Genomic DNA, 113,161 nt, shown 5'->3' with positions numbered 1-113,161 from the left:
TATGTGTGTATGTGTGCGTCTAAAAAAATAAGTATTAGTGTCTTCTCCTTGTCATTAAATATGTTATTTATTTCCTGTTATTTTACTGTAACGCCGTTACATTTCATTGGGAGCCTCAGGTGCGGGTAAAATAAATTAATGAGCGTTTATTTTTCAAAGGTTTTTTATAAATACAATACATATTGTTATTAACCTTGAAGTATCAGATTGGAGTGTTGGAAAGTATGGTCGATTAAATTGACTGATCCGTGTTCAGATCGGACTTAAATTCTTCAATTCATATTTTCTATTTCAACTAACAGGTGCCAACACAAAATATACCAGAACTGATGCTAAACAACCATAATAAACTGCTTCTGCAACAACACCACCGCAAGAGACCCTAAACATTACTTACAAGAAGCGCTTTCCAGCCAATATTCTCGAGTTTGTGTTGCGTGTCTTTGGTGTTTACCCACAAATGGAGTTTGAAAAACTTTTCTGAGCGGGTAATGAATTATAAAATTATAAAAGAAGTTTCTTCAGACAAAAATACATACAATGCACATTCGAAGTCGCGGGATTGTTGCTTCAGGAGTATTTGCTAAAGCAAAACAATGTTGTAGATAGACAACCGGCACTAAATAGGTTTTGAAAAACTTTAAATTTTTATCTTACGAATTTTTTGTAGAAACAAAAAAATTCAAAAGTTCACGAAGTTAAGCAAAACTCCACTCGTTTTGAATATAAACGGTCAATTCAGCGGAAACTCAGGGGAAGGCCTAGAGAAGAGAGTATTTCTGTAAACTAGGATTCTAACCACGTTCCCAAATCTTATTTGAAAGGTTACTCGTATACCCACTTGCAAGTCAGAAAAAAGCGGTTGTTTATCAATTTTTTTTTTGTAGGGGCATTTTATTTAATTAGTAATAAGGATAAAGTACTTTAAGAATCGGTGATTTTTTTGAAAAAAAAAAAGTGGATCCCCTTGATCCCGTAGCCGATCTCCAGAAGGACCTTCGAAAAAATGCGTCTGCGCTTAGGAAGAACTTTCTTAAAATCTCAAATTCGAAAACAAAAAAAAAAAAATATTATTACACTGGGTGAATACAGGTAATAAGCGGAGGACCAGACAAATTTTTGATTTTCGACAAAAAGTCGTTTTTGGTGTGTGTATTCTAGTCCAGGTTAATACTTTTTTATCATCACTAAACTTCAGTAGTGACTCTTGCGTTTATTCAAGCTGAAGAAACTTTAGAGGAACAGGATAGTCAAAATGCAGCCCGGTCGGATACGCCTATGTATAACTTTATTAAAGCACTTGGTGGTGGACGCAAAAATTTCGACTTTTTATTATGAGAGCGTGTATGTATGTATATACATATAGGTATATATGCAACTATGTCTTCTACTACGTCGGTTTGATAGCTATGTAAGAGTATGTGTTTGTCCGTTCAAGCTTGCAATATTATTTTACTTTCCTAATGTTAATATTATTTTTATTATTTTTTTGCTGAGTGCACAATACCAATCACAAATGCAGTCTATTCTATACGAAGTGAAATTAAAAACGAAATGGGCACGCGCCTTTGACAGCGACCAATTTACAGTTGCGCGCAACGAAATTCCACTGCCGATTTTTCTGAGGGTTTAAGGGAGGTTTGATTGTTTAAATTGAAAAATATTTCATTGAAAAAAAAATGTTCACTAATGCTAGCTGATATAACAGCACGCTAAATACAAATAATAATTAATCATAGTCAATAGCAACTGAAAAACGATAAAAAAAACCCAACAAAATATATAAAACCAAATTGAAAACATTGTAATTGTCAAAATACCTCCTGCAACCTCCTGAACTTTGACAGTTGCCTGAGTTCAGAAGGAGGTGTCACACACTAATTTACATATAAAGATCAAACTTCAAACGAACAAAAAAAAAGGTTGTACCAATCTAAAAACCAAATTTTATCGACTCGGTTTGCGTGCGCAGTGTTTAAATGTACCAGTCTGAAAATTAAACAGATTGAAAAACTACTCTCTAAATAAACAATAACGGTTATTTTCTTAACGTCATAATAAATAATTTTTAGAAGCCCGTTGCTTGACATGTTGACAGCATTTTTTGATATGTTTACTGTTTGTTTCATGAATATAAAGCACAAGAATTTTCCGATTGAACTAACCGCCTTTTCTGCTTATATAAAAAATAATTCCCCATGCTATTTTTTAGCACACACCTGTACATTTAATGCACACATAGAATTTTTCATATGAACTGATATAAACAAACGAGCTTGCGCATTTATTATCAACGTAACAAGCGGATAAGCGCACAAATCCGTTACCACCCAGGCGGAATTCCATAAAATGTTTTGACATGACATCAGTCATGACATGTCAATAAGTAATAAATAGTTAAAAAAACAATGTACGCATTGAACGCATAAAAGGTTGCAAGATTGGTATGAGCAGTAAGCAAAAAAATATTAACTACAGTTATTTGCTGCAGTGTTAAAGTTAATTTAACATGCAAATTTGCTTTTCGCAAATTTTTCACGCTGTCAGCACAGTTTGAGAGGAACTGGGAGCAGTAATATAAAAAGCATGAGAGTACAATTGATCGATACCAATTTGTTAGTTCGATATACAACAATTTTTTTTAAATATTAGAAATATTCAACAGAAATATAAGTGTTAAGATTCCTAGTTGGTTTTCAATAATTAAAGACACATATGTGAAAATTCTCTGGCATGTGTAAACAGGCGGCTGTTATTGTACCATGCAAGAAATTTGATTAGAGTGAAGCTTATAAGTGTTCCATAAGTTCCATAAATGGTCAAGAACTGTCAATCGAACAAACAAACAATCGATAGTTGTTGACTTTTTGCAAAATATAGGTAACGTGAACATATTTAGGAAATTTTACCTTTTTATAAACGAAAATGTTCCAAATATACATATATATGTATGTAATTTCTGATTTCATACCAATTCCATAACAATACATATAAATTAAATTTAATATATAAATAAAAATAATTTACACTTACAGAATTTAATGTATTTTAACAAAAACTTATTAAATTTAATAATTAAATTAAAGTAATTTACATTTACAGAATTTAATGTATTTTAATAATCGGCGATTCGTTTCGAAAAATTTTGGATGCCCTTGATACCGTGGCCGAATACGATTTTTCTGACTAAAATTATCTCAAATTCAGGAAACCAAAAAATTTATTTTACTATAGATGAATACAGGTAATGATCGAAATACTACATAAAATTTTGATTTTTGACAAAATAGCAACTCATTTTCTTTTTGTGTTTAATTTACACTTCAGATATGATCAAAAATCTTATTTTTATTTATCACGACAAACATATCTAAAACCTAAAAAATGTCTTCACCATTATTTCAGTTTTTTCCTACACTCTCTCTGCGCTAGTTTGAGTGTCTACATACATATGTACATAAATAACTTTTGTGAATCGCGAAAATTGTCCATATTTTCAGATATAAACGTGCGGTGGCTTGGCAAATGCATTTTCTTCCCACTATATATATGTATATATAGATACACATATGTATGTATGTATGCACAAATACAAACTAAATGTGTATTCATGCATATGTATACATACTTACGTGTGATGTGTATTTATAAATACAAAAGTGCACGTCCGGAAAATGTGCATATGCAGTTCAGTAAAAACTTGTGTTTAATGCATACATACACCCACACTCACACATTTACGTAATAATAAATTATTGACCAACAAAAGTTAAGGTCAAAGAAACTGCTTGTGAAGGCCAATCAATTGCAATTAGAGGTGTACCATGAATAAAGTTCTTTGTATTTATGTTTGTAAGTATCTACTATAATTTCTCTTTTGACGGTCAGAATGCGTAATGACAAAGAAAGACAAGGATAATAGATACAATATGCATAAATGAAGTAAAGTTGTTTATGAAAGTAAATATAAGTAAAGGACGACACTGAGCACATATGCATGTATTAGGTAGGTTGGCAGTGGGCATATATAATTACATTTCTGCATTTAACATATTATCTTGTCCAATAATGTATTCAATAAGACGTTTCATTTTCCATTTTTTTGTTTAAAAAAAGTACTTAAAATATAAAAAAACTTGCGCTGCACCGCAACTAAATTACCCTTCACAGGTGCAATTCTTATAACATAATGTGTGTAAAAAGATTTTTATATTGATTTTGATCGGTCAGTTTGTATAATAGCTATGTGCTATAGAGGTCCGATCGGAACAATTTGTTTGGAGATTGGAGCGCTGTCTTGCTCAATAATCTATGGAAAATTTCAAGAAGATATGTGATCATAAAAAAGTTTTCCATACACGGACTTGATTTTGATTGATCAGTTAGGCAGCTATGTATATGCTATAGTGGTCCGATATCGTGTAGAGGAAAGGATAGGTGCAAAATTTCAGATCGATATCTCAAAAGCTGAGTGACTAGTTCGCGTATACACATACATACGGACAAACGGTCATACATAGCTAAATCAATATGTATATACTATTATACGGATATATGTATGTGCATATGTTTTTTTTTCTTCAAATAAAGGGATACGCGTGATTTCCCCATCAGATTTCATAACAACTGATAAGAAAATAGTGATTTGTTTCGAAACTAAATGCATTTTTCATTCAATTTATTATGTCATTATGTAAAAGATTATTTTTTACTACTTATTTTTTACTAGTCAACTAGAACAACTGATAAGAATAATCGCATTGATCGCGATGATACCCTTAATGTAAGAAAATATTACTATTAAAATTATTTCAGAAATATTAAATGAATACCAGCATAGTAATGAGGCGTTTTATCACATAGAAAAGGATCTGGATTTATAAACGGTTAAGGACTCCACAATACGCGAACATTGAAAGATATTATGAGCGAGAGTTTTTTTTTAACAATTTCATTCCTATACAATCTATTTTGTATAAATTTTATGCAATTTTGTGCTTTTTATAGGAATGTTCGTGGTAAAAAATAAGTAAACACATTTATTTATTTTTATTTTTTATAATTTAAATAAAATTTTACATGTATTCGTTAAAATATTCTATCCAACGTATCACCAGAAACGTAATCGGTACTAATAAATTACAACAATTATCGATAAACGCAAAGACCATACACAAACTACACTACTACCAGAATTATATTATATAGCGAGATCAACTATATATTTAATTAGTTTTCAATAATATACAAAATATTTATAGTTTTTGAAACGCAATAAAAATACCGCAACATTAAACTTACCCATTTTGCTTCTTTTAGCATTCACATTCCAATTCCATACATACATCAGTCACACTACTATGTTTCATTACCATCGTTTCTTTTTTAAAACCGCTACTAACACCAACTACTTTACTTATGTTTATACATGTGAATTTCGAGCTTGTTATTTAACCATATTTGAGTAAACTGAAAATATGCAGAACTGTACAAAGTTATTCCGTATTGTGCCATTGATTGGTAAAAGTAGTCGCGGTATTAACACAACAACTCCACTGGAAGGTAAACGAAATTTTCGCAAATTTCAAGTACCCAACAAACGGGGTACACGCAGCGTCAAAGAAGCACAAAAAACATTAGCAAATCCTCCAGTACCTATTGATAAGCGAGGTGTACGGGACACGGGCGTTACCATTGATGGTAGATTTGTGGAGATACCAGAACGTATACCCGAATTAATAGTACCGGATCTGACTGACTGCAAGTTGAAACCCTATGTATCATACAAATCACCAGAAGTAATTCAATCGGAGTTCACCAGTTTGGATTTGTTCAATGCGGTTTATTCTAAGAAGTTAATTGAAGATTTCAAAGAAGGAAAACTGAATGATGATGGTAGTCCTGTAAACCCTTCAAAAGATGAACAGTTGACTGCTGATGAAGCTTTAATACGTGCACGTAAAACCGGTACAGATATATTCTAAAGCGTATATTCTCATGGTTATTGAATGCAAATTAGCATGGTTACTTATCCTAACATAAGCTAAAATTACTCCTGATAATATCTTTGTCGGTAATTATATAGTTTGCGCAACCATTTTTCAGCCTTTAAATCTGCATCGCCAATGAACTGTAATGTGTATAAATTAATTAAATAAAAGTTGTTACTGAAAATAAACTTTTATTTACATTTGGGTGGAATATTTTCTCATCGGCATTAGTGTCTTTTGATGCATCGTTGGGTTTTGGTAGCTTCACTGTTTCCGACTCCAAATCAATAATCACCTTTTCTGGTAGGGGTTTCTTTTCTGGAGCTTCTCTATCACGTGTGCTAAAAAATGTTTTTGGTTGAAATGCCTCCTCTTCAATGGCGTCCAAGGCCTTTCGCACCTGTGCGTCAATAGCATCTATACCTTTAAGTGTTGCAACGGCCACTGCAGCGGATGCTGCTGTGCGCGAATTCTCTTCTGAACTAGGTGCACGCGTACTTCTCGCTTGTGAACGAGATTTGTGCGAATTTCGACTACTACGACTAGCAACAGAATAACTAGAAGAGGATGATGAGCTGCTACTGCTTGGACTGCGTCTTGAGTATTTTTTTGACTTCTTTGATTTCTTGCTTTTTTTCGAACGACTGCTACGGGAGGGTGATTTGGATTTTGAATGATATTTACGTGCGTAGTGACGATCTCGGTCCCTTTCTCTATCTCTCTCGCGGTCACGATCACGTTCACGGTCGCGGTCCCTTTCCTTATCTCTATCCCTTCCACGGTCGCGATCTCGATCACGATCACGATCTCGGCGGGAGCTCTTGGATTCACTCTCCCGCATTATTTATTATAAAAATTATTTTTACCGGCAAAACACAGATTTCGTTGTATGGAGAAAAATGTGTGCAGAAATACATTGTCAGTCGATGTTGCCATATTTTTTTACTTAAACGGACTGTTTCCAGTATCTAGTCATATCAAAGTAAATAAGATTTTTCACCAAGAAGACATATATTGTTAAATAAAATTTTATGATAAGCTTTATAATTAGTATTCTATTTATATATATATTTCATCTTTGTTGCACCCATATATTATTCATTTTTATTTAAGTGTCATCATCCAATATTTACTCCCATTAATCTCTCTGTTTTTAATCCCATTACTTTCCGTAGTATTGGCAACGTCAGCATAGCAACGCCGCCATCGCCATTTTTCTCTATGTGAAAATTTTTATCAGACGAATTGAGTTGTTGCGTGTGAAAATATAATTATAAATTGAATAGAAAACTTGGATTTTTAACATTTAAAAACGCGTTTAGCTTGCCAAGAAGAAAAATGCGCGTAACCAAAAGTGATATAAGCTTAGAATTAGAATGCTGGGTCGAGGAGTTATCCCCTGCACAATTAGCTGCATATGAGAAGGTGACCAACGAGCACAATGCAATTAAAAGTGCATTAAAATCGGCATTGACTAGCAATGAGGGCCGTGAGCTTTTTAATGGACAGGTATTTCAGGCGTATTCATTTAAGGGTAAAGTATTACAGGAATTAAAAGAGGTCACATTACCACCGAAAAAACCCGCTAAAGTTGACGCACCTTCAACGCCAGGGGGCGGCACACGCGGTGGAGCGCGCAAACGACCATCAAACTTTGTATATTTAGAATCTTCGGATGAAGAGGAGGACGATGTGCCATTAGCGAAACGAATTGCTGTAGCTGCAGGCAAAAAAGGTTTAACGCCTATTGCTAGTGGTACAGCTGGTAACGGTACAAAGGGACTTAAAGGACAAAAGGGCTTGCAGCCCTCCAGTTCGCCAGGCATAGTTGGTAAAGGTGGGAAAGCAGGTACAACCGGAAAAGCAACAACACCAGGTAAAGGAGATAAAGGCGGATCACCTACAACACCGCCAACAAATTTCAAGCCTTCAGAAATTAGTTCCGTTGGTGGTTTGGTTATCGGTACGGATGGTAAAGATGGCAAAGACGGCAAAGATCAAGGTAAAGAAACTAAACTGCAAGGCAAAACATTCCCATCTTTGGTGGTGTTGGCCAAACCTTGGCTCAAAGTCAAAGATATGTCAATTACACGTAGCAAGTTGGATTCAAAGGTAAAGTTGGTGCTGATGTTGACGCCAAATAAGTTCACTGAATGGCTTATACAAGAGGGTCTGTTAAAAGCAGAACAAAAGTGCGCAAATCATCGTTCAAATGAGTTAAAATTGGGTGAGTTTATTGCAATATTTGTAAAAAGTTAAAAATATATTAATATATAATACTTAATGAAATTTGTTAAAAAAAAAAATATTAATTTGAGAAGAAATTTTTATTCTATAAAATCTTAACTCTTTATTTCACAGGTGTTTATTCTGATGCCACAAAGTTTCCCTACACCGGCGGTTATGTTTGGATTAGTGAATGCTGTCCAATGCGTTTTGTTTCTGTATTCCACGGTTCCATATTTGAAGGCGCACCACACCCACCTTCATGCATACTCAAATTAATATATCATTGGTCTTGTCAGACAAACATACAAAACGTCGTACAGTGGGTGAAGGTAGACAATGTGTATATTAAGGGTGTTTACACTTGGCTGCGTGCAATTTGCACTTTGGCAGTGCATCAAAAATGTAAAAAGCTAGGCGGACCAGAACGATTTGTAGAGGTAACTTAAAATTATTATTGTAAAAATATTTGCTTTTAAAAATGTTGCAAAATTTCATTCTGCATAAATGTATACTTATATACGTATTTTAAAGGTTGGTGTTATCTCGTTGGGCACCACATCGCAGGATGGCCAACAGCGTCAAGTGAAAGTTGAGGTTTTAGGTGTTCTTGATTACGCAGAGAAAACCATACGACTACGTGCTGTAGAACCGGTATCCGATGCTGATCGCAATTATAAAAAACGTTTCCAGACTATTCTCGAACCACTGCAACGTTGGGTACATAAAGACAGTGTTATTTGCATCGATTTAACTGTTGATAAAATGACACTATACTCCATGGGCTTCAAAAACATCATACAAGCTGCCGCAACCGATAGCTCTGCCAAGCACACCAACTCTGCCGTTATGGATTACTTGCGTCGCATTGTGCCACGTATGTTTCAGAATACTTTGTCACTGCTGTCGCGTCAAATGATACAACAATTTTTGGATGAATTAGTTTGGCGTGAACAATTCGGCACATATGCATTGCAGGCTTTCAACAACATAACCTCACATATTGCAGAGCAGACGCGTATGAACACTAACGAAACGCTGACGCAACGCCTGTATCAGGTGCGTAGTGTGTGCATAATTTGTGCGCCTAAACATGCTATAACAACACAAATTCATTATTTACATATAAATATATTTCAAACAGGTTGCAACGAATCCCTTCAAAGATTGGAGCGTGCTGCCAGCCAATTATAGAGAGACACCAGCAAATACAACACCAAAACGGTTGAAAAAACGTTAGTACCCAATTTTAGCACTTAAGGATGGCGACTATTTTTTAACATTTGCACAAATGTTTTGGCGGCAGTAACGCCAGGACGTATATATGCTGCAATTCATTTTGGAATAATATTTAATATTTTTTATTTGACTAATGTATACATTTTATTTATTTTTATTTCTTCGTTGCAGCGCTCGTTTAAAGCCGCAAGATGCAAGTTTTTATTGCTAAATCATGTCTTAGTTTTTGCTAATGTGCTTAAACCTCAGGCCTTATACCTCAACTAGTTGCTAAGTACCACTCGCAAGAGCAGTATAATGTTTTGTCATTACATTTTGATTGAGCGAAAATTGTTGCAACGTTATATGTTACGATATTTCTTTAAAATATTTTCATATTTAGAGTACAAATTCATTAAATAATTTCAATTACTTAAAAATTTCATAATTTGTGCTAAACATTATAATCTTAGTGTGTGCTGCTTGAAGGTTTCATTCCAAAACAAAAAAACAAAAAAAAAACAATTTTTGTTACAAAAAAGTGTTACCTTAGATTTGCATACAATGCTAAACTTTAATAATTTGCCCAGTCTTTAATTGTTACTATGTTTTTTCACTTCATTTTGGAAAAAACCTTCAATATTGTTCACGTTGCATAATTGCTATGTAATAAAAAAAAAAAAATTAAGTCGTATTTATATACAAAAAGCATAATATCTTATTTATAAATAAGTGTAGTGAAGTTAAAATAATGGCTATTTGATTTTAAATAAAATTCTTGTTTTATTAAAAACTAAACAAACAAGACAAGCTTTTCTATTTTTATTTTTGGTGCATTGACGATATTTACTCTTGGATTTAAAAGTTGTGATTGTTAAAAAAGTCTTCATAGAAAATCTTAGAAAACATACTTAGCTTGTGGTATTATGCTTTTTGTATGCGATTTTAACGCAAAATTTGTTAATCAAAATAACTGTTGAGCTATAAGGGCAAACAATTTGTTTTTGTTTAGGAAATAAATATGTAAATAATAGGAATTATTGCAGATCAAACTAGAAGTTTAGCTAACAAACAAAGATTTTTGCAAACTCAGAATTTTTTTTACAACAATATTTAGTTCTTCAGATGCAAAGTGCATCTACAGTGTTCTCTCTAGCTTACCACAACTATTTTTGAATTTCAACCGCTAAAGCAGTTAAGACTACAATAACTAGTGTTGATAATATTTTCTAAATTTCTATTAAATTTTATTTTACTTTAATCTTGCTTACAGCCATCAACGAAGCTGATTACGTTCAACCGGTCAAAGTCAATTTGAAATCTATTAAGAAGGAGAAACCCGATACAACACGCCATGACACTTCATCGCCAGTTACAAGTGGTCGTCGCGGACGTCACGCAGCTGCTGCTGCTACTGCTGATGATTACAAGGCAGAAACGAAAAAATCCTCCACAAAAAATAATAGCTCGTCAACGAGCAAAGCGCCACCAGCGACAAAGTCTTCATCCTCTAAATATCATTCATCTAACAATAAGTCCGAGCTCAGTTCTAGCAAGAAACTGCTTGTCGAGGCCAAGGTAAAAAAGGAAAAGGATGTTGATGACGATTTAAGAGGTATTGAGGAATTGTACTATGGTGTACGCGATGGTTTGGATGTAAATTTCGAGTGTTTTCCTTACAAGAATGACGATGGTGTTGTTGTTGAGGCCACCAATGTTGATTGCCCCATTTGCGATCTTAACGAATCATTCGATTCAAATGAGAAGCTACAAACTCATTTAGTCTCACATATAATTGCCGATAAGGATCATCAATTCCAATGTCTATTCTGCCTGGATAAACATCCCAGCGAGTCGGTGCTCACCAAACACAATCAAATTATGCATCCACTCGAAACGAAGTCAGCAGCATCGGCTTCTTATCACTGTTTGATTTGTCAGCAACGCTTCAATTCGTTGCATCATTTAACGGTGCATTTGCAGAAGATGCACAATATGTTGGAATTGCCATATGCTTGTCAGGCGTGTGGCTATCGTTCATCTTCACATCGTGATGCAGTGCGTCATTTCTATGATGATCATAAAAGTCAGAATTTCTTGCAATGTCCATTCTGTTTGGATGTGAGTAGAGCAAAAAGCTTGAATTTTTTAAATGACATAAAAAAATTTTGGTTTTTATTTGTTTACTCTTTGGCAATTACAGATTTTCCGCTTCTCGTATAAAGGACGTGTTAGCGTTTCTAACATCGAAAACTATTACATGCATCTTCGTGCCCATCTTAACAAGAAGGATATACAGTTGCGCTGCCAAAAGTGTGCGCTCAGCTTTATTGAAAAGGGTAAGTGTTGACAATTTTTTAGAATTTTCAGTTTATATTTCATTGTATTTGATTTTTTTAATTTTTTTATTTTTAATTAAAAAAATTTTTTTTTTCTAATCTTTTAAATTTTTTTTTCTAATTTTTTAAATTTTTTTTTCTAATTTTTTTTTCTAAGTTTTTAATTTTTTAATTAAAAAAAAAAATTTTTTTTCTAATTAAAATTTTTTTTTTATTTATTTTTAAATAATTTTAACGCCTTGTATTTTCAGGTGCATTGAAGCAACACTCAGCCAACCATCACACTAGCCTTTTGAAGAGTACTCAAAAGGTGCAGCCACTGCTCGCCAACTCTATGCTTATTGCACCACCGAAGGTATGTAAACACGACGAAAGTGAAATTATCAAAAAAACAAGTAAAATGTTAGCTTCGGCCGTACCGCAGCTTTAATACCCTTCACTTCGTGGCAAATTTATTATACCCTTTTCACAGTATAAAAAAATATAATAATTAATTTCTTACCAATTACAGATACGCAGTCATCACCGGGAACCACTACCCTACACTGTAGTTTCGAAACTCGGCGAGTTCTTTGCCTTCATTGATGGTTCCATTTGTGCAGAGTGTAACTCTGAAATTCTTAGCGAAGAACATTTCAGGTACTTTCGTTGTTTTCCTTAATGCTTGTACAAATTTTAAATCACACATTATGTCACACTTTCAACATTTCAGTGGCATTTTGAAATGCAATAAATGTAATTATAAATCGTGTTGTGAACGTGCTGTCTTCGAGCATGCAGCCGAGTGCAGCGGCGGTAGTGTTGCACATGAAGTTATGGAATTGCCGCTACCAAATGAAATGCACTGCATTTGCGGCTTCTCCACATCGATTGGCAATAAGATGGCACATCATTTGGCCACATGTGGTCAAAAATCGGCATACGCCTCAGTGGAGGCTGCCCAAGAGAACACTGTCAAACGCAATATGTTAGATATGTTGGGTTTAGTGCGACGCGATGGTGAATCGGGTGCCGAAGGTGATGAACAAGTTGGCGAACAAGCCAGCAACACTGCGACCGAAGCTGACGTTACCGCAGTAGTAGAACCAACCGAATTGCAAGCACCTCAAACGGCCATGGATACCGATGCCGTGCAACCAATACAATTTGGTGAAATGGAGGCCACACCTTTATTGGATGGCAACAATGTGCAGCAGCAACAGGAGCCGCAGCCGCAGCAACAAGCACCGGCGACACTCGATAACACAGACGTTGTAGATCAACAAGCCGCAACGGCATATGGCAGCCATTTGGTTGATAGTGGCGATGTACAGGCGGCACAATATCACATCGGTTTTGGGCAGCCAGAGCAACAGCATGCGCTCAATACATCCGACATTGATATGCCGTTAATTGGTGAGCTGGCCGATCCCAATCCGCCAGCAACGCCACAATTTCTGGGTGAAGTGCACACGCCTATGTTTGATGCGGTGGCAGCTGCTGAGCAACAGCACTATCATCAAATGATGCAACAACAACAACAACAGCAGCATCAGCATAACCAACAGCAATGAAAACGAATGAAACAGCGCCAACGTGACTACACGTTGCCGTGGCAAAGCTATTGAGTAGCGCAAAGTGACGAATTGATTACTAAAAACAACAGTAAGTTTGTTAGGGATATTCAGATGATGCATACATATTTCAAGCATCAACACTATACTTGTATAAGAGTTTGTTGCAAAATGTGGTACGTAATAATATGTATTACATTTTGCAGTTACACTACAAATGTTGCACATTTTTCTTTTGCAATATTTTTTAGATTGTAGTTAAAATGAATTAATAATCGAAATTAAATTTGTCTCATCTTCACCTATAAATATCGATATTATCAAAATAATTTTGGAGCTATTCACGAAGCTATTTGCGTGCTGTCTATAACAGCTGTTTTTATTGTTTGTTTACATTTAAAAAATAGCCAGCAAGTCACGGCTATCGAAATTCCAATTAGCGCGTAAATGAACACATACACACCGTACACAAGTGTCAATTTGGCCTCATAGAAACTTTAATAGAAAGCTCTGGTAGCGCTGTTGTATAATTAACCGGCACTTTAGCCGACAGTTAATGATTGTTTAGAACTTTAAATTTTCGTGTGCGTTTTTCTACTGAAATCTGTATACTTTATAATTTTTTTATGCATATGCAGGGTTGTGAATTTTTTAGTTAAAAAATGTTTCATCGGTATTAAATATTGAAAATCTAATTTTTACTTTCAATATTTAATACCGATTTTGGGATTCGAATTCAAACAAAAAAAAAATTATTTTATTTTTTTATGCATTGTTTGAAACTCTGTGTAAATAAAATAAACAAGCTTGAGCTTCGTGAAAACCTCTAACTTAAAAAAAAAAAATAAAATAAAATATTTAGCGATAGTAATTTACCAAAATCAAAATAAAGAAATATTGCTGCTACTAGCAATGTGCTATTTACACTTAAATATATGTGAAAAACAATATTTTCTTAAACTGCTATAAAGTATAAAGTAAAGTCGTAAAAGCAATATGCGCAACATTTATACCGTTAACTACATAGTGAATATCCCTAAAACTTGCAATGGTCTCGTAAATGCTTTTGGTTTTTTTTTTATACTAAAGTTGATTTATATATGTAACATATGTATACATACAAATATATTTACAATCTATCGCCTAGTTTGTGGTACACTTTTAAATTAATTCAGATTTGTATTTTGCTTGAAACTTCGTCGGTTATTGTTTAGCAAAAGTGCATATTTTATTTTTAAATAAGCAAAAAATTGTTCAATGCTAAATAAATACAACATAAGTATAATAATATACATATATACAAAGTACACGATATATTTATGTACGGACGAGAATAATTGTGGAAAACAAATATATACGCATAAATGTGTAGTCCAATAAAAGTAAAACAGTGATTGCATACATTTATAGAAATACATAAAATTATTATACATATAGTATATATCTACAGTTAAGAAATATAAACTACAACAATAACATACATACATATATACCAAATTAAATTGCATCAAAATTCCTCAAAAAGTATATATCATAAAAATTTTAAGCAGAATTTAATCATGTATGCATGTGCATATATATATAACTAAACTTGTAGCACATTTATTTGAAAGCATCTAACGAGATATTGTAAAGCGCAAGCGCACGAATGACCACGCTACGTTGGATTTGCTAACGTGGCTAACTAACGTAGGCGCCAATTCAATGTGAACAAAATTTGTTCTTTAAAATTTGAATAAATTTGTTTAAAAAATAATTTTAATACTTTTTTTTTTTTAAACCAAGTTTTTTGTAAATATGAGTACGTCTGTTGGCTAGAAATAAGTTATTGCACACGCGTAAATAGCAACAAATAATAGATATAGGGAATGTATATGCAACGTGGTGGGCATAAAATTGTTTTAAAAACATTCGTATACAAGTTTTGAGCAAACGTTGTGACACATTGGCCAACATAAACATATTATATAATATTGCTAGTTTTTTTTTTTTTTTTTTTTTTTTTTGTGTTAATTTTGCTACTTGCTGTTCGTCATAAGCGTAGTCTACTTTGAGGTACTCTATGCAGTTTGGCTTTTTTCACGTATTTGGCATCATACCTGTAACGCGCACACTAACGCTGGCTACTACTATTACTCAATTGACGCATTTTCGATATGTACAACGCCGACAGCACAAGCGCTGTGTCGAGCTCCTTTTGTGTGCCACGTTCGCTGTCGAGTGAGATTTCAGCGGCACGCTCGTGAAAGCGTGACAATACGCGTGGACGGTAGTCTAGTAGAGAAAAATTATAATTATTTCGTTTCTTTTTCATTTTTGTTATTGATTTATGCATGTATGTGTGTTAAGCAGACTCACCAACACTGCCCGCTAATGGATTACCGGTCAAACGTAATGTCTCTAATATCGGCAGACGTGCTACACAATCCACTTCCTCGAGATCATCAATTAGATTACAACTCAAATCCAAATTTATCAATGAAAGTAATTTACGCAGACCACTTAGCTTTTTTAAACGATTTTGCGCCAAATTCAACGTAACTAAATTTCCTAATTCTAAATGCCAATCAATGCATTCGGCTATTAGATTTACCGACAGCGACAGCGTCTGCAATTGTGACAGTTCAGCAAGGTTTTGTACGGCACGTATACGATTCTGATCTAATATTAGTGTACGTAGTTTCGGCGCCGTACGTACACTGGCGTCAATTTGTGTTAGTAGATTGCCCGTCAAATCGAGATCGGCGAGATTAGACCAATCTGTTTTCATGTATGGTAGGTTAACTGAAATGGGCGCATCAGTGCAGCAGCTGCTGTTCGACAATGATTGTGCAGCCGCTGAACTATTTGAGGTGTAAGAGATAGCATCTGACGCTGTTGTTGTTGTTATAGCCGCAAATGTATCTCTGTGTATGTTGTCACACATAAGTATTTGATTAATGTGTGTCATCGTTGTGCTATGTACGCAAATAGTTTGCATAGTTGGCTTTAGTAACGCAATATCGACAATGTTCTCCGTGGACAGGCCATGGAATTTGAGTACCTTAACGTTACGGAATGCATTGAGAGTGAAACGAAGGTTCTTGGGTATAATATTACTACGTTCGATAGGCACATCCACCGTATTGTAGTCGTTGTTGAAGGAAGTATTATCCTGGTGGCGTAGTATACCATTTTATTATATGGTAATGTTATAAGTATATTAAAAATAAGATTGTTTACCTTAACGGGCGTCACAATGAGCACCTCCAGCTGTGTACAAAAGTCAAGCACATGCGAAAAATCAAATTTACCGCGTTGTTCGATATTCTCCGGTGGACAGGGCAGACACAAGCGCTCACTTATCGCATAAACCTGTTATGCAAAAATATAACATAAACTTAAATACAAATACACATATAAAGCAACAAGTTTTAGCACAAGGTCATTCAAAATACCTCTAGTGCAGAGAAGTTAAACGCTTTTTTCGAGCTTAAAAGCGTGCTTCCAGATTCATTAAATAATTTTGCCAAGTCCTGCAGCAGGTAGACTATGTCGTATTTATTAAAATCCAGGAATTCCGCCAATACGCGTGGTAATTGTATGCGAAAGAATACAAGCAATTCCTGCAAATATTTCTCCAACTGTTCACGTCGTTGCTCTAGAAATGCAGGGTTTTTGTTGCCGACCAGCTGGAACGAAATCTTCAACTTATTTGGTTTAACATGGATTTTTAATGCCTACATTTACCTTTTTTGGTGGTAGTAATTTCTTTGAGATTGCGATTTCATCAACTAGTTTATCATGCAGCTGCGCAAAGTCACGATAACGTCGTTCTACCAGCCACTCCACCTGATGTACGCGCACTTTGATATCATAATACACAACGCCAGTGGACGATTCTATATATTTTGGTATAGTTACGTGTGTATCGGCGTTTTGTCGGAAGTAACAGGACATCTTTAATATTTTTGCTTAACCAAATTTACTTAATTAACTCTTAAGTTTTTGTATGCGGAAACCTGCAGTACCATGCTACGTAACGTGTACACTTAATTAGTCATCTTTTTTTCAATTTTACAATTTAGTAAACACTTACAATAGCAATTTATACTTGTACACCTAAACGAGACGAGTTAATTAAATTACACTTTCTTTTTTTATTATGATGAGTGAGAAAAACCAGACAGACAAATTTCGATGTCTTGGAACGTATGAGCAAGCAGCTGTTCAATAGGGGGGCGTATAAATTGCAATAGCTTCCAAACTGTTAGCTTTGATCAGAGAACGTATATTATTATGATATACGTTCTCTGCTTTGGTATACAAAATTAATAAAACTGCAACTTATACGAAATCGTTTTCAGTAGCTTATACATATTTATTTGAAAATGCAAGTGTAAGAATAAAAAGTTTGTTAATGTATTTAAATTAAAGTTTGAATATATATATTTAAAAAGCTACAACTGAGCCAATCGCAATTTTTTCATTAACAATTTTTATGCATTTTGAGCAACTGGTCACTTTATTTCACACAGCTGTCAGGCAACATTTGTTTACATCTGTTTTTTTGCCATTTGTGATTTGTTGGCTCTTTCCGGCTTTTACGTTTATTAAAAAAAATCTGCAATTTTCTATTTTAATGTATATTTCGTAAAATAAAAAATGGTACTAAATAGACGAAAAGTGTAATAAGATTTTAAATATTAAAGCATTCACAAATACCACAGCGGTATGGCATTTTTTGAAGACTGTATAATCGTGTTCGTATCGCAGGTGGGCAACCAATTACGTTTTTTATTAATTATATACATTTTCTTTAAAATGTAAACAATTTTACTTACAGATCCTGTTCTTTACTGGAGGCTGGCTATTTTTTATGAAACAACTATTTAAGAACTATGAAATACGACACATTTCCGTACAACTCATATTTTCGGTGTGCTTTGCACTCTCGCTCACGATGTTTGAGTTGATAATATTCGAGATTTTGGGCGTGCTAGAATCGAGTTCACGTTATTTCCACTGGCGTCTGGGTTTAACGCTGTTACTACTCATGGTAATAGCTGTTATACCACTATACATTTTATATTCCGTGATACATAGTTTATCTTTTGGTAAGTTTCTGCGGTTATATACTAGAATTACTGTAATCATTTTGCTTTGCATACTACTTCAGTATCTGACAAAGCGGTGCGTATATTGACCGTACTCTGTTGGTTCGTATTTCTATATGGGCTCTGGAAAATTGGTGATCCATTCCCACTGCTGAGCGTTTCACATGGAATTTTCACCATCGAACAAGGTGTATCGCGTATTGGCGTAATTGGTGTAACCGTGATGGCTGTACTGTCTGGTTTTGGTGCGGTTAACTGCCCATACCAAAGCATGACTTATTTTATAAAGTAAGTTCTGGATGTTTTCTATTAGTTTACATATTCTTTCATTATACTTTTTTATTTACAGACCTGTCTCGCAAAGTGACATTATAAATTTGGAACGGCGCTTACAGCTAACAGTCGATATGATTGTAGCGAAAAAGAAGCGCATTGCGCTTGAAATGCATAGGCGCAAGAAAGAAACCCAAAACAAGAAAGGTTTATGGAATATATTAAGTTCGGCAGTTAATCGTTTGGATAGCAGTGGTCAAGGTTTGAATTTATACAAATTTGGCAATTTCTTTTATTATTTATATAATCGATTTCTATAGATATTGGCCAACTGCGTTTAGAGATTTACGGCTTAGAGGAACTGATGCGTCAGCTTTTCATGGAAATCAATTCTATGAAAAATATGCAAGAACGCCAAAGGTGGTCGCAAACGTTGCAGGGTAGATATTTTAATGTTTTGGGACACTTTTTCAGCATATACTGTCTGTATAAGATTTTTATTGTGAGTAAAGCTGTAAATACATTTAACACATTAAATTTAATAATCACTATTACTTATTTACCTAGTGCACGGTTAATATTATATTTGACCGTGTGGGTCGTAAAGATCCTGTTACACGCGGCCTAGAGATTGCCGTGCATTGGTGTGGCTTCGATATAGATCTTGCTTTCTGGAATCAACATATATCCTTTTTACTTGTTGGCTGTATTGTCGTGACGTCCATACGTGGTTTGCTGTTGACATTGACGAAGGTTATTTAGGCATTTTTAATATACATATATATATATTTTTTTATTTGCTAAAAGTATATTTTTTGCTCTTCTCTTAACAGTTTTTCTACAGAATTTCGTCTAGTAAATCATCAAACATTATTGTGTTAATAATGGCGCAAATAATGGGCATGTACTTCTGCTCCTCAGTTCTACTGATGCGTATGAACTTGCCTGCCGAATATCGTGTTATAATTACCGAAGTTCTAGGAAGTCTGCATTTTAATTTCTATCATCGTTGGTTTGATGTTATATTCCTGGTTAGTGCACTGAGCACTATATTAGTACTATATTTATCTCAGAAACCGAAATATGATGCCAGCATAGATTAGTGAAAAATTTGCCTACGATTTACAACAAAAAAGTTCTTTATAGTTAAAAAAAAACTTTTTGTAATATAATGTTACAATAACTATAAGTAAGCACATATGTGTATGTATGTGTGTTTCGTACAAGTACATGTACTCGTATTTAGTAAACCAAAAATATTTAATTGAATAATTGTAAATTCTGTTAAGCTTAGTCTATTATAATTAACTGAAACTACTAAAGCTATAAACCATTTTATGTCTGTATGTGATACATAGTAGATTATTTGGATTATTCCGCAAACGCACAAATCGCATGCGATTAATACGGAATAAAGTATTTTACCAATGCTAACGCATATTGCATTAAAATATTTCATTATTTTAAAGCAATCATACTACATGTATTCTTATGAAATTATTTATAATAAATAAAGCTATTAAATTTGTATACAAGAAGAGCATTGCTGATTTTTATTATGTACTATGTAGGTCAAAAAGCATTTCCATGAACAGAATAACTGACGCTTTGTATACAAAATTATTTCTAAAAAGTGAATTTACTGAGTGCAAACAAACTTTAATAAAGCTTATATATTTCATATAACGTATGTACATAGTCAGGAACACATATTATACATAAGTATATGAGAATTATATACGTTCTCTGTTAATAATTCTCAATTATTTTGGCAATACTAACTTTTGACAAATTGAAAATTATAAACAGCATATTGTTATAGACAGGTGTGATTTCTTATTAATTTTCGTTATAATTTTTTTTTATAAAAATTTCAGCATTATTACAAGTCGCACTTTATAACACACTGACCAACTTTAGCAATATTTAAAAAAAGTGGCAGCACGACTGTTTATTCGCCTTTTTGTCATCCACAATCTGCATATTTCGCTTACATAAAATCAGTTGAATTTCAATTGGCGCTTATTTTACCTGTGTTAAAATATTTGTTTGTGTTTCTTTTAACAATTTTCTCAAGCAATTTTAAAAACTTTTCAGTATTATATTTGTGTTATAAGTAAACAATTTAAGAGCAGTAAACATGAGTGATAATATGCGTGTGAATTCCTCAAAGGAACGTGCCGATGCTGAAATGGTAAATGCAGCAGCTGCTGCCGGCTCGCATCCTGATGTAGATGAAGAGATCAGCGTGATCCAGAATATGACATCATTTCTTTTGGAGCACGGTGGTGCTGAAGTAGACTCGAAAGTGCTGCGTACCATTGCGGAAGCGCTTTCCAAACGTTTAAATGAGTAAGTAATTGATAAATTGTTTAATAAGTGTCTGTTGGAGTTAACTCTCAAACTCAAACTAAAACAAGTTTACGTTGTCCATTTAACGATAAACAACATTGTTTCAAAGCATCTCGTTCGAAAATATATCACAATTTCACCAGATCACATGAACAATATTTAATGAATATCGCATGCTTTACTTCTGATTCACATATTTCAAATATCCATTAAAAACTATGTTTCTTCATATTCCATAACTTAATTTCGCATATTTAATACTTTTAAAAAAGCTTTGGTGTGATATCACATCGACTGTACAAACAATCACATCGCCACATCACATGCTGTCAATAGCGACATCATATCGTATGATATGTACCGCATGTCACCTCACATCACATCTTCTCAATTTTATAAGAAAGCGAGATTAATCGATTACACAAATATTAATCGTTAGTGTAGTGGAAGAATATTCGCTTTTAAACGTACAATAAATGTTTTAATGGAGTAGTTATATTAATTTCCTCATGATTTTGGCAAAATGACTAATAATATGTGTGTAAATCGTTTGTTTTAAATATACTTTTATAGCTGTCAAAAATGAAGGTGAAAGCTGTCAGTCAAGCAATGTTCTATTTTTTTTATTTTAGCCACAACATTTATTTAATATTATATAAGCGTAATTATATAGAGGAATATCTTAAACAAATGTTTCACTTCAAACAAAAAATAATGAAATAAAAATTGTAATAAAATAAAAAAAATATAATAAAATAAAAAATTATTGTAAAATTCAAAAAATTTAAATTAAATAAAAAAATAAAAAAAGTAAAATATGAAAAAAAAAATAAATAATAAAATAAAATATAAAATAATAAAAAAATATGAATATATTTAAGAACAATCTCAAATTGCCGTTATTAAATTTTTTCTGTATATATATTAATTTAATATCAAAGTAATAATAAAAACACATGTCAATATACAAGTAATATATGCAAAACTATTGAATTAAAATGTGCACTATCCTTCATTTGCTCCGAAAAATTGATAAACTTAGTAATATAAAACGAATTTTAAACGAATTTAAATTTGTAATTGATTTTTGTTTATGTAGGTCACTACTTACAAAACTAAAAGTATAATGATAACGCTGATCACTACTTTGCTTGCGGCTTACAATTTATTTTGGTTACAATTTTACAACATAAATTACACTCTTTCTTCATTTTGCTGACGACAGTCGCTCGCACTTACGCCACTCTCATAATGCATGGAATATTATTATAAACTCTTACCTTTTCTACAAGATAACACGCGTCAACTCATCGATCAGTACTTGATAACAAAATATATAAATAAGTTAGCGTCATTTGTTTGCTCTCATATGATTTTCTTTCCCATTCTCATTGAAAACTCTGTAATCTAGCATTAGAGCGCAGCTCAACTATATTACAACCCTAAACGGTGAAAACAGCCGTTACATTATGCTCATTTCATGTAGTTTGTGCAGTGTGTACGTCATGCACCGTCACTAATACAAATGCATGGTCAGGGAGAAAGTTAAGTGGCTATGTAGGGAAAACTGAGGAAGGTGGGTTGTTAAAGAAATTCGAAGCAAATGTTGAAGAACACTTAATATAAAACTGAAATGAAAATTGTTGTTGTAGCAGCGTAAAATATTCCCAAAGATTTGTAGGGCATGTCGATATCTTATAAATCGAGTCTGATCAAATGCGTTATTACGACAGTCGATTCAACGTAACCGGAACGAACCCGAAACCCACAGACTGTCAACTCGGCAGTTTTCCTCCAAATCACTTGAGGTCTGTTTCTTGACGCTACAACAACTGGTCTCACAAAATGCCATAGAACTGACTATATTGAGAATTTCGAATTTGGAGAGAATTTCCTTGTATCTGTTATAGAAAAACCGTATCATAAGGAACGTTAACGTCTTTATTTATTTACTTTAAACGTTATTTCTAAATTGAAAAATATTATTGTTATTAACCTCTAAGAACGTCACGGCCAGGTGACTAGAGAAACGGTGAGAAAAAGTCATATTGATTGTTTTTTTTTTGTTTTTGTAGAATCCATTATGCTATAATAACAAAAACATGCGAAACAATTTAAAACAATTATTTCACAAGAAATATTTCTTAACAAAAATACGTAAAAAATAGCTAAAAGAAAGGGGAAAGGGGGAAGACACGCTAATTTTAATTTTAAAACTAACAATAAAAATGCATTCTATTCTGTATAAAGACAAAGTTTCGGTATTTATTATAAAAGAAATTTTGTTTGTAAAACTTAAAGCTTCGAACTTTCATACTAGTCTAAATTTCCATATTGAAAGTCTTGGAACCTATATATAATCCAAGCTTAAAATAAAGGCTATAACAGTTATTGCGGATGGAAAAGAGACGTTTCGAAATTTCGAAAACCTTACATTTCTTCGTTGCATTACAAATAATTAATACTTTGAAACTTAATTCAAATTGAGATTATAAGCTATCTGGATGGAATATTGAAACTTCGAAATTTCGAAAACCTTGCATTCCTCCATCAGATTACAAATATTTATGCTTCACAACTTAATTCGAATATATAATTTTATAAAACTTGACACTTCGAATTTTCGAACTAGTCGAATATAAGTCCATATTAAAAGAAGTTTTGTAAACTGCACCTAATCTAAGTTTAAAATAGAGGCAATATTACAGGCTTTACGTATGAAAAAGAGTAGCTTCGAAATTTCGAAAACCTTATATTCATCCGTCAGATTACAATTATAATTAATAATGCAAATATTCGAACTTAATTCGACCATTCAAATATAATTCGAAAATTCAAAATTAATTCAAATTTAATTTAATATTCGAAATTAATTCTAATTTAATTTAAAATTCGAAATTAATTCTAATTTAATTTAATATTCGAAATTTTCTCATTGGAGTGTACAAAGGGGAATGTACACACGTACACAGTAAATATGTACATATGTATGTCGAAAAATTTCCTTCATGTTCGGCCGATCTTATCATCAAATTGAATGTGTTTTATAAATTATGAGTTTTTTTTATTACTTCCAATTTAATTATATATTTTTTCTACTACCTGGAATTATCTATATCCGCAGGTTTGACATAACCGGGATCGATACTCAAACTCACCATCGATTGGCAATCGCAATTCATGTTCTTGTGCGCTTTGCTTATTTCGAAACACAATTTGGCGAGAGTTATTATGAATAAGTATTGCATTTTAATGTGTCGTCATTAAAATAGATAACTTATGAGACTAGTACAAACCACCTTCCCCCTTTGATAAGTATTGATAACTATTGCAAAGTAGAATTGATAATTTATTTGAGCAAACATTTCCCTGCAGGGGCGCACAATACAATGCAATATTACCAATCCTCCACCTCTCTTGCACACGAGTCAACACACACACACACATATGCACATATAGTAAATTGTCGAGGAAAACTCTGTCGGCAACGACATCTGTTCTTTGCTTGTGTCTGAAATTTTCCACACACACATTTGTACGCTTTTATTTATGCATGTATGTGTGCAACTATAGAATTTCACTCGCTCGTGAAAATTTTTGCTCTGCTGCCGCTGTCGTTTTTGTTGCTCCGCGTTTACGAACGTTTGTTTGCACATTGTTGCAGTGTGGCTATCGTGTTGCTCGAGCGCCGAGTTGTGAGCGCACACGCTTCAGGAGGCAACATTCGTACATTGAATTTTCAGTTGCGTTCTTTCTTTCGGTTTAATTAGACGTTTCGTTTGTGTTTGCTACATTCGTTCGCGCGTCCGCATGTTCTTAATATACATATATTCACATAATTGTAGAGATATGTAGTAGCAATCGCATATATACATCACACTATATAAAATCGTATGTACGCCGCGTTTTTTTGTTTTTTGTGTTTAATTTGAATACATTGTTCGCGAATCATTAAAGTAGAATTTTTGAAAATTTCTTATGTTTTTATGTCGTTCGAGTTTTATTATTGCTCCTGTAAATGTCTTTGTTTTTATGATTGCCCAAAATTTTATTGCTTGGCAATTTTGAATTTCATCTCTTGAATGATGCCGCTGGCTGGCGGCTAAAAGTGCGCCTAGTGTCGCTCAAATCACACCAATTAATATACTATGTATGAATGAAACCAACGTGAAAAGCGCGTGGAAAGTGTTGGAAAAAATTAAAAAATAAAACAAAAAAAATTTGTGAAAAAAAAAGAAAATCGAAAAATTAACTTTTATAAAAATAACACAGCTGCAGCAATAGTCGCTGGACTCAACGTCGCACAAGTGAAATACAAATTTCGTAAATACATACACATACTTGTATGTTTGTGTGTAAGTTTGTGTAAAGAAAATATAAAAATTAATTCCGCTTTTAAATTATCAGCGGGCAAGTAAGAAAAATACCAAAAAACAACAAATATAAGCTTGGTGCTCAGCAAGTGACAAGAAGAATTGAAAACTGAAAAATGCTTTCTTGACCTCCCCTTTTGCTTTTGCGCTTTGCTGAGCACGCTATAGTGCATGTGTATGTGTGTGTACGTGTTGGGAGCGTATGATGGATAGACAAATGGTTGGACGTTTGGATGCTGTGCGATAGCAAGGGCACGTACATAGCTACATACATACATACATTCATATGTATCTAAAGGGGTTGCTAAATTTAGTTTTTTTAATATGAAATTAATTACAACAACACTGTCAGCATTTAGTGCTACTGAATTATAAAATGCTGTGGTTTTTCAAAATGTGATTTTAAGAAGTTGCAAAATCGGCATAATTTTTATTACGCAGCCACTCTACGCGATTGCTGATTTCTTTAATGCATATATACTATATTTATGTATGTATGTATGTATATAATATAGTTCTTGTATTGACACTTGACGCGATTTTGTAAACATCATTGCACATGTAGTTATGTGTATGTATGTATAAATTTATATATAATATGTATGTGCTTTTGCATTTATTCGCTCATATCATTTATTGTTTTCTTATTCATTTAATAAATATTGTATTAACGCTAAATATATGCATTTATTATTGCAAGTTGACGATACCCTTCACAGGTGCATTTCTTATAGCACTAAAGTGTATATAAAAATCTTTAATTTGATTTTGATCGGTCAGTTTGTATGGCAACTATATGTTATATACTAGCAATATGTGCGGAGGTTGTAGCCTTAGCTTCGGCAGTAATCTCTGCCAAATGTCGTGAAGATATTTTATCAAATAAAAAGTATGCCATACAAGGACATGATTTTGATCAGATAAATTGTATGGAATTTCGACAAATTCTTCTTAGCAGTAATTCGCGTATATACAGGCGGACAACAACGCAGCTCGACCGCTGATAATTTTTATATATAATTTATAGGATTTCCGACGTTTCCTTTTGTATATTAAGAACTTCGTGGCAAACTTAATATGGTACTTATGTACCCTGTTCAGGGTATAATTAATATAACAGTAAAACGTTGTAGATTGCTATTTTTTCTACTACTAACTCCATATACTACAGTAAAATATTAAAAATTTGGAGTTTTCGAAATTTTTTCTTTTATAAAACATAATTATATAATATTATATTTTTTTATAATTTTCGATATTAATAAACTTTTTGTTTATACATTATATATTGAAAATTATTGAAATTTATTTTTTGGCAGATATTGATTGATACCACTTGTTGATTTTTTTAGTGTATTAATATGTATTCAATTATATAAACTCACTCAATATTCTGCCATTTTTGACTTAAATAATGTTTTATTGCGATTTCGAATGACATCCCCTAAAATGCTTATTTGTTATCCATGCCACTACAATTTTTTGCTGTCAGTCCCCAAATGACAGTTCTTAGTTGTTATTATAACAGTAAAATCACAAAACGACTTGTTCTAAAGCGTCATACGTTTTCGATCTTTAGTTGATTATCAATCCAAGTAGTTTAAAGTAAAAAAGTTCTTAGCATTTCAAGATCTCTATGTATATCTGTATAACTCAAAATTCCATTAATTTCCTGTATCTCCCTCTATCGCATAGTGCCTTAATGTCTTAAAGTTGGTTAAGTAAAATTCAAATATACATCACGGTTTTATTTAAACCAAATTTTTGATTGAATCGTGTGTGTTTCTATTCGTAATCATGTTAACGTCACTTCAGGGAAGTGAAGTTCAGAGTTCATGCATTTCTCTGATAATTTAAATTGTTTATAAGAGATTGACTGATAATATGTATTATGAATAAATATTCCAGAGATGCTATGAATACTTGTAGTACAAATAAATATATTTTAACATACAAAGTATTTTCTACTTATAAAACACTTAATAAACGAAAATGTATTATAGATTCGATGATAATCAAAGGTGTTTAACAATAATATTGTCTATTTTTCCCATTGAGCTTTAATAATTCTTGTACAGAGACGCTTTAATCTTAAATTAAGAGTATTCGGATTTCAGTCGTGTAGTATTCGCAAAGCTTCTAATACTCACTCAATTGAAGGATTAAAATCCAATTAGAGGGTTGACAACGCTTCAGAAGGCGCTCATGTTGTTAAAAAAAAACTCAAAGAGAAATTTTCGGTCTCGATACGGTCTCGTAGGCCAGCATCGAGCAACCGATTTTCACTTGTAAAGTCTCTTCAGGATTTGATATAATATATATTGGAGCCAGAAAAAAACGCCGGAGACCCTATAAAAAAATATATATAAATGATTAGCATGACGTGCTGCTTCGATTTAGCCACGTTCGTCTGTCTGTCTGTATATACGCGAACTAGTTCTTTAGTTTTTGAGATATCGATCTGAAATTTTGCACATGTCCCTTCTCCCCAAGACACTTGTCGAAACCGCTGTAATCGGACTACTATATCATATATGTAGCTGTCATACCAACTGACCGATCAAAATCAAGTTATGGAAAACTTTTTTATTTGACGAGATACTTCATTTCGACACTGATTAATGTTTAAGGTAACGGTACAATCTTCGAAAAAATTGTTCAGATCGCACTAATATAGCATATAGTTGACATATAATTAACTGAGCGCCTGTAATTGTGAAGGGTATTATAACTTCAGTGCAATCAAAATCAATGTTTCTTGTTTTTTTTTTTTGTTTTTACATATTTTCTTTACTTTATTCACTCATTTTTTAATCATTTATCGTGCTACTTTTCCGCGTATCCCTGAATTCCCTTATAAATACTCATTCTGCGGTTGTAATTTATTTCAATTAAATTTGATTAACGTATCGGCCAGACTTTAAAAAAGAGTGAAGAAAATAAAGCAAAAAAGTGAAGTCAAGTAAATTTAAAAAAAACTAAAGTTACATATGTACATACAATGGTATCTGCATAGATATGTATTATATTTACATTTCTACACACACACATAGTTGCTATGTATAAAAATGTTTATGTTAGTAAAAAATGAGAGTACTAGTTAGCGGAGCAATAACAGAGCAAAGTGCCAACAGCAGCCACTGCACATGCTCAAAGCGTCGCCCGAGGGCAGACCGCCCCTTATTGAGCTACTGAACTCTGGGTGAATGCTGGTTGTGTTTATTAACATATGTATGTATGTATGTACATATTTAGTTTTTCACTGCTGTTACTCTTTTTTACTGCGCTTACAAAGATTTCTGTGTAGAATGTAGTCAAAAGGAAACTCTCAAAGTTATGAAAATTTACATATTGCATGCTGAACACATACATATGTACAAGGAAAATATTTTGTAAACAAAGCGTTTATTTAAACAAATTACTACATATACATATATGTATGTATAATATGTATGTATGTATGTATGTATGTATGTATGTAATTATGTGAGCAAACAACGGCACATGCCTGCATTTGTCGAACTACGAATAATATTTGAAGGCCATAATTTTCCTAATAAAGAAATGAGAGCATCGCCGCCACCGCCGCATCCTGGCTGGTCCAACGTCACACATACATGTGTACATATGTATATATATACACCAATATCCGATTGCCTTTATGATATTTTTTTTGCAGTTCCTCAATCTTCAATACTTTTAGTTTATATTATGGCTTTGTTCTTTTTTTCCGCTGTACTCTTTGTCTTTGTATTACTTATTATTTGCCTTTTGTTTTGTTTGTGTTGTTGTACCTTTTAAATGTATCTTTTAGTTAGCAAAGGTTAGCTTAGCTGTGTTCAACGTTTGCTCCTTGAAATTTGCTTGGCACAAATATGTTTTTCATCTCATCTTACTTGTTGTTGTTTGCTTCTTTGGCGCTTTGTTGTTGTTGCATGCATTTGTGTTGTTTTGCGTACGCGCTTAAACCTTTTTTAATTGTTTTCCTCATTTTTTCGACACTTGGCTCTTTGTATGTGTGTGTGTGCTACCTGCGCTTGAAATATGACCACAAATATATTGTTTCTTTTGTAAACAACAACAATACATATTTACATAGCACTTCTGTACGTGACACCAAGAGATGCACTTTTTTCTTTGAAGAGCTCGTGTGTGTTGTCAGGGGTGGTTATTTTTGTAGAAAAGAAGACAAAAATTATAATGAAAATGCTAATGATTTGGTCAAGTAGTAATTTCCTTCCGCTTTCCATGTCACATTCATACATTTATACATATTTCTATACCATGGAACATACACGGAAGTTAAGTAATATGCTTACAAGCCTAACTATCTACCTAAGTACAATAGTACAACTTATGCATAATTTTATATAAATTATGTTTACTCGTACTTATAATTACATAAGAAGTCTTGTATGCGACAAGTGGACAGACTTTCTTTTGCCTTTTTTGACAAAAAAAAAAGAACGTGAGAAAGTTTTCTCTGTTGGGAATTGTAAGTTTTATTATTTCATAATTAATCCTTCTCAGTCTGACTATTTGTAAATGAAGCCGATATACATATTTAAGACTCAAAACTTTAAAACTGTAACCGAACACCTTCAGGTGTTGGCAAAACTTTATATTAAACTGTGCAAAGTGTTGTTCTGTTAACTTAATTGATGTTTGATTTGTATACTGGAAAATGAAAGAATCAGCTTAAATTGAAAAGTTTGTTGAATGAAGAGTAGACGTGACGTAGGTATATTTGTGTAATCTCACACAACAAATTTTGTTGAAATCGCTCAAGTAGTTCCTGAGATATAGGATTTCAACTAAAGTTGGGCGTTGCCACGCCCATTGATCAATTTCTGCAACATATGCTATAAAGTCCTTTTGTACCACTCAAGCAAATTTGAAAAATGTAGTTATGAGAGAACCGCGTTCAAAGAAAAGCTGATAGAGCTGCCTGCATGCTGTAACTCAAAAACTATTTGAGATATTGTTGTAAAATTTTATTATGTTATTTTTAAAGGTATAACCTATCGAAATGCATATTAAAAAATAAAACGATTTTTTTTTTTAATTTTTCACTTTATTTCACCCCTTAAACTCTGAATTTATCACTTTGAATAATGACTTGATTAAGGACCTTTTTTGTATGCCAATATGTTTAAAATTTTCCAAACATATTTTATTCTTTTATTATATGCCATCTGCGCTTCGTAAGGCAGGCCCAAAAGTCCTGTTTCTAGTATAATCTCTATCTGAGACCTCTTGCTTAAGCTTATTTAGTCGCCTGCTCTATACAATTTCTCTAAATAAAATATTACTTGCAAGCAGGCACTTTTGAGCTTTTAAATAATTGGCTGGAAGAAGTAGTAGATGGAAAGTCGATAAGATAGGAAATTTGTAGTTCAATAACTGAATTTAAGGAGATGAATTTATTGAAGGTTATTTCTACAATATCTATTGAAGAAATAACTAAAAGAGCTTGAAAACGTTTCTACATTCGTTACATTAATCGTTCCAACTCTAATATTTTTCATTTTCCAAACTTTTTTGACGCGCAGAATTGGACATTTAACTATTTAAATTATGACTGTATAAATTATGTTTATCTTATCTTTTATAATGTAATTAGTTCCACACTTCCTTCTAACAAATACCGCCTCCATTGCACATTTATATTTGTTATTAAATTTTTGTTCTTCATACATCTATATAAATATATATCTAAGTATTTTACTGTCTGTGATTTAATTTAATATTTGTGTGCGGTGACAATACCCAAGTCAAGTCCAGTCAGTAAGCTGCAGTAGAGCTCATGGAATTTGTTGTCTGCTTCAACTTTCTTGCTCACTCTTTTGCCCACTTGCGAATATGAATGTGCAAATTCCAAGGAAATTTGGGCAATTACGAATGTATATAAGAATTTAAGTGCGTTAAATGAGTAAAGTGAAAATAAAGAGTGGAGACGTTACGGGGAACTGCCGCATATTATGAGTTCATAAGTTTGATTCGTTTATTTAATTAAAGAATAACACTTTGAAAGAACTGAAGTAGTAAGAATGAGTGCTAGGAAGTTGAAATGCTTGTATAATAGATACATATGCTAGAAAATAATAGTTTGATCATTCTGATTAAGAATGTTGTAGGGTAAGAAGTCTGCAATAATTATCGCACAAACTATGTGGTCATTGAATCGGCAAATGCAGACTCCAAAAAATTAATTCATTCAATAATTCAATGTCATAATGTATGGTTACGACTTGGCTGCCTTAGGTGTGAGACTTTGATACGTTAGCTGCTTAAACTATACACAATTTAATATGCGTTTTTTCTATTTTTTCATTACAAAAATGTTACAATATATTTATACCCTCAGTTTTTGAGATACCGTTTTAAAATTTTGCGCAGGTTCTTCTTTCCTTAAGAAGCTGCTAATTTGTCGGAATTGTTGATATCGGGCCTCTATTGCATCTAGCTGTCTATAGGTTCGGTGCAGCCGTAATTAACGTTTTTCTTGTTTTTTCTCCTTTATTAGAAAAATGTCACAATAAATTTTCGAATGATTTATATATATTTAATTTCCGCATAGAAAATCTATGAAAACAAATAAATTTTCCAATTGCTACGTCAAATACAGCATTTACAACTTAAATCAATACAATTTAATAGATCATTACGTTTACAACAAAACCACATGTCCACAGTAAGACAACAACACCATTAGCACTACAAAACTAACCATCAGCGCGCTACTTCCCAGGCACAACAATGCTTTGACATTGTATTCGAACATTGCAATTTGAAATGCTTCACGGTTTACATTAAAATACGATCGCAGTTGTTTTTGTTGTTTTCACTGCTACTTCAAATTCAGTTCAAACGCAAATGGCGCACTTTGTTTGCGCAATAATACCAAATTTGTAAAGTAGCCCCTATTAAATTCGATTAATTCGCCCCTTCGCTTGCCGTTTCACAAGCATTGATTTTCAAAACGTAATTAACTGCATTTCGTCGCAAAAATAAATCACAACAAAAAAGGCAAAAACGAAAAAATTACATATATATAGACGAGTATTTGAAAAATACGAGCAATTTTTTGCGCTTAAACGAAAATAAAAACCATTTATGGTTAAACTACTGGCGGTAAATAATTATACATAGATTCATTACACTCATACGCAATTAAGTGGCTTCAAAACTTTTTTCACAAACAAATCTGTAATCGTTAGAGGAATTCAATTAATTGCTGTTACACCCACACAATTGGCGCGCGGAATGTAATTGAGTTGAAAATTTCGTGATTTTAATGAAATGGAAAGTTTTTAACACAGTTCGATTGTTGTTGTAGCACTTAAACGGCAAAGTTCACTTGTGTTTTAATATTGCGGCGTGCCAAGAATGCATTTATTAATGGATATGTTTTATTTCATGGGTAAATATTGAAATTAATGAAGCAAAAAAAAATCGATATTTTGTATTGAAAATTTAATACATTTTTAAATCATTTTAAAAAATAGAAGAATTTTATTTAAATCACACATTTCTGTGTTAATACAGAAATAAATTTCTTTTTTCAAAATTCAATGCAAAATTGCGTAACTATATTAAATATAATCAAGTGACTCTTTTTATTTGATCCCAGATGGCCTCATTGCTAGTTGAGTTATGACAGAACGCTGTGAATGTCAGGAACTGTGATGCGCGCAAAGCAGTCAAAACTCTGCGCTTAAACTTCTGTTATATAAGGTTAATAAAAATAAATTTATTACAACAGTTAGTAGTCACTTAGTGCCAAGTTCGGCCTATAAGATGGATGCATAAGGGCCTCCCAACCGAGCTACCGGATCTCCCAGTTTCGTCGATTCCGTACTTATAATGTAAGATGTCAAAGATGTACCATGTCCAAAAATATCGATAAAATAATTGCATTATAAACAATAAAGTTGGTTGGCCGCGGTGAGCCGGCGGAAAAGGTGGCCAAGCCAGGATTCGATAATTCCAAATATGCTAAATAATAATATAAAACCTTCAATTTAATATAAAAAGAATGGATTTCTTTTTACTATAAATGGCTCCAATAAAATTTTTGACCTAAAATAGTTTAATAGTTTTCTTTAATAAAATACTTTGCACAACATAAAATGCGATTAAAATAACGGTAATATATATTTTCTTCACACATATAACCTAAAAGCATTTCGTTAAACATTTTAGCACTTGATTGCAATTGAAATTCTTTTATTTAAATATTTTTATTTCATGCTCAACTTCAGTTTTTCACCTAGCTATTTTCAACAACCCGCGCAGATAATCCGCTGCATATGAGCACCTAATTTTTATGCAATTATTTTTGTAATTTTTTGTTTTGTTTTTCTTTTTCCGCTTGTTTCAAGCGCCTAATCAATATTTTTACACCTCATAACAGTTTTCACATTGAAGCATACGGAAAAATTTCTCGCAACCCCACACGCCTGCTTATTTTCTCTCGTTTTCCAACTTCAATCGCTTGCAAGTTGTTTTACAATATCACAAAGCGCCAAGTGGGAGGCTTGATTGCACCTAATCTCGTTTGTAATGCATGCTCATTACTAAATTCGACGGCATTGTTATCAATTTCCAAGTGACGCCGTTGCCGCGCCAATTAACACCGCCGACATTGCATTGGCAATTGAGCTTAAGCAGCAGGTGCAGCTAGTTCACTGATATTTTTATTATTGTTTGCAACAAAATCTAACACCTCAGGGTGCAACGCGCTAATTACTCGTATGCCAAGCGAATATTACACCTGTGCGCAAGAGCAACAACAATACGCACAATAACAGCCTTGCTCAGTTGTAAAATGGAAAACTGGAAATCTCCAATGTTTTGTTAACTTGTTCACACCTTCGCAGCTACTTAATTAAACGCTTACCGCCAGTTGCTCCAGAGATAACTGCATTAAGTTGCGCTAACTTTGGTGCAATTGCTGTTGTTGCCTGCACTGCGTCAACTTGTTGCATGCGCCTAATAATTTTGTTAACAGCGCATAAGTAAATTGCCATAGATCGATATGTGGCATAAATACAGTCAGGTGCATACTAATAGCAGTGCGAGTTGGGATAGCAATGATAATAGCGATTTCATTTAAAATCCTGTTTTCAGATTGAAATATATGCTTGGCATACAATGGTGGACGGCCTATATATAGAACTTAAGTGGTTATATCTATTTTCAAGAAAAAGAAGGTGACTTTTTAATTCAACTTTTTTTTTAATAAAAAAAAATATAAAACAAAATTTACAGAATTTAATATACTTTAAAAATTGCCGATTTATTTTGAGTAATTTTGGATTGCCTTAATCCCCTGGCCATTCTTCAGGAGGACCTCCGAAAAAGAGTATTTGGCGGTTAAAAAAATGTTTCTGCTTAAAGTTTTCTCATATAAAAAAAGTATTATTCTAGAAGAATCATTTTTCACAAAGTTTTCCCAAAAAAGTCACCATCTTTTTTTCATACCAATAAATTGTTTTTAATTTTTCATGATTCAGGAATGGAAAAAACCCAATTCCTTATTTTTCCCCTTATACGATCGATCTTTGATTTTTAATGGCGATTTTTATATTACTCTGTTCCATCCAATAATTGTGGTATACTATATATATTCGAGTCAGTTCCGTTAACGTAGGCTGTATTGCGACCTCCGCATTCCTAAATAATCACTGCTGTTTTTGTAAACATAACTGTACGTACACAAATGAGTTGCAGTTAGTCCTTTTGTCGTTGCCATAGTTATTTCAGCGAGTTGTCAAAACAAAAGCGCTACTTCAGTCGCTCGCAAGTAATTCGACTTTTGCCTTCTATTTTCGTTTTATCCATTTAATCTCTTTATTAATTTTCACACTTTCGCATTTATCGGTTGTTTGTTGCTTGGCGTTATGTGGTGATTTGTACGCGTTTTTAGATTTTTTAGCGCAAATTTTGTGCATAAACATAAGTTTGCTAATTTCTAAATATAAAATTTGTGCTCAAAACGTTTGTATTTTTTGTGCAACAACACATACGTAGATATGTAGAGCTGTAGGCACGCACTTTTCACATAATATTATATTTTTAGGCAATTTGTTACGTTGACGCTCGCATTAAGTAGCGCATTTCCCAGCGCCGTCAGACGTCATCTTCGAAGCGTACGCGCTCGGCTGTGTAAAATGTGAGTTCCCATTATTTGGATTTTTGTGCCTGTCATTTTTAGTCTGTTGCACTTTTTTTTTGACTGTTTCTAAAGACACATTGCAATGAGTTTTTCATTTGTCGCTATTTGTTGCAGAACTGTGTCAATATTTTTATCGTGACGTTGCTTGGGCTGCCACGTTTAAAAATACATGCACAAATTTGTGTTTAATGCCTATATTTTTTAATTCTTTCCAATTATTTTTTATTGCAAAATTTTTTACTATTCATTTCTCATTATAGTTCGTTTACTTTAATACAGTTCAATAGTGAAACTCTAAATCTTCTCATACTCAAATCAGCGCCCTAAAACCTTCTAATTATTACTATATATGGGGGCTTTCTTTAAGCATGTGGTTTCCAAGATGAAATAAAACGCATATAATTTGATGTTATGGCCAAGATTCTAGCATTATTATATAGTTAAAGGTTTGCGGTTATGTTTTGAAAATGATTTCGGACAAGTCACGGCCGCGGGTGGCTCGAATAAATTCCAGCAATTGCGCCAAATTTTCTATTTCAATGCGTTAATCATCTCGGGCTTATCTGTCCATAAAAAATAATCCACGATCCTGGAGGCCATGCCACAAAAGTTTCCTACCGTTCGTTTCCGTTCCGTCTTAATGGAACCAAAGGTCGTCTACATCAACATCCCCCGATTCAGGCACGAAAAAGTCATTAATCAAGGCACTATAGCATTCCCGATTGACTGTAGCTTTATGGCAAACTTCACTTTTAAAGAACTATAGATCAATGATTCCATCTGCCAATTTCATAGAAACCTTCGTCCCTATTGTCGGAAACAGAAACAAAAGACAGTCGATTTCCAGAAGCTTCTCTAGAATTTTTCACCAGCATTCACCGTAGACAGAAACAATTAGTAATCACTTGTTGTCAGGCCCGGACTATAGGGTAGAAGCATAAGAACCTCCAAACTAAGCTCCCAGAGCTTCTGACATGTCACCATCGACGTATGTGACCTGGCCGTTGTCCTAATGGAACACAATACCTCTCCTATTGGTTAAAGCTGGCTGCTTTTGGGCAATTGCTTCTTTCAGACGGGCCAACTGTTGACAATACAACTCCAAATTAAGAGTTTGGCCGTAGGGGAGTAGCTCATAGTAGATGATTCCCTTTCAATACCACCAAACACATAGCAAACCTTGCTGACCGTCGACACGACAGATTTCCTACGACAGACTTTTCTTCACCAGAAATGCTTGGATTTTGTTGTGATTCCTCAGTCAGAATCTTTTCTTAAATCGAATAAATAGGGTCAGTAAAATTTTTCATCGCTTCTACACGCATTCGCTATACATCATTTCGCTTATCGTCTACGGGCCTGAGCGCCACATCAACATTCACATACATACCTGATTCGACAAGGTAGCGATCTTACGCGCAACTGTTCGTTGACAACTATTGGACACCGATACCTCCTGATTCTGATCGCCATCATCCGAAAGTCGTTTCGCGGAATTGAATTCTCAACGCTCCCCTCGTCTACATCATATTATTATTTTACATAAGCATTAATATTATATTTTAACTAAACTTGTGGCTTAACCGAAATGGTCAACATAATAATTATATACTAGGTTCAACGGAAACTTTTATTTTAAAATTTGAATAAAATAAGAAAGGTGTGTGCTTCCCGATAAATTTGTTATGCAAATAAACAAAGAGAATTAATATTTCGCTGACGAATTCATGTAAAATATTGTGATTCATGAGCTCTGAAACCAATTGCGGTTGCTTATGTATTTTATAAGATCCACATCGTTCATTGATATAATTTATATTGACGCCTTCTATTTTCTCTCTAAGAACTTAGGCATATAAAATCGTAAAAATAAGGGAGTGCGTTGGAAAAGAAAACATCTTTTCACTAGCCGACTAAGAACTAATATTACTAAGAATAGTTTATCAACTGATCTCAAACAGACATAACCTAAAAACAAAATGACTTGAGATTTGTATTTCATAAGAAAAATGTTTTTATCCAAAATTACCAATTCTTTGTTCTCCCCTTTAATGGTGCTATAATTGCTTTTTGTTGCTTTTTTACGTTGACCAGCTGCCCCTCTGACTGCAAAGTTCACAGCGAGTTGTAAATAAATCATTTCGAAATTCGTTCATTAATTTACACACAGCAAACGTTCACCAACGTATTTTTAGGTGACTCTCTCTCTTTGAGTTTGCAGCTTTTCTCTTCATTTTTTTTTGTTTTTTGTTTTTGCAAACATATCCATTAACAACTACACGACAGCGCTCCAACTTGCTCCTACCCCATTCGCCCCATTTTCGGCACAGGTGAATCTCGCCGGCGTTGTGGCGAAAATAAATGCAACAACAACAAGTGCAACAGCGAGAGTAAAACAAAAATAAAATATATCGACTATAAAATAATATTGCTGATGCATGCAACTGTAGGCTATTTTGCACGGCTTTACAACAACTCAGCGCTAGGAGCAAGTGACTCATTGCGTGAGGCGCGCGCCTGAGCTGGCGCTACTTTAGTTATTTTAGAACTAAAAACATGAACGTACGTACTAGAAAAAAATCGCAATAAACATTTAAAGGAGTCCCGTTTGTTTATCGCAACAGTGCTTTTTATAGTCGGCGAAAAGAAGGGCAAAAGAAATTTTGGCGGCAATTCAAATTTCGGAACTTTTGGTGGCCTCATTTGATGTTACGCAGAGGATTTGCTTTTATCTTGCTGCTACCACTTTTTTCTAATATTTTTCTTTTTATACTCTGGATAGCGTATATTAAGTTTGCCACGAAATTTGTAACACCCAGAAGGAAACGTCGCAGATTCTATAAAGTATACATATACATATGTATATACACGAACTAGTTGTTCAGTTCTTGAGATATCGATCTGAAATTTCGCACACGTCCTTTTCTTTCCAAAAAACCGTTCATGAGTCGCAAACGCCGATATCGGACGACTATAGCATATAGCTGTCATACAAACTGAGCGATCACAATCAAGTGTTTGTATGGAAAACTCTTTCATTTGACGAGCTATCTTCACGAAATTGGGCATAGATTATTGTCCAAGGCAATGCCATAATCTTCGAACATATTGTTCAGATCGAACCACTATATCATATTATTGTTCAAGGCAATGCCGTAATCTTCGAACATATTGTTCAGATCGAACCACTATATCATATAGATGCCTTACAAACTGGGTGATCAAAATCAAGTTTCTGTATGGAAATTGTTTTTATTTGACAAATTATCTTTACGTAATTCGGTATAAATTATTGTCCAAGAGTAGGGTTTCAATATCCGAACAAATTTTTCAGATCGGACCACTATAGCCTTTAGCTGTCATACAAATTTAGTGAACAAAACCAAGTCATTGTATGGACAACTTTTTGATTTGGCAAGATATCTTCACTACATTTGGCAATCTTTGAAATAATAATTAAGAGCGGACCATTATAGCATAAGCTAACGTTTTTTCTTGTTTCTAATATATATTATATTTTTTCACTATAATTCCTCAACGTATCTTGCATGCGCATGGCTTTTGATGTGTGAATAGAACTTGGAACGGTGTGTCTATGTGTGTGTTTGAGTATGTGCATGCCTGTAGGTCTGAAACTTTTATTACTTGCAACGAGTCATCAGCATAATAATAAACAAAAAATTCACATTAAAAAATATATACAAATTGATTAATAAATTTTAACACGAAACGCTGCAGGAAAAGGGTTTGTCAGCGTGACGTCTTTTTGTTTAGATAGCAGCGCGCTTATCAGCATAACGCGGAACGGACGTCGATAATATGGATATATAAACGCTACCAATATGATTAAACAAATTCAAAACCAAAGAAGACTGAACAAAAAATAAATAACACAAAGATAAAATAAATAGAGCACTGATAATGTAAAACGTAAAAAAACAAACAACAACAATACGATATACTTAAATCACACAAAAAAAAAACTAAAAAAAAGTATATAAAACTCAAAAATATTTGTGCCATCTATGGACTACAACAACGTAATGTGCCAAAACGTATTACATAAATACAAAACTACAACAACCAAAAAAGTAAAAAGTAACGAAACCAAAGATCTTTAACCAAAATTAGAATATAACACCAAAACGAACAACACAAATTAAACATAAAAAAAATATTTAAAAAAAGAAAAAGTCGACAAAATTCACCAAAAATGTCGGGCATATTTCGTACGCATTCATTGAACAGCACCAGTCACTCAACGCCGCAGAAACGCTACTCCTTTGGCGCTTTTTGGTAAGCACAACTTCGCACTCTCTGCTAAACTGTTAAATACTGTACTAAAAATACATTTATTTTCCTTATGTACTAACTTGTTTATGGCCATTTCCGTAGCATTTTGTACACCCATAAAATGCATGCGTTGCCACTTTTTCAACGAAGCAATAAAATATTAGGGGGAAATTAATCAAGCATTGGCTAGAACTTTTGCACTTAAAATGTTATTGAAAAATACATGTAACGGAAGTATATTTTTTTTATATTTATGAATATTTATATGAAACCAAATGATGTGTAAATCAATTAAGTAATAAAATAGTTATAAAAACTTGTTTAATGTCATTTTTGTAATCAAATTTATAAAGGAATAACCATATACGTCTTCAAATTTTGTAAATGTAAAAAAAAAGTTGTTACATGCCGTTTTTAAAATTTCAGAAAATAATTTAAACCAAATATTTCGAGTTGTCCCCAAATAAACAGCAATTCAAACATTTTAAGACGTTATATCCACTTTGAAGTCAGAAAAAACGCAATTTTCGTTAATTTGGTTGCAGTTTCCCAAGATCCCGTAACCGAACTCCAGGAGGGTCTACGAAAAAGCATGATTGGCCGAGATTCTTCTGCTTAAAATAATAAAATTTTAATTCATTTATTTTTTCTTTTATGTGTTTTTAAATTTTTTGTTTTTCAATTTTCATTTATTATTAATTTTTCTTTTATTTTTGTTTATTTATTTTTTTCTTTTTAAGTTAATATGACATTACTCGGATCAAAGTGATAGCATCGGTCCGTTAATTTCGTGTATTTTATTGCATAAATTCCTAAAAATCTTATTAAAATATTGAAGTTAAAATAATAGTATTCTATTTTTTTTGTTTTTTTTTAGTTATTTATTTTTAAGTATTTTATTTTTTTTTAAATTTTGTTCTATTTGAAATTTTATTTTTATTCGTTAATTTTCTTTTCAAATCAACATAAGATTACTTGAATCAAAGTGATACTGTCTCATCGGTCCGTTAATTATTTTCGTGTATTTTATTGCATAAATTCCTAAAAGAATTTTTCCAGAAATTGTATATTATTTAGATAAAATATTAAGAAAAAAATATACACATACAATACAACTTGTAAAAAAAATTAATTAACTTTTAAAATTTATAAACAAACATTGCTCCTATAAAAATATCCATGCATTTTATTGCATAAAGTCTTGAAAGAAATTTTTTTAAGGAATAAATTATTTAGAAAAACAAAAAAAAAAAAATAAATCTTGGAAAAAAACTTTGAAAAGAAAATATCTTCCAAAATTAAATTATAATAATTAAATTAAATTTTTTAGGAAAAAATAGTTTAGAATTAAATAGAAAAATTTTTTATTAAAACTTGGAAAAAAATAGAACTTTATTATTAATCATCGCTCCTATAAAATTTTTCATGTATTTTATTGCCTAAATCTTAAAAGATATTTTTTAGGAAAAAATTTATTAGAATTATTTTGAAAGAAAAATAAAATAAATTGTAATGTAAAATGTCTTGGAAAATAATATTATATTTAAAAAATAACTTTCAAAAATAATTAATCCTCGCTCATATAAAAATTTTCATGTACATATTTTAGTGCATACATTTTTAAAATAATTCCCATTTTTTGTGGGAAAATTGTTTATAATTATTTAGAAATAAATAATATATAATAAATGTTGAAAAAAAAAAAATGAAAATAAATAAATTCAAAATAAATAATTACAATTATATTCAATATTATATTATCTTAGAAAGCCTTCTGATAATAATTATGTCTTGCAACATTTTCTAACAAGCATTTTATTACACAAAACCCGCTCAACTAATGTTTATGCATTTACAAAAAATAATTTGTATGTATTTTGACAAAAAATAATCTTTATTAATATTTTCTATTGATTTGCAAATCATGTACAAATTGTCTGTTTTAACAACACAATAAAAGTAGGAAAAGGAACTGCCTTAACTTGAAATGCACTTTTAACGGTTTATTGCATAGTAAAAGCAACTGCAGTTTGCCCTACTTGCCCATGGCTGCTTTTGTGAATACAAACATATGTAAGTTTATATCTGTGTATATAGATGCAGTAAGTTGCCATAAACCACAAAGTAACTCCTTATTGGTGCAATACGCGTGCGGGGCAACACGTGCGCACTTTTTTCTTGTGGCACTCGCAATGCTTTCATATTCGAACATACGCTCATTGACACGCGTATGTGTGTATGTGGGTGTGCGAGACATTTCTTGCGCCCACTTCACCTTTCATTGAATCATAATAACTTTATAAATAGTTGTTTTTCTGGTTAAACTGAATTTTTCCTTTGTGAAGCCATAAAAATTATATAAACTAAGTGAATAATCGTGCACTTTTGATCAAAAGAAGTGAAAAGAAATGTAGGAAGAAAATTATATCTGCACAACATCCTCCTTTGTGTGACTTGCAGCACCACCACCATCCCTTTCCCATGTGCCTGTAGTGGATCTATTGAGTGGGATAGGGATAGAATTTTACATATTCTATGTATTCATCATATTATGTATATATTGTACATTTGTATTTTGATCGGTCGCGCATGTTTTCTTCACTTCTTTAATAATTATTTTCTTTAGATTATAATAAATGGCTTCAAAGTGCATTAAAATGTCTTCAATTTATCTCAAATACTCTTAAACTGCGCTCGACCGTCTTTATCATCTTTTATTGTAATATTGTTATATGTGTTCGTTTGTTGTTGTTTTTTTTGCTAAAAATACTTACAAGTATCTCGCGGGTCTTTGTGCTGCTGATAATGCAATAATTTGCAAATAAATAACTACACATATATTGTAGTTATGAGTATAAAGAGTGTGTAATTTCGACATAAATATTGTTTGGTAATACTTAAAAATTCTAAAAAAAAAAGCAGTATTATTGCTTAGGGATCTATGTATATGTTTGGAGCTTGATAAATGTACTGAGTTTTCTTAAGATTTTATGTCGACAAAGTAATGAATGTTGTTGATATCAATAGGTTAGGTTAGGTTATACTGGCCGGTAATATCTATAAACATTTCAACAAATTTATAACAGACACTAAACGCTTTGTCGATCTATGAGCGTCTTGATGGTGAATACTTAGGAGTTTTAGGTAACACAATGGACCTTATTTTTAGCTGTACAAGTGAGATTCTTTTTTGCTTTTGGCACGGCATCACCCTTTTTAATATAACAAAACCTATCCAATATTCCCATACCTCATCGATGCTTTCTTGCTCCTCAGCGACTTTAAAATCAACTTTTACACCCTTTAACTACCACTAACAGAATCGTTAATCGTTTAATATAGATGATGTTTTCATGTTTAGTGTGGGATCCCATTACAATTCTCAAAGTATAATCCTTTCTAAAGAAGTGCCTTTAGTTCTATCTCATTTAATTTGGAACACTCAAATAGACAAATACATACATATATCTGGTATTGAACAATGTGAGAACAAAATCTGTCTCTTTTGAAGTCAAACAGTCAAAACATTAGCGACTAGGCTCCCAAGGATATGTAATATTCACAACTTTAAAGTTCTGAACCAACATTGAAACCTTTATCAATTGAAATAACCCATCGAAGTATTCTTGATAACAAGTTCTGTTTTGTACTCAGTAGGCTCTTCAAAAGTAAAATACTCTCGATAAAGTAAAGTAAATAAATACCAAAATTAAAGATATCATTTATGGTGCAAAATAATGGACGGTGTCAAAATCAGAAGAAATTCAACTAATACATATACTTTGAAAAGAAAAAATAATTTTCAAAATTCCACAAAAAAAGTATCAACATTTAGACGGCATATGTCATGAAATCTGCACCCCTGGTTGGACTAAAGAAATATTTGATCAAAGAAATTGTTCCAACCGCTCCTGTTCTGAAGTCGGAACATGATATTTATTGTGTTCTAAACTCCATAGACAACCGCACCAAGTACACTTCTTATAGAAAATCGTTTTTGAAAACTTCTACTGGAACCAAATAATTACACAAAGAATCAATCAGTGTTGTTTATAAATGAAAACACATATACAAATTAAAACAAATAAATTTAAACTGATGCCGTAAGTATGTTTTAAATTATGTAAACTGTCAGTTTTGTTTTGCATTGAGTAATTCGCCTTTCAAATGAAATTTGTAGCACAGTTAAATCCTTGATATAGACAACCGCAATGCTTTTGATGCATTCATGTTACCACATCAAAGTAAAAGCTGAAATAATAATGCATTTCCTACATAAATATTTGATGCAATTTATTGGGTCACTAGTTTGCTTTGGTAAAAGTTCGAACTAATCAATGTGGCCATAAAGTGCGGTGGAACATCACTTAACGCTCAAAAAATGCAATTGCAAAGAAATATGCTGCACTTGTTGCAAGCATAACATAAAATGCAATGTAAACAAAAGCGGAAAAAACATTGGAAAAAAAATTTTAGAAAATTTTAAAAATTAGAAAAAAAAACTTAAAAAATTCTGAAAAAAAAATTTAAAAAATTCTGAAAAAAAAATTTAATTTAAAAAAAAAACCAAAGAAATAAAGCAAAATCTCTACACAAACCACCAATCGTTGCCGTTTGCCTCCTGCCGTTTAGCCAATTTATTTGCTAGCGATTTATTCATTTGATAGGTACATATGTATACAACATGTGTGCATGTTCAATTTGATTGTATACACAATATTATTGGCTCATCATAGTGCGCTTGCAGCAGGGCATTTGACTGCTTGTTGGGCTTTTTGGCTCATCTTGTACCGGCCGAAAGCGTCAAGCGTAAACAAGTGTTGTTCCTCTTTCATTTGACTTTTTGTTTGCATTTGCTAGCTTTTGTGGTTGTTTAGTTTACACTTTTGGCTTGTTCGATTCAACATATAAGGATTTATGGCAAGCGTCAAATCGCTTAACACCTCATTACATTCGATTGTGTCGGTGGCATATTGTTTGTGCGTGCTCCTTTAACGTCGAAAGTGGCGGTCCACCAAAACCACAAGAAATGTTGATGCTTATGGTGTAGCAGCGTACATATTTATGTTTATATATATACATATGTGTGTAAATATCTATCAACATTATAGTATCTGATGATTTGCTTTAAACATGCTTTCTTTCCATCAGTTATACTTCTCTCTTTACTCTACATACAAATATATTATATATAATTTCTACTTTATTTATATTTTCCTATTTTGCTTCTTTCTTTTTTTCAGTATAATTATACCCTTCATGAACCCTTATTTTTGAAGTATAAGACCCTAAACAACTTCTCTAGCAATTCAGGCGTCAGAGAATCAGGTCTGTCAAAATTTTGGATTGATAGCTCGTTAATGCATGAAGATAAAATTATAAACACTTCGATATTATAGTGAATTTATCAGGAAAATTGGTTAATTAGCACAACTACTGTGAAATTAAAAAAATAAAATTTACTTTAAAAATAGCATACTAAAATTATATAGCGTTATTTCAAATAGTTTTTGAGTTACAGTCTTCTAAAGTGTAGCCGTGAATCTAGCTCCAACAATTTATCTTCAAACGTATTATTCTCGAATCCGAACATTATCGACATGTTCTTCATATAATTCTCCATACAATGACCTACCATTTTCTTAAGCTTTAGGCTAAAAACGATCAACATTTTGTGTAAAATTCAATATTTGTTTTAAACTCCGCCATTTTGTAAAATTGTGATTTTTGTCGACCGTAGGTCATACCATGGACAATATCTACGAGTTAGAATATTGTGTTCGTAGGTTTCATCCACGCAGAAGGCCGCCTTTTCGTAGGCTGCCACACTAGATTTAAACTCTCCTATTTGCATATGCTGAACTGATAATTTGTACACTGAATGATGGAGTCGGTAAAAATTAAGTATTCACGGATCCTTAAGACAAAATACTTTAAAAATAACTTTTCCAATTAACTAACTGACTAAGAAAAGGAAATTGTATGCTATTTCTAATCATAAATTGCATGTTGATAGTAAACCACATCATGTTCGTACAACTATATCATAACATATGTTATGGTGGTCTATTTTCAGCTAACAGTTCTGACTTAATATTTTGTTACAATGCTTTTTGTTTGAGGCCTAAGAACATAAATTTTGTTGAAATATTTACTAATCATGACAATAGATTAGATAGCGAAATGCACAATGATCACACGTCTACAACATATAGCGCTCATACAACCGTTATTATAGATAATATATTATAAGGTTTCGACTTGTAACCTCTAAAATATAGCAGGTACATATATACAATATATATATATACACGAAATTCTGTAAATCATTTACTTATCATGACTTATAGGTGGATCATGATAATCATTAAGCTAGGTCGACAATAACATAGATCGCACGATTGTTTAGTTGTGAGATTTCGTTCTGTAACCTTTCCTATTTCTGGTAGCCAAAAACACGATATTTTGTAAAACTTTGTGACACTTACTGTGTCTTAAAATTGGACAGTGAAAATCATTTAAAACAGTCGACTATAACATTGGTATTAGGTACGGGATATAAGGATATTTCAAATAAAAAAATATTTGGAAAATCTATATAGATTGTTAAACACTATACTCCTAAATTTTCTTTATCTATTTTAAGTATTTGATTTATTTTAAGTTTTCTTTTATTTATGAGAGGTATAACATCTATGGCGTTAAAGCAGCTACATTCTCTCCCATTTCGTCTTTGTGGGTTGGTGTAACAAGAGATGTGTATATTTGTCTTCATTCTGATTGATGTCTATTTGATACTCCGCCGTCTGATGTGCATAACTACGAGTTGCGCTCAGCGTCTAGCGTGTCAGTCTCCCATTTTTCGCTTCTTCCTTTAGATATACATACATATGTATGTACGTATTGACAACTCTGCGTAATTTTATTTATTTATTTATAAATCGTGGCGTTCAAATACATAGAACGTAGTCACAGTCACCTTCTACCATTGACTAAAACGCAGCTAAGAAACAAAAAGAAAAAAAAACGAAAAAACATGCATTTCGTCTATATTATTTGTATGCTATGAACGAAATTGAATGTTACGCATCATTGCGTGCATTGAACTCACAGACAGACGGCTGATCTACATTTGAATATGTTAGTTGACAGGGAGAATGGCGGGCGCTCACCCGCATTTGACATTTCCATGCTGGTTACTTTATGACGACATTTGCAGGAAAAAAGAAACAGACTGTAGAATGTTACAAATAATAATATATACATATGTACATATACGCAAATTGGAGATGTAAAGGCTTGGCTGTGGGAGCTTGTTGCTCGGCTTCACTTAACAATTAGGCGATTGTGGGTGTTGCTTGGCGTTTACCTTTGATCATTCCAAAATAATTTAGCATGTTTGCAGAAAAAAAAATCATTTATTTGATAATTTGCACAAATTTCCCTATATAGCTTAGCCATAAATTGATGACATGCCATTTAAAATGCTAAAATATGAGGACATATTTTATAACCTCATTTTCCATATATGGAAATGCGAAATTATTGACAATATTTCACTATAAATACCACTTAAATTAAAATAAAGGAATCATATTGAGTTAACAAAACTTTCGAAAAGTTGTTCTTAATAATATTTTATTAAAAGAAAGCTATTTTGCAGTTGTAATATAACATGTGTCAAGTTTGTTGTTGGTTAGTATCACTTTTGCAGCTGTCATACGTAACCAAAAACAATAAATAAGATATGGTTGTAAGGATAGAACTCATCTCTGCATGACAATCGTAATTATAATGTGTATAATCTATCAGTTTTCTATATATATTATTGAAAAATATGAAAAATAAACCATTGTGAAATGAAGTAAACTTTTCAAATAGAACTTCTCTTTATGGTGCAACAGCTGTTACTAGGCTAAGCTACCGAGTTTCAAAAGAACACACCAAACTATGCACGATCGAGTTTTCAAGTATTATAGCTGCATTTAGTGATGTTTACATCTGAGAACCTGAAATGAGGCATGTAACAAACTGATTTAAATCTGTGAGGCGGAAAATCGGTTGTCTATCCTATTTAAACGTTTTGGAATGCGCTAAATGCCTAAAGAATCAATTAGTTGTAAGATTTTGTCTTCAAATTGTATACAAAATATATTTACTGTTCAATTTGACTATTGAGAAGACAAAAATACGCTATAAATTTGCGATTTGTAGGATATATTGTTGAAAAAAAAATTATATAGTTTCCGAAAAATTAATAGCAAATGAAAGGTTTGCTCAAGCAGCATTGTTTTGGTGCAGGCCACGTGAAAAAGAACTTCGTTTCACTTTTCGAAGCGCTCTTAAAATCCAGTCAAAATATAGAGGATGTATATGTTTGGAGCTTGATAAATGTACTGAGTTTTCTTAAGATTTTATGTCGACAAAGTAATGAATGTTGTTGATATCAATTGGTTAGGTTAGGTTATACTGGTCGGTAATATCTATAAACATTTCAACAAATTTGTAACAGACACTAAACGCTTTGTCGATCTATGAGCGTCTTGATGGTGAATACTTAGGAGTTTCATGCAACACAACGGACCTTATTTTTAGTTTTTCAAGTAAGATTCTTATTGACTTTTGTCACGGCATCATTCTTTTTAATATAACAAAACCTATCCAATATTCCCATACCTCATCGATGCTTTCTTGCTCCTCAGCGACTTTAAAATCAACTTTTACACCCTTTAACTACCACTAACAGAATCGTTAATCGTTTAATATAGATGATGTTTTCATGTTTAGTGTGGGATCCCATTACAATTCTCAAAGTATAATCCTTTCTAAAAAAGTGCCTTTAGTTCTATCTCATTTAATTTGGAATACCTAAATAGACAAATACATACATATGTATATCTGGTATTGAACAATGTGAGAACAAAATCTGTCTCTTTTGAAGTCGAAACAGTCAAAACATTAGCGACTAGGTTCCCAAGGATATGTAATATTCACAACCTTAAAGTTCCGAACCAACATTGGAACCTTTATCAATTGAAATATACCATCGAAGTATTCTTGATAACAAGTTCTGTTTTGTACTCAGTAGGCTCTTCAAAAGTAAAATACTCTCGATAAAGTAAAATAAATAAATACCAAAATTGAAGATATCATTTATGGTGCGAAATAATGGACGGTGTCAAAATCAGAAGAAATTCAACTAATACATATATTTTGAAAAGAAAAAATAATTTTCAAAATTCCATAAAAAAAGTATCAACATTTGGACGGCATATGATGATTCAATATTATATGATATGATGAAATCTGCAACGCTGGTTGGACCAAAGAAATATTTGATCAAATAAATTGCTCCAACCGCTTCTGTTCTGAAGTCGGAACAGTACTCGAAAAAAGTCCATTTGGATTTGGTTGGTTCAGGTTGAGATTGTGGAAATAAAATTGTCAATTGAATTTCTCTACCGAAACAATAATATTGAATAGAATATAAGAGAACAATAAGTCCATTGCATTGTTAAGGGTTACATATTCTTAATTTGGGAGGTTAACATATTGTTTAGATCTCGATATTTCCAATTGTCAATTGTTTTCGTCGGAACTCAACTATGTCCAACTTAACCTTAAAATTTGATATAATCTTTAAAAAGATATCTAAATTCATTTGCTGCAATATTCCTAATTCAATATTTTATTTTCCTGAAAGCGATCTTTTGTTAAATCAATTATTGAAGAATGATATTTATTGTGTTCTAAACTCCAAAATATAGAGGATCGCTTATGGGATAAATAATGCAAGACAGAAGTATTTTAAGCTGTCTCTAGTTGCTGTCGGAGAATGTAATGAATTTGAATTTAATTTATGAAAAATCTGACAAGAAAAAGAAGACACCTAAAGTTTTCAGTTTCACTGCGTAATATCTATGATTAAAGCCTGAATTTCGCACTGACTCTATAAAACACAACGAGTTATGTAGTTTTGATTATAAAATTTTAATATTTTATTTATATAATATAAACAGTGAACACATTGGGTAAACTCACACTTTATTACTTCTTAGAAATTTTTTATTTCTCAACACTTCCCTTCACATTCACCTCTACGGAATCGCCATCAAAACAAGCATCCACTTCATTGAGCGTACGATTACAATACACCGAATATACGCTCCAAGCGCTCCAACCCTGTCGCCGTTGTATGGTCCTGGCGCACGCCACCGCCTCGGTTATGTCATCCAGCAGCAAAGCGCTACATTTGACATTGCACTCATTGAACGCATAATATTTGGTGCCATTGTCCGGTTGACACCAATAGCGACTGCTGATCTGAAAGAGTCCATAGTCGCTGGAGCCGTCCGCATTGCGATTGCCCACCACATGCGTGTTGTAGCGACTCTCGTAATGGGCAATGCACAGCCACAGCGACAGCTCCGATTTCGGCACATCCAATATGTATAATTGGCCGGCGAGTTCGCAGCGTTGCAGACGACGCGTCTGGGTGGGGGCGGGTGCGTGCATGAGCAACAGCCAAATGCAGCAACAAATAGTTGAGATTGTGCTGGCAGCGGCAGTTGCTATAAATGTTGGCAGTGATCGTGGCGCGGCTGTTGATGTTGACACTTCTTGGCGTCGACAGCGGCGACGCTGAACGTTTTGGCACTTCATGACGTTTTTGATTAATGAAACGAATTAGGAAAATAGTTTTGAAGCGTGCGCGTTTGAAATTTATACGAACGCGGATGTTGTTGATTGGCGTTAGCTGTCTCGTCGCTGGTATTTGGCGTACTGCGGTGCGGCGCATCGTTGTCGTATGCGTTTGGGGGAAGTCAGTAGCAAAAGTTAATTTAAGAACCAATAGCACAACAATAAAAATATGGTCCAAACCGGTTTTATGTTTTGCGAAAATTCATTATGGTAATTACATAGTGTGACTGCCGTTTTTTTTTTTTTGTGGCTGCACTATTACATTGTGGACGTCCTCGCCAACGGCTTTGTTGCGGGCAGTCGTCGTCGTTCCCTCGCCCTCACACTCAGCGTCGATATCGCACATACTCAATTATTGCAGTTTGTTTTGATCATTGAAGTGTTTAATAATGATTATTAAAGAATAAAAGTGGCGTGAGAATTATTTATTGTTATCGCAGTTACGCGCATCTATGTTTACTGCTGTAGTGGTATTTACAATACGAACAGCTGTCTAAGCGCCACAAGGTGAATGGAAAGATTATTTTTATTTTGCTTTTTTGTAGAATATATAAAACTGCAAACTCTGATAATTGGAGAAAGGCGAAACTTTTTGTATCGCTAGTTCCTATAATAACCTATGTTACTCTACTAAACATTGTTGTTCGGTTATTTTTGGTTAAGATCCCTTTTGCAGCGCTCATACGAAACCAAACTTAAGAAATAAGCTATAATTTTAAAGCTAGAAATCAGCTTTGCATGACAATAACAAATATAATGTGGTGCGTATTGTTTCAGATTGAGCATATCCCTTTGAAGTGATTTTTGTTGATTTGGAACCCTTTTGCAGCTGTCATAAGAAACCAATAAAAATAAATAAGACATGGTTTTAATAGTAAAAATCAGCTCTGCATGACAATCATAATTATAATATGGTGCGTGATGTTTCAGTTTACACATAATTCTTTGAAGAGCTTATGCTTTCTTACCCGTATCTATACATTATATAAAAGTGACTTTAAGAGTCAAGCTATGTAAGCTTGTAGAAAATGGTAAGTAACCACGTCTCGTGATCCCTCAACGGATCTACTTAATCGGTAGAAACTCGAATCTATATCCGGCCATGAACTGTCAGATCGGCAAAACTACAAACTTAACAAAATCGCCCGACATCACGCATTTCGAACGAATCCGAATTTATATTTGAACTTTTGGGCTCACTACAGTCTCATTTCTTTTCCTCTCTGTTGGCAAATTGGTATTTTAAAACGCTTCTGATTTCTTATGCAAACAAAAACATCTTATTTATTTCTTTCACAGTAAGAACAATTCAATTACCAATTATTTTTTATAGTCTACTACTTCTCTTCTGAGGAAAAACGTCGTTCTAATTAGCTATAATTTTTCAAAAACTACAGATCAGCTCCAAACGCGCATATCTAGACTTCCGTAATGCAATAATTAAAATGTACTTTGGTATGCTCCTTATTTCCCCTTTGTTTTTGCCTTCAAATGAACCCAGCAATACGTTGCGGTGCCATTGAAGTGCATTAATACCCGCTGGCCCTACACATACTCTTACACACAGTAGCCACATGTGCAACACTTGCAACTCAAGTACACGCCGCCCACCTACCGTGGTGCCTCAATGCGTTGGCTATGGCCTCATCTAACGTTACATATATTGTCGTTCGTCTCATAGTGTTCATAATTCACGCAGTGGCGATCGACGGGTGATCTCACAGCAGCGTTGTGGTGCGCCCAACTGCAAGCATATGCCACCGCGTCATGCCTCATTTATTGGAAAGTGAAAAATAATAATTATAGTTTAAAAAAGAAACGAGATTAAACACAATGCAAACGCATTGAATTTGTGCGCGTCAGTCGCTGGAGTGAACTCTGATGTGCCTCTTGGCATAAGCACCATAGTAGCATCGTGGATCCGAGCGCACACATATATCACTAGTGGTTGCCTGGGACATACAAACAAGCTTGTCTGTGTTATTATTTGTTGGTTTTTCTCCCTTTTTTGCAACTTCCAATTTGCTAGCCTTTGCAATTGCTCGCGTTTCATGGTTTATTTCCTTAATTTGATCGCTTCAAGTGGGCACAATGGTAAACTGCAAAGTTGTTTACCAATTCTGCATGCGTTTTTTTTACATTTTTTTCTTTAACATATATCAGCCATATGAGTGTGTTTACTCGAATATTTAGCTTAGAAGAAATTGCTCGAAATTAATTTTTTTTTCACTCTTTTCCTTTGCAGCACGAGTCCGAGCACACTGAAGGATGTTACAATGGAGCATTCATGTGAGTATTATGTAACAACATGCAATATAAAACATACGGTAGGGGTATTCTCTATGTCTGGGAAATTCGTTTAACGCAATGGGAAATAAATAGACAAAGATTCGATGCTACATTATAGAAGTTAGGTTAGCATAGGTTTTCGAAACTGAACTCCGGTTGGTAGAACAAAAAACTCCTGAAAATTGAATAAACTTTTAGATACCGAGGCAGTACTTTGAACTCCTCACAAAAACAATGTTAAAGCGATTTATGTCGATGGCAGATAGTTCCCTTGGTTGGATAAGACTAGTCCAGTCTCAGAAAAGCCGGACAATCATAAAGAAATGACGATCTTAAAGACATTTAAAAAAATTTGCATCTGACAAATTTTATAGTTTTAACGTACCGATACTAATTAGACAGATGCAAAACCCCTGTAACTAGAGAGAATCGAGCCTAGCTGAGTTAATGTTCATCTCTTAAATTCAACCTGAGTCTGAAGAACCTTGCCTTTTTATATACTGTACAGGGTGTTTTAGTTTGCCAGGCAGTTTGAAACTCACAGAAGATAAAAACTGAGACCGCGCTGAGTCGATTTAGTCATGTCTGTTTATCTGTTCGTATCAATTTTTGGGATATCGATCTGAAATCTCGCACACGTTTTTTTCTCCCCATGAAGTTGTTCAATTGTCGAAGCCGCCGATATCGGACCACTATAGCATATCTGTCATACAAACAAAACGTTCGGAATCAAGTGCTTGTAGGGAAACTTTCCCATTTGACGAGATAACTTCACGAAATTTGGCATGGCTTACTGCCATGGCTACTTAAATGCTGCCTCTAAAAATCTATCCATGACCTCAACTAAAGCTTATATCAAAGTCGGGTTACAAACCCACAGTTGCCCATCTTTCCATTTTTTGTATATTTTCGCCTTATTTTTTCATTATTTGTTCTACTACCTAGTTCAATAACTTTTCATAGTAGGTAATTGCAAAAGTCATAAACATTTTTGACTTGAAGTTGAAAATTAGTTTTGAATTGTGGAAAAAAATAATAAAAATAAATAGATTTTTTTATAAACGTACTTTCAAAACTAAATTGAACAACTAATATTACAAAAATTTTCAAATAACTGAAATATACAACTCTGGTTTGGAACCACTACCAACACACACACACATTCACACAAAACGCATGCATTAAATGCAAATGCCGACAACAAGAGCAAACAAATAGCGAATTATAATAAAATAAGAAAAAAAGGAGAAAAGTTTAGAATTTCCAGAGCAACATAAAACGCAAACGAAATCTCGCCATGCGTCGCAGCGTGTGCAGCATGAATAGTTCGCCGGACTCGAAAGAGAAATTATTTGTCTTCAAGCGCAGCTCACACACGCCGCTCAGCGAGACGGATTCGAGTGCGGATGGTAAAAAGCGTAACGTTGAGCAAACTATTAATTTAATTATTTTAATTTTTTTCTTTGCAAATTGTGTTAAATAAGTTATATAATGTATTTTTTTCTATATTTTGTCTGCACACAGATGGTGTTGGATTTCCGTGTGTCAGCCTACAGGGTCACGGCACGACCTCGCCGCCGGTGCAGGGTCGCTCCGTGCGCGAATTCGAAGAGCAAATGGCATCGCTGCGCAAGGAGAATTTCAATTTGAAGCTGCGTTTATATTTTCTCGAAGAGAGTGTGCCCGGTTATCATCAAGCGAATGCCGAGGGTCATGAGTCGCTTATGAAGCAGCTGATCGAAACAAAGGTATTAAACATTTTAAAAATATACCATTTTATTTATTGTGTATTGACCGTCATTAAATAATTTCTTTGCGCAGGTTGAAATTGAAATTTTACGTAAGGAACTGGAACAGAAACAGGAGTTACTGAAGGAAGCTGCGCAGGCCATGAATCACATGGAGGAGATACAGAAAGAAACTGAGATGAAGGGGCAGGCGTTTATTGAAGAACTCAAGCAGAAGATACAGTTTTTGGAGGTTAGTAAAAATTAATAAATTTTAAAGTAAATATAGAAAAGAAAAGCGTTAAATTTGAGTTATTCATAGAAACATTTTTAAATTAGTAATGCTGAAAAAATATACGTAGTTGTTTTAATTTTTTTAAACTTTGTATTAATATTAATATGTATGTATATGAGATTATTAATATTGATAAAAAATTTTAAACTTAAGAAATATTTTAAATATAATAATAATAATAATGATAAAAAATATAACACTATTGCATTAATAAAAAATAATAATAAAAATCCAGTGAAATTTATTAATCATAATAAACAATTATAGTTTTAAGAAAATAATTTTAACCAACTTTAAGAGAAAAAAAACAAAGTTTTTAAAGGATCTTATTTTATTTAGATTATATTGAAACAGCTTTATAAAAAGTAATAATCTGAACTTAAAACTAAAATAATAAAGCTTTTAAAGGACTTATTTTATTTAGAGTATAATATAAATGTATTATAAAAAGTAATAATCTGAACTGCACTGAAAATTCCAAAAAAAAAATTCAATTTTTTTAGAGCAAGAAAAAAAATTTTATAAACGCAGATCAAATTTTAGTATTTTAAAATATTTCTCTCCAACAAAAAAATATGCAAAAATAAGAGAAAATTATTGATTATTTTTTAAATTATTAGCTTAAATTTGTTTACTTATTATGCCAATTGTTTCAAAAAAAATAATAATAATAATTCCGTTAAAAATATAATTTTATTTTATTTTAATAACAAAAAAATCCAAAAAAACATAAATTTTTTTTTTAATTTTCCGAAAAAAATATAAAACTTTAATTTTCCACAAAGGACATTTACAAATATTATATGTGCCTGTTTTGTTTTGGATTTTATTTGAAATTCGTATTATTATATAAAAATAAAATTACGTTTTGTTTAATTATGAAATAAAAATAAAATTTTTTATTTTATTTTTTTTTTACTATCAATAAAAAATGGTAACATTTTGTGGTATTTAATTGCAAGAGTTAAAAAAAATTGTAAAATTGCTTGTCGTGAGAACGGTTTTTTTGTATAAAATCTCTTAACTTAAACCCGCAAATAACTGTATTTAATAGTGGAAGAGAGAGAGAATAGAATAATTAAAAAGCAAAAAATATTGATTACTAATTCCTTAAAGCCGTTTTGAGCTTTTTTCTTTTAATTAATCCTTTCGCTTTCATTTCTCACTCTAGATGGAACGCGATTTGGATAAGACTCAGCAAAGCGGTTTTATGAATGATTTGCTTGGACATTCAGAGATTTCGGAAAATGTCAATACTTTACAAAAAGTTTGTATAATTTTACTTAATTTAGTGCTACGTATTATTTAATAATAATAAAAAACTAAAAAAAAAAAATAAATGAATTCACTTAACTCATAGAAAAAACTCTTCCTCTTTTATTCTCTAACATTTTTGCTTGCTTTGCTGACGCTTCACCTTCAATTACACCACAGATACGTGAGCTTGAGGGCATGGTCACACAGTCGGAGAGTAAAATTATGTCAATGCAAACACAGAACAACAAGTTTGAAGAGATTATTGCGAAGCGTGATGAGACAATCAAGGAATATGAGGAGAAAGTAAAGGAACTAGCTTTCCAAAATGCTGAACTCTTGGAGATGATGGAGAACAAGGAAAAGGATATGGCGAATATTGAGGTAAGCTTTTTTGATTTAGCTGCAGTCAGAATATAAATATTTTGCCTTGCATTTGAGTTGAGCTCGTAAAAGCTGTAGTGCTCACATTAAACTATATATTGCTGTAATAAGTGTCTAGCTCCTTGACATTTTAGCTCGAATTGTTAATTTTTTTATGCCTTCTTCTGCTTTATTCTTAATATAATCAACCTCTCATTGCTATAAACTTTCGCTTAAAGCTTAATTTGAAAAGTCTACGTCTGTGTAATGCCGATTTGAAGGAAGATAACAGTAGTTTAATTGAAGCATTGAAGTCCACACAAGATAACTTCCATAAAGAGTTTTCAAATATGAAAGTATGCGAAAAGCGCATGCGCGAACAACAAGATGCATTAAGCCAAATGCAAGTAAGTTTCAAGAAAAGAGTTCTGAGTTTAATTATTAGTTAGAAATGTAGTTAGATATCTAGCATTTAGTTTGTTAGAATCTTAATGTAGTACAGTTAGCTTTTTTTAGGTAAATATATGTAGTTCCCCTAAACTCAAATTTATTATAGTTTTATTAGTTAGGTTAAGAGAAGTGTGATGAGTTCAGAAAATAATAATTTTTAGCAATACAACTTATTTTTAAAGTAAATATTTTTCAGAACTTTTTATTTAAAAACTAAAATTATTTATAATAGATACATCCAACATAATTTTTAGCCTGCAAATTGTTTATTGAAACAAGAGTATGAATATTAACTCATTTCGATTTCGAAAATTTTGTTCGAATACTTTTTTATTTTGATTACGAAACATTTTTGCGAATGTCTATTCATTTCTACTTCGAAATATTTGCTCGAATATCAATGCGTTTTGATTTTGAAAAACTATATAAACTATATAGCTATATATAATATCAATTCATTTCAATTTCAAAAAATGATTTGTTCGATTACCAATTCATATAAATTTAAAAAAAAAACATTTCGATTGTAAAAAATTTGATAGAATACCATCTTTTTTCAATTTCGAAAAATTTGTTCCAATTCATTTCGGTTTCAAAAGATTTGTTAGAATACCCATTCATTTCGATTTAAAAAAAATTCGGTCATATACATATGTACGTTCGAAATATCAATTCATTTCGATTTAAAAAAATTTAATTTCGATTTCGAAAGATTTGTTAGTATGCCAATTCATTATTATTTCGAAAAACTAGTTTTAATACAAATTCATTTCATTTTCCAAATATTTGTTATAATACCATTTTATCTCGATTTCGAAAGATTTGTTTGAATACCATTACAAATGTTTCCTCGAATACCAATTCATTTCAAATTTGAAATATTTTTTTGCAAATATCTATCAAATTCAGTTTCAAAGTCTTTGTTCGAAAACCAGTTCATTGCAATTTCGAAGAACTAGTTCGAATACTAACACAATTCGATTTCGAAAAATTTGAATATTTATTTATTTCGATTTCGAAAAATTTGTTCGAATCGAGATGCGACGTTACCTTTCGAATAATTTTAAATTTTACCATATGCTACAGAAATTTTTTATTATATGGACTAATATTAGTATTTTAAGTCTTAAACTTTAAAACTCAAGCTTACTCGCACATGCACAATATTTGGTTTCGAAATTTTTTATTACTCGTTATATTAATATTCGTTCCAAAACACAACATATTACCCTATCAGAAGCAACAAATCAACGCAACAAATGTCTACTTTGTATTCCATAATACTTCATAGACTTGAAAGTAGTTTTGAGTTTTCGAAAATTACCGTATTCGTCAGCAGTTGTACAAATTATAAGTAATCACGCCATTTTGAAATATAATTTGCATTCATTATCTACCTAAAAATCCTTTTCACCTACGCACTGCTGCTTCTTCCACTCCCAACCACTAACCAACCGACAACAGTCGACAATTTCCCTCAAGACCGCGAACACCGCACGCCTACTCGAACGCATACAAGACTACGAGAAAATGGTGACCAAAATGAATTTCGAACGCAATTTAGCCAAGCGCGAGAATCGCTTTTTCCGCGCCATCATCGCCAAATTGCAGCGCAATAAGAACGAATGCTTCACCATCGAAAAGGAGGAGTTCTTTCAACAATATGCGCATGAGTACGATGAGAAGCCAGTCGATTGTAATAAACAATATGAAATGAATTATCGCGATATGCTTAAGGGACGTGGCGATTTTCATGGTGAATATTTGCTAAAACAAAAATTATTGGTCAACTATAGCAATAATGCCAAGTACAGCAGCAAAGTGGTGGAGAAGTGTGAACACGATTTGCCAGAGAGCAAATCGATTGTCAAATGTTGTTATCTAAATGATGGTTGCGCACGCCACCGAGGTCTTGGCTTGAGTGGTGGTGATGGCGGCTATGGCGGCGGTGTTGGCTTCAGCTGTGATGAGCTGGACGATGTCGTTCATGAGCCAGCATTTCCCATACGCTACACAATCAGCGATGCGAGCATGTTTGCCGACTGTGATGCTGGCGGTGCGAGCGGTGCATGTACATCGCGCTCGGGTAGTTGCACTTCGTTGCAGGCAAATTTTTCAGCAGCAAGCATTTATTGTGGCGACGTCGCACCACCGACCGTCACAGATAGTGTATGTATGCAGGTGAGCGTGGTCTGTTGGGTGTGCATATTTTACGTGATTTTTATGGGCTTTTCTTTTTTTAATAAAAATTTTCAGCATAAGCGGCACAGCCAAATGCCAAATGTGGATGGCGTACGTTTTGTCTATTCAAAATTTGGAAATTTTTAGCGAAACTCACCCTTTATTACATTTCACTACAAACGCTCTATCTAAATATTGGTCCACCGTTAGGCTTGAGTCGTGCGGCGATAGCTAAGTTCAGGCGTCAAAGCTTAAATGCCGTTCAAAATTTTATGCACGAAATACTGCATGCAAACGCCGTAAATGAGACTTAATTATGCGTTTTGTGTGTACGCATGCGCAACAGCTGGTTTAACATTACACTGATTTCTTGTATTACAATTTTGTTGCATATTCATACAAATTACCAAAAATTTCTTTTTCTATTATATAATATTAGTACTTGTATGTATGTATATATATATATATATTTATGTGTGTATTTTACGACGGATTTTTTGATATTTGAGTTTAGTACACATGTATGTACATATATTTTTGTAAAAAAAAATTGCATGTTTGTAAAAATTTTTGAGAAATAAATTGCATTTATTTTTGCTATACTTTTACTAAAAGCTCAACTCAAATGCAATGCAAAAGCTTAATTTTTTCATTAATATAACTTTTATTTGAATTTTACTAATTCCACATTTTTTTTTTTATATGCGCATGCGCAGCGCGAATTAAAGGAAAAGAAGATCGCGTTGGCCGATAAGCTGTGTGAGTTGGACGATACGCAACAGGAGTTGGTGAAGCTGCGCAAAAGCTATGACACCGCCTGTCGTACGCTGCAACAGTTGCTGCAACGCGAGAAGAATCAGCAACAAGATGGCGGCAATCGTGCATTGAGCGACTCAGAGGCTTTGCAAAATCACTTGCAGAAATGCGATCATGAAAATACGATCAAGAATCTTGAAGCCGAAGTCAAGAAGAAGACTGCTGCCTTGCAGGTAATGCCTAAAATTTTATTGATTTTGAATTATAATTAGCTACGGTATAGCTGAATTTAACTGTTTTCTTTTTATACATATTTTTTTTCGTTTTTTATTTATTTATTTGTTGTTTTTTATTTTTTTTTGTTTTTGAATAATTTTTTGGTTTTTTTTGATATCTTAGTAGATAGTAGATAGAGAATCATTGATTCTTTTGAGAAAACAAGTTTAGAACTGAGTCTATCTAGCATTAGTTCAGTTTGGATGATGCCAGTTAAATACTGTATAATGATTGTTCATAGTTATACTTTAATCTATCGCTACTTCAATTACTACTTGTATTTACTCTTCAATGCAAGCGAACTGGAATTTCTAATTCTATTTTCTTCTCATTCTCTCCCGCCTTCACAGAATCTAGTCAACAATGAACTTTGGCAAAAGAATCGCGAAATCGAACGCCTCACAAAACTCCTCAACGCCAATACGACATCACCACTCTCACCAACCGCCGCCCGCAAGAATCTTGAGTCCCTACAATTGCAGCAATCATTCACAGAAAGTGACTACGCCAAAGCGCTGGAGCATAACAAACTACTGCAACGTAAAGTGGATGTGCTAAATCAGCGTTTGATCAGTGGACGTAGCAATGAAGCGCTGATCGAAGAATTGCGCTCGGAAGCGCGCACAGCACGTGCCGAAGCCGACAATGCAGAAACGTGTCGACGCGCCTATGCCAAAGTCTTTGGTGCGCTATCGGATCGTCTCTACGAGTTGGCCGGTTTCCTCAATTCGCTTATGAAGCACAAGGAGGTGTTGAGCTTCCTGTCAACGGATCGCCGACGTGCCATGCGCACAGCTGTTGACTGCAGTCTCGATTTGTCGACGAGCATACGTGAGACACTGACGACGGGCGATCAAAGCTTTGAAGGTTTAAGCAATTTATCGCGCCTGCTTTTGGACGACGATGAACATGAAGTTGTTGGACTCACCAATAAGACATTCAATTCACACGAAAACATGCCTGCGCGTCACTCCTTTGATGTTCTGCGCTCGGAGAACAAGGCATTGCGTAAGATATTGGATAGTCGTCGCAGTTGTGGTGGCACTGCAGACTATACGAAGGATGTCAAAGATCGACGCTCATTGCCACCATTCTTGTTGGATAATCTAAGCGAATCGGAGGCGTGGTCCGAGCCAGATCGGCAAGTGTCGATGGCGCGCATTGGACTGGAGGAGCACGGCGCGGCAGCTGCAAATGTCTCAGCGAAGGATGCGATCAGCAAGCAAACACCAGCAACGGCCGACACCGACAGCGAGAGCGAAAGTGATGCGCTGCAACAGAGCCGCACAACAAAACTGCGCAATCAGGAGCGTATTATGCAGCTGGAGAAGTTGATTGCACAGCGTGATGAGCGCATATTGATGGTGCAGTTTCAACTGGTCGAGGCGGACAACAATCTGAAGAAGGAATCTCTGCGTGCCATAACGCTGACGCAAGAAGTCGAGCAGTTGCGTCAACGCAATGAAGAATTAATAACCGATCTGATTGCGATCGGTAGTGAGCAGTCCAACAATAGCACCGCCGCCAACAACAGCTCGCTAATACAGCGGCAGATTGATGAAAAAACGCGCGCCGTCGAACAATTGCAAGGGGAGCGTGATCGCATTGCGGTGGAGGCGCGACTCGCCGAAATGCAAGTGGGCGCGCTAAAGGCCGACATTGAAGACATCAAGCAGAAGTATGAAATACAATTGAAGTTGGCCAGCGAAAAACAGCGTAAGCGCTTGGATACACTAAAGCATGAATTGGAGGAGCTGATGCAACAACGCCTGAAGGAACAAGAGCGCATACACAAAGACATGTTGACGCGTGAATGGACTATGCGCACCACTTACGAAGAATGCAAAGCGCAACTAACCGAATTGCAGACACAATACATTGAGTCACAACGCACTATCGACTATCTGACGGACAACGAGCAAGAGCTCAAACAAACGCTGATCACCAGCGAAATGGAAGTGCGCAGCCTCAAAAAGCAATTGGATGAAAGCGTACTGCAAGCATCCAAATTTATTACCGAACGTACAAAACTGTGCAATGAGAAGTTGCAATTGGAGAAACGTTTAATGGACTTGCAACAACAGCTGAGCGCTGCTGAAATACAACACACGACCACAACACAGCGTGTCACAGAACTGGAAGCACTGCAGCAAACATTAAGCGAACAATTGGCGCAAGCACAAGCAGCCTTGGCAGCTAAACGTTTGAATGCCAGCGATGCATCACAGTCGGGCTATGCCTCGGACGAAGTGCAGAAGTCGAGCACGAAACGTGAAAGCAATTCGTCGCCCGATTTGGGTATACACAGCGATACGGGACGTGTGTCGAGTGTGGAATTGTCCAATTTGCAGCACTCGCTGCTAAAGACTGTGCCCATGCCGAGCGCTGGTGAGAAGGTCACGAAGGAAGGTGAGTACCAATAATACAAATTTTTTTTTATATTTAAAAGATTGCTTGCATGCAAATCTTTACGAAGCTTGAAAGTTATACCAAGTATAAAAACTAATTATCCCAAGTATATTTGTGGATCGCGTTTCTTGTTTGTTGAAAGTTCCCAGAAGAAAACGTCAGAAATCCTATAATACAAGTATATATATGTATAAATGCTTAGCGTGACGAGCTGAGTCGATCTAACCATGACCGTCGGTCGAGCTGTTGGTCTGTATATACGCGAACTAGACCCTCAGTTTTTGAGATATCGATCTGAAATATTGCACACGTCCTAATCTCACTAGGAAGCTGCTCATTTGTCGGAACCGCCGATATATAGTGCTCCGATTTCCACATACCACCGCCATACAAACTGAACGATCCAAATCAAGTCCTTGTATGAAAAAATTTTTTATTTGTCAAGGCTATTATAGCTTAGGTGTTTTTCTTGTGTTTTATTCCATTAACAACAACAACAACAACCTTTACAGATATCAAATACAGCAAACAGGATAAGAGCAACATGAACGCATTCGCGAGCAAACGCCCACAACACAGTTCATCCTCTGATCTGGGTATTGAGAGCGATACGGGACGCATCTCCAGCATGGATATCAAAAATGGTATGACAATTTTGAAAATAATATATTTTTTTTTTATAATAATAAACGCTTTATTGCCATACACATCACATGCAGAATCCCCAACCCGCACAGAGACGGATGACAGCAACACAGAGAATAAGATGAGTGTGGCCAATGTAAATATGAGTGCCACCACCGCCAACGCAGGCACCCACCCCATACACGATTGCATTAAGGTAGAACAAGAAAATGCCGAATTGCGACGCAAACTCGTACAAACGAAGCGCGCATTCGAAGAGACATATAAGAAATTGCACATAGCAAATCAGCGTAAAGAAACCTTCCAGAAAGAGATTAAAGATCAAATACTAAAAACGAAAAATGTACTAAAATATGCGCGCCTACATATGGCTAAAGTGCAGCAACCTAATGCACCGCATCATCATCAAACAGATGCACATGAGCAAGAAACACAACAACAGCAAAAACAACATCATCATCATCAGCAACAACAACAGCAACGTAATGTAACAAATGATGGTGGCGCCAGCACGTCAAAATCAAGTAGTGATGCACCGCATTAATGTGTTATTATTGTTTTTGGATAGTTCAACCAAATACACACACTCACTCACACACAAACAGCGAGATTACTAAATTATAGCGCATAGTGAATGTAACTAAATGATATGTACAACAAAAAAAAAAGCTCATGCAGACAATTAATTGCAATTGCACCCACATCACATTAACCACACACGCACACAAATATATTTACATTATTTACATTACATACCCATATGCTAATTTAGACAAATATTAGTTTATTTAGCGCTTAAATGCATAGTTATTAAGCTAATTTTGTAGCATTTAAGCACTTTACCCATATATACATACATACATATATCTAAAGACAGTTATTTTTGTTATTGTTTCATTTTTGCTATTCAATATATTCACAATGTATTTATTTATAGAATTTGTTGTATGTATGTAAACATGTTATTCGCGCATTACTTTAAGTAATTAATTAATTAACTTCATATTTCCATTAGCACGACATACACACTTACATATATTAATTAACAAAATGTCCCTACAAAATTAGTTTATATTTATAATAATATTATTTTAGTATAGTGAACGCCCCATATTTTTGCTTAAATGTTTTAAGTTTTTGAATTAATTTTCAGAAATAAGCATGTTGTTAAAAATTGTATAAAAAAAACAAAATAATTTTATGCAATTACAAAAAAATCAACCCTGTTTTTGAAACGTTTTGGTTTTTAAGTAAATGAGGCCCAGTAGTGTTTAAAAAATTCCAAAATCTTTTATTATTTTTTTTTAAATGTTTTTTTTTTTCTAAACAACCAACACCAAAAAATAGTTAGAAAAAGTAAATTTTTTTTTCATTCTTTTGAATATGTTATTTTTTGTTTTGCACAACTAATTTGTGCTTGTTTAAAAAAAAAATTGGTTTACATAAAAAAAAAATTGGCTAGTTTAGAAAAAAATTGTTTTGTATAAAAAAAATGAGTTTATTATTATTTATCTATTCTACTTATTTATATAGAACTAAAAACCAAAAAAAAGCATAGGCTCTTTACAATACTAGCTACGAGTGCCATTTACACCGTTAACTGAAAAATAACGAGCCATATTTTTAAAGCACTTTCTGAAATATAAATAATTTCTTAATACAAAAAAAATATTATTATTAATACACAAAAATATAAAAAATAATAATTATACACAAAAACATTAATACAAAATATTTAATATATAATATGATTCACTCAGACTCATTTTTAATGCCATTAATTTAGTCCATTAATTAGCATGTACTATGTCATTTATACTTCGCATATAGCAATAATAATAATTTTAATATGTTAGTGTTTAAAAAATTAAAATTTTAAGTATGTTAATGATCCCTTCTAAAAGACTTAAATAGTAAATAAAAAATATTTGTTTTAATGGAAAAACTTAAGTTGAAGCAAATTTTATTAAACAATTTAATTTAATTTTTTGTTTTTAATTCTTTTTATTTTTAAATATTTTTTTTTAATAGTTTTTTTTTAATTCTTTAATTTTTTTTAACCATTATATTTTATATATATTATTTTTTTATTTTAATTAAAAGCATGTTTTTATTCTCATACTTTTTTAACTAATATATTTTTAGTTATTATTATTAATTATTATTTTTTTTTTAAACTTCCGTATACGAGATGTGTTATGACTTACCCCAGCAGCAAAAAAAATCGTTGCAATTTAACGTTAAGCTTTTGTACTTTTATTGATAAAAGTCTATTCTAATGTGAAAATAAAATTTGTTTTACTTAAACCAATTCATTATTAGACATGTAAATGTTATTATTATTATTTAACAATCATAAAAAACAATTTTATAATTGGGGTATAGCGCACCTCATCTAGTACAGCATTGTGAGATTGGTCACCTCGTATACGGAAGGTTAATTTTTATAAGTTTTTTTTTTGTTTAATTTTTGTTTATTTAATAATTATTATTTATTTTTTTATTGACTATATATATTTTTATTGAATAAATATTTTTTTATATGTCATTTGTTTATTTTATAATATATTTTTTTAATAATTGTAATATTTTCTTTTTTTGTTTATTTATTTTTATTGATTATATAATATTATTTTTTATATCACTATATTTTTATTATTATTTAAAAATATATATATATTTCATACATTTTGGATTTTATTTAATTAATTTTCTTTTACTACTGTTTTTTTTTTTGATTTATTGTTTGAAAAAAAATTACTTCTTTGATTATTTTAACTTGTTATTTCTTTTATATATGTCTATTAAATTTTTCTTAACTTTTATTTATTATATTTATTTGATTATTAACTATTATTATTTAATTTATGTTTTTATTTATTATTTATTATCATTTTATTATATACCTCTATTTTATTATTTTTTCTCTGCAAAATTTAATTTTCTATAATTATAATAATTATGTTATTTTTTATTCGGTTAGTTTTTTTATAATAGCATAAAAAAATTGGGTGGAAAAAATCCAGTTTCTAATTTAAAAATCCTTCACGAGCACTTTTTAAATAACTTGTTGAAAACACTTTCCTAAACTTCATTAACAGCTCTGCATATAGCAACTAACATTAAAAATATGTAAACAGAAAAGCAAGAAAAAAAATCAAATTATTGGTAAAATTAAAAAATCAAAGAAAATAAATGAAATTATAACAAAGGAATAAAAATCAACGGTAAAGAGTGTTAAGGCGGGATTTAGTATTTTTTTTTTACAAAAGCCACAATTTTCTTTTAGAATTTTTTTTTTGTTACAAAAATAACTACTATTTTATTAAAAAAAAAACTTTTTTTACAAAAACCAAAATTTCTATTAGAAAAAAAAATTTTTTTCTTACAAAAACAACAACAATTTTCTATCAGAAAAAAAAATGTAGTGCAAAATAATGAAAATATAAATGAATAAATATTTCCGAACTTCACCAAGCTGGCCGAATAATAGTAAATCCGCCATTTTGAATTCCGAGTAAGCCTGCTTGTGTATATATATAGCCTTTTTTCTTAAATTGTATTTATTAAAAGATCAAAAAGCTAACCCAATCGGCAAAAAAGCAAATGCAAACCTTCAGATAAGTGCTTATCGACAATGTTGCTATACACATGCTGATAGACTCATATTTGTTTATGTTGATAGACGCATATGTTTGCATGCTTTAAACTTGCTAATAAGAAAATGCACATATACTAGTATGTACTAACTGAATATAGTTTTATAAATAAAATTGCTATATCTTCTTAATTTTTACTAAAATTTTCATATCATCTGCATACATCTATCATTTCCAAAAAAATAAAACATATTTTTATTTTAAGTTTTGAATATAAATATATATAAAAGTATGAAAATACTGATTGATAACTGTGAGCCAAAATCTACACTTAACTAAAAATATATGTATAAAAAATACGAGAAAAAAAATTTCAAAAATTCTGAAAAAAAATTATAAAATTTCTGAAAAAAAATTTCAAAAATTCTGAAAAAAATTATAAAATTTCTGAAAGATTAAAATAAAAAATTAGTTTTTCTCACATGCTTCTGGCGCTAAGTATCATTTTATTTTATTATTTTCTATTTTAGTTAGCTATCGCAGAGGATATTGAGGACTTCATCTAAGCTGACTGGCTTTGAAACGATAAACAGCATGGAAGAACGCAACAGCAAAAAAAAAAACCAAAAAAATAATGCAATATTTTTTATTATTTATTAATTAATATTTATTTATTTGGTTTTTTATTTACGTTTCTTAATTAATAATTTATGTTTATAATTTATTTTAGTTTCAATTTCATAATTTTTTCAATTGTTTAGACTTTAAGAAATATTATTTTATTTATTTGCTGTTTTTTTTTAAATTATTTTGCAGTTTACGCCTGCTTTTTGAACCTAACAGTCTGACACAAAAGAGTTGCTACTAAAATCTCTATTTGTATAGAGTTCTTTTACGACACATATTATATTTAACAGCTTGATAAAAAAATGATAATAAAGTTAAAATTTATTAAAAATAATTTATTAAAAAAATAATACAATATTAAACAAACAATTATTATTTATTAATACATAAAGTTGGGAAATAAAAATTTTTAAAAACATTATTGTAAATAACTAATGTAAATTGTTATTAGCTATTAGAGGCAATTTAAAATATTTTTAGTAATAAATTTTTAAAATATTTAATAAACAATTGTTAACAAAAAATTATTATAAATGTACCAAAAGTAATATAAAACGATTTGGTTTCGAATGTTACACATAAAAACTCGTAAGCAATAAAACACAAACTCAGCGCGACATTAATTAATTTGTATATAATATATATACAACAAAAAAGATAACGTTTTTATAGATTTAGAAGATGTAAGGTATTTATTTATTAATGATAATGTTAACACAATTTGTAACAAATGTATGTATGTAAATAACTCGTGTTTTTATATTCATAAAATGTAATTATATTTATCAAAAATAAAAAACGAATTTTAAAATAAATATTTTGTTTAATTTGTATACCCTAAACAGAGTATTTTAAGTTTGTAACAACTCGAAGGAAACGCCGCAGACTCTGTAAAGTAATACATATGTGTTAGCGATCAGCGTTAAGATCTGAGTCTCTTTAGCTATGTCCGTCTGACTGTCTGTATATACGCGAACTAGTACCTTAGTTTTTGAGATAACGATTTGAAATTTCGCACACATCCTTTGCTCCCCAAGAAGCTGCTCATTTGTCGAAACCGCGCGACAACAGACCACTATAGAATATAGCTGCCGAACAAACTGAACGATCGAAAAATGTACTTGTATGGAAAACTTTTTTATTTGACAAGTTATCTTAATGAAATTTGGCATTGACTATTGTTCAAGACTGCACAACAATCTGCGAACATATTGTTCGGATTGGACTACTATAGCATATAGCTGCCATATCCTGTTATACCTTTTTTTGCTATAAGATATTCACCAGCTATAACAGAGCAGTGAAATAGTCAACCACAAAAAGCATAACAACTACAAAACCACTTGAGAAAGTATTTAAAACTTTAGACAAAGCTTTAAATATATGTAGCAGAAATTAGATGTTATTGTTGTAGTAGCTACATATAACATTACCCAAAGAGTTAAGTAGCAGCAGAGAACGTAGAATAATTATTAATTAATAATTGCTTTAATTATTAATTGATTTAATAATTGTTAATAAATTATTCTACGTTCTCTGCTTTATGTAGCTCCGATTGTCTGCCAAACGTGCTTTATTGCATACTTTTAGGCGCGCAAGTAATAGAAAAACTCGTTAATTATTTGAAATAAAAATAGTTTATTGATATTTTTAGATTTCATGATGTGTTTCGACGTGTACGCATAGCCAATGCGGTGTATGTTGCATGAAAAAGTTTAATATTGTAAACATTACATATGGACTAATATGCTAAAGCAACAGTTTTTATTTTTCAAAATAGTTTTGAGTATTTTTTTTTTCGTTTTTGCTGTGAGTATACAAAATATTCTTTGCATAAATATACAAAATTGGTGCATTATGTAATTGCATTTGTTAGTTTTTACGCTGTTAGAATTGGACGTACCAAAGCGTTATGCAAATATTTGCAATATTTTGGAAAATAATTGGCATGACAGTGCAGACGCAGTGCTTAAAACAATATCGTTATTATTATTATTTTTTTTTTGTTTTCTTCTTCACATCGTAGGCTAACTAAAATATAAGCGCTTGTTGCTATAAATACCACTAAACGCCTACTTCGATTGTGCTAAGCTCTAGCTATTCAGCATTTTTTTGGTGTTTTTTTTTTTTGTATTTTATTTTATTATTTATTTTTTTGTGTTTTGTATACTTTTTTTTATATTATTTTTTTTTTGTTTCATTTTTATTATAATTTTTTTTTGTTTTATTTTTATTATAATTTTTTGTTGTTTCATTATTATTTTTTGTTTTGAAACTGCTGCACAATTGTGTAGATATGATAAGTATTCCAAAAATACTTTTATTACCACTATTCGTTTAAAATGGCACAACATTTTTACTAATTAATTGTTATGTAATTCCATTTAAGGTAATACTTAAATTTGGCGACTAAAAAGTTAAAAGGACTCACTTAAAAAAGTGCTTACCTTCTATGCACTTTTGTGTTTGTGTGTGTGGAGGGTAGCAAATTTTTTATGCAAAATTTTGGGATAAAAATTCAATTTTCATGATTTTCATGATTTTTCATGAATACATTTTCCATTAAATTTTAAATTTTCAATCCCTAAATCGAAATTAAAAATTAAATTTTCAATTTTAAGAAATTTTCTATTAAATTTTCAATTTAAAATCCCAAAATCGAAATTAAAAATAAAATTTTCAATTTTAAGAAATGTTCTATTAAAAATTCACGAAAATAAAAATTGAGAAAAAATTTTTTAAATTCAAAATTGGAGTTAACAACGAAACAAACAATATATTTTTTAAATTTCAACTCTAAACATGTGATTAGCATTTTTTATCCGCTTTTTAATATTAAAAAATTAATTTTTAATTTTTAGCGCCACTTTTGGTTTTTTTTATTTTTCACTTTTCATTCGGTTGTGTATTAATATTTAGTTTTGGTTTGATTTTTGTGATAAACTTATTTTAAATGCGGTTTTTTGAATAAAAATTAAACTTTTATTTTCAATCCGTTGTCTGTGATAAAATTATTACTTTTTATACCATATTTGGTATTAGAAGCTTGAAAACTAATTTTAAATAAATTTTCGGGTTACCAAAAAAAATTTATTCAAATGTGGATGTAATTATTTGTTAATAAATTATTTGCAACCCTGCATGTGTGTATGCAAATGCACTCTAATTTATGTTTATATGAAAATTCATAAGCGCTAAAATTGCACTTTTCACGTTTTTGTTGCTTTTAAATTATTTATTTCATTTTTCGTTTTCGCCAAATATTTTCGCATGCGTAAAAGCGGCTGTGCGTTGTGTACATATTTATGTAACATATGTATATTTTTTAATTTACTGTTAGCTATTACAAAATGTTATCTTATACGGTAGCTACTTCGACTATTATAACAACAGCTTGCTATTCTTTGGTATTTGATATTTTTACTATAAGTAATTTAGTTTTAAAAATACGATATTTTACTAAGCTAAAAATGCAAGTTCATTTTTCATTTTGTTAGTTCATAGCAAAATATAAGCAACAATGCCTTTCCGTCGCATACAAATTGTCTACACATTGCATATGTTGTGCGCATGCGCAACTGCGCTCTAAGTGTTAACTAATTAGCACAATGTTATTATTTGTATATGCTAATGACGATTACTATAAAACTGATTGATGCCTAATACGTGCTTCTCTTCGTGATATTTCTGCAGGATATGTGTAATAACGGAGGTGGTGTCGTTGTCGCCACCCCAAACGCGTATCGAGTTCTCATTTTCGAGTATGGACAGAAAGGCTAAGCAGAAGAATTTATTTGAATACAATGTTTATAGCATAAAAGACATTAAGCACTTACCTATTAGTATTTTAGGGTTACTTAAATTCATCTGTACTTGCGGCATTTCGAGTATGGCTTTGAGTATAGGTGAATCTTGCGATAAGCCTTCACGCAGCTCAATCAAACTGCCCGTACGATTGCCACAAAGCCACTCACATGCTGCTGCTTTATTATTGCAAGTCTTTTTTAAAGCTTTCAGCACCTCAGTCTCTTCAAAACCCATCTCTACTAGTGAGTTAATAGTTTCCGGCGTAGGCGGCATATCACGATGACTATAGATGCGCACTATTTCCAGTAAAGCTTCGGTGTTTTCAACAATGCTCTATAGTTAATTGAATTAAATATATGATAAAAATTAATAAATTAAACAACAACAATTTGTGGTAATTTACATCATTAGTGAGTATGCCCGAAGGTGAGAGCACCGATTGGCTCTTTTGCAGACCCATAGCTGCTTCCTCTAACGAACTCTCTTCACTCTGATGTTGTATCAGCCACTCCAGCGCAGTGGAGTAGACACCTCTATAGGAAGTAAGTAGCATATACTTTAAACATTGCAACTAACTATATATATAAACAAAGCACTTACTGCGTAACCTTTAGCGCATACTCGGCCTTCTCCTTTTTAAAACCCATATCGACAAGGCACTGCAGTGTATCATTCTGATAGTTACGTTTGTTGATTAGCTTTTGCTTAAGCATCGCTATCAGCCGTGTGGCATATGGTCCCGCGCCAATAATGGCCGCAGAAGCTTGCGCCAATGAGATGAGCACCTTACGCACGTCGAATTGCAGCTGCAAAACAAAAACCCAAAAAAAAAAAAAAATATATATATATACATTCAATACAGTAATCGGAAATGCGTAAGCTACACTCACATTAGATTGCTGAAATATCTCATTGATATCCACCATGGGCATGTCCACCGTATGCGGCAGTACATTACGCGTGGCCGTATTGATTTCCAAATCACGCGGCGCTTGCAAATCGCGCGTCACTGCAGTCATATGTTGTAGATGTTGCCGTCGCGGCACCAGCGATAACATCGCGTTGTCTTCAATTTTCAATTGCGCCAGCGTCATGGTTTCGTTCAATTCGGCACCTTGGTATTCAGCGCGCATTATGCGATAACGTGGCCCCAGCTGCCGCACATCAGTCGCGAATAGCGGTAAGGCGCTTGCATCATCGGATAGTTCGAGCATTACCTCGTTTTTCAGCTCGGCGATGCGTTTGTTTACGTCTGTTTGGAAAATTAGCACACGTGCGCTGGGGCAAATGACACGCACCCGTATATTTTGTTTAGTCACATCACGTTCGATATTGTCGCTGGAACCGTGTGTTGCAGAGTCTGAGCTCGAAATGCCTGATGAGCGACGTGAGCCTCTTCTGTAAAATGAACAAAAATACAAATTAATGAAATAAAATATATCGTTTTAAATAAGTTAAGCCATCCTGTATGTCATATAATAACCGTTTGTCGTACTTAGAAAATAAATTTCGTAGTTTCTGCATATTTAGGCGCTGCGATTCGTTGGGCGTGCAATAGCTCTCGTTTATACAAATTTTGACAGCGAATTTAGAAACTAGAAAATTGTATTTTATTTTCTATTTTGCTAAGCTTACTCACATTTTTGACACACGACGTGGCTGCGGCGTGAGTGTAGGAGTTGCATGCTGTAGCTGCAGCTGTTGTGACTGTGACAACGTCTGCATCGTGGATTGCCCGACACGCGTTCCTTGCGTTTGATGTAGCCCACGTATAGGTGTTGTTGGCACGAGACTACGGTTACGTCGTTGTGGTGGCGCCGTGTGACGCGCTGGTGAGACACTATGCTTTATATGTTGCTCGCATGCTACAGTTGTTGTAGCGCCTGCTGTTGTATTTGAATTGGCACTTGTGGTACGTAAACCATCAGTTGTTCGACTGCATGTCGCTTGTGCAGCACCTGTTTTATCCTCACCGGCGGTTCGTTTATTGCGTGCCGCCCACCTGGCACGCATCCAAGGGATCATTAATAAATAATAATTTTTACTGAACGTTGTTATGTTAAAATGGTAATATGGACGCCAGGTGACTGTCCAATTCAGTTAACGGTATTTTAGTTGGCACGGGCGTCAAGGACATACTGGAGTTAGTGGTACAGACATTGCAGTAAACAGCGAATTGTTTCGACTTTATGACCCCACATACTTCGTTTGTACATAGCTGAATAGAAAAAATCGTGAATTATTAATAAATACCAAACAGTACTAAAGTAAAAAACGCTCGGATTTTGATACAATAAAGCGAGTTTTACAAACATAATGTTACCTTCTAAATTTGCAATTTTTTAATTTATTTTTAATACAATTTTGAGAATGTTTTCGGTATTATACTATAATTACAAAAATATTTATTTTTCTTTCTAAATAATCAACTTTTTCACTTTTGTTTTGCTATCGCAGGTTTTTCTCTTATCAAGCAATATAGTGGTGCTGCTAAGTAATTGAAATTCAACGGCGGTAAAATATAAATTTACTATAATGCAGGCAATAAGCTAATATAACCGGTAGATATTACAAATTATTTTTTAGTATTCGATAGGTGGAAGAAAACAATTAAACAGACATTTTAAAATACAAAAATATTATCTAAAAGTCAATGCCAAAGCACCAAAATGGCACATACAGATAGATTGTAAACTAGTCAGACTAAATAACAGATTTTTAATATGTTTACTATTAATAGTAAATAATAGGAAAAATATTCTGATAAAGCATCTTTAAGTCTAACTTATTATTTAAATATTTATCACAGAATCATCGTACAAAAAATTTTACATTTTTAGCAGAATAAACGATTTGTTTCTGGAGTTGTTATATAATATATAACTGCATTGTCAACATATTGTTTTATATACCACTTGTTCTTTTCTTCAATTTTGTTTAATTTATGTTTGAAGTTTTTCAACATTAAATGATTATACAAATGCTAATTTTGGCAATAATTTATATACACCAAAAAAAATGTCTTGACATATCTTCCAATTTTAAATTTTAATTACAATTGCAACTCTGTATTGGCGCAATGACATTCTTGCCGATAAAAGGTTTCGATTAGTTTATTCGACTTTTCTGCGCGAGTGAGCGTTGTTTGTGCTGCGGTGATTGAAAAATTTTGTTGGAAATATTGCTGGAAAATCGATGATATTTCTAATTACTAATATTAGAATTCATATAATTTAAAGAAAAAGTGTCTTATCAAAGTGATTGTGTGTGTTGGAAGATTATTAGAAAATACTTACAGTTCGCTGAAAGTTTTGCGTGTAAAGCCAAATAATTACATGTGTGCGTGGAATGAATGGAAAAAGTAATCGAAAGAAAGAGAAATAAGAACGTATAAACAGGAGATAGGAAAGAGTAGCAGACGACAAAGGGAAGAATCGCCATCACCGTCGACAACGGCATTTGAGCAACAGCAGAATAAATAAAATTAAAGCAAATGTTATAATGGAAATTTGCAAATTAAAAAGTTGTAAATACATTTAAATAAATAAATACTACACCTTATAGTCAAGCACTCATGCTTATTTATGTACATAAGGAGTGTTGATAACATTGGCATATTTTAAAAGATATGAACTTACAAAGAATTACGCATGGTTAGGACGCGGCAGCAGTGAAAAAAAAAAACTTGCTAAGCACGAAAAAGGGATACATAGGTATTCATGCGTACAAACGTTCGCATATGCGGTAAGTAAGCAGGTAATATTTCTGTTATGCTCCAAGCATACACAAGAAATGTGAGTCGACGCAAAACTTGACCGAAACACCTTTTTTTTCTGCTCCACACTTCTGCCAATACAAATGAATAAGCGCTTTTTGCGTTGGTTAATATGTGTGTTTGTTTTTTATTATGTACATTTTAGCAGTTTGTAGTTTATTTGTGCTCGTGGCAATTATCTCAAAGCCTTTCATTTATTTGTTGTTGTTTTTTTTGTTACCATAATGCTTTCTACGCGTTGTTTTCAATTGTGCGACGCTTTTCCGGTTGTGTTCTGCGTCACAACGACAACCAACTGATTCTGAGAATTGTCTGCCATTATGTATGTGTCGTGAATCCTGGCTATAATTTTATATGTTGCTTTTCTTATGTAGGTATTTCATAATTGAATTTAAATAAGGAAGTAAAAGTTAATATAATTGTTCTTGATTTGGTTAGGAAACAAAATGTTTTTATTTTAACATTAATATGCATTAATTGCTGTACAAATTATCTTTAAGTTCGTTTAAAAATTCAAAATATCTATAAAACAATAAATAAATTTTGCTGTCGATAAACAACTAACAAATCGTCGGGCACGTCATTAATACATACATATAAGTTTTTTTTTTTTTTTTTATTGTTTTATCTTAATTTAGATAAATTAATTACCTTCAGATAATATTTTTGTATATTCTCTTGCAGCACTCTCAACGCCTATAAGTAATACTCTATCAATTAGCCAAAGTACATAAACTGCTCATAATCTAACAAAAAATTCGTTTAAAAATAAAAACTACACAAAGAAAAAGTTAACTGCCATTTAAAAGAGAATACAATACAAAAACAAATAACAAACAACGACCTAAATAACAAAGGGTCATTAAAAAGTTGAAACTTCAATAATTCGTCTTAAGTAATATCAGGTAAGTGGAAAACTCTTTTTCTATTACTTGTAAATATTATTAGACATGATCCTTTCGCAGCATAAATTCACAAACATTTCTTACAGTTTGTACAATTCCAAGATGTGGAATTCCGATTCACGTTCACAGAACGGTGTGAGCACTTCATCGACTGGCTCACCTAGTTATGGCGGTTACAATTCCAGCAATGGAAATGGCAGAAATGGTTCGCCACATCATCAGCAACAACACCAGCAGCAGCAAGTTAAGCAGCTGGGCATGACATCTGCCATCAGCTTGGCAGAGCCACGTACTGAAGATTTGCAGAAGACCGAAGAACTACGCAAAGCTTTAGAACCGTTTAAAGTGTTCGAAACTCAAGACGAGCTTAATCATCGTATGGAGATCTTAGCAAAACTCAATACGCTGGTCAAACAATGGGTTAAAGATGTCTCTATGTCAAAGAATATGCCCGAGGTAGCCGCCGAGAAATTAGGTGGCAAAATTTATACTTTCGGTTCATATCGCCTGGGCGTACATCATAAGGGCGCCGATATTGATGCGCTTTGTGTGGCGCCGCGCAATATCGAACGTACAGATTATTTTACATCATTTTTTGATTTGTTAAAAAAACAATCCGAAGTGACAGAGTGTCGTTCGGTGGAAGAGGCTTTTGTGCCGGTTATAAAAATGAATTTTGATGGTATTGAAATTGATTTGTTATTTGCGCGTCTCTCGCTCAAAGAGATACCGGATGACTTTGATTTGCGCGATGACAATTTGCTTAAAAATCTAGATCCACGTTCGGTACGCAGTTTGAACGGTTGTCGAGTGACCGATGAAATTCTAGCGCTCGTGCCAAATATCGAGAATTTCCGCTTGGCGCTGCGCTCCATCAAGTTGTGGGCGAAAAGTGAGTATGAATTGGATTTTTTTACTTTAAAATTTTCATATGCTTTAATTTTTTTTTTTTAATCTCTTTCATAATACAGAACATGGCATTTACTCAAATTCGCTGGGCTACTTTGGTGGCGTGACGTGGGCTATGTTGGTAGCGCGCACCTGCCAACTATATCCAAATGCTACAGCCTCAACGCTGGTGCATAAATTCTTTTTGGTCTTCTCCCGCTGGAAGTGGCCAAATCCTGTGCTGCTCAAGCACCCTGATAACGTTAATTTACGGTTTCCGGTAAGTAAGAGCGCAAATGCTTGCATTTTGGACACACAATTTGTATCACAAATTTTATCAATGGAATTTTGTTACATTGATTCTTTTAAATATTTTTTTTTATATTTTATTTGATATATTTTTTACTTTAATTTATATATATTTTTTATAATTATATATTTTTTATAATATATAATTATTTATATCTTCTAATATATTTTTTATATAATTTTTAATATTTTATTTTTTAAATAATTTATTATTTATTTTTTTATAATTTTTTATTTATTTGTTTTTATTTTTTATTTTTTTGTATAATTGTTGTTTTTCGTATAATTTTTTTTAAATTTTTTAAAAAAAATTTTTTTCTTATTTTTTATATATAATACTTTTTTTCTAATTTTTTATATATAATATTTTTTTTCTAATTTTTTATATATAATATTTTTTTTCTAATTTTTTAAATATAATATTTTTTTTCTAATTTTTTAAATATAATATTTTTTTTCTAATTTATAATAAAATATATTTTTTTTTTATATTATTTTATATATTTTTTTTTTTTTTTAATTTTTTTTTTTATATATTTGTATATATTTAGGTTTGGGATCCACGTGTAAACGCTTCGGATCGCTACCATCTTATGCCCATCATAACGCCGGCATATCCACAACAGAATTCCACATTCAATGTATCGGAATCTACAAAGAAAGTTATACTTAATGAATTTAATCGTGGCATGATTACCACGGATGAAATTATGCTCGGACGTGCTACGTGGGATCGTCTCTTCGAAGCGCCAAGTTTCTTTTACAAGTATTTATTTGCAAATTACATGCAACTGTGTCAATATATAATAATATTTCGTTTTTTCTTAACAGATACCGCCACTTTATAGTGCTTTTAGTCACATCACAGACAGGCGATGATCAGCTGGAGTGGTGTGGCCTAGTCGAATCAAAGATTCGTCTATTAGTAGGTAATTTAGAGCGTAATCAACACATTTCATTGGCACATGTAAATCCAACATGTTTCGACTATAAGAAAATCGCTGTTAACACACAAGTTAACAGCGGCAATGAGGATGACAAAACACAGTCGGGTGGCAATCCGACAGTTTCCCCAACGCCATTCTGTTCGATGTGGTTCATCGGTTTGGAATTTGAACGCACCGAGAATTTGAATGTTGACCTCACAGAAAGTATACAAAACTTTACCGAACATGTCATACAACATGGCGTGAGTAGCATAGTTGTTGTAATAATCTTTAGATTTATTTTTAGTTAATTTTTTTTACTTGTTACAAATTTAGGTAAACATAAAAATGCTGAAAGATGGCATGCATATTGAAGCGCGGCATGTGAAGCGTAAATCGCTTTCGCAGTATTTGGATACGGATTTTTTGAAGCGTGAACGCAAATCCATGGAACAGCATAATAATTTTAATAATGCAATTTTAGCGAATCGAAAACGATTGTCAACGGAATTGTCTACACAGAAAGAGGGGGGTAGCACTAAAAAGGCGCGCTTAAGTGAATCGGTGAGTATATAAGTAGATAAGGGCTAGATTTGGAAGAAATATGTTGAATGGTTAATATAATGATAATGTTTATATAAAAAATACTTCTAAATTATTATTCTATAATTTTAGAAACATTTTCACAAATTTTAATTTTGAAATTTGAATGTGCAATGTAGAATGTAGAAAGAAAAAAAATTAATGACTAAAAAATGTTAAAAGGTAGTTTTCTTATTTATTTTTTTTTATTAATTAAAAATTTTTTTTTTAATTTTTTTTTTATATTAAAATATTTTTTTAATAACAAACAAAAAACAAATAAATATTTTAATATATAAAAAAGAAAAAATATTTATTAATTTTGTTTTGTATTAAAATATTTTTTTTAATAACAAAAAAAAAACTAATTATTAATTTTGTTTTGTATTAAAATATTTTTTTAATAACAAAAAAAAATTTTGATATAAAAAAATTTGTAAAAAAAAACCAAAAAACTTTATAGTAATAATAAACTATAAAAGTAATTTTCTTATTTTTGTTTTATAAAAATTAATTTAAAAAAATTGTTTTTTTATAGTATTAAAATTTTTTATAAGAACTAATATTTTTTTATATTATTGGTTTTATTTATTAAAACTAATATTTTTGTCAAAAAATAATTTTTTTTTAAATTCCTTTTAAAAATTGGTTGAATTTTAAAATTACTTTTGTTTTTAAATATTTGCTTAATGAAAAAGTGAAACAATTTAAATATTTAAGATTTTGTGGAAACTCTGTTTGTTTTTAATATTATAAAGATATTTTTTATTAAAAATTAATATTTAATATTATTTAAAATTTTTTTATATAAAATTTATATTTTTTAATTTGCAATAATTTTTTTTTATCTAAAATGAATATTTTTTAATGTTAAATAATTTTTTATATAGAATTAATATTTTTATTTATAAAAATTATTATTAATTTTTATTTACATAAATATTTTTTTTTAACTATTTTTTTATAAATAATTTTTTTTTAATTAATATTTGGTTATCAAGAGGTGTAATAAATAAAATAGTAAAAAAAATTAATGTCTAGGGAAAAAAGTAATTATCCTTTATTTTATATATTTTTCGTTGTTTTTTTATGTTATAAAAATTAATATTTAAAAATATGGTTTTCCCTAGTTTTTTAACCACACTTTTGCAAATACAATTAACATAACGTTTTTGTTTCATTTATACTAGCAAACGGAGGAGAACTCAAATGCGTCAAGTGATACCGGTGGCATAACGCCGACCACACAACCGACTAGTGCACCGAATTTCACGCCCGATGCAAAGAGCAGCACCAATAACGGTGGAGCTGGCTCGGGCTCTGGCTCCGGTTCGAATTCGCCACGCAACAGCAATGGTAATGGCGGTAGCAACAGTGTCAACAATCAAAACACAAATAGTAATAGCAATAGCACAACAACAACAGCTGCAACTGCTGCTGCTACCGCGGAAGTGGCCTGCTCGTGACCGACGCTCACCACAGTACCGAATCCAATACCGCCGTCGCTGCCGCAACCGCCGCCGCCGCCACAACAACAACAAACACAATCTCATTATATGTCGCATTCACTTCATAACAGCATACACAACACACACGCCACACTCCATCACACACACTCATCCATCGTCTCTCATTCACAGAAATTTCGCAAAAACAATAATGCCGCAGCCGTTGCCAATTCAAATAGTATATTTAGTCAGCGTGCCACCTCAATACCGGGACACACCAGCAACACTGCAGCAATGGCATTCAAGCAAGGTTTGCCCACGGCCTCGTCCATCTACCAAAGGAACAATAATAGTCGACGTTTGCAACATCATATGTCTGCTTCGGCTGGTATGTTGGGTGTATTGGGTGGTAGTGGCGGTGGTGGTGTGATTGGCGGTGAGAAGCCGCTAACATTTTCCACCTCAAAATCGACAACTGCAAATGCAAATGCCAACAACAATCAGCATCAATATATGAATTATACAAATTGCGACAACAACAATAGGAATAGTAGTTATAATGCCGGCGCTGCGGCTGCTGTTGCTAGCAACGCAACAGTAACAGCCACCATTCCCAATAGCAACGACAACAACAATTATAGTTACAATAACTCATGCAACACAACAACAACAGCGGACGCCGATGACAGCGACGATCTGTTTATGATGAGCGATAACACTACAAGAACAACAACAACAACTATTAATTGTAAGTTTTTAATACAGCAATACTATTTATTATTGACTTTTAGCGTCAAGCAGAGAGAAAGTATTATGACTGGATACCGATTTTTACCTCTTATGCTCCTATTTCTCCTCTAACTGTACCTATTTATATACATATATATATACCTGTATTTTATCGATTTACTTTAATTTACATATTACTTTTATTGCGATTTTACACGTACAATTTTTACAGAAAAAAATATTTCTCAGTGAAGTATAGAAAAATAAAATAAAAACAAAGAAATTTAAAAAAATATTAAAAATGAAAAAAAAAAAACAAAAAAAAAAGGAATAAAAAGAGATATATTTTTTTAAATAAAAAATTATACAATAACGATTTTTTACAAAATAATAAAAATAAAATGCAAATAAAAAAATTACAAAAGTACAAAAAAAAAAAGAAATGTGAAAAAGCAAAACAAAATCTTATTTTTATTATTAATTTTTATTGATTTATTTTTACTGTTGACTTCTTTGATGGCAAGGCGAAAATTTGTATTTAAAAAACAAAAAAAAGTTGAAGGTTAGTAAGCTGCAATTATAGAATATTCGAATTATTTGAAAGAATTCTAAATAAGAATTATCTATTAATCAGGGTTGCGAATTGTTAAGTTCAAAAATGTTGTATTAAAAATTAGATTTTTAATCCTAATTTTAGATTTTTTTTGAGGTTTGGTATTAAAAATTTTTTTTTAAATTTAATAGCAAAAATTTAAAATTTTGTTTATTTATTTTTAAATTTAATAGTAAAAATTTAAAAATATTATTTGTAATCCCAAAATCAGAGTTAGGGCAAACGCGAAAATATGTAAATTCTAAAATAATAATCTTTTTTAATTTGTAAAGATATGTTTGGGATCAGCATTGCGAATTTTTTGATTAAATATAAAATTTTTATTTTTTAATACTGATGTTGCTATTAAAAATTAAATATTCGTTTTTGAACCCCGATGTTGGCATTCAATTTTTATTTTTTAATCCAAGATGTTGAAAATATTGAAAATTTAAAATCTAATTTTTTGATTTACATAATTTTTTAATTCTAAAACACAATTTTTTATTCTTAATTATATGCTTCAGATAAAAAATTTTATTTTTTATTTTTCAAAACGGGAGTTGAACCGGTTTTTGGGTTTGAAACATTTTAGTTTATTTTTTAATATGTAAGGGGATTAAATTTTTTATTATTTTAATCTGTTGTGTGGAATTAAACTATTTGTTTTTATTTTTTAATCTTGTGTTTGGGATTACAAAATAAAAAAAATTTAATTCAAATATTAATTTAATTATTTTTTTAATGCATTATTTGCAACCCTGCATGAGATTAATTTTTTTTGTATTTTTTCCGGTATTTATGATTAAAAAGTAAAAATAAATCCGGTTTTTGGGATTACAAATTTTTATACTTTATAAAAAACTTTAAAAAATATTTTCAATTAAGCTTTTCGGGATTACAAAAAAAAAAAAGTTAACTCAAATGTTTAATCAATTATTTTTTAGTGTTTCATTTGTAATCCTGTTGTTAATATATAATTATATATTAAGGATTATATCCAGTTGCAAGTCAGAAAAGATGCGCTTTTTGAGATTTTATGATCGGCGCTTCATTTTGAAAAATTTTGGATTTCCTTGATTCCGTAGCCGATCTCCTCTAACTAACCTCCGATAAAAGTTGGCTGACGATGAGTAAGATTTGTCTGCTTAAAATTATCTGAAATCTAAAAACCATACAAATTTATTATTACAATTTATAAATACAAATGATCGAAGGCCTAATAAAAATTTTTTTTTTTGACAAAATTACGGCGTCCAAATACAAAAGTCATTATACTTCAGAGTGGCTTAAAAAATCGAAATTATAAAAAAATATTCCTTCGATCATTATCTGACAAATATGTCTATATCCTTCGGACAAATTTTCCTCACTGACTCTGAAAACAGCGTTTTGAGTAGAACGCGTTTGTAGTTTTGGGGGCCGATAACACTAACTTAAAAAATTCTTGCAAATACGTTCTAGTCTCCGAAACTATTTGCCGTATCGACTTCAAATTTTCAAAGGATATTTTCAAATATATGTATGTACATTGGAAATATATGTATGTATGTAAAAAAATAGATTTTTTTAAATTCACAAGTTTATACATATAACCTCTTAAATACATTATATTGAAAAATATTTTTATAGAAATTCGTCATTTCTTAACTAAAAAATTATATTATTTAAATTAGAAGCCGTCCAATTGCTAAAAAAAAAACAATCTTTATTAGTATTAAAATATTGAAAATGCACAAAACAATATTATTGGAAGAAAATATTCATTCAAACAATTTCGCAAAAAATTAAAAAGCAAGTTATAGCTTTTAAACTTGCCATCAAAGTTAACATACCTATATATGCATTTTATTAAAAGAATGTTGTGTTTAGCAAAGATTTGTACCGTATATTTAATGGGAAGTGAAATGTTTATTGAAAAGACAATTTAATATTATAAATAATGTTCTCCACACTCCGAAACTGTTTAATTTAATCAGTTACGCTCTAACTTTGAAGAAATGATAAAGATTATTTTAGCTTCTAAAGTTGTAGAACTGTTGTTCAGAGTGTTATGCATGAAAGTTAATTTTTTAGTACTAGAGCTTTTTCACAAGTGAAAGCTTTTATAGGTTTTGAAAATTAGAGTCTATCTAAAATTTGGTCGTTTATGTAAACTTAAAACTTTTTCAAAAGTCAAAGCTTTCACAAGTTTAAATCGCTTAGTCAGCGAAAGCTTTCCTAATAACCTTATGTTAACTAAGTCATTATTTAGTGGTTTTACATTGAACTTATTCAGAATTCACCTGCTTCAAAACGTCTAAGATATTACCAGTGAAAAGTGTAATAAAAAGTATATAAAATTAATCGTTTTAATTTACTTATTTTAATTCACTTTAGATATAGATAGCCTATGAAAAAGAAAGCTTTCATAAATTCTCAGCCAGTTAATAAAAACTGCTATAATATGTATGCTTTGTTATTTAAGCTTTCATGACTTGAGTGACTTTGGTTTGAGCTTTTTCGAAAGTCAAAGCTTTCATAAATTTGAAGTTAGCTTCCATAATTTTTTTTAGAATCATTTAAAACTTTCATGAATGACTTGAGTGACTTAAGTTTGAGCCTTTTCGTAACTCAATGCTTGCATGAATTTATTATGTAAGCTTTCCAGAATTTTTGCCATATATTAAAATTAAATTTGCTTTTCGAATCCCCTAAAAAATGATTATATAGCCTGCAAGGTTTGGCCACAGTTCTAAGCTTAATTTTTGCTGTTAGAGAATTAAAGCCTTCATAAAACCAAAGGTCCTGGTTTTCATATAGTTTGGTGATGTATGAACACTTCAGACACTCATTAGTCTTGTGTGGTCTATTTCTCTTCCTTTTCGCTTTTATTTCCTTAGTGATGAGGAGAAGTTTTATATCCAGTGAAAAGAAGAATTAAAAACGTAAAGTTTCTAAGTCAGTAATTCAAAATATTTAATTTGCTCCAATAAAATATTAAGTTAGATTTTGGTCATGATATAGATATATACTATTCCTTGGGGAAATAATATCCAACCTTATTAAAATAAAAACGTAATAGCTTTGACAAGATTGAAGCTTAAAAAAATGTTTTTATTCATATACCTATTTTTATACCCTGAACAGGATATATCACGTTTTTTTAATACCCAGAAAGAAGCGTCGGAGACCCTATAAAACATATATACTATATGATCAGCGTGATGAGCAGATCGATTTGGCCATATTCGTCTGTCTGTCTGTATATACACGCATTATTCCCTCGATTTTGGAGATATCGAATTGAAATTTTGCACAGTTGCTTTTATCCCCAAAACGCTGCTTTTTCGTTGGAACCGCCGATATTGGACCACTGACCGATCCAAAACAAGTTTTTGTATGGAAATCGTTTTTATTTGTGAAGGGTATTATAGTTTCGGTAAGGTAACCAAGGTTAACGTTTTTTTTGACAAAAAAGTGACCCACATCTATGGAACTGCCTGTTTAATATTTTTACGGTAAAAAAAACAATGTTCTATATGAGAGTTAGACGATGTTATTCATCGTTTTGAAAGCAATCCAAGTTTGATATAATACTAAGAGTTTTTAAGTGTTAGATTTTTGTATTTGTAAATGCACATATATTTGTAATTGCCAATGGCACAGGTAAGCTTAGGTATTTGAAGGTCAAAGTCTGATTTTCCAATCCAACATCGCAGGCAGATTGCTTTAAGCTACTACTCTAATTATGGTCGCCTGGTGGTATTTTCGTCTATTCCTATAATTTTCTTCTATAATTCTATTAGAACTCGTATCACTGAAAAATGACGTGATCAACTACTATTGGGGTAAGCTAAGTACATATATGCATATAAGGTTGTAAAAGTAGTAAGTAAAAGCTGAGCTGTTGTTTCTAACTGTTTTATATTTATTATATTAATATAAACATTATTTCTGCAAATAATTTCAATATAAACGAAAAACTAAAATATTTACATTTTTCTTTTCTTCTTTCTGTTTTTGACTCTTTCACAGCATAAAAATCTGTTAATTATAAGGAATCACATATATACACATAAATATATATATATATATAAATATATAGCCTAGCTTGTAAGGATACTTAAAGCAGCGAGTCGATGTGGTTAACCCAACCACAACCATTTGCGTGTATACATCTATATATACGGCCTATGGCTTAACTCCACAACTCATTTGTAAGTAAAAACTGAACATTTTTGAAAATAGTAAAAAAAATACATTTGTTTTTTAATTTTTAGAAAATTATTAAAACTTTTAGAAAATCATTAAAATTTTTTGGAAACTTTTAAGTATTTAGAAAATTATTAAAATAAATATAAAATTTACAAAAATTTTGAAATTAATATTAATATATTAAAATTTGAACAAAAATATTAAAAGTTTTAGAAAAATATTAAAATTATTAAAAAAAATTAGCAAAATATTAATAATATAATTTTTTTTTTTAATTTTTAGAAAAATATTAATATAAATTTTTTTTTTTAATTTTTAGAAAATTATTAAAACTTATAGAAAATTATTAAAATTTTTTGGAAACTTTTAAGTATTTAGAAAATTATTAAAATAAATATAAAATTTACAAAAATTTTGAAATTAATATTAATATATTAAAATTTGAACAAAAATATTAAAAGTTTTAGAAAAATATTAAAATTATTAAAAAAAATTAGCAAAATATTAATAATATAATTTTTTTTTTAATTTTTAGAAAAATATTAAAACTTATAAAAAATTATTAAAATTTTTTGGAAACTTTTAAGTATTTAGAAAATTATTAAAATAAATATAAAATTTACAAAAATTTTGAAATTAATATTAATATATTAAAATTTGAAGAAAAATATTAAAAATTTTAGCAAAATATTAAAATTATAAAAAAAAATTAGCAAAATATTAAGATGAAATTTTTTTTTTAATTTTTAGAAAAATATTAAAACTTTTATTAAATTTTTTGGAAACTTTTAAGTATTTAGAAAATTATTTAAATAAATATAAAATTTACAAAAATTTTGAAATTAATATTAAAATTTGAAGAAAAATATAAAAAAATTTAGCAAAATATTAAAATTATAAAAAAAATTAGCAAAATATTAATATTATAATTTTTTTTTAATTTTTTAGAAAAATATTAAAACTTAGAAAAATATTCAACTTTTTCCAAAAATATTAAGTTTTTAGAAAATTATGTATATAACTAATATAAAATACTAAAATTGAGAAAAATTTTAAAATTAATATAAAAATATTATAATTTGAAAAATATTAAAATTTGCCGAAAAATATTAAAAATTTTAGAAATATATTAAAATTTATGAAAAAATGATTTTCGAAAAATATTAATATTAAAAAATTGTTTATTAAAGTTTAAAAATAAAATGTATTAAAATATTACAATTTTTTAGAAAAATATAAAAATTTGTAGAAAACATTTATTTAAAAATATTAAAATGTTTAAAAAAGTATTAATATTAAACAAATGTTTATTAAAATTTTAGAAAAAATTAAAATTAAAGAAAAAATATCAAAGCTTGTAGAAAAAAATTAAAACTAAACAAAAAATATTATAATTATTAGAGAAATAGTAAAATTCAAAAAAAAAAAAATATTTAAATTAATCAAAAAATATTAATATGTCCTTTTCTATTTTGCATTCACAGACACATTTAATTGCAATTATTGGCGTAGAGTAAAAGTTCATCGTCTTCAAAGTACACATACACATACAAATATGCTGATTTATAGCGGAGAAGAAGCTTACAATGGCGTAAAAAAACCAAGATTTGGCTACACTTTCGAATCAAACGACACTACACGAGCGCTATACGCGGCACACACCGTTCTACATACATACATACAACGGGCCCGTTGCTGTTTTGTTGGCTGTATGCTCCTCCAAACGTCGTACATGCAAACATATGTGTCTATATTGGCCAATACAATATGCTAAGCAACATTTTAGTCCTTCTTCCACATAGAACCCTCTACTACTACTACTACTCTTAAGCAACTCTACATGGATAACAATTCGCAATAATTGTTATTTAACTCTTTTTTTTGCAGCGATTTCGCAACGCATACAGAAAGCGTATGATTGATGCAAGCGCGGTGTTGCACCGTTTGACAACAAAAACAACTGAATTTTTATATTAGGCTTTAATTCACGACCGTATTTGCTGACCACACACAACACAACTTGACTATGGTTACATACATACATACGTATTTACTCATATACAAACTATACTAGACAAAAACAACAACAACAAAAAAATTCTAAAACAATCCTTTTTTACTACACTTTTTGAAGACAAAAAAAAACAGAAAGTTTCTTCACAAACAATTTCTTTACCAACGCCACACTCCACCAATCCTATTTATTTCAATTTATTTCACGCCAATCCCCACTTTTCTTCACCACCACCATCAACACTTCCTCCCCACCAACACTTCCTTACATTTTTATGAAATGCGACTCGTCTCAACTTTAAAACTTAAGCTCGTCTGTTAGTTGAATTTAAATTGATACAAAAATGCAAGTATATTGAAAGTGTTACTTACTTAATGCTGAAAAAAAGCCGAAAAAACTAAGAAGCAACAAACAAAGATGCGTAAGAAAGAAAGAAAAGTGAAAAACAGAAACTGGAGAAAAAAAGGTAAAGAAAAAATTTAATAATCATTACAAAAAAGTTTCAAAATATTTCCAAATTACATTTACATCCATAATTTACATTAAAAAAAATCAAATAAATTTAAAGAAAAGTTACAGAAATAAAGCGCAAAAAAAAATAAAACATTGTGTTTTTAATTTTGGCATTGGATGGTAGTGTTATTTTTACTGCAAAGCATTTACTTAGGAGGAAATCATAAATTTTGTGCGAAAGCTCGAGTGAAAGCACTGAAAAGCTCTGTCATTTATGTTTCGTATTGTTAGAAAACTTGCTAATCTTTAATATAAGAAAAAAGTCATTAATTTTTTTTTTTACCAAAGCTAAAGTGAAAGCACTGAAACGCTTTGCCTAGCTTTAATGTTATTTGAAAACTCAAATCCAAGCACTAACTTTTTAAAATTAGCTTTTGCAAAGTTAAACCGAGTACAGAAGCTAGAAGTTTGATGATTACTAACCCGTGCACTGCCTATGATTTCGACAGCTATTGCCAAAGCAGGATGATACGAGTCCTCTAGTAGAACAAGAGGATTACTCTGAATAACGTAACACTTTGAAGAGTTATCAACGTAGCAAAGTAGCGCAAGCTTAATTTTATGTGAAAGTTTATATAAAGGTACTAAAAGGCGCTGCTAAGCTTTCAATTAAGGAATTTTCACTAGAAAACTTACTTGAAAATGCGGAAAGACTATCTAATGTCAATTAATAGTATACATTTAGTATCTCAATAACTAGATTTTTAACCGGACTTTAACCAAAAGACCGGGGTAGTTAATTTTTGAAAACAAAAAAAAAAATAAAAAAAATATTAATAGATTGAAAGCCAACGGTAACGAAAGTTGAAATGACAAACATTAAGGCAAAAATAATTTACGGGCGTTCTGTGATCTGTAAAAGGAAGGGGAGGCGCGTGGCTGAATTTTTAAGAGTCAATAATTTATCTTGTTTATGTTGATTGCCGGCAAAACTGCGAGTACCATGGAAAAAAGTTATATGGCAATATTGTAGGTAATGAAAAGGTCTATAACTTTTGTATATAGCCTTTTTTGACATAAACTCAAAATTTATGTGAAAAATTCCAATAATCTCAGATGTACATATTTTCCAGGTTTTTGTTGAAAATTTTGATTTTTTAAGCCAATCTGAAAGTAATGTTTTTCAGAAAAAACTTTTTGGGAAGCAACAATTTTGTCAAAAATCAAAATTTTTACTGCTCGTTCGATCATTGCGTGCTTTCATCTGCAGTGATAATAAGCTTTTTTGGTTCTTGGATTGAAAATAGTTTTAAGTAGAAAATTCTTCCTCTCCGCTAAGCACGTTTTTTCGGTGGTCCTCCTGGAGATCGACTACAGTTCAAGGTAATTCAAAATTTTTCAAAATTAATGACAGTTTATGAAAGTACATTAAGTTCTGTAAATGTGCTCTTATATTTTATTTTTTTATCAAATAAAATGCATCTTAAAAAAAATTCGCAAAAAAACGCTTTTTTTCTGACTTCACTACTGCATATAACCTTAATAGAATATTGAAGGTTTAGTTAAATTATTAAAGGTTATAAAAGGCTCTCAGGCTTTAGAGTTTATAAAGTTTTATAAGCTTACGAAATGAACATGCTCAGAATTAAATTCGAAATTATTAGCCGAAAAACTGACTGTCTTAACAACTACATTCTCGCGGCTGCTTTTAGAGGAAGCTTTAAAGAGCGGCTATAATACATATTTATATATGTACGAATATAAACAATGTATAATAAAATTTATAATAATTACTTATAATTAATATTAATTTTTAATAAACATAATTAATATTAATTACATCAACATAATTATTATTAATTTTTAATAATAATTAATAGTACATTTTTCAGCATATTAGTTATTGTAAACATTTTCATAATTAAAATTTCGATTAGGGTATATCTTGAGCAGCACTTCTTTACATCAGGAAAATAAAACTACATAAACAACAAATAATAATTTAAATTCAAAACAATACAACAGAATGCGATAGAAAGGCAAACGCACTAAAACAGTAAATGTGGATCGTGAGAGAAACAACGGCAACCCAGGTTCAATGACATTTGTAATGCAGGACTTCAGTTGGACTCTTAGGCAAAACAAAGTATGCGCTTAATTAGTTAACTAATTAAAATTGATGGTGAAAGTCGATGTTGCGGATATTTAAAATTATTAAATAAAAATTATAACAAATTTTATTGGTTTTTTGGTTATAATAAAAATAATTCAAACGCAATTAAATAAATAAAAATAAATATTATTTAAAAGTCTGATTTCGGTTATGGAATATGTGGTAAGTAATATATAATATTAAAAAACATATACATATGTATGTATGTATATATATATATGCAGTTAGACTAAGAGGAAAAAATTATTTCTAGATTTTAGCGGTTTTAATGTCTCTAAAGTTAAATATTTTTTTTTTAAGTTTTAATGAAGTGTTTTGGCTAACAACAAATATAAAACCTTGCAACGCATGAAATAAAAATCTTTAAAAGTCAACTAGATTTGTTTTTTCCCTAAAATTTTTTTTCTGCCATTTGTATTAAATACCTGTTCAAAAGTTTAAAATTGTAACATTATTAAAATAAATTTTTTAATCATCGTTTATTAGTGTTACGAAAAAATACTAATTTTTTGTGATTTTAGATTGTTTTGAAAAAAAAAAGTTTTTATGATTTTAGATTTTTTCGAAAAAAAATATTTTTTATGATTTTAGATTTTTTCGAAAAAAAAAATATTTATAATGATTTTAAATTAAAAAAATATATATATTTTGAATGATTTTAGATTTAAAAAAAAAAAAAATTAGTTTTAATGATTTTAAATTAAAAAAAAAATATTTTTAATGATCATAAATTTTTTTGCTATTTTTTCAATTAAATATTTTTATATGAACAGTGCATCCGTCAGATATGTTTTCCTGCTAAGTATTGTATACTTATATATATATATAGTATTGTATACTATAAAAATTTCAATATATTATATATTACATTTGTATTATTTTAGTTATTGTTGATATTTACTTAAAACTGCTTGATTGTGTTCTTTTCTAATATTACAATTAATACGAATTAAATCAATAATTTACTTTTTGCGATTGAATATCCTACTGCTATTATATCGGAATATCCAGTTTTATAATAAAATATCTTTCAAAATGCTTTAACGTGTAAAATTAAAAGAAAAAGTAACAAGTGTTCATATTTTTTATATAAGGACGTCATTATGTCGTTAGGAAAACCATAAATAACTTTGAAACAAAAAACCGAAGTTTGTAAATCTTATCCCTTTGTAGTGATTTATGCGCTTGCTCGAGCAAATTCCGAAACGCAACTGAATTGCAATTCAAAAGTATCTTCGCTCACTAAACATATTTTTCAAAGTACAGGCTACACTTTAAATAAAACATTATTTTAAGAAATTTGGTTTAGCATTTCTCCAGCATATAAACAAGTGAAATTTCCCAAGGTACAAAGCCGCTAAAATCTGCCACGCCTGCGGTTCTACGAAACAATAAATATAAACACAAAGCGGCTGGCACAAACATTGATCTCAATTTTACCTTTAGCTAATGCATGAATAGGCAAAAACCCCGTTCACGCTAAGCTATGACTGCTGATTCGCTGTGTACTAAAAAAATAATACACATATTTAAGTGTGTTGAAGGTCACGTGATAGTATTAGAGCGCAACATCGCAGCCATTGTGCGGTGTTTGCGACGCGACCGGCTTTCCGCGAAACGAATTGCCAACGCGATCCTTCTTAGACGTTTGCAAACTTAGCAGCAGCCTAAGCAAGCGCCTAGTTATCAGGTAAGTTTGTTTAGATTAGCTTAAGTAAACACTATGCACTAACTTATATCGCGGCAGTTGAATTTACGATCCTTCTGCGAAGGCTTTGCTAATTCTGTTTGTACTTTTTGTAAGGATATTAACCTTGTAGAGGGATTTAGTTGATGATTAATTTTAGTACATGCTGCTAAGTATGCCTCAACTAGCAATACTACTACAGTAAAGTACTTGTTTTAAATATTTTACGGACAGATTAAGGCTGAGTGTAGACTATGCAGTTGGCATACAGCTGCATATAAATTGTTTAAAATATTAATTATTTAAGTTATAAAGTTATTATATTGTAAATTCAGTTTAATATAAATGATATATATATCTATAAGTATATAAAAATAAAATGTGAAGCAACTGTTTGACAGCTGTCAACAGCTTCCTGTCAAGTAGCCAACACCAAACTTACCTAAAGTCTTTACTTTTCGAAGGCATCCTTTATTTGAGCAAAACTATATATTAAAATTGTTATACGCTCACAAATTGTATACAGTTAGGTAATTATATGTACATTGAGGTACTCACTAATAATTAAAAATACAGCTTGCTTACTTGCATATAGGGATATCCGAAAATTTTGCGTTTAAAACTTCCTCATTTGTATTTGACGGTGAGCTGTGTTGAAATATGTTAGTTATTGAAAATTGTGTATAGATTTTCTGACGTTTTATCTCTCTGAGGTCTGCGAGAAAATAAATAAAATTTAATTTCTTTTTTCTTTTTGGTAAGATCTAGTCAGTTAAAATTTTTTTAATATTATAGGTATATATAGGTTTTGGTAACATAAACATTTTTTTAATGCATATTAATTGTAATTGTTTGTGTTTTTGGTAAAACTTAATCAGACATAAGTTAAATTTTTATTTTGTATTTATTTATTATATATTATTTAATTTATTAAAAATTTAACAAAAATTTCGAATATTAAAAAAATTGATAATGAAAAATTTTAATATATTAAAAATAATAAGTTTCGGAATTTGTTTTGTAAAATTAATTTTAAATGTTCGCCCTAAAATTGTTGTATATGTTTGACACTAGTTAAAAATACTCAATTATTTTTAGAAGAAAAAATTCGAATGCCAAAAAATGGAAAAAGTAAAAAATATTATAGGTAGTAGGTTTTTAAAAAATATATTTTTTTATTCGTATTAAATTTAATATTTTTTCTCAAATGTACGTTTGATACTAGTTAAAATAAGCTTAAGCGGGTATTCGAGTCTAGAGGCATGAACTTTAGGTAATTTTTGAAGTGCGGTAAAAAAGGCATTCATATTTTTACTACCCATTTTTTCATTAGTTATTTATTAGTGCAGAAAAAAATAAAAAAAATTGGGTTTCAAAATATTGGGATGTGACCATACCCACGATTTCAACTCTCCTAGCAATCTGAAATCAAAAATAAAAATAAAAAAAACTTTACAAAATGGCGACTGGGAAAATGACTAGTTTTAGACATAGATAACTTCATAAAGAAAATAATTAAAATTTTGAAAAATTCTTTTGTGGACTTAAATAGTTAAATTTTGAAAATATAAAAATAAAATCCATTCCATTTTTATTTCGACCATCAAAAAAATTTATAATAATTCTTTTTTTGAACGAATTTAAAAAAATTTTTCTTTATAGCGTATACTTATACGATAAAAAACCGAACCATAGACTAAGAATTGATTTTATTGTGTTGTGAAATATGGTTACTTAATAAACGCAATAAAGGTTCATAACTTTAAAAGATTTTTAAAAAGTAAAAAAGCTAGAGGAAACTTTTCAGTTAACAGAAAAAAAAGAATTTTCGATATATATATGTATTTAACTATATATCAATTAAATGTTTAAAACAACTATTTGTCATATAAACTAATAACAATTTAAGCATTTTTTGAATGTTTTCAGAAAAATAAAAATATGGATATTTAATATATCGCTAAACAGTTACAACAATTACACTACCTTGAAAAATAAACGACGTAGTAATGACGGCAGGTAAAGGCGCTACAAAGGATACGCGATACGGTGACCTTCGGTTTTGTTATAAATAGCGACATAGCAGTCGAAAAATTGTCACAGCGCAACAGATTGTCGTAGTGATCGCGTGATTTTGGCATCAAAAGTGAGCAAGTGAATTTTGTAGATAAACAAAAACAAAAAAGGAGAAGTAAATTTTACATTTTACAAAAATCATGAAAAATAAAAACTAAGTGTATTTCGCATTAAAAAAATTAAATTAAATTTATGTGAATTTCGCATTTAAACAAAAAAGTGAAAGTTTTCACCATTTCACCAAAGCAATATTATACGGCAAACTATATTCAGTTGTGGTGTTAACTCCTGATAAATTTTCTGCATCACTGGGTAAAGTTTGTCCTATAATGCCAAAAGTAGCATACAATACCAACATACAGTGCATTCAAAAATAATGTGTTTACTTGAAATATTAGTCAGTAATTAGTAAATAAAAGTTTATAAGTGTTATTTGCAATTTTTCAAAAGTTAAACCAGTTTTTAAGGCATATCGTGCCACAGTTTGTTGAGAATTATTGCTTGCTTCAACACTGGGCACAGTGTGCCTTTAAAATTGGTATACCAGACAGCAGTATACGTAAGTACGCTCCACAGTGTCGACTGCATGTAATAGTAAAATTTTATGATTTTAAAATTAAACAGCGATTGTCGGTCTAGTCTCTCATTATAGTACAAAGTCTAGTGACTAGACCGAACACTCGTGCTATAATTTTAAAACAAATGCAACTTTAAAGTCAACTAACGGTAGTAAAGTATGAAAGCCACATTAAAGTTACGAAGACGCAATTAGCTACTTTGGTAGCCTAGCTTTGAGTGATCGTTTGTCTCATAAAGCTAGGCAACCATTGCAGTTCGTTGTAGCGCAATCAATAGTGTTGGCCGGTATACTCATATAGAAAAGTAAAAAATTTTTATTGTGATATATAAAAGTAAAAATTTGCGATATAAGCTTTTGCTGGTGCAAGCTGAGTGTATGATTTTGTGTAGCTTTCATCAGAAAAGCATAAATATTCGCTTATTAGAAAAATAAAAAGATTTAATTATGATATATCAAAATGAACGTTTCCTTGATGAGCTTTTGTTGGTGAAAGCGGTGTGCTGTGCTTTTGTGACGCTTTCACTCCTCTGAAAAACTTGTTAAAAGGAACGATCGTTGTGATATATATTTTTTCTAAGCCTATATCACAGTGATTTTCCTTGTTAACGAGTTTTTTCAAAAACAACATAAGTGTAAATTAATTGATACTTTTTTACATATAAATATACCATTTAAGTACAAGGACTAGTTGCAGTGATGTAGTTTTTTTTCATGTATATCACAGTGGCTGTTCCTTATATTTAAAATGGTCACTACTACTTTCAATAAATTGTTAAAATATTTTTTATAAATACTGTTTTCTAACCGCACTTATCTAACCTATTCAATTATAGGACTAACTTTGTTCAGTGTTGGTACTAGTATATTTCTGCATCACTGGGTAAAGTTTGTCCCATAATATCATATATAGAAAGCAACACAAGTGAAGTGTGCGGAGAAAAAAGTTTAAAAAAAATCTTGCCATTTAACTTCAACGAAGTAGTTAGCTTCTTTGGTGGCCTAGCTTTGATGATTTATTTACTCATAAAGCTAGACAACCATTGCAGCTCGTTGCAACGAAAACAACACTATGTGGCGATAAAATATAAAAACATGAAAATTGTGTAAGCTTAAACCTTTAGTGAAGTGCAAGCTCAAATAACGTTTGAAAAGTGTAAGCTTAGAGCATTAGTGAAGTGAAAGCTCAAAAGCTTTAGTGCCGTGAGTTAAAAATTAAAAAAAACCATGTAGTGAAAGCTCAGTGATTTGTGACTTTTCACCTCCCAACAACTCGATTAAAGGAACGTTCGTTGTGATATACTACGTACATTTTCAAGAATATATCACAGTGATTTTCCTTTACATTGCGTTAGTTAGGAAACAACATGTTAATTGACATATGAAATGTTTGTTTGAAAAGCGCCATTTAAGTGCAGGGGACAGTTGCTGCGATATATTTGCTTTATTTTATAAATACATCACAGTGGCTGTTCTTTATATTTTAAATTGGCTATTCAACGATAAGTAGAAATTAAAATGTGTGGAAAAAGAAAGAGAGAGAGTGTTTGGAGAGCGAGCTTTTAATAAAAATTTACTAATGTGGAGTGTATTGAAAATTGTAAAGCGATTGGTATAGTGTCTAAAATCATTTTTGGAGTAAGTACCGAAGATTTATACAACCGAAAAGTCAGACAATCAGAACACTTCAAGCCTTGATTTCGCATGCTTTGTAACATTAAGAACACGCCTAATGTAATAATGAACTATTGTGCCTGCTAGCTTACATCAAAAAATCATAACTGACATATTTTGATTTCTTTTTTAAATACATAAATAAAAATATTGCTTCAACAGAAATATAAAAATCCGTTATCAGCTTTTTTATACATTATTTTGTATTAACGTATTTTTAGTAGATTCCACGTATTATCACTATGGAGGGTAAGTTCTGAGTGTAACCGAGACTTACAAAAGAAAGACAGAAAAATCAAATAGTAAATAAAATTACAGCACGGGAGCTGTCAAGCTGTTCAAGCTGTTGGAGACCTCGGTATGCAGAAACAAATACATATAAGGAATTCAATATGGAACAGTCGAAGTAGAAAAAAAAAACTTTTTTCAAACATTCTCCTAGAAACTATAACTCGGGAACAGTTCGACGCTTGTTAGCTCTTCGGTTCTTTTCTGCTGTTTATGCTCTCGTTTGAATATGAATTTGTTTCGAGCGCAATAGTGTCTACCAAAAAAGTGTACCTCATTCCATATACAATTTTGAGACCGATTATAGGCATGCTCGAAATTTGTTTGTCAATATCATTAAACATAATGTTTGGGCCTGCTGTACGTTGAGGCTCAAGTTCTTGTACACAACTGTCCAATTAAAGAGCTCCACAGCCTGATCATTTCTGGAAATTATCTTCGTCGTTTAGCAGCCAGCCGCGGTATTAAGCTAGGTTAATTGTAGCTTATTTAGAGTAACAGTTTTGAGAACGAGCTTGGACACAATTGCTAGTTTATTACTTTTGATTTTCCCTTAAATATTATGTTTTTGGAATGCGGTAAGTTGAGGCTTAAGTTCTTATTCAAAACCAAGTTTCAAGTTTAGACGCTTTAGTACCTATGTCGGAGCTCCTAGTAGCGTAGCGCGATATTAAGTTAGGTTAGTTGTGGGTTATTTGATGTTACAAGAGTGTAGTACTGAATTAGACTCTTAAAAGTATTGACATCAAGATTAAAGTTCTATCGAACCTATCGTTTTTCTTAACAACATCGACTTTCCTCTTTAGAAATTAATAGATTGCTGGTACCAGAAAATTTTCTCTGCTTTGACTTGGCGATTAATAGCTCTATTGATTTATACATACAATATTAACGACCAAGTAGATATTATGCATACATATAAAGTTAACGTACGAAGTATTAAAGAAGGGAAAAACAATAAATTGTCTAAACTGCCAATAAATATCGGAAAGGATGTGCGTGCGAAAATCTGCTGCGTGAGCATATGTATGCCTGCGGGTGGCTAATTGCAATGAATGCATAAATATATAAGGACTTCATTTTGCGCTTTTCCCCATGCGTGACCTACTTCGACTGTTTGATTTTGCCGTTAATTTCGCTGGTTTCATTGGTTTGCATTGCGTGAGGTTATTTTACTAGTTAGAGTACTTGCTAAGCGTTAGTTCGATTTTGTTTGTGGCGGCGCTATGTTTGCCAAAAAAATAACGAAAGCCGAGCGAGAGGTTTTGAGGACGCAACGACGCGAGACGCAGTTGATAACAGCGCGGGCGAGGGCGAATAAAAGTAATTTTATCAAAGTTGTAATATAATTTCATAAAAAAGTGGTTTAGGTGAAGAGGTTAGAGCATTTCACTTGTGTGAAAGCTTAATAAGCTTTCATAAAATAAAATTGCAATATTATGATTATTAATATAAATAAAAAAATCACTAAAAAATAGAATGAAGAGTTAAGGTGGACGTGAAAGAAAAAGCTCCAACATAGTGAGAGTGTCAAATGAAAGCTGCTTAGAAGAAAAACGATATAAATACAAAACTAATTTCAGCGTTTGAATAAAGACATCTGTTCCAATAAACTAAGTGAAAGCTCTTAAGTGTCAAATGAAAGCTGCTTTGATGAAAAACTAAAATACATAACTAATTTTAGCCTTTGAATAAAGATATCACATGCGTAAGTGAGCTTTTATTTTCTGAATACGAATAGAGAATAATTAACAAAACTTATTGTTAACCGTTTTTATTAATATTTATAAAATTTAAAAGTTTATATCTTTAGAAAAAAAAATTTAAATATTAAATTGAGGATGTATAATAAAACCCAAACCAACTAAAAAGCTTAGTCAGCATTCAAGGAATTTGAAAATGCACTAGCATAGTGAAAGCTCTTAAGTGGCAAATGAAAGCTCCTAAGAAAAAACTATAAAATTATATAACTAATTGCAGCGTTGGAATAACGAAATCTCTTCCTTTAAACAAAGTGAAAGCTCTTCAGTGTCAAATGAAAGCTTCTTGGAAGAAAAACTATTTAAATAAATAACTAATTTTAAGGTTTCAAGGAAGTCATCGCGTTCATAAAAACGAGATTTTTTTGCGATAGTGATTTGAATATGAATGGAAAAAATCAACTTATACTCAACCGTTATCTTAATCGTGGATCTAAAGTAAAATCGTATTGTTTCAGAAAAAAACAAAAAAAATTTCTGAATCCGTCTTCAGTTTCGAGATAACTTTAGAATATTGACATATGTAAAAGCTAAAGAATATGTAAGGTAAATTCTATACAGCGGAATTCAAACTACATTCAGCTTTGAGGACATTGTAACAAGTAATAAAAAAAGCTTTTAAGCTCGCTTGCATGGCATACTTTCGTTCAACTACTTTGATATTCAACGAAAGTTATAAAAAACTCGGAAATTTTAACTGAATGAGAATGCGTGTTTGGCTGTACTCTAACAAAAGCTCATTTAAGCTAAAAAAAAACAACTCTTATACATTTTGTATTTTTATTTTCTCAATAGGCTTTATTTATGTGGTGAATCCGCCAGAAATTCCTCGTGTTGCCTTCGGATCTTGCATGGAGCGCATTACGCTGCCCATATCAGGACCTGGCCTATCGTCATTTATGCGCAAAATACAAGGTGAAGTGCGTGATTTTCCCGGCCCTTTCGAGTATGTGCACACTAAGGAAGCTTTAGATAAGAAAGTGAGTAGTCTAATGTCTCATTCTTATTTTTTGATATTCTTTTTCCACTGCTTCTTTAGTATCCATCTTCATATGGCTACTCATCGTTTGTTAGTAAATTGCCGCGCCTACCGCCCACTGATATGTCACGCTTTCCCCCAATTGGCGCCTATAATGTCGAACCAAAGAAGAAAATCAAACAAGCTGCGCGGCCATTCAATATTGGAACGAAACGTGTTCAAATAAAGAAGCTCGTAACACCATGGTGAGTTGAAGCGATTAACGGTTACTTTTATTGTTGCATCAGATAATGCATTCTTTTCTTTGGTTTCTGTAGTCCAGCCGATTATGCGGCCGACCAACCTCCAGCCAGTCTAAAGATATGCTCCGCTTTCGGTTCGCGACGCATAATTTGGCCAGCTGTTGCCGTTATTTGCACACCCGTGAATATCGCAAAATGTTCCAAATGCAATAAAACTCCGGTCGGCGATTATTTCCATCAATTCCAATTGAATTTGGATATGTGTCGACGTTGCATGAATAAGCAGTTGAAAATGTTGAAGCGCTGCTCCACCGATCTCTTCTATCGTGCACGCATGCGCACCGAATTGAGTCTATATCAACCGGTAAGGTACTGTGACTTCTTTCACGATCATCAGGGTACGACGGCAGCGATACAACATATGCCCACATCGACATTGCGGTATAAAATCAAAACGGAAAACTATATTTACATGTTTAAGAAGCGCTGATGTGTGGTGTAACGAAATGAAGTTCTATACTATGTACATACATATATATATACTCGTATAGATAGATCTTAATCTTTTATAAAGAATCTGGAAAAGCTCTATATGGCAATAAAGACATTTTAGTGCTTTATAAATGCAACACAATTAATGGGTTAATTTCTAAAACTAGTTATAAATATTTGGGAAAAAATATAGCGAAAGCTCTGAAATGTGAAAGCTCTCTCAAAAAGCTTTTGAATACTAAAGTTATCCAATAACTGTCATCTCAGAAGTAAATATATCCAACTTAAAGCACAAACTGAGTAAAAGCTTTGAAAAATGAAAGCTCTTTTAACAAGCTGTTGAAAAGCTCTATACAATATCCGAAGGCAACATGTGAAGAGTTGTCATCTCAGAAGTATATCCAACTAAAAGCACAAAATGAGTAAAAGCTTTGAAAAATGAAAGCTTTTCCTGTGAGCTTTTGAAAAGCTTCATGCGATATTTGAAGGCAACACGTGTGTAATTCTCATCACAGAAGCATTATCAACTGAAATAAAATGGGTGGAAGCTCAATATCAAAACTAAGCGCTGAAGATTAGTTTTTACATCTTTAAACTCTTTAATATGAAACAGTTTTTCCTAATATATTTAAAGCATAATAAGTGAATAATATAAAAGAAAAGTTAACCATAAATCAAAAAATTATAAAAATTAAATTTGTAAAATTTTCAACTTAAAATGCAAATATCTCGAAAACTATAAGCTTCCGGCGGCAATAAATAAATATTCGTGATCTGGAGAATCTCCTCTATCCAAAAATACCCCTTTTAACCGTAAAATCGTGGGATGCTAATCTAAAGCCGACCCCATTAAAGCTCCAAAGAAGTGAAAACGCTATAATGTTAGCGTATATAATTTGCCATTCTATATATCTGGCAACGCAAAACAAATCAACCACAATGTGTCAATATTCAAAATTAATTTTGAATTGTGTTTTCGTTTGTTTAGCTTAAAAGAAATTAGTCTGAATTTTTTCCTAATATTTGGCCATACAAATTTCATACATATTTGGATCAGATATTTTTCTCAATTCAGGCGAAAATTAGAGTGATTTTATAAACTTTCAATGTTCTCGGCGGAAGCAGCACTAGAACTAGAAAACGAAATAAATGGTAAAATTTTTAAATTCAACCTAACCTAAATGTTAACTAATAATTGTAATAATCGTTAGATTTTCCTTATGTCGTCGCTGAGTTTAAAAAGACCGAAATCGCTTTCGGTTCCGGCATGGAACGTTTTACAAGCAAATTGACTCCCGATAAAAGAAGAAGAGCAAGAGTTAAATTCATTTTGCGTGAACAACTTCAAAGACCGTCTTATAAATATGGCTTATTACACAATGTAATGTATATACATATGTATAAGAGAACGGTATAACTTAATACGATTTGTAAGTTTATGCAATTTAGTACCCCTCAAAGCGTGGTTATAGCGGTATGGCTAATCGTTCGCCGCGTTTCAAGTTACCAGCCTTATCAAAATATCCCGCACCGAATGCCTACGATTACGTGAAGCCAGAAACAGCTGTAAACATAAGTTATCCATTTAATGCTAGCGATGCTAGGTCTAAGCTGCCATACAAGCACATCGGACCAGCGTAATAGAAATGTAATATGTTGGAAAGTAAATTTAAAAATAATGTTTTCATTGTTCATTTGCAGACCCTGCGATTACTATCGGTATCGACGGCGCGTCGAGCCAGTCGATATGGCATTCGGTAAGCAGCGTTACGTAATACCAGGCTACGCAGTCTTCTGTGGCGCTGAAAACAAGTCGAAGTGTTTTAAATGCCAAACTCAGCCAGTGGGCGATTATTATCACAATTTTGCCGTACATTTAGATCTTTGTCGGCCATGTATGAATGCCGAATTAGAAGAGTTGAATAATTGTAAGTATGATCGTTTGAAACGTTCGAGCCGGCTGCGTGAATTGGGTAAATTCAAGCCGGCGCGTTGGTGCCATTTCTATCACAAGCATTACTCTGGCAACTTAGCGGTGAACAAATATTCGCGCAGCACTTTGCGTTTGAAAAATAGAGTTGAAAACTACTTGCAGTCATACGATACGCTACAGAAATGGTATGTGCAATATTGAAGATCGGCTATACCTCGAGGCATAAAGTTCGAAAAGGCAACGTAAATTAAAAAAAAAAAATTTTAAAGTACAAAAAAAGAAACTAAAATGCGAGTACATATATAAAAAATTGCAAGAAAAATATTAAAATGAAATTAAAGTTAAAAAATATATAAAGTTATGGTATAAAAATAAAAATAAATTACAAGTATTTTTAAAAATTTCCAAAAAAATAAGAGAATATTAAACTGTGTCTTTGACGGCCTAAAATGTAATCTCACATCATACTCAAAAAAGAAGAAATAAAATTATTGCAAATCAATGAAAACGCTATTGTTTTTCACGCATCTTAATTTCATAGATTAGGGTTATTTGTGATTTTGATAGATTCTCAAACGGGTTATATTGTATAATTCCATAACTTCAAAATACGACATAAGCCTCTGTATATCAAAGAGAGACCATCTTGAGACCATCAGAAATTTTCTAAGAATGCTTTATATTTCCTTTAAATTACTGAAAGCGTTAGAGCCAACTTAGGCTCATGAAACCAGAGTAATCGAGAAAGTATTATTGAGACGATTCCATGCCGCCATTTTCTAGACAACTTCGACTAAGAAAATATTTATCATAACGCCTAGATGTTAGTGACAAGACATATTCTCTTAATATAGAAAAAATATTGCGATCTCGCAAGCACTGGCAATTGTTTTACATTTGGTGGTATTTGGTATGACCTTAGCAAGAAATAGCTCGAAGCAATCAGTATAGAGGTTCAACTGGTCGAAATTTTTTTTCATCTTCTATAGTGTGAAGTTTAGAAATTATTATAATCTTTCTAATGCCAGTAAAATAACATTTCACAAAATTCGTGAACACTGTAGTTTCATTGAACTATTTTTCAATTATATTTTTGAAGTTTCACGAAAATGAAAATTAGAAAAATGCCTCAGTACCAATTTTGTTTTCGGCTCGGACAGTCACAGGGGAATAGTTGAAGTTTTGTTTCGCTCTTAGCCGCGAATTTTTTTGTACATCTTTTGTAAATATTTTTTTTATATTTTTTTTTTATAAAAAAAAAATAAATTGTATGTGGCCAACAAAATGTATGATACTAAAGGTAGTATTTTGTAATTTTCTAAATCGTTATGTTCTTATATCTATTGGCATGCAAATTGTTGCAGACAACTTTCAATACGTTCTTGAACTACCTAAAATACCAGAAGTTGCCTTTGGTACGAAAATAGTACGAAGGAGCACGCTTTGGCCCAACGAGCCGAGAGAAAGCACTGCATCTTTTTGGTCTGTTCCGTCTTTTAGCAGTTTAAACAAAGAGGTGATGACAATTCCAAGAATACTGATACAAATTTCAAAAGCGAACAACGAAGTTAATTTGAAGAGTTTGTCCAACAAAGATGTCGATATCGAATCGGTTTTGGAGATGTTAGAAGCGCTTACCGTCGCATAAACTCTCAAAACTTTCGAGCTCCCAGTAGAAAAAAGGGTTTTAGGTTTCTCAAACATTATACTTGTATGGGAGTTGTCAGACAGAATACGTCGAATGCACGTCGGGTGTTCTTTATTAATCTAAAACATGGAAGACTTGTTCTTGCATATACGACAGCTTCACTATGTTTAGGGCAAATTAGGTTGTAGTTTGTTAAATCGACAATCTGCTTGAATCCGAAAGGGGTTCTTTCGATTCTTACGCCATCTGTATGCAGCGGTGTTTTATGGGAACTGTAAAAAAAAATACGATAGCTTTTTCTCCAATAAAACTTCGTTGCTCATTTTGGTAACTTCAACGCAGTAAAAGGAAAATGAATTAAAGTTAATTCTTTTACTAGTATCCCTCAAAGTATGGCTGTTCGCCTCTCGTCAGTCATACCCCCCGTTTTTCCGCACTTAAGGAGGATGATATCCCGGCTGTTGGCCAATACATAGCTGAAAATGCTAAACCAATAAAGCAGTGCAAAAAACCATTTAATGTTGGAGATGCTTTAAAGAGAGAGCCAAAATTTCTGACACCCGCGTAAGTCTCGTACACTACAATTTATGATCCCTTTTCACATTTGTTTATAACCGTTTGCTATGCATCACTCACTCACTCTTGTTCTCTAATATATCCTTATTCACTTGTTTACCACTCAACTGCACCGCTCTTTATCTTTTATCCAGGCCAACCACCTATCCATATCACATAAAAATACCCGATCGACTCGACTATTGCCTCGCTTTCGGCACACGTCGTGTAATTTGGCCAGCAACGCCGATCTTTTGCAGCGCTAGAAACTATATGAAATGTTTACGTTGCCAACAACAACCCGACGGTGATTACTATCACAATTTCAAGTCACAATTAGACATATGTAGACCCTGTTTGAATAAAGAATTAAAGGAGCTGCGTCATTGTAAGACGGATGATTACAAACGCAGATTAAAGTTGAGAGAGTGGAGTGAATTCAAGATGGTACGGCATTGCAGCTTCTATCATTTACATAAGAGCGGAAATATGAGGTCAACTTTAATGCCAAAAAGCGATCTGCGTAAGAAATTAAAAGTGGAGAACTACTTATATCAATATTATCCAGTGTGGGATAAGCGTGTTATATGACATTGTTGGATGATGATGTGAGAAGAAGGCGAGACTTAATAGAACACCCGCTTACTTTTGGAATATTTTTGTATGTATGTTTTAAGGTCTGCAAAGTATGGTATGCCATAAAAAAGATTTCAAAATTTGCAAAAAAAAAAAAAAACAAGAAAGAAGAAATAAATTACCAGAATGTAATGTATTTTTATAAATGATTGTTTTCTTTCGATACGTTTAATATATTTGGTAGAAGTTTGATCGAAATTCTTTAAATTGGGGTGAAGCGACTTACAAGTAATATTTTGCAAGGATTCGATTGGTAAGAGAACCATCTAAACGTCCTCCAAGAGCGTAGAAACACTCACCAAGGTTTCGACATGACTGAGTTGCGAAGCAACTATATCTATGGAACCTACCATTTGTTCATATACAGAGACCCTGTTCGTATTTTTGCTTGTTACAACACCAGAGAAAACTCTTGGCATAAGTGCTAAAATATTGAAATACCTAAAAATAAACTTTAATGCTTTCTGTAAGGACATTATTGCTAACGAGTGCTAATGACGATCAACGGTATCCATAGAAGAAGTTTCGCAAGTAGTATATAATTTATGCTACAATATAACCGGAACCTTATCGTAATAATGAAAACCCATCTGATTTAGCATCAAACCGAGATTCAACTTCGGGAGCTATTTTCAGTGTAAAAGAGTTATATACTCTGTTTCAAGAGCTGAGATTTTGTTGGAACGGTTTTTGCAAGATTATCTTGATATTTTCGATAAATGTAGAGACATTACTGGTCCATATTTCATTCACAATTATGAGCAATTTTTAGTTGCTTTATAATGAGAGATTCGCAAATACCCACCAAAAACTTTATGCAGAGCAAGGTCTACGAATGATTTCTCTGGCTAATAATTCCGTATTATTGGCTTGCGGGCGCAGAAATCGTTTCGCACTGACTTGTACCAGGTACATTTCTTGGTTTCGCGTAAAAACAAGAAGACTGCGCAGCCCTTAGCATCACGCAGTCATAGAAGCGTACAGGTTTTTAAGAGGTAGAAGAAGCAAGAAGTTCAATATTAAAGCTGGAGGCATAATATATCGGTAGTGGATAGATTCTCTCATATACTATGTTCGACTTAAAAAGCATGTTGGTCATTACTGCCTGAAAACGAGCATTATAGTTCTGAATTGAGCTTGAACCCAGCTGCTGTCGAACTACTAGCTACTACACCTGAGTGACCGGCCTAAGTCCCCTAACGAATATGCTTTAATTTAAGAAAATATGTAGAGAGTCTTAAATTATACGCTTCAACTTCTGCCAGTTGTTCAACTAAGCGACAACAACTTTGGTTGTAGCTTTTTTTATCACTTTCGCTTACCAACCACAAACACAAAATATTAATCTTCGTGGCCAGTTGGCAGCTGTGTAAGAGATTCACACGCGCTACGTAGCGAGCTTAGAAGTCGACTTCATCTTAGCTGTTGCTAGTGGCTTGCAGGAACTGTGTGCAAAGTATGCGTTTTTCCAAATGGTTGCGCCAGTTTAAGGCGTACGCGATACAGCTCATATGCAACAGCAGCAACAACAACAAATTAATAAAAAGTAGTGCCAACTCCAAGAACGAGTTGAGAAGCTGAGCTTTGTTGCCCACGCTTGAAGGTGTCAACCGAAAAAAATGCCAACTGAAGTGCAAGTGCATGTAGCAGTATAATAAATTCATGATGTTGGGCAATTTATCTACTTCACAGAAAGGCGCTATCGTCAGCAGTAGAGAAGCTAGTGGCCGGAAGAAGTTAAAGCGCGTGAAGCGCTGTATGTGCATGCGTGTATGTTTTGATGTGTGCGGGTGGCAGCAGTGCAGAAATTGGCTGCAGTCAGCAGCGTAAGACAGCCAAGTTGCTAACAATTAAGCTGACCAAGCGTATGGACTGTCGCTCGCTGGTTGGCGATACAGCTGTGCGGTAGCTTGAATTTGAATTTTCGCTGAGCTTAGTTGCTTTGCTTCCGGTGCGATGTCCGTTCATCTTGTATGCGCGGTGTAGTGGTCGTCTTAGCAAACTATGTACATATGTATATACCATACATAGATACTGAGGTATGTATTATATAGCGCTGGTGTTTTTATTGATGGATGGAAATAAGCTTTCGGGATCCCGAAGTTTCGGGTTGCTATTATTTTGACCAATTTTTTAAGTAGAGTTTCTTAACCGGGGTTACTTTTTCTTAAGCTTGGAAGCGCTTTCGGTATCCTGAAATTTCGGGTTCATATTATTTCAAAACATTTTTTTGAATAGAGTTTTTGAATCGAGGTTGCTTTAAATATTTTTTGATGCATCTTAAATTTTTCGGAATTTCGAAATTGCTAGTTCTCACGCTTGATTTTTATACGAAACATTTTCGAGTTCTCAAAATTACAGACATTTTATTTTAAATAATTTTATTATTCAACGCTATTACATTTTTCGGGATTCCAAAATTTCGGGATTAAAGAGTTGATTCGGTATTTAATGCTTTACTTATACTAGGTATAGTAGCTCACGATTAATTTTTGCATACGAAACATATTCGAGATCCCGAAATTTCGGGATGAACAGTTGATTCGCTATTTAATGCCTTAACACACATACAGAGCTTAGTAGCTGTTAGGTCATGCGTTTTTTACATATTACAAATATTTTCGGGATACCGAAATTTCGGAATTAATAATTGATTCGGTATTTAATGTTTTAATAATACACAGTACAGTAGCTGCTAGTTCTCACGCTTGACTTTTGCAATTTTCCACATTTTTCATTCACTATTACCATACGAAATGCCGGATTAGTCGCTGACCACAGCTTTTCGAAAAAAATCCCACACAAATAGATATACAGACATGTATGTATGCATGTATATATTTATTTTACCCTTGCCAAACTCATTCTGAATGGCAATTAATGGCGAAAATTGCGAGGAAAAAATTTCTTGCTGGCCGCCCACGCCGAACAAAGTGGCCAAAATGAAAATTAGTCAGTGAGAGTGTTCCTAATCCTTTTCGCCTTCACTTTCTGTCATTCAAATTAGTTGATTCTTGCACAAAGTGAGTGAAAAGTGCGTTGCATGTGTGTGTGTGTGTGCGCTACGCTGTGATTTACGACGCTGCCAAGCGATGCGTGTAAACCACTTGAATCTGTTTTAGCATACTTTCAGGCGAAGCACGCAAAACAAATATGTTAAATATTTTTTTTGTGCAAAAAAATTTGGTCACTTTAAAATCGTTCTTGCGGTTAAAACTTTTACATTAGCCAGCGCGGATTTTCATTTATTCATGACGGCGCTTAAGCGCGCACTTCCTGCTGGCTAACGATGGGCTCCGTGGTATTGCCAACCATACCATGTAGTGCATGGGCAAATGCGTTGGCACGTTTGACAGGCGTTGCAATAATATTATAAATCTAGTGGAAAATTATATTGGAAAAGGTGTGCTCCATTTCCTCGTTCCACTTAACTATATTAATTTGCATTGGTTATTCGCATTTAGCGCTTGAAAATTAGTTGGACGCGACATACAAATTAGCCGTTAATGGTTGATCATAGCAGCCTAGGACGGAGCGATTTTATGAGTTTATATACAGCGCAGATTGGAAATTTGAGTTTAATTTTTGTGTTGCTTCTCTTTCTAGCAGCTTTATCAGCTTATATTTACATATAGTCCCTAGTTAGAGACTAAATGCCTAAAATACGCACTTTACTTAACTGATACTTATCCGGTTTTATATGCGGCTAAGGACTGCCCTCTCAGCAGTATTGCTCTTTGGGAATTTTTTTTTGCTACCATGACCCCAAAATACTAAAGAAGAATGTGTGACCATTTCTGGCATTAACATCTGGAAACATCTTTCTATTTGATTGTCCCGAAATTAAAGGCCTAACAAAATTTTTAATACAAAAGATTTTATGGCTTCACAAAGTACTGCATATAGCCGTCCAAGTGCGATCTTTGAATCAGCCACCGAATCCAAACTAACTTATGCTGAAAACTCAGCACCCAAATATTTCCATAGTAAATCAATCGTATTCTTCCCGATTAATTTCAATATCGAGAGGTATGTGGAATGAGTATGACTGTCCTACTATTTCTTCAAGCAAGGTTTTTTTTGCTTGCATTGAGTGTTTAGAAGAAGCGTCTTTTATGCCATTTGTCTTAGGATTCCCCCTTGATTTAAGCCTCGAACTTCAGAATATTACCGGTATAAACCGGTTATTTGAACTTTGATGCCGCTGTCTAAGCGTTGGATTTCTCAATACCAAATATTCATATAAAAACCTTGAGAAACCGTGAGACTCAGCGCAAAAACTTACATGTGAGTCTTCCTCATAACCTGTACTTCTCATACTGAGAATATTGAAATTTGACATTCCTTGAACTAGCTTGCAGTTTAGAGCTTTCTTCTAGTTTATTTAATTCGATTAGGGTGTTCGAATCTCTCCTCTATTTACGCATCCAGTGAAATCCAGAAATATTATGTGGCGAGTCAAAAACATAATTTAATTGCTCTTGCTTCCACAATATTAAAACTGCTTAAAAATGAAAACCTCACCAAAAAACATTTTTTTTATCTTTTTTTACTTCTTAAACACTGTTCACATATACAAGTATGTATGTATACGAAAGCGCAGCATTTTGTTCAGTTGCACCTGTAGGTCACGTCGCCTCATTAATATTCAAACTGCAGAAATCTGCGTACGCTTCACTCGCTGTGTTTCCGCTACAAATACAAAATTAATTTTATACAGCTGGTGGAAAGCATTTTTTTAACTCAAGTCTCAATGCGAGTATTACGTAATATTTACATATCTCCAATGGTAGCAACAATTTGATTTAATTGAAATTCAGCGGCTTTTATTTGGGTTCCATATAATGCTAAAGACTCGAAGGCTTCCTTTGGTTGATTATGCGGTTATGTGGTTAGAGTAAGGAAATTGAAAAATCTTATACCTTTATTATTTTTCAAAGCGCGTTTATTTGTGGAGAATCTTTCAAAAATTTTCGAATCAGCTTGTTGCCGAGAGATTGCACCTAACAAAAACTTCTTATAGACAATATTTCTGTTTTTTCTGGCGCTATTCGTTTTGAATTCAGACCAAAAGTCATTAGTGGTGGTCTCTATTAAACTTCTTGCGATCTTTTTCTCATATCTATCGATAATTATGTACTCGGGTGTTCCTAAGCATAAAGACGAAAGCTTAAAACTATATACCTATATTAGTTTCCAAAAAGAATTTTGAAAAAACCAGTTTGGTTTCGAACCAACAATATAAACAAACTCTTCAAGTCAGCGGCTCTTTTAGGTTTAATATTGGACTAAAATCATCACTGGTGGCCTCTACTTAATACATGTGAATAATATTTTGCTTTATAGCATATCTCAAGTTCAAGTTCACCACGCTTTGTCCTTCGGTTTTTGTTTCCCCGTTAAGCTTTTCCAAGTGGTCCAAGCCTATGTCTTCAAATTATTGTTTTACTCCCTTATTTGTTGATGAAACTTCCAGATAGAGTTCCACTCGCTAACAACTCCAACTACATTCCATTTAAATCTATATAAATGATCAGCGTGTTGAGCTGTCCGTCGGTCTGTATATACGCGAACTAGTCCCTGAGTTTTTGAGTTATCGCTCTTAATTTTAATACACGACTTTTTCTCCCCTTTGATTTATTCACATTTATTTTCTAAAGAAAGCCGCTTGTTTGATTCGATCGTACCAAATCTGCGTGTAGCTGCTTTCTTCGTAAAACCCCTTCCTTACAGCTAACGTTATAAAATTGTTGCATTATGTCCCGATTTAGAAACACATCCACTTCGTTTAAGCAGAAATTCGCAACCACATACTTTCCTTCCTTCCCGTATAGCTTTAACTAATACTCATACTATATTTAGTCCATTATGGCCCAATAAATTTGACCGCAAATTGCATTGTTCTCAGCTAAATACTAAATCGTTCGTAATTGGGACATAATTGTTAAATTGCAGTTAACGGGGAATGTCAACCGTAATTACTATGCACTGGACATTTTGTAAGTATGTAAACCACTGCTGGGGGAGAAGCAGAGGAATGGTCAAATGAAAGTGATTGCACTATTTTAAGGACACATTTGATATATTTAAAGGAGGTAAAATGACAGCTGAGCTCTGAAAAAAAAAAACTAAATTACTAAATTAAGTAATAAAATGATAGCGGAATTTAGTTAAAAGCAAGCAAATATTATACTTCTATGTATCTTCATTTTAAAAACGTCAGGATTTTTGTTCGAGTTCTTAAACTAAGTTATATCAGAGGTTATTTTATTGGGACTTAAGGTTATGTTGTCGGTAATTTAGACCAAGAAGATTGTAAGATGCCTACTAAGGAGCCTGAGACATGTGAGCCTTGTTTGAATTCTTTGAGCGTTTTTCTGAGTTCTTAAGCTAGGTTAGACTAAGTTATATCAGAGGTTAATTTATAGAGGTTTAAGTTAATGTTGTCAGTTATTTGGATCAAGCAGATTGTCTGACGTTTTCTAAGGAGCTTGAGGCATGCAACTTATGTTCGAATTCTAAAGCTAGGTCACTTTAAAGGAAGTTCAAAGTTATTTTAGGCATTGAGATAGTGGCTGATTTTGCACTTTTAGCTATTCAGGGTATTAATGGTTAATTGTAGTCTTTGAGAGTCTAACAAAACGAATAAAGTACAAAACCCACTAAAGAATGCGTAGATTTCAACGTAGATTTCAGAAAATTTAAAAAAAGTAAATACTTGTGTGTCGGATTCATATTAAAGATGTTTCTAGAACTTAAAAGTAAAGTAAGGTTAAAAAGCTTTAATGCTAGACAAGCGAGACATTGTTGTTGTTGTTGCAGTGACATAAAATATTCACTTTACATTTTTGTAGGATGCTGACAAGTAGACATTTCTTGTGCAGATGCAATAGATATTATATGGAAAACATAACTTGACGGTATTGTAAAACCGAGCTTCAGCACAACGTGAACTGACGGACTTATGTGTATACAAGTTCAATAGAAAATTCTCTCAAACTGATAATCTATATTTAGATTTACCGCTAAGCGTCGTTTAAGTGATAGTTAAAGTATTTTATTATTTCTGAAGTTAGCTACCTGCCAAAAGTCAGTAAACACGCTAGTAAGCACATCAACTTGCGAGAAGTTTCAGCAAAATATACTTACACCATAAATAGCTCATCGTATACCAATTAGATGCCGTCATCAACAAACCAGCGCTGACCGTCTCTCCAACATGCGGTGAGTTCATTAAATAATCTGCACTTGTCTTAATTCATGCTCACTGACCACAGCCAGACGGAGCATTAACACATACTCATACACACATATGTATGCACAGAAATACTGCCAGAGCTGCTTATTTGGCCAAACAACGGCATTTTGCGCTCGTGCAACCAGTTGCCAGGTGAGATGAGCGGCAAAACTGACATACCAGCTGTGCCAACCGGGCGTATGAGTAACCAACAAGCAAGTTGTGCAGCAAACAACTCAACAAACAACTAATAGTTAATAGCAGCGGAATCGGCAAACGAACACACACGAAGCAATGAATTTGCGCGCATGCAACGTTGCATATTGAATAGAAGGAAGCGCCAAGCCAAATGGCATTAGATGAGGCATGCGGTTGCTCGGTCAACGTGGGTGTGTGTGTGTGTGTGAAACTTGCTGCTTACCTACAATGCCTTGCAATCATAATAATTTTCACCTGTCTAATATTGCGTTCAGTCGCTGTCGAGAGCGCGTGGGTGCAGCGTGTGGCAAGCAGCTTGAATTGCGATAGTTTGGCACGTAGCAGCGAATTGCAGGCAGTGCATAAACACATTCATGAATGTATATCTGTGTGTGTGTGCATGCAGGCTGCAAACTGTACATATTAGCACATGCTACATGCCACATGCCACATGCCGTTGAAGTAGGCAGGAAAATGCCACAAGGCTAGCGTACGTGTGTGTATGCTGACGGTAAGCATTTTAGGATGTTCCTTAAATATTATAGCACATTTTTTGCAGCATATTTGCGGTACCGCAACGGCTCTATCGAGCTACCACAGTCGAAATCATTGAATGATTATGCATTTTGTTCAAGATTTAGACTCTTTCATTTCATACAAAATCCAAAAGTAGTAAAAATATGAAAACATATTAACGTCAATTTAATTTTCTACTTGTCAATATATTTTTTTAACGATTATTTCTAGCGCAGATTGGTCAATATTTTTTAGTAATCTATAAGTAGGTGTGAGATTAAAAATGTAGTAGAATTTTTACAGAGTTTCACCAACTAATTTTACTGAAATTCTTTTTGCCATAAAAACTGATTGAAGCAGCTGCTAAGATGCAGCTAGTTTATATCTATAAACCAGTTAG

General features: G+C 32.1%; 13 protein-coding genes and 1 long non-coding RNA gene across 31 annotated transcripts; 10 read left to right on the top strand and 4 right to left on the bottom strand.

Annotated features, from left to right (window-relative positions):
- Positions 1 to 5,373: 5,373 nt before the first annotated feature.
- mRpL41 (mitochondrial ribosomal protein L41) lies at positions 5,374 to 6,178 on the top strand. Its single transcript, XM_014229700.3, has one exon. The coding sequence runs from the start codon at positions 5,478 to 5,480 to the stop codon at positions 5,982 to 5,984; it is 507 nt and encodes a 168-aa protein (XP_014085175.2). The 5' UTR covers positions 5,374 to 5,477; the 3' UTR covers positions 5,985 to 6,178.
- On the bottom strand, positions 5,928 to 6,869 carry LOC106614139 (uncharacterized). Its single transcript, XM_014229699.3, has 2 exons — positions 6,190 to 6,869; positions 5,928 to 6,130 (listed from the first exon to the last, which is right to left on the bottom strand). The coding sequence occupies exons 1-2, from the start codon at positions 6,829 to 6,831 to the stop codon at positions 6,050 to 6,052; spliced, it is 723 nt and encodes a 240-aa protein (XP_014085174.2). The 5' UTR covers positions 6,832 to 6,869; the 3' UTR covers positions 5,928 to 6,049.
- Positions 6,870 to 7,187: 318 nt separating this feature from the next.
- On the top strand, positions 7,188 to 15,082 carry row (relative of woc). The gene is made up of 9 exons (XM_014229794.3): positions 7,188 to 8,217; positions 8,352 to 8,656; positions 8,751 to 9,275; positions 9,361 to 9,451; positions 10,708 to 11,555; positions 11,638 to 11,773; positions 12,025 to 12,128; positions 12,285 to 12,412; positions 12,486 to 15,082. Exons 1-9 carry the CDS (start codon positions 7,329 to 7,331, stop codon positions 13,324 to 13,326), a joined length of 3,867 nt encoding a protein of 1,288 aa, XP_014085269.2. The 5' UTR covers positions 7,188 to 7,328; the 3' UTR covers positions 13,327 to 15,082.
- Positions 14,530 to 17,502, bottom strand: LOC106614210 (nischarin). Of its 2 annotated transcripts, XM_014229827.3 has the most exons (6): positions 17,405 to 17,502; positions 17,056 to 17,340; positions 16,764 to 16,997; positions 16,549 to 16,680; positions 15,685 to 16,480; positions 14,530 to 15,600 (listed from the first exon to the last, which is right to left on the bottom strand). In XM_014229827.3, the coding sequence occupies exons 2-6, from the start codon at positions 17,263 to 17,265 to the stop codon at positions 15,440 to 15,442; spliced, it is 1,533 nt and encodes a 510-aa protein (XP_014085302.2). In that variant the 5' UTR covers positions 17,266 to 17,340; positions 17,405 to 17,502; the 3' UTR covers positions 14,530 to 15,439. The 2 variants fall into 2 exon arrangements, with proteins under 2 accessions (XP_014085302.2, XP_069965257.1); XM_070109156.1 differs by lacking the exon at positions 17,405 to 17,502 and having other exon boundaries at positions 17,056 to 17,358.
- Positions 17,503 to 17,854: 352 nt separating this feature from the next.
- GPHR (golgi pH regulator) lies at positions 17,855 to 20,233 on the top strand. Its single transcript, XM_014229731.3, has 7 exons — positions 17,855 to 18,081; positions 18,152 to 18,422; positions 18,485 to 18,710; positions 18,772 to 18,956; positions 19,016 to 19,197; positions 19,263 to 19,448; positions 19,529 to 20,233. Exons 1-7 carry the CDS (start codon positions 18,040 to 18,042, stop codon positions 19,796 to 19,798), a joined length of 1,362 nt encoding a protein of 453 aa, XP_014085206.1. The 5' UTR covers positions 17,855 to 18,039; the 3' UTR covers positions 19,799 to 20,233.
- Positions 20,234 to 20,725: 492 nt separating this feature from the next.
- cnn (phosphodiesterase 4D interacting protein centrosomin) lies at positions 20,726 to 68,280 on the top strand. Of its 12 annotated transcripts, none has more exons than XM_070109256.1 (13): positions 21,029 to 21,047; positions 39,339 to 39,896; positions 52,840 to 52,883; positions 54,408 to 54,631; positions 54,705 to 54,863; positions 56,077 to 56,172; positions 56,340 to 56,543; positions 56,762 to 56,929; positions 59,870 to 60,142; positions 60,536 to 62,594; positions 63,107 to 63,238; positions 63,314 to 63,763; positions 67,369 to 68,280. In XM_070109256.1, exons 2-13 carry the CDS (start codon positions 39,814 to 39,816, stop codon positions 67,389 to 67,391), a joined length of 3,915 nt encoding a protein of 1,304 aa, XP_069965357.1. In that variant the 5' UTR covers positions 21,029 to 21,047; positions 39,339 to 39,813; the 3' UTR covers positions 67,392 to 68,280. The 12 variants fall into 12 exon arrangements, with proteins under 12 accessions (XP_069965351.1, XP_069965359.1, XP_069965350.1 ...); XM_070109255.1 differs by lacking the exon at positions 21,029 to 21,047 and adding an exon at positions 24,768 to 25,390; XM_070109251.1 differs by lacking the exon at positions 21,029 to 21,047 and adding an exon at positions 24,768 to 25,402.
- LOC106614164 (lysozyme 1) lies at positions 49,825 to 50,555 on the bottom strand. The gene has a single exon (XM_014229732.3). The coding sequence runs from the start codon at positions 50,553 to 50,555 to the stop codon at positions 49,959 to 49,961; it is 597 nt and encodes a 198-aa protein (XP_014085207.2). The 3' UTR covers positions 49,825 to 49,958.
- Positions 68,281 to 70,671: 2,391 nt separating the features above from the next.
- On the bottom strand, positions 70,672 to 73,742 carry Kpc2 (Kip1 ubiquitination-promoting complex subunit 2). 2 transcript variants are annotated; one of them, XM_014229697.3, is made up of 7 exons: positions 73,596 to 73,742; positions 72,912 to 73,490; positions 72,163 to 72,670; positions 71,873 to 72,078; positions 71,676 to 71,805; positions 71,302 to 71,605; positions 70,672 to 71,241 (listed from the first exon to the last, which is right to left on the bottom strand). In XM_014229697.3, the coding sequence occupies exons 2-7, from the start codon at positions 73,295 to 73,297 to the stop codon at positions 71,093 to 71,095; spliced, it is 1,683 nt and encodes a 560-aa protein (XP_014085172.1). In that variant the 5' UTR covers positions 73,298 to 73,490; positions 73,596 to 73,742; the 3' UTR covers positions 70,672 to 71,092. The 2 variants fall into 2 exon arrangements, with proteins under 2 accessions (XP_014085172.1, XP_014085173.1); XM_014229698.3 differs by lacking the exons at positions 72,912 to 73,490; positions 73,596 to 73,742 and adding an exon at positions 72,768 to 72,884.
- Positions 73,743 to 74,391: 649 nt separating this feature from the next.
- LOC106614183 (poly(A) polymerase hiiragi) lies at positions 74,392 to 80,123 on the top strand. 2 transcript variants are annotated; one of them, XM_014229770.3, is made up of 8 exons: positions 74,392 to 75,016; positions 75,732 to 75,952; positions 76,039 to 76,844; positions 76,924 to 77,120; positions 77,701 to 77,915; positions 77,981 to 78,338; positions 78,412 to 78,639; positions 79,848 to 80,123. In XM_014229770.3, exons 3-8 carry the CDS (start codon positions 76,055 to 76,057, stop codon positions 80,121 to 80,123), a joined length of 2,064 nt encoding a protein of 687 aa, XP_014085245.2. In that variant the 5' UTR covers positions 74,392 to 75,016; positions 75,732 to 75,952; positions 76,039 to 76,054. The 2 variants fall into 2 exon arrangements, with proteins under 2 accessions (XP_014085245.2, XP_014085246.2); XM_014229771.3 differs by having other exon boundaries at positions 74,392 to 75,028.
- A 90-nt stretch (positions 80,124 to 80,213) lies between these two features.
- On the top strand, positions 80,214 to 88,041 carry LOC138857214 (probable serine/threonine-protein kinase fhkE). Its single transcript, XM_070109201.1, has 3 exons — positions 80,214 to 80,853; positions 85,444 to 85,625; positions 87,108 to 88,041. The coding sequence occupies exons 1-2, from the start codon at positions 80,214 to 80,216 to the stop codon at positions 85,446 to 85,448; spliced, it is 645 nt and encodes a 214-aa protein (XP_069965302.1). The 3' UTR covers positions 85,449 to 85,625; positions 87,108 to 88,041.
- Positions 88,042 to 89,901: 1,860 nt separating this feature from the next.
- On the top strand, positions 89,902 to 93,915 carry LOC138857215 (uncharacterized). 2 transcript variants are annotated; one of them, XR_011396261.1, is made up of 3 exons: positions 89,902 to 90,425; positions 91,573 to 91,953; positions 93,880 to 93,915. It is a non-coding gene; the product is annotated as an uncharacterized lncRNA (long non-coding RNA). The 2 variants fall into 2 exon arrangements; XR_011396260.1 differs by having other exon boundaries at positions 91,560 to 91,953.
- Positions 93,916 to 96,087: 2,172 nt separating this feature from the next.
- Positions 96,088 to 100,180, top strand: LOC106614144 (uncharacterized). Of its 3 annotated transcripts, none has more exons than XM_014229716.3 (4): positions 96,088 to 96,241; positions 99,121 to 99,305; positions 99,365 to 99,549; positions 99,622 to 100,180. In XM_014229716.3, exons 2-4 carry the CDS (start codon positions 99,177 to 99,179, stop codon positions 100,034 to 100,036), a joined length of 729 nt encoding a protein of 242 aa, XP_014085191.3. In that variant the 5' UTR covers positions 96,088 to 96,241; positions 99,121 to 99,176; the 3' UTR covers positions 100,037 to 100,180. The 3 variants fall into 3 exon arrangements, with proteins under 3 accessions (XP_014085191.3, XP_014085181.2, XP_014085180.2); XM_014229706.3 differs by lacking the exon at positions 96,088 to 96,241 and adding an exon at positions 96,410 to 96,526; XM_014229705.3 differs by lacking the exon at positions 96,088 to 96,241 and adding an exon at positions 97,522 to 97,888.
- Positions 100,181 to 100,776: 596 nt separating this feature from the next.
- Positions 100,777 to 102,484, top strand: LOC138855602 (uncharacterized). The gene is made up of 4 exons (XM_070108306.1): positions 100,777 to 101,190; positions 101,250 to 101,419; positions 101,488 to 101,675; positions 101,740 to 102,484. The coding sequence occupies exons 1-4, from the start codon at positions 101,145 to 101,147 to the stop codon at positions 102,170 to 102,172; spliced, it is 837 nt and encodes a 278-aa protein (XP_069964407.1). The 5' UTR covers positions 100,777 to 101,144; the 3' UTR covers positions 102,173 to 102,484.
- A 544-nt stretch (positions 102,485 to 103,028) lies between these two features.
- LOC106614150 (uncharacterized) lies at positions 103,029 to 104,956 on the top strand. Its single transcript, XM_014229712.3, has 4 exons — positions 103,029 to 103,271; positions 103,336 to 103,487; positions 103,999 to 104,183; positions 104,330 to 104,956. Exons 1-4 carry the CDS (start codon positions 103,256 to 103,258, stop codon positions 104,763 to 104,765), a joined length of 789 nt encoding a protein of 262 aa, XP_014085187.2. The 5' UTR covers positions 103,029 to 103,255; the 3' UTR covers positions 104,766 to 104,956.
- The last annotated feature ends 8,205 nt before the right edge of the window (positions 104,957 to 113,161 follow it).

Source organism: Bactrocera oleae, chromosome 4 (genome assembly GCF_042242935.1).
Source record: "Bactrocera oleae isolate idBacOlea1 chromosome 4, idBacOlea1, whole genome shotgun sequence".
Taxonomy (NCBI): Eukaryota; Metazoa; Arthropoda; class Insecta; order Diptera; family Tephritidae; genus Bactrocera; species Bactrocera oleae.
This window is presented reverse-complemented; position numbering and strand designations above follow the sequence as displayed.

Bases quoted from the DNA above. Each gene is read 5' to 3' on its own strand.
- LOC106614183 (XM_014229770.3), top strand. From the start codon at position 76,055: ATGTGGAATTCCGATTCACGTTCACAGAACGGTGTGAGCACTTCATCG. The intron at 77,916-77,980 runs GTATTTATTTGC...TTTTCTTAACAG, and splicing joins GCGCCAAGTTTCTTTTACAA to ATACCGCCACTTTATAGTGC. The intron at 78,339-78,411 runs GTGAGTAGCATA...TTACAAATTTAG, and splicing joins AACATGTCATACAACATGGC to GTAAACATAAAAATGCTGAA.
- mRpL41 (XM_014229700.3), top strand. From the start codon at position 5,478: ATGCAGAACTGTACAAAGTTATTCCGTATTGTGCCATTGATTGGTAAA.
- LOC106614164 (XM_014229732.3), bottom strand. From the start codon at position 50,555: ATGAAGTGCCAAAACGTTCAGCGTCGCCGCTGTCGACGCCAAGAAGTG.
- LOC106614210 (XM_014229827.3), bottom strand. From the start codon at position 17,265: ATGTCCTGTTACTTCCGACAAAACGCCGATACACACGTAACTATACCA. The intron at 16,998-17,055 runs GTAAATGTAGGC...ATTTCGTTCCAG, and splicing joins AATTACTACCACCAAAAAAG to CTGGTCGGCAACAAAAACCC. The intron at 16,681-16,763 runs GTATTTTGAATG...TTTGCATAACAG, and splicing joins TTAACTTCTCTGCACTAGAG to GTTTATGCGATAAGTGAGCG.
- LOC106614139 (XM_014229699.3), bottom strand. From the start codon at position 6,831: ATGCGGGAGAGTGAATCCAAGAGCTCCCGCCGAGATCGTGATCGTGAT. The intron at 6,131-6,189 runs GTAAATAAAAGT...TACACATTACAG, and splicing joins AGAAAATATTCCACCCAAAT to TTCATTGGCGATGCAGATTT.
- cnn (XM_070109248.1), top strand. From the start codon at position 20,836: ATGAGTGATAATATGCGTGTGAATTCCTCAAAGGAACGTGCCGATGCT. The intron at 62,595-63,106 runs GTGAGTACCAAT...CAACCTTTACAG, and splicing joins TGAGAAGGTCACGAAGGAAG to ATATCAAATACAGCAAACAG. The intron at 63,764-67,368 runs GTAGTGATGCAC...TTTCTATTTTAG, and splicing joins CGCCAGCACGTCAAAATCAA to TTAGCTATCGCAGAGGATAT.
- GPHR (XM_014229731.3), top strand. From the start codon at position 18,040: ATGGCATTTTTTGAAGACTGTATAATCGTGTTCGTATCGCAG. The intron at 18,711-18,771 runs GTAAGTTCTGGA...TTTTATTTACAG, and splicing joins AGCATGACTTATTTTATAAA to ACCTGTCTCGCAAAGTGACA. The intron at 19,198-19,262 runs GTGAGTAAAGCT...TTATTTACCTAG, and splicing joins GTCTGTATAAGATTTTTATT to TGCACGGTTAATATTATATT.
- LOC106614150 (XM_014229712.3), top strand. The intron at 103,488-103,998 runs GTGATGACAATT...TTCTTTTACTAG, and splicing joins TTAGCAGTTTAAACAAAGAG to TATCCCTCAAAGTATGGCTG. The intron at 104,184-104,329 runs GTAAGTCTCGTA...TCTTTTATCCAG, and splicing joins CCAAAATTTCTGACACCCGC to GCCAACCACCTATCCATATC.
- LOC138855602 (XM_070108306.1), top strand. From the start codon at position 101,145: ATGTTCTCGGCGGAAGCAGCACTAGAACTAGAAAACGAAATAAATG. The intron at 101,191-101,249 runs GTAAAATTTTTA...AATAATCGTTAG, and splicing joins ACTAGAAAACGAAATAAATG to ATTTTCCTTATGTCGTCGCT. The intron at 101,420-101,487 runs GTAATGTATATA...TATGCAATTTAG, and splicing joins AATATGGCTTATTACACAAT to TACCCCTCAAAGCGTGGTTA.
- LOC138857214 (XM_070109201.1), top strand. From the start codon at position 80,214: ATGTCGCATTCACTTCATAACAGCATACACAACACACACGCCACACTC.
- Kpc2 (XM_014229697.3), bottom strand. From the start codon at position 73,297: ATGATCCCTTGGATGCGTGCCAGGTGGGCGGCACGCAATAAACGAACC. The intron at 72,079-72,162 runs GTGAGTGTAGCT...TTTGTTTTGCAG, and splicing joins AGATATTTCAGCAATCTAAT to CTGCAATTCGACGTGCGTAA. The intron at 71,242-71,301 runs GTAAGTGCTTAA...TCTTCTGCTTAG, and splicing joins TAACCCTAAAATACTAATAG to CCTTTCTGTCCATACTCGAA.
- row (XM_014229794.3), top strand. From the start codon at position 7,329: ATGCGCGTAACCAAAAGTGATATAAGCTTAGAATTAGAATGCTGGGTC. The intron at 9,276-9,360 runs GTGCGTAGTGTG...TATTTCAAACAG, and splicing joins TGACGCAACGCCTGTATCAG to GTTGCAACGAATCCCTTCAA. The intron at 12,413-12,485 runs GTACTTTCGTTG...TCAACATTTCAG, and splicing joins CTTAGCGAAGAACATTTCAG to TGGCATTTTGAAATGCAATA.
- LOC106614144 (XM_014229705.3), top strand. From the start codon at position 97,792: ATGTTTGCCAAAAAAATAACGAAAGCCGAGCGAGAGGTTTTGAGGACG. The intron at 97,889-99,120 runs GTAATTTTATCA...TTTTCTCAATAG, and splicing joins GCGGGCGAGGGCGAATAAAA to GCTTTATTTATGTGGTGAAT. The intron at 99,550-99,621 runs GTGAGTTGAAGC...TGGTTTCTGTAG, and splicing joins AAGAAGCTCGTAACACCATG to TCCAGCCGATTATGCGGCCG.